This window comes from Tetrao urogallus (assembly GCF_951394365.1).
Source record: "Tetrao urogallus genome assembly, chromosome: Z".
Taxonomy (NCBI): domain Eukaryota; kingdom Metazoa; phylum Chordata; class Aves; order Galliformes; family Phasianidae; genus Tetrao; species Tetrao urogallus.
The window spans coordinates 31,494,470-31,638,648 of NC_136816.1; the positions used below are offsets into that span (position 1 = coordinate 31,494,470).

The window sequence follows — 144,179 nt, forward strand, 5'->3', positions numbered from 1 at the left end:
AAGGTTCAGTCAATGTTGTAAATTTACATCCAACTCTGAAAGGGCATTTTGGCATGTAGACTTTATTCTACAAGCCAGCCACTGTAAATCCCAGGAATTTCTGGGTTGAGCTCTTTCTGTGTAAGGAATCTCCAGGCTGGGGCCCACAGGTAGCCTTCAGCCTTTACCCAGCAGAGTGTGAAAAACCCTGTAGTACTTTCAGGTTTATGACTAAGATAACTTTTCAAAAGTAGTTTATATTGAAAATCCTAAAACTTGTATAATGTGTGTTAACTGCCTCCTCTTTAGTCTCCTTCACCCCTGTAATATCTATCCTGTTCTGTAACAGAACTCTCTGGTGCAGGAGAAATAAATAAAGTGTCTTAGTGGAAAAAAGTTACTCCCCTGGAGATCTGAAACTTGTTTCTAGAAGCTCTCCTGCAGTGGCCACATGCAGGAGTAGAAACCATCCTCCCAATATCATACACTCTCTGGACAGTACTAGAAGCAAAAGACCAGTGAAGCCCCGGCTCTCATGCCCTGACTCTTGATGTACTAAGGACTGCAGCTCCATCTCTCAAGAGTGCTGCAGTAAGGTGTGTCTCCTTGACCTCAGTAAGGTGGTATCTCCTTGACCAAGCCACCTGCTGCCACAGACTTTGTGGTGACTGGAGGCTGAGGCCATTGCTTTATTGTGGAATATTTTGGAGACTGGAGAAGCATTGAACAGATTTTAGGAAGGGAGAGAATGAACAAGGACTGTTCACATAAGCTGTGTTTCTCAGGAAACACAGATCAAAACAAGAAGACTACAGCTTAATGTGAGCCATTCAATTTATTTAGATCAGGTATTCCCATAAAGGATCATGGCTTTGTGGCACATGTAGCAGTCATCCACTGATTAGCAATCCCCTCCTGGGTGTTAATGAGTCAGCCAGATCACCCATGCTATGAAAAATACTGATAAAGTTTAGAAGGCGTGCCATTTTCCTTGACAAAAAGGCAGCGCTGATTAGTGAATCTTAGTCTGCTGAAATCCCTATTCGTGGGCAGGAACGTATTTATCCCTTCTGTGAACTCTGAAGATGATGTTATTCACCAGTGACTAATGGGTTAGAGTGTTCTGAAGAGGTGCAGTACAGGAAGTATTACATGCTCACTCTCTGAAAGTCAGGCAACAGATTGTGGTTTCTTAAGTCAACACCTTTAGCCACTTTTGAAATATTTTGATCTTTATATTTATTTATTTGTTGTTTATTTTTAATGAGAAGCAAAACTAAGATAACAACATACTTTCATCTTTAAACTCCCATTGTAGTTTCCCTGAAGCTTTTTTGGGCTTGTGTGAACGAGTGCCATGTTTCTCTAAGAATGTGGAATGCTTAGGTCATTTAAACAAAACTGAAGGTTATTCTGCAGTACCAATAATTATACTTACCTGCTTAGAAAAACTAGATTCTAAGCAGAACATTTTTCTGCCTTCTTCAAACTTCATATGCTGAACTCAGTAACACTGTTTTAATCTTTTTGGGGAGCTAGTCCTTACTGCCAAACTTGCAATGGGGAGAAGGGGGGAACACCCTGGTGGTAAAGGACATAAGGTCAGCACTTAACAACACTAACACGGATGATATTGTTTCTGTAGTTTGCACTCTGTGAAATCAGGTCATCAATGTCAACCGGGTTTGCAACTCCGAAGTTTTGCATCTAGATCCATGGAAAAGGCATTCACTTTATATTTCCACTACAAATGAAGAGGAAGTTAAACTTTTACCTGCAGACTAACAAAGTAAGCAGCCTACTCAGTGGGCTGTTGCATGGCTGTGTGGACAACATTGGGACCACACAAGAACAGAACTACAGGTAGCCAGCTGCTCTGGCCTCTTCACTTTGAGATGGGCCCCCAAGAGATTCTTAGAGGAGGATTGCTGCCCTTTGGCAGCACTTGGGAGAGGGCAGAACTGGTCCCAGTGGGGTCCCAGTATTCTGCAAATAGAATTTTTATGAGTAATGAAGGTTTGTATTGGATCCACCACTGAAGGTAAGCCTCTAATAGTTAATCTCTGTCCATTTATTTAAAGGTTCACGTGACACTGGGCAATTCAAAGATATGTTGCATGCTATAACATACAGTTCCCATCTGAGTGTTTTCAGCATTTGCAGACTAAGCAGCCATCTGAAAATTTGTAAAAATAGCCTTTTTGGCCAATAATACCAGCTCAATTACCAGGGTATCTGAAATACATACAGTGTTCAAAAAATAGTTATTTAGATAGTTAAAAAACATTGCAATAAGAAAAAAATCCGCAGGAGCTGGGAGACCTACAGCTCAGTAAGTGGCCTCAGAAGCAATTAGTCCTAAATCTAACACCAGGTAGACATTGAAAATCCTGTGGCTGTAATGAACAGAAAACAGTACATGATGCTACTTTTTGAGAAATAGTTCTGCTTCAAACAACACAAAATCTGAGGTATATCCTGATTTGGAAGTATGTATAGTCTTGGAATGGTGCAGTATGCAGGAGTCACCATGCCCTGAAGAGAAGATCCTTAGAAACAGCTCTTCTGGAAATAGTAGGGAAGTGCAGAAGTTACTTCCATCTGACCTGCTCTGGTTCATTTTGGGTCCCAGGGCTGTCACTGGCAGTTTTGTGAGCAGAAAACACATTTTGACTTCTTTTCCCAACTGTCCTTCACTCATTAAAATTCTTCCTTTCCAGTCTCCCTGGGGGTGCTAAGAAATATACTGGCACCACGGGTTTCCCAAGGTGCTCATCTATCCCTAGTCAGAAGACACCAGCCCGGGACAGGACCCAGCCCAGATCTGGCATGTCACAGCTCTTCCTGGTGTGCTCTTCCTCCCACACACCCCATGGATCTCCAGAGAGTGGGTTTAAACACTGACAGGGCTCTTGTTCATAGCCACTCCTCCAGTATGTAATGCCCCTGACAGCACGGCTCCATCTGTGCCACATTTCCTAAAGCATGGGGGTGGATCTGCAGCCTGCATAATTATTTTCTAAGACTTCCACAGACCCCTGCAGCCCCAACTGGGCAGAAGTCTGAGGGCAGGGAAGGTGCTGTTCCACCTTTCTTCCTGCCCACTGACTGAGTTAGCCTCAGTATCACGGACCAAACTACAAACATGGGATGAACCAAAATGCAGGCTCCTACAAAGCAATGACTGTGATTAATACACTGTGATCATGCCAAGACGTGTGGGTTAGCTTGCTGCAGTTCAGATTTAAAAAGAAAATTGAGAGATGCTTTCTTATTATGAGAAATGCATGAAAGACTCATAGTGACAGGATATTTCTATGGTGACCAGTACAGCACCATATTTAGACTATAACATTAAGAGAGGTTAATGTTGCAGTACTGGCTTTGAAGGAAACAGATCTTAGATAAGCTAAATGCACTTTAGAAGGAACAAGATTATTTCATTAAAATATATATATATATATATAGTCTGTATATAACAGACTGAAAAACTGTTTCAGTGTACAAACTCAGATGTAATAGCTTTTGGATTCTCAAGTATAACTCTGCAGTGACACTGATTTTTCAGTATTTCTAGTGTAAGAGTCAGAAAACAAGAGGGAACAATAGACACACTTGTGAATCTAGATACCAGAGGAATACAAAGGCTGCATTTTCATCTTCTCAATAGGAAGATATCACAGTTCTTTTTTTTTCTTTTTTTCCCCAGCATGCACACTAAGATTTTGTTACACTCAAGCCACCTATCTAGATTTAAACCATATACTATTTCCTAGAAAATGTCCCACCTTACTTGCTGGTCTTTAACACAGACTTACAGAATCACATAGGCTGGAAAAGACCTTCAAGATCATCAAGTCCAATCACCAGCCTGACCTACTGAGTCCCAGCTCTAAACTATGTCCTGAAGGGCCACCTCAACATATTCCTTAAATATCTCCAGGGATGAGAACTCTACCACTTCCCAGAGCAACCTGTTCCAATGCCTAACCATCCTCTCCATGAAGAAATTCTTCATAATACCCAGTCTAAACTTTCCCTATCACAACTTGATGTCATTTCCTCATATCCTATCACTTGTCACCTGGGAGAAGAGACGAACATCCCCCTTGTAGCAACATCCTTTTAGTTACTTTTAGGTTGAGGTCTCCCCTCAGCCTCCACTTCTCCAGACGAAGCAGCCTCGGTACCATCAGCCATATATCTTGATTTCCCTTCACCAGCTTTACTGCTCTTTTCTCCACATGCTTGAACAACTCATCACCCTTTCTGTAGTGAGAGATCCAAAATGAAATACAGTGTTTGAGGTGGGGTCTTGTCAGGGCTGAGTACAGGGAGACAATTACTTCCCTAGGTCTACTGGCCAAACTATTTCTGATAGAAACCAGGAAGCCATTGATCTTCTTGGCTACCTGGGCAAGTGGGGGTGTCATTGGATGCACGTGCATCCTTGATGATCTTTTTGAGCAGCTGACCAGGCTGCAAGACTGCAGAAGTTGCCCGGCTGAGATGTATTCAGCAGATGGAGAGAGGGATTGATGCCTGGTATTATGCACTGTCATTGGCAGACTGACAGCCCTGCCATTGGTTCCAGCAAGGGGAAGAAGATAAGCAGGCTTTCAACCTGACAGAGGGCAAACACTAGGATGAGAGAGACTAGAACCTTGTTTCTGCATGGAGCAGAAGGAGAAGCCACCCCCTTGCCCCTGAGGCTTTCCTAACCAGTAGATATGAAGCTCTGGGGATGGAAAGAGAAAATGATATGAGTAGTTGTTCAGAAATGAAAAGGGGCAACCACATTAAGAAGGTCCAACTGAGATCCTGAGTCACAAACAGTGCCACTAAAAAAGGCGAAGAGCCTTAGTAATTGGAGACTCTACTGAGGGGCACTGAGGCACTCATCTGGTGCCCACATAATCTCTCTAGAGAGGTCTGCTGTCTGCTGAGGGGCCACATTCAGATATCTGGAGGAGGATCCAAAGTATGATAAAGCCAGAGGACTACAACTCACTCATGGTTTTTCAAGCTGGGTCATGCTTATGACTTTTTGTGAATTTAAAGATTTCAAGAAAAACTTTGTATCCCTTGGGAATTTGCTGAAGGGATCAAGAGGGAAAGGATGCAGTGTTCTCTTCAATCCTTCCAGCTGGAGACTGGGATCTGGGCAGGAGGAGGAAAGCCAGCCAGTTGAATGAATGGCTGCATGGATGGTGTCACACCCAGGGCTTTGGCTTCTATGATCTAAGACATACCTTTGGTAAACGGGGCACGTTGACATTGGGTGGGTCACAACTGACCATAAGGGGAAAGAATATACCAAGACAGCAAGCTCTTTGGGCTCATCACCAGTGCTTTAAACTAGATTTGATGGGGGAAGGAGAATGTACTGCTGAGTAACAGAGAACAGTCAAGGAATGCTGTCATTTTAGGAATCAGTAGGGTAAAACATCAGAGGTTTTTGGTAGGATTCCTCTAAAAAGGTAATATGGCCAATAGTCCAGCTGAGGTGCCTCTACACAAATGCATGCAGCATGGGAAACAGGTAGGAAGAGTTGGAAACTGAGATGCAATTGAAAAACTGTAATCTTAATGCTCCCACAGAAACTTGGTGAGATGAACTAGAATACCATGTTTGAGGGCTGTAAGCTTTTTGGAAGGGACAGGCTAAGGTGCGAGAATGTCACTTCCTGCCCTTAAAAGGAAGGGAAGGGGTTTCCAGATTTGCAGATACCCCTGGTTAGATTAAGGTAAAATGAATCACAGATATTCGCACACATCATTACTTTTAATGAGAGTCTAAATTCTACAGTCATCCCCAATGTTGATAATACTTAGAATCTACCTTAAACTGTGTGGCTCAACTATACGCTTAAGGAACGAAAATAAGTCTTGCAACTACTTAACAACTTTATGACCGAACAGCTATATAAGACATACAGCTTTTAAGAAGCCAAAATAGGTTTTGCAATTACTTCACAGGAGACAAAGAGCAAAAAGAAAAAACTGAAGAATACCGAGAAACAGTGAGTCAGAAAAATGAACAAGAAGATTGATCAGCAGTCTATTTCAGAGGCCTATTTTGAAGAGTTCCAGTGTCAGCCCACATTGCTAGAGAAGGGATGGGGGGTTAAGTGAGTTCATCTAAAGGTCATAGTCTCAAATGGGCAAACAGTAATGATGACTAACAATAAAAAGATGAAGAAGATGATCCTGGATTCCCTCTCAGGCAATCTTTAATGCCTGCTAGGTTTGCAGTACACTGTGCTAAGGTCATAGACAAGTGAGTTTGCAGTAACAACTTTGTTGAAAATAAATTTGTAGCCGAAATTTTCTTGTGGGAAGGGTAGGCCAGTTTGACAGAAAAGCAGGACTAACCTGTTAAAGGATGGGATATCATACTTGCTGATATCAGCCTCCGACTGGTTGTCATGGTGACGGCTTTGCACTGCAAGTGTTTGAGGCATACCAAGCACGCCCCAGAAAGTGTTTTTTGTTGGTCCTTTATAGAGGGGTAGGGGAGTGAATAGACTGTGAAGAGCTGTTTCTGAGAAACAGTCACAAACAGGTTGAGAGCTTGTGAGTCAAAATTAGGGATCAGCAGATCAATAAAGGTCAGGTCTACTACAGGCCACCTGATCAAGAGGAGTCTGTTGATAAGGCCCTGTTACTTCAGCTTCAAGAGGCACTGAGCTCACAGGCTCTCATCCTGATGGCGGATTCCAACCAATGCATCTCCTGGGAAAACAACACTATGAGTTGCAAGCAATCCAAGAGATCCCTGGAGTCCACTGAGGATAACTTCCAGGTCCAGGAAATGGACAGACCCAACAGGGTTGAAGTTTTACTGGACCTGGTGCTCACCAGTGCAGAGGAGATTAAAGAGGTTAAGATTGGAGGCAGTCTGGGCTGTGGAGATCATTCCCTGGTTGAGTTCATGCCATCTCCAGACCACCAGGAGAAAAGGAGGTTTTCAGGAGTAGTCAGCATGGGTTCACCAAGGGGAGGTCGTGCTCAACTGACCTGGTGGCCTTCTATGATGTTGTCACATGCTGGGTGGATGGGGGGAGAGCAGTAGATGTAGTCTACCTTGATTTTAGAAAGGCATTTGATACTGTCTCCCATGACATCCTTATAACAAAGCTGAGGAAGTGTGGGATAGACGAGTGGACAGTGAGGTGGGTTGAGAACTGGCTGACTGGCAGAGTGCAGAGTGTCGTCATTGGCGGTGCAGAGTCTGGCTGGAGACCTGTAACCAGTGGTGTTCCTCAGGGGTCAGTGCTGGGTCCGGTCTTGTTCAACATCTTCATCAATGACCTTGATGAGGGGATAGTGGCAAGTTTGCTGATGATACGAAGTTGGGAGGATTGGCTGACATGCCTGAAGGCCGTGCTGCCATTCAGCGAGACCTGAACAGGCTGGAGAGCTGGTGAACCTCACGTCTATGCCGGGAAAGATCATGGAGCAGATACTCCTGGAAGCTATGTTAAGGCACAGGCGAGAAGAGGAGGTGATCCAAAAACTGACAGCACAGCTTCACCAAGAGACAGTCTTGCCTAAATAATCTAGGGGCCTTGTATGTTGAAGTGACAGCATCAGTGGACAAAGGAAGGGCAACTGATGTCATCTTATTGTCTTACGGGAACTTATCTCTACACTTCAGAGAGATCTATTTGAAGGCTTGACTATTAGATGGATAAAGAATTGGTTTGATAGCTGTAGCCCGAGGGTTTTTGTAAATGGCAATATGTCCAGGTTGAAGCCTACAATGTATGGTGTCCCCCCTGGGTCCACCTTCGGACTGGTGCTCTTCAATATCTTCATCAATGACATGACAGTGGGATTGATATACCCTTAGCAAGTTTGCAGATAACAGCAAGCTGAGTGCTGCAGTTGACACGAAAGAAAGAATGCCACCCAAAGGGACATATACAGGCTAAAAAAGTGGCACACAAGAACCTAATGAGGTTTGACAAGGCAAAGTGCAAGGTGCTGCACTTAGGTTGAGGTAATCCCAGCTACATGTACAGATCTGGAGAATTCGCTGAGAGCACCCACACGGAGAACAGCTGTGAAGTCCTGATGGACAAAAAGCTGAACTTGAGCAAGCAGTGTGTAGTTGTAGCCTGGAAGGCCAACAGTATCCTTGACTACATCAGAAGAGGGGTAGCCAGCAGAGAAAGGCAAGTGATTTTCCCCCTCTACTCTGCCCTCATGAGGCCCAATCTGGAGAATTGTGTCCAAGCCTGTGGCCCCCAGTACAGGAAAGATGCGAAGCAGTTCATGCTGGTCCAGAGAAGGGCCATGAAGATGACCAGAGTACTTTTCATGTGAAGAAAGGCTGAGGGAGCTGGGCTTGTTCATCCCGGAGAAGAAAAGGCTCCAGGGAGATATTACTGTGGCCTTCCAGAACCTGAAAGGAGCTTATAAGCACAAAGAGGAGTGACTTTTTATATGGTCTGATAATGATAGCACAATTGGGAATGGCTTTAAATTAAAAGAGAGGAAATTTAGTTAGATGTTAGTGAAAACTTCTTTACTTAGAGTTTGGTGATGTGCTGGAACAGGCTGCCTACAGAAGCTGCTGATGCCCCATCCCTGGAGGTGCCCAAGACCAGTTTGTATGGAACCCTGTGCAGGCTGACGTGGTGAATGGCAATCCTGCCCATGATAAGAGAGTTGGAACTAGATGATCCTTAAGGTCCCTTCCAACCTTATTCCAACCAGCTATTTTATGATTCTATGATTCTATCATCACTGGTGCCTGACCACCAACTGAATTAAACATAACACATTAAGTGTCTCTTCCTGACTTTCGAAAACAGGATAAATCTGGACAGACTAGTTTGAAAAAGAATGAAAATACAATTTTACTTGGTAGACCTGAGGCCAGTGTGATTTTCTCAAGTGCCTTGCAATAAGTAATCTTTTTCCCTTATCTCCTCCAAGGTGAGAATCCCTAAGGTTCCCTTTTCCTAGGTCAGATATCCTCCTATGAAGGAAGAGACTCCTCTGGCTTTTGGTCAGTGCCTTTGATGCTGTCCCTGTGCATCTCTGGCTCCATCCTTACTGTTTTCCTGCCTCAAGAATGCTGAGCTCTTTTTGTATGCAGTGTTACAGCACCCTACTCATCATTTCTGTCACATCTGTCACATTCTTCTATGGAGCCAACATCTTTCCTGCTCTGGGGAGCTCAAAGTGGATGTAGAACCCCAGATGTGGCTGGGCGCAATGGTGCTAATGCAAGGGAAAAAATCACTAGCATAAGAAAGAGGTGGCACAGAAACACATTCAGGCAACTAAGGCTACTGAACCTATTCAGAATAGTGGCATTGGTTCTTCTCTGCATTTAAAAAAGGAATTTTTGGGTCAGAAATTGGGATGCTATGGATTTTGCCATAAGGAGAGAGAAAATTAGGAATGACACAACAGTTCTTCAACACTGCACCAGCCCTGCAGGGGAAGGCAGTTTATAATTATCCTTAAGGGATGCTGGAGTAATGTGTTCCTTTCTGCTGCCTCTTACCTAAAGGTCAATTTGATTTTCCTTGGCCCCTTAACAGGGAAAAAAGTGACCACTGAGAATATGAGTAATGCAATTCATTGTCAGTGTTTCTGCAGGTTTAAGCTTGTGTCATCTATTTTGTACCACAAGATCCCTAAAATAATTGCACTAATTCATTTTGTTCTTCATTACTGGCAGATGCTGCTGAGTACAACAACAAGGATCCAGAGTCTTGCATAATAAAATGAATGCTGTTCTGCTGCCTGTCTGCCCAGGACAGAAGGTTTCGTTGTCCAACAGAAAAAACTGAAAGGCTGCCTAACACTGCCACCTTCGGATGCCTACACACACCATCCAAATTCTTAAACATTGCTAACCCAGTCTTTCAGTTCACATTTTCATAAATACGTTTTAGAAAGAACACAGAGAAACATGTATATGTACAATATTCTAAGAGCTATCAATTTCCTTTCAAACAAATTATTTTCAGGACTAAAAAGTCCCTAAAACTTTTAAAAACTTTAAAACTTTTCTCTCAAAAACACAGTTTATTTTAGGCTCTCCAAATAAGATACTGGATTTGGAGCTTGACTTCAAAGATATCGACTACAATTGTGTTTTATCAGTTCAAGTAAGATTTAAATTTGAAGAACTGAAACTACCCACTTTAGCCAACTAAATCCTGTATGTTAAATTCAACTCTACCACAATTATTTCAGATAGGAAATTTTTGCAAATAGCCCTGGAGGAGGAGGACACAGGACCAGTCATTTGATTGACAAGAGCTTATTGTTCATAAGCTACAGCGTCAGCTTCCTCATGTCAGTGAGTTAAGAGACCGACTACATTTGCTGTTTGCAATCATTTAACACTGACCTGGGAATCACTAAGGGCTTGTAAAATGTGGGCAGTTTGCAGACTGTGGCTAATATAAGCCCTCACAGCTGTTCCAGTCCACCTTCACATCTTGAGCTGCTGTCAACAATACTCTGAGGTGAGGCAATCTTCCTGCCAGCCAGCAGGACCCAGCTGGGCTGAGAGGACTCTCCTCCATCCTCCTACTGCTGCCCTACACCAGACCTAATAAGATCCCAGCAGAGGGCTTCTCCTGCCAGTCTGAAGCCACTCACTAGGAGCTTGCACAAAGAAAGTTGAAGAGAAAATGAAAATGGTGAGGCACAGAGTGCTGTACCAGGGGCATGGCAGAACTGCTCCACTGAAGCTAAGCCACTGTGAGTTTTCTGTCTTGCTTTTTGTGGTTCAAGACTGAATACTTAATAGACCAGGAAACATAGGCCTTGTGAGATGGGATAGAAATGGCTGTCAGGTGACACTGACTGCTTCTGAGGGAGCTTGTGCTGGAGATAAGGGTAGTTTTACACTGTCATGAAAGAAGACAAGAAATGCCTGGTGCTGAAAAGGCTGTTATTGAGGAACATGCTGCCTACTGACATTGTATATAGTAGTAAACGCTCTGTACAGATGAAGCCTTCAGCTGGCATCAATAAACCTGGCTTCAATAAAAAGTGTGCAGCCTCACTACGAGTGCAGTTTTGGGATTCACAGCACAAAAAGAATATCAAACTATTAGAGAGTGTCCAGAAGAGGGCTACAAAGATGGTGAAGGGTCTGAAGGGGATGATGTGTGAAGGGTTTTATCATCTGAATGAAAATCTGACTGGGAAGCCAGTCTATAAAGCGCTTTCTTCCAGTCACTCTGATGTCTGAGGAGAGCTTTGTGTCATTCACTGTGGTGACAGCTCTACAGCAGAGGAGAAAATGGACAGCCAGGAGAAAAAGCATGCATATGCTTTTCTTCATGAAGGTTTAACACAGCTCCAATGAACATAATGCAGCAGAACCAATGCTGAAGCTTGTAAAAAGCACCAAGGAATCAATGCTACGTGTATGTATTCTGGATTAAGCTTTCTTCAAAATTCAGTTGGATCCAAGAATCTAAACCAAGTTAGTGCTGCCTTTTCATGTGGTGCAGCTCAATAGAAGGCTGTTTTCCTCACTGCTAGGAACCAGAGGGCAAGATGTGTGAGGGGCAGCTGTGGTCCCTCGGTGTGCTCAGTGCAGAGCAGAAGAGCTGAGGGGACTCTCAGATAGAGGGTTTGGATTTTGAGATGCTGTGTGGGGCCAGGAGCTGGATTCAATGATACTCATGGGTCCCTTCCAACTCAGGATATTCTGTTATTCTCTAGTTCTATGAAAATAACTGTAGTCAGTTAGTACATGGGATGCGTTGGCCAAGCAGCAAAAATAAAAGCCTGCTATCAGTGAGATGCCAGGCCTTCAGCTTTGCTGTCCTGCCAGGGCTGTGGCAAAGTGTGGACAGGAAGCATCAGTGCAGCCAGCGTGATCAACATGAGAAACCCTCCTGAACAGCACAGCCTCTGGGCGCCCTAACTTGCCTTTTGTAACGATGTTTTCTCACTCAAAATATACTCCCATTCCCACCCACAGCAAACCACCAGTGGAACTACCAGGAGGAAAAACAGGCTGCACAACAGAGGTAGACCATTCAGCTTAGCTCACAAGAAGGTGAAGCAAGTCTCAGTTCATTTCTGGAATCTTTTAGGACACTGTTCATATGAAAAAAATACATTCCTGCTCTGAAGTTATTTCATGGAGCCATTTTACAAACCATATACAGAAATAATCTGAACATGTCTGATGTAATTTATTTTGTCTTTAACATTTTTGTAACAGAGACATCTTGTTGTTATTCTGTCCTCTATGCAGACATTGTTCAAAAGGATGCTTAAAAAAAGCCCCCAAAACTAATAAGTCCTAATAAGGCCTAATAAGTCATTCTTGCTGCACATAAATTGAACAAACGTAATTCAGCTGTGAATCAGACTAAATGGAAGGAAGATGTGAAATTTCTGAACTGTGTTTTAAAGATGTGCATAGGGCAACAATATTTCCAGCTCACCTCTAAGTCAAGCTTTATGTTAAGCACAAATCTGATTATAAAGACCCATGGGGGAAAACATTCAGGGCAGTGCAGAAATTGTGTCATGAGCAGGGACTGGGATTTCCAGTCCCTCCCTACTGCAGTCCAGGTCTCTCTGCGATGAGATCTGCTTCTCATGGCACTGAATGAGTGCATCTGTATGTGAATGTTAATCTTTCGCTAATAAGACCTCTCCAAAAAATGCAGTGGTGAATTTAACAGAATCACATAATCACAGAATGGCCAGGCCAGTCTTCTGGAAAAAAACTTTGATACTAACCGAGGGAATCCTAAAAGCTTGAAAAATCAGGAAGCAATGATAAACTTCACATCTAATTTCTTTTGAACAAGTTACTTAGTAATAGGGCAACCCTGAAAAAAAAAACAACAAAAACCAAGGCAGAGCAGGCATTTTGGTGAATACCTAGGTCAAACAAATGGGCCAAAAGCTGACTCCCATTGTATTACTGTTGCATCACTTGAAAGAGCATTTTATGTAACAAATTTTCATTCTAAATGTGCTTTTGTCTGAAAGTTGCTCTTTTCCCAGTTTGTCCAGAACACAGAACTTCCTAACAGCCATTTTTTCCATTTACACTTTCTGCTTGCTCTGCTGCCAGGCCTGTAAATTACTTTACTAGAAGCTATTTTTAAAATGACTGGGTGGAGATAGGTACTTTCCTGTACAAAAAGAGTTACTGTTTTGAACTGTGCCTTGGCCCTTGGTTTTTAATGCAAACATGTCCTGCAGAGTGATGGTAGCATCAGATTTGGGAAGCTATTTTCCCCACTTCTGAAGCAGCAACCCTGCAGCAGGCTGCTCTTAGACACCTTGACTTCCAGTGTCAGTACAGAGAGACAGAAGATGCTTCAAGCAAGAGGCGGGCAGCTTCCCATTAGAACTGTATAAGGTATTTTTATTCTGGGGGCTGGGCAGATTCAACCAAGTATGTTCTCCAGACTTTTTAAGGTCTGGGACATATCAGCAACATACAACAAATATATTAAAGTAGTGTTTCTTTACACACTGGAATTATCAAAAAAATCCACACAGTTACATTCAAATGTATTTTAACCCGTTAGTTCCCCTTCACTATGTGTGGCATATATTTCTGTGTCTTATTAGTGAAATTAGTTAAATTGTAGTATTTGTTGGTTTACCTTCAGCTACACAACATCACAATATGTACTTCCATTTGTTTGTTCATTACTAGCTCCAAAATAATTACTCTGGATTAGGCATTGAACGTTATCAAACACTTTTGCTGTTTAGTGATATTATTCCACCTAGTTTTGTGTTTTCCTAACTAGCTAACATCCTGTCATTCTAGTTTGTCAAATTAGACCTAGATAAAAGAAAAGAGCATGAACTTTGTCCTAAATATGTATTTGAAAAGCTCTATAAGAGCTTCAGTGGTTGTTTAGCTGTGAAGTCTTTTATCGGTGTGACCATATATGTTGAATTTAAAGGTAGAAAAGTAAAATGGACTTTGTACTACTGCTTTTCAGGCTGCCAACTCTGCTACATGATAGGCAAACCAAACAAGAAAATTAGCTAAGTCTGAACATATGAATGTCTTTGATTTTAAGAATGATATCAGCAAATCCTGTGTATGATAGCTCCCCTTTGGAAAACAAAATTGTGAGTGAAAGATTGTATAGCTAAGTTGGAAAGAGAGAAACAGTACTTTCTGCTTTTTCAAAGATGTTTGAAATGTAGAGGGGAACCTTATTATTTGACAGCCTTTGCTGTCACACTAGCACATGCAGACTGCAGCAGTTATAGCAGGGTTCAAGGCCTATTTGTGTTAGAAAACATGTAATGAAAGCTAAGGGGTCTTAATCTCAGCCCCAGGATTTACAAACTTCTCCAGTGTCAGAAGTGATTAGCATAAAGCAGGGGATTACAGGGAAAGCTTATGAACACACCATGGTGATGTGCAGGATCCAGGGAGACCATGGACCACTGGTAGAAATCAGTATTTTGTACATCGCTATAGATATGAACTCTGTCCTAACTGGTGACAAGTGAAAAAGGAGCTAATTGGAGGGAAAGTACGTTTTAAGATACAGCCTTCTCACACTTGATTTTTTTGACCCTCCTTCTAGATTTCAGTGCTGAACTGAAAGCTGATCTTGATAAACTAAATTCCTTATCTCATGCCAACTGTTCAGCAACTCAACAGAGCAAACAGTTATATTATGGAACTGATACTGGCTGGCTCTGGAGAAAAAGCTCTGGAGAGCAGCTTGATTTACTGTTAGCAGCCAGCCTCCTCTTCCACAGTAGCAGCCTGGTGGCTCAGGAGGCAGCAGGAGCTCCTATTGTGATTCATGGCACTTCAGATTCAATAAAGATAAGGGCACGCTCCTTTACTCATTCCTGAATGTACTGGTGAAAAATAAGCAACCTAGCTCTTAAGAAATGGGTGCATGCACTCATCCATTTACTTAAAAACATGGGTTTTTACTGGCAACCTTTCAGTCAGCAAGAGAGTCTACCTATAAATGCAGTTGATGGCTTGCTCCATGTACAAATACACGGCTGGATTTTAACGCATTCATACAATACAATTTTACTGTATGGTTTTTGTCTAGTTCTTTTTTTGTATGAGTAGAGTCAGCACCATATATTGCAACATCAGCCTGAATGATTGGATGCACTGGCTTTGCTATTGCAATTTACATTTGTTTTACAAGCAATCAATTCTGCATGAATAATCTTTACCAGCCTGCATCCTTTGAATTTTATCCCATGATCATTTTATGAAAAATCCCGTATGATGTTCCTACATAACAGTATAACATACCTCCTCAGCAACTGTAAAGGCCAGAATAACACTTAAATCTGAATGAGTTAGATTTCTGCTGGAATAAAAAATAGTTTCAGGTCTATCACTTAGAATGTTTGCAATGTGTATGCTCTATCAGGCAAAGTCAGATGATGATTCCCTTTTCCTGTTATTAAGCCACAGGATGTAAAAAAGAGTAATAATTTATACAGACCCTAATTACTCCGAAGGAGTATTCAGAATTATCTGTAGCCACTCTGATTTTAAAAACTTGTAGTATTAAAAATATCTATGCTAGCATCTTTGACAGCAAGGAATAGAAAACATGTCAACTGCTGCATGGTTCTGATGTGAGATTAGCTCTACAGGATCAAGAGTAACCGGTGACTCTGCAGGAGTGCAAAAGGAATTCCACATAACAATTGAAGATCTCTATAAAATCATCCTGCCTTTAGAATTATGCATTAAAAACAATTAAGCATTGAAATGAGAACTGACTTTTTGTCCAAGGTGGGAAGCAAGTGCATAGTACAGCATGAGAATAAAAAAAAAAAAAAAAAAAGGTACTTTGTGAAATACAATCCCAGTCTAAAAGATTTAAAGTAAGACCTAAACTATTTCCCACACATCTTGTAAGCAACTCTGTGATCCGGTACAAGACCCAAGACCCAAGAATTATTAAAACTGAAAAATGCAATAAAAAAATAGACATTAACCATCTGAATTTTACTTTCTGGTCTGCTGTAGTAGAAGTACTGAGAAATTGTTCTTTTTACAGAACCTGTAGCTCCCATAGGTTTCTGTCCAGCACCCACTCAGCCCCATTAATCTCTTCTCTTGGATTTGCTGTAATATCCAGGGTACCCTGCATGAGCCCACCTCGTTCTGACTGAGTGGATGGGGAGTCTGGAGGCCATGTGGGCTGTGCTGAGCTTGAAAAAGGAGCTAAGATGCCAACTGCCCAGTCCATCCCTATCCTGGAGCTTCTAAGGAGTTGCCAAAAGAGACAATACCTGAGCTCCCATTACCTGTCCTTTGCGCAGTCGTCTGTCTTCCCAGGTGCCAAGTTTTACAAAATTTATAGCAGAATGGAATAGAATAGTTCATTTGTAAAGGACCAACAGAGATATGAAGTCCAACTGCTTGACCACTTCAGGGCTAACCAAAAGCTGAAGTGATCATTATCCAAACAGTTCTTGAATACTGAAAGCCATGGAGTTTGAACCACTTCCCTTGGAAGCCTATTTCAGTGTTTAACCACCCTCACAGTAAACGTTTCTTAATGTCCCATCTGAGCCTGGCACTGCTCTGTGCCATTTCCATTCTGACATCAGCTCCCAGCAGCAGAGTCCAGCACCCCCCCCTTATTGCGCTGAAGTGAGCAGTGAGGTCAGCCCTCAGCCTCCTCTTCTCCAGACCGGGCAACCCAATGCCCCCAGCATTCCTTACAGAATTCCTTCAGCCCCTAGCTTTGCTGCCTGCCTCTGCATGTTTTCAAGGACCTAAATCCTTTTTATATTTTATATTGTTAAGCCCGTATCAGGAGAATCACCTCTTTTGACCAGCCAGCTGTGCTGTTTGATGTACCCCAACACACGGTTTGCCCCTTGGCTGCCCAGATACAGCTCTGTCTCGTGCTGAGCTGCTGTCACCAGCACTCCCACGTGCCGTCCTGCTGAGCTGCTCTCCAGTCACTTGTCCCCACCTGTGCCTGTGTTTGGCACTGTTCTGTCCCACATGCAGAATGCAACACTTTCCTTTGCTGAACTTCATGCCACTGCTGATTGTCCAGTGCCCCAAGCTATCTATACCTCCCTGCAAGACCTCACATTATTAAGGCATCATTAAAAGACATCAGTCATTGGGATTTACAGCCTTCCATTCACCATGATTGAAGATGGCCAGCAGATATAAAAGTTATCAGATAATAATGCTTGAATTTAGCATCCTAAGATCTACGTCCCAGATGTTGTGCTTGGCCCCTTCTCTGCACAGAACTGGATCTCCTGGAGCACTCTAGCATCTGTGAGCGGTCACTTGAGTTACTCAGACAAATCACAGATCTTTCCCTTGGCAAAGAGTGGGATCTTCTAATGCAGTATTAAGGAAACCGTTCTTCTTTCCCAAATGCTTGCTAGCTCTCATTTCCATTATTGTTGAGGAAGTATGCTGATCCATTTCTCTATCTTCTGGTCTGGGTAGGACCCATCTTTTTCTTTTCTGTTTAACAATAATTTATTTTCAACAGCTATTTCATAAACAGAAGAACTGAGACTACTCTCAAGAAGGGCAATTATTTCTCTGAAGCTTTCAGATGCCACTTCCTGCCTGCAGTACCTCACAAAGTCTTGAATTGCACAAAATAACATTGCAAGATGACAGTAAATTAACCACACATGCCTGTGTGTGCTGCAGGGTGTGTGTGAACATGCCACATGTCCTGTTCTCTGGCACAGGGGCTGAAAACCAATACGTTGGGGATTTCAGGCCTGCAAAAACAGAGACAAAGAAAAGGAGAAAGAAATAAGCTACAAATCCTTTGCATTGACTGCTCTGAGATCTGCTACCAGAGCCTCATTTGCCCTGTGTATTATGTTTGCTCTCTCTGTCCCAATTATGGGGTAAAGCAGAAAGAATACATCCATGAATTTGACTACTGAAAAAGGAAAAAGAGTTTTGAGAACTTGTCTGCAGTCACTGACAATCATGCACAGTGACATCTTCTTTGGTGTTTTAAGTAGTGTTTGGGTAGGGAATTCCATTTTTCAGGGAGAGCATCCAGCTGAGAGTATGGAACAAAGAATGCATCCAGTCAGACATGGCAAATATCCCGATTGTAATTATCACACACATACACAAGCCTTCAAAAACACTGCAAACTGCACTACAACAGCTGAACACATGCAAGAGAGGCACAGATCATCCAACAACTGCTAGTTTTCTCTTGTGGAAACAAGGGCAAGGGAAGAGGAAGAGCAGAAAGAACAGAACCAGGAACTACAGTAGTGCACAGTACTTTCTGGGCACAGAAACAACGATCTGTTGCTACATGAATGTGTCGGCCCTCTCTGCTGGGCACGGGCAGCAGCGTGGCCATCAGCGGGGATCGGGGCCGATCAGGGACCACCATCCGCGCTGGGGAGCACAGCGCCCGCAGCCCTTTGGGAATAAACACGGCTCCGAGATGCCTCCAGAAAGTGGTGTGCTCCCACAGGGAGATTTTAATGGCCTTGGCAGGAAGAGCTCAGTTCTATCCGTAGACTAATTTATTGAAAAGGTAATGAGTGAAATCCTTCTAAAAAAAAGAACAAAGAACAAAGACAAGGCTGTATCAGTAAGACTAATTGTTAAAATTGCCTTTTGCTTCAAGATGGAACACTGTAGGATTTTGCACTGACTTTACTTTAAATGACTAACAACAACAATAGTCAGAGCTAATGATTCTAAAGTAGTTTCATCTACTGATGTTTGCAACGACAATAAATTGGTTGTGTTTTCCATGGGAAAAACAAAATGATAAAATACAATTTATCTCCTTGAGACATTCATCCTGCAAGGCACCAATAGAGCTGACAGTGCACAAACAATTTTTATGTGGTTGCAACAATAATTTATTCACTTCTCTTATGTGAGTGGGTAGATTTGGTACAGATGTAGATTGAGAAAACCTGGCTCAAGGATGACTAAATTCCAAAAGAAGAAAACATTAAAATATCAAGTAACACTTTAAGCCTTTCTGAATTTATCTTGGACCTCAGAAGGAGTTAGCAACACAGATATGGCAAGCATGAGTGAGTTTGCTTGTCTTCTCATTCTTAGAGTCCCCCAGTAGAAGTAGCTAAGGTGTATGTGATTTATTTTGGCTAAAGAAGGTCCCACCCATCTGTGGAATGGACTCTCAGCAGCCACAGCAGAGTGGGAGGAGCAGGCCTGACTGGGAGGGTATCAACCCTGGGCAGCTGGCTCTCTGCCCAAAGAATTGGATGAGTATCTTGCTGTCTCCTAAAGTTCCTGGTCTGATTTGACTCTTCTGTTTTGCCAAGCCAAGTAAGCAACTAATCTCTCAGTCTGGAGGAAAGCATCTGTTTTAGCAGTCTGCGAACATACCTGTACAGTGACTCCTGCCTTCCAGCTTTCTCTCCATTCTTCTCAGTCATGTGGAACTTGCATATATAATAGTTTCTTGCAGTCTGAAAAATCAGTCTCTTTGGTTTGCTGTGTGTTTAGCAAATGCCCTGTTTGTTTGTTGTTGTTTTTTGTTTGTTTTAAATATATTTTTAATATGTGATCTATTCCATAATGGGCCTTAAGACTGGCACTGTGATTGTATTGAAATGGAGATTTCACTAGTTTCTTCAAAGGCACCTCCTGGTATGCACTGTGGAAACAAGCAGGATGCCTCCAGGTATGCACAATGAGTCTCTAGAGTTTTCTCTGTCATGAATTGTACAAATACAGACTGGTGACAAAAAGATTAGCATTAAAAGGTCTAGACTGGCCAAAATCTGAAAATCTATGCTTAATATCAGGCCTAGAGACAGAACAGAGTAGTGGCAAAAGCACTAGTCACTACATTTTTTGTGGAGACAACAAAATATAGTCTTGCTATTTTAAACAGTAAACAAAATGTCAGAATAAAAGCAGCTGGAGCAATCCTGATCACCTTCCCGACCAGCACACATTTTGCTCTTAATGAGTCTGCATGGTCTTTAATTACACTTGCAGGTACTACTTTCAACTCTGCTTCTCAGAGTAAGGAATGTGATTGAAGACAGAGAAGAATATATTAGCACTCTAGCATGTAAAACCTGTAGTGTCAGCAGAAATCAGATAATCTGTGCAGCAAGGTATTATAAATACTCCATATAAATGAGTAAGATTGCAAATTATTCATTACTACTCAAGCCAAAGACGCACCTATAAAATATCTGCCTTAGTTCTACAGCTGAGAACATTTTATTCTCATCTCCTTCAATGCATAGTATGAGAAGAAGCAGCTTTTCACTCTATGATTGTTTACAACAGGGAAAGGGTCTTTGAAGTCTAAACTAAGGGCAAGAACAGGTCATGTCAGTACTCAGGAAAAGAAAGAAGACCACTGTGGCAAAGTATGGAATCATGGCTGAACTCCAACAGAAAAACAAAACAAAACACAGGAGGTGGAAACAGGAATGGGGACTACAAAAGGGAAATGTAGAAACATTGCCTGGGTATGTAGGGATGGTGAAAACCAAAGCTCAGCTAAAGCACAGATTTGCACATCAGGAGTAATAAGAAAAGCTACTGTTAGCAAATTAGAGGTAAAAGGCTGAACATGAAAAATGCAGGGCTGTTACTGAACAGATGGATGATTTAGTGAAAGCAAGCACAGACAAACTTGAGGAATTCGGTGTCTCCTTCCCACTGATCTTCACAAGCAAGGTCTTTCAGGCCTCAAGACCTGGGATACATGGAAGTGAGAAAGACCATTGGTGAATGCGCAAGAGATTGATAGAGAAAAGCTAACTCTCATAATCACAGAATCACAAGGTTGGAAAGGACCTACAAGATCATCTAGACCAACCGTCCTTCCATTGCTACCACCTTCCATTGCATAACCACCATTGCTACCACAAGCCTCTAAACCATACCTTATATCCCCTCATCCAGATGCCTCTTGAACACTGACAGGGATGACGACTCCACCACCTCCCTGGGCAGGCATTCCAGTACCTGACCACTCTGAGAGAAAAAGCTTTCCTTATGTCTAATCTAAACCTCCTCTGGTACGATTTGTGGCCATTTCCTTGGTCCTGTTTGTTCCTTGGGAGAAGAGGCCAAATCCCTCTTCATCACAACCTCCCTTCAGGAAGTTGTAGAGTGCACTGAGGTCTCCTCTGAGCCTCCTCCAGACTGAACAATCCCAGCTCCCTCAGCCACTCCTCATAGGACTTGTGCTCCAGAGTGCTCACCAGTTTCATTGCTCTTCTCTGAACATATTCTGGCACACTGTGCTGTATGAACAAGAACACAGCCAACAGGTTGAAGGAAGGGGCTATTCTGTTTTACTCAGTACTTACCAGGTCATATCAAGAGTACTGTGTTCAGTTTCGGATCTCCCAACAAAAGAAACACATAAATAAACTCAAGTGAGCACAGCAGGGCCACAAAGATGGCTAGGCGCTGCATCAGTTGCTTGAAGAGGAGGGGCTGAGGGAATGCAGTTTATTCAGCTGGGGAAGGAAGGCTTTGGTGGATGCAGGAGAATCGTTGCAACATGCCTGGTCTACTTGCAGTGTTATGTGTAAGGAGGAAAGGGTAATGAACAAGCTGAAGACAGTGTAATACAGACTACACGTAAAGAGAAATTCTTCCTCATGAGGACAGCAGTGGAATGGGTTGCCCTAAGAAGTTGTGTTTGCTCCATCTGTGGAAGTTTTGAAGAACCTGGTCTGACTGTTTTAACAGGAGGTTGGACCAGGCACCTCCTGAGGTCTTTTCCAAAAAGAGAATTACCCTATAATTTGTGAGTGATCAGTACTGCAAAACTGCTTTGGATGCAGAATCCTCTCCCAGTCTCTGTCATAAATCATTCCACACCCATTTTATAACCAAGGTACAGAGCCTTTAACTACCCAGTTGTTGATAAACCTTTTTTCACACAGCAACTGTCAAGACAGTTTTTTCTAGCCCCACTCAGTACACATGCACAGAGCACACAGTTGGGTATATCCAGTGGATATCACATGTGATCCCACGTCTGAGACCAAAGAAGCCTGACTACAAGTGTCTTAAAACTGCTTAGCTGAGATGCACCTGTGACAAGTGGCTCAGACTGTCTCGTTCCTAAGAACAAAAGCCGGGATGGCAAGGGGGTACTGGATATGCTGGGCTGGGGAAAAAGAGGGTGGGAGGGGGAGACTGATGGAGATAACACCAGGCAGAAGCTGAGCACCAACAAAGAATAAGGAGGTGCAGGGCAGGAGAGGCGTACAAAAAAAAAGGGCCAAGCCATGATGCCGGTGGCTGAGAGACACCTCTGTGCTTCATGCTCTCCTTGCATTCCCTTCTGTCCATGTTCCTGCTCACCGCTCCTCTCCCATAAACTCCCCGCTGGCACCGCCGCGCCAGCTCACCCCAGCAGGGCGGGAGCTGCCAGCACACATCAACAGCGGGCATTCATCGCCGCACGTTCGGCACTGCGCGCCGCCGATGTTGTTTCCATCAGAGCGGGGGCGCAAAAGGAACCCCGCGCCACCCCCCCCCCCACCGCCTGAACACCGTCGGTCTCTCCCCAGCACCACGCCCGCTCCGCCGTGGCGAAGGCCCGGGACCGCCCAGAGAGGCACAGAGCGGGGGCGGGGCCGAGCCCGGCCGGGCCGGGCCGAGTCGAGTCTATCCAGCCGCGATGGAGGGGGGCGAGACGGCGGGCTTGCTGGCGGAGCGCGGCCCGGGCCGGCTCAAGACGTACCGGCGGCGGTGGTTCCTGCTGGCCGTGGTGTGCCTGCTGAACTGCTCCAACGCCATGGTGAGCGGAGCTGGGCGGCACCGAGCCCCTCGGGCGCGGGAGTGGCCTTTCTGACCGGCGGAATCCGCGGCGGAACGGCGTGCTGGGGAGGAGGGCTGCGCGTGTGAGCGCGTGGGGAACCGAGGAGCACCGCGGTGAGGCCAGACTGGGATGGAGCGCAGGTGGAAGTGCTGATGAGACTCCTTGTGGCCCACTGGGAGGCTCAGAAACACCGAGTCTGTGAAGGACGGCTTCAGGCTAAAGGAGTACACTGTACCCTGTGGGTACAGCAGCACGAGTTGGCTGGGCTTCAATGCTGACCTGGGCCAGTAGGCTTAGATGTGCAGAAAAAGGAGTGGGTGGGTCTCCTTCTGGTGTTTGCTGCAAATACAGAATGGTAAAGGAGAGATTTTGCAGCAGGCTAAGGATGACAGAGCTGTGAGGGGCCTAGAGCACAAGTCTTACAGAGAGCAGCTGTGGGAACTGGTACTGTTCAGTCTGGAGAAAAGGCAGCTGAGGGGAGACTATCACTCTCTACAACTGCCTGAAAGGAGCTTGTGATAAGGTGGGGTTCAGCCTCTTCTCCCAGGTGACAGTGATGGGACAAGAGGGAATGGCTTCAAGTTGTGCCAGTGGAGGTTCAGGTTGGATATGAGGAAGCATTTCTTCTCAGAAAGAGTGGTGATGCAGTGGCACAGGCTGCCCAGGGAGGGCAGTCCCTAGAGGTGTTCAGGAACCGTGTGGATATGGCACTGAGGGATGTCGTTTAGTGGGTATGGGCTGACAGCTGAACCTGCTGGTCCTAGAGATCCTTTCCAACTTGAAGCAGAATGGTGTGGGAACTTACAATTGCCCATAGATACTTAATTCTAAAGAAGGGACACTAGAACACACCTATTTGTTGAGCACATTAAATTGTTATCAAGGTAAATATTGCCTTGTTTCCCCATACCAAGTTGGATGCCCAAATCTTCACTCACCAATTCATTGAGGACGTTGTTGATAGTTAATCAGGCAGTGTAGATTTATGTACTTGAGGATTACTATGCCATGAGTGCATGCTGTCTGGCAGCCAAGGTTGGGCATGTTCATTTATGGGAAGGAAGAATGTGTCTTCCATGATGCAGAAGTGCTGTAGCGGAGAAATGAAAAAATACAGTGAGAATCTGGCTATATGCTGAAACATCAGAAAGCTCAGATACCCTCTTTAGGCAAAATCTCTGTATCCTCTAAGGGTGCGATAAGTTGTCCTGCAGAAAATCAATTTGAAGCTCTGTTGTTTGCTTGCAGTTAGGTCGGCACAGCACAAGTGCATCATGTAACAGGAAAGCACCACTGTTAGCCTGGATGCCTGTCCTGGCTAGGAGTGGGAGTGACAACATAGGGAAAGGATGTTGTACAAAGCTGTTACAGGCCCTCGTGGAAGACTTGAACTTTGCAAATAGTTAATAATGAAACTGAAGAGATACTTGAAATGGTCCTTCAGATACACCTGCAAGTGAACCTATGTATTGGGTCATGCTGCTTGAAGGAGGGTACTGTTGTCTGCCTGCTCAGTCTTGCGCCAACTTCCTGATTGTCGGTAGCCTTATTTTACCACAGTAGCAACTTGGGCCAGAACTTCCCCACAACAAAACTGTGTGCTTAATAGACACCCTCCGGTACCAATACTGTTTAGTTAGCCTCTGCACATCTGTGGAATTCACAAATATGCTGACACAGAAAGTTGTGACCAAATGTTTTCTGATGCAGATGTTCCTCCCAAATATTACAGGGGAAAATAACATCAAAACTGAGGGAGAGGTTGAAAGGCCATGAAATCAACTTGGTTGGTTTCTGTTTAAAAGTTCCAGATGGAAAGATTAGCTTACCAGTTCTGTGGCATGAAAATTGCCATGCAAATTGAGATGTGTCCTTAATTCCTGCTCAGGTGCTGCATGCAGTACTTTGTGGTGGGTATTCCTGTGTCGGTGTGTCTGCAAAATGCAAATGGTGAGCACACCCAACTTCTCAGCTCTCTTATTTGGAGAGAGCAGGTCACCTCATAGGGTGGACTGAGCTTCTGTGATGACACCTTGTATCCTCCTCTTAGTCATGCACACACGCAGCTTTCCTTTTTAGTGGCCTCTGGTGTCAGTGAAAGTGACAGACAGCAGGCAGCCCTGAGAGAGGAGGATTGTTGTCATTGTCACGAGGACAATGTAGGAGCAATTTGTCTGCAGGAAAGCACGCTCAGTCATGCAACAAGGACAGGCTGAGATATAAATGTTTCTTTGTTCATTCTGTTTTAAAATTCTGATTGAGTGAAGCTGGGCCTGACTGTGTGATGATGAAAAGGAAAGTACCTCTGCTCTACATCACCTTGTAAAATTCTTTCTCTATGAGAGAGAATATGAGGGTAGATAAGGAAAGCTTTTACACCAGAGAGAAGCTGTCTTTTCCTTGAACATCTGTTACTGACATGGATTTAAGAGACACTGTCTGTAACTGCTCCGTGAAGTGACTACTGTCTTGCTGGAGCTTGGTTCTCATATCTCTAAATACTGCTGTTCTGGACACTGCTAGCTGAAAACAGTGTAAGAAATCCTTGCATCATTTTTAAAAAGTCCTTAAGTAGGCATTATCTACTTCATGCAGTTTCTGCCTGAAGTCCTGGGCTATGTGGCACTTCTGACAACATCTGGGCTAAGCTTAGGTGATTGCTCCCCAGATGTCTCATGCCACCACTTTTGAGTAAGAGGTGACATTATTATGTGGATGCACTCCATGTTTGTTTTGTTAAATTGACACTCTGTTTTTGAGTGTGTGGGTGTTTAACCTAAAGCTTTGCTGTTCACTAGTACCCAGGAAGTGCTAACTGCTGAGGCAAAAGCCTCCTTTCTCTTTGCCTCCTTACTGCTGAGTTCAAAGGGTGGAAACTGCTTTGCAAGAGGAACTTCCTGCCTCAGTGGTGGGAACAGAGAAATGCACAGCAGAATGAGTCTGGGAGTGCTTCCTGCCCTGCTCTGTGCTTGAGTAAGGTGAAGAGGAAGGAGGAGGAAGCAGCAGGCAGAGCTGGCTCACACGTGGCTGGCTGGCTCCTGACTTGCTCTCCTGAAGGACTTGTACCACCACTTGGTGCACTTGGAGAGGAAGGAGAGCCACACAAGTGCGCTGCAGGGCTTTGTGCACACGCTCTTCACCCACACCTGTCTGTTCCAGCAGGGCCCTTATAGATATGTATTCACACGCAGCTGCTGCTGTCCAGCGCCTGCTCCTGCCTATCTTCCCATGGTCTTTAAGAGGCTGAAACTGACATCCAAGCTGTCTGTCCTTCCTTCCTGGGCTACTGCATTAGCATGGATGGCATCAGCTGAGGCCAGAGGCTATTCACTTCTGGTCTTGGTGTCAGTTAGCTCAAAGAAGAGAAATCTGGTGTGTGGCTTTGGAGGAGGAGTACTGTGTGTCACAGGAGGACATCCAACAACACTTTCATGGCAGCCACACTGCCTTGTCCTGGTGCATGGGAGAGCATGCTGAGACTGGGCAGCTGCTGCTGAAAGTGACTGCCTGATGATTGCTGAGCTGTGTCTGTTGTAAAGAACAAGGTCTCCTTTCTTATGAGCCATGCTTCTTTTCAGACTGCACAGGAAAGATGTTAAAGAGGCGTTGCCACACTGTGCACAGCTATACAGTCTGCCTGACAGTGAAAAACACTCCAAATGGCAACTTGTGCTAGCTGACACTGCCATTAACATGGCAAAATGCTTGCACCTTATTTGGTTACATGTGCTTTCCACTCTGCAAGTCTTTTTGCTTTTCACATCTAAAATCTTAATTTGTTGGTGTATGTGGAGGTAGACATTGGTTAACAGCTTACATTTCATGAAAACCAATATTTTTCTACTGTATCTGGTGAGGCTGTTTGTATATGTAATGTATTAATAGACTTAGGGTGCTCCTTTGACATCTGGCAGTCCCAGGGTTGCATTTATTTATGCTGCCCTCTCCAGCTGTTGCTTAGTGAAGTGTTGAGTCTGCGCTGCCTTTAGCTGTCCCTCGTGCTGCTACCATTGCAGGCAAGGACGTGTTGGCATGCAGCCCACCAGTAACCTCCTGCAGAAGTGGGAGGGAGGACAGATGCTGGAGTCCTTTGGAATGGGTGGAGGGAGACTAGATTGTAAGCCTCTTACTGATGTAATTAGGTTGCAGGGATGCTGAAAATCTATTCTGGTAATGATGGTCATCCTTACTCATTTTTACTCTCTGTTCTGCAGCTATGGCTGACATTTGCTCCAGTGGCTGACCAGACTGCTGCCTACTTCCACATTTCCCTGGAGATGGTCAACTGGCTCTCAATAGTGTACCTGCTCATCTCAATCCCCTTTGGTCTGGTGGCAACATGGGTTCTTGACAGTGTGGGGCTCAGATGTGCTGTGAGTTGAATCATTCTGTTACCATGAGGGCTTGTCACCCAAAGATGGTGGAGGTAACCTCTCTGTGGGTTTAGCAGGACAAAGCACTGGTATGTAGATGGTGAATCTTGTCTTGCTAAATGCAGAAGAGGATGGCTGTGTTGAAAGCTCAGTTCTAGTTCAGTAATAGCTGTCACCACCTTGGAAGGGGGGGGGGGGGGGGTAGTAGGAAAAGTCATAATGAATGTAGTATTTCTCCTGTTTTCCTGCTTGTTTTTTTTTTTTGTTTGTTTGTTTTTGTTTGTTTGTTTTTGCTTTAGCCATCTGACAGGGACGGACAGCATTGGATGGGGTTTTCTAGGGAGTAGTGTTAATACAGCTATTGTGCTTGTAGGGCCAGTTTAAGGCATGGCAGGACCAGGTGCAAGCAAGCTAGTGACTCCTGTCAGCTCACAGTGTGCTGTGTGCAAAGCAGCTTGGTATCTCAGCACAGTCTTCCGAAAAACTGTGATGCTTGAGGTTGTGGCACTTAAACAAGCACTAAGGGAACAGAACACTAGCAGGACCTGTATACTGGATAACTCATTTCCATGGTCTTTGAATCATCACAGCAAGATATATGGGTGATGGCAAAAACTTGAAAACAGAGTGAGAATAGTGAACTTTGGATTTCTACTAAATCCCACAACAGTATCTGTTGTCTTGCATAAGCTGCATGATGGTGTAGACCAGAAAACCTTGATCCTTAAAGAGCCTGGTAAATAGGTTATCTTTGGATCAGTAACATCCTGCAGTGATCCAAAGGGGTGGGGACAATCTGCAGGCAGCTTTCTGTGCAGCCATTATTAACCATTATTAGTGTGTCCCAGAATTCATCGGAGACCTTGCTTATGCTATGTTGTTGCATTAAGTTATGTCCTTCACGTTGCAACGCACAACCCATGGCTGTTTCTGCTTGCAGGTGATCCTGAGTGCATGGCTGAATATGATGGGTAGCATCATCCGAATGTTCAGCGTCCTGAAGTTCATGAGCTTGGGCTCCCAGAATTACTGGTACCTGTTTGTTGGGCAGTGCCTCTGTGCGTTGGCTCAGCCTCTTGTCATCTTTTCACCAACTAAGCTGGCAGCTTTATGGTTCCCAGATCACCAGAGAGCAACTGCAAATATGATCTCATCCATGTGTAAGTGGTACTACACGGTAACTTTGTTACCTTCCAGAACCTGCTAGCATTTGTACTGCTTTGAGAGACAGCCAGCAAACGAAGCCTTCTCTACACAGTTCTTAGGCCTTGCAAACGCAGCTCTAGCCAAAAGTGTCATAGCTTCCTGCAATAAATCAGTGCCTTCAGAGGCTTCACAGGACAGGCAGGCATTCTCATGCTACCAAGTGAGAAATGGGCCTCAGCCATGTCCAAGTGCAGAGTTATAAGTGAGGTTCCCAGCCTACTTCTCCTCTGCCATAACAAGATGACTATCTTTGCTGAGGATAGCCCTCAGCATTACTAAATCTCAAGTCTGCAGTGGCTTTACCTGTGCAACTTGTTGAGCGTATGTCCAGTTTGCAAGCTATGCTTGTGGTCATAGAAATCAAATTCTGTAACTAGATAGAGGTGAGGCTGCAGCAGCAGTTTTGTTCACCAGTTCATCCAGTAGCAAGGCTGATCATCTGTTCCCAGTGCATATATTTTACATGCTTACACATGTAAAATATACTTGATGAGCCATGCATACACACTGAATGTGCTAAGTGCAGCAGGACTATGCACACAGAAATAATTTCTCAATTGTAAAGTCCCTAGCAAAAGTTTCTGGAAGCTGGGAAACTGGAGGTACCAGATCTGCTTTCTCTGACCTCATCCTTTTCTTGGTTCCTCTATCTGCTACTAGGGTTAGGATACTGCACTTAAAAGACCTGTTTCCTCCTTCTGTGTGACATTTTCCTTGGCTTCTCTCTTCCTTGAGACATACCCAAAAACTGGGCTGACCTTCTGGTTCCAGCTGCCAAATCATTACCTGAAGGTATGAGGAAGATTCCACACTGCCATAGAGTTGTGTCAGAAGGGAAAGTCAGGGGAAAAGGCCAGTTTAGAAAGACACCTGTACAGCTTTCCCAGTGCTTCTGGTAAACTCAGACCATGAATGCTTATTTAGAAGGATGGATATATGTGATGTTAGAACAAGGCAATTCTTTTTGCACCACCTTCCCTAGAGTAGGGTACACAGTTACTTCTTTCCCAGGAGTGAGATAAATCTTTACCTTCCCTTCTGGAGAAGGAGCTCTGTTGTGTGTTGTGACACCAGTACTAACAGAGGAATTCAGAAGGTGCTGGTGGGCACCACTGGGCCCTGTGATCCTTTGCTGTGCTATGAAGGATCACAGCGTATAGAAATCTGATTGTTTTAAGTGAGAGAGCATCCAGAGCAGCTAAATAGTATACCATTGATGTAGTGATCTTAGACCTTACATGAATAACTGTGGGAATTAATAAAACTGAAGAGCTAGGAGTAGTAGATACTCAAGATTTGAATCTGTTCAAACTGTGGCTTGCTGAGATATCAGTGTAAGGACTGAATGTGCTGTGATAATAATCTGCTGCGACGCCTGCATGTTGCTGTCTAGCAGGCTTTCATTAGTAGTGTCTGGTTACACCCATTACTGTCTGCTGTATAAAATCAGAATTTCATTTTTAAAAAGAGTTTGAATATTGCCTAGAAGGAGCATCTGCCTCAGCCTGTTTGTTTACTTCAGTGGTTAATTACCTCACTAACAAATGTCTACATGCTACTTCTCATGCTTGTTGTGCCTTGGCCATTCGTTGTGTTGAACCTGTTTGGCAAGAAGTTATGGGCAGTCACCCCAACTTGGCTTTGTCTAGGAAGACTGAAATGCTCCAGTACAGTCACTTTACAGTCACTTTACAGGCACATTTCCCTTTTCCTTTTCACACATATCTCCATGTCTGCTCACAGAAGCTTTTTCTCTCAGCTTGTTCCAGTTTATCAATATCCATTTCCTGTGTTAATGCTAGAGCAGTGCTCAGTGTTGGAGTACTGTTTGCACCAATGCTGTATGCAAAATCTGGCCCTGCCAGTATCTCCACAGCTTCTGGTACTACCTCTAAGCAGGATTTGCTGTTTTTTTGTATGCAGATAGAAACAGGTCCTCCACACAGGATCCAGCTGAGTAGCTGAGATCACTATTACTCATCGGTGCTCTTCAGTATTTACCATACACAGTCCTCTTATCACTCCCAGAGACCTACTCATATAGAAGCAGTGCAGGGCCCAGAATGGATCCCTGTGAACACCATGAGAAATTCTCTTGTTTTATTTTACCCAGATACAGAAGTTTTAATGCATCTCCCTGGGAATTGTTGTTTAACTATTTCCATTACATCAGTGAGTACTTTCCAAATACAGAGCAAGAATGCTGTGATTGTTGTGTGCTGTAGCATTATTAATGAGCTTTGGCAGAACTGCTGTTGTTCTATACAAAATATTGGTGTAATTCAGTGGTTGAGCTCTGGAATATCCCACACATCAGTAATACTCTCTTACTGAGGAGTGGTGGAAGGTGTGCACTGTGTACATGCTGTGTGCTTATTGGACAGTCTTCACAAAATGTAATATGAGGCTGCTCTGGCTGGTTCCCTAGCTGTATGGATTCTCATTATTTTAAAAGAATATTTTTTGCTGATTTTTTATTCCAGACTAAATATTCATACATCTACAGCGCTACCAGCTCCTGGCATGTTTGCTGCTTCTGAGAATAAAATTGACAAACACATCCAGTGCACGTGCCAGAAGGTAGCCAGACAATTCTTGGCAACTACCACTTTTTGATATGCACACTGTTCTTGTGGGAGAGGGGTAAGACAAACCAGCTGTGGCTCGCTCCTTTTCCCTAACTGCAAGTGCCTGCAGGATGCTGGTTTTCTACTTACTGTGAAAAATTGGTCTTTTAAGGCTGGCTGGCTGTGACAGTGGCTGATCATGCTGCAGAAATGTACAGGTGAATAAGGAAACCATGGTGCCAGTGAAGCACTCAGGAGACATTGAACTTGGAGGAAGGCTGAGGAAGTGATACATGAAGGCATCACATTGCATTCAAAAGTGTCCCAGCTAGTGCTAGGATACATGTTTTCCTAGCTCCAGACTCTGGTGAGATTCTGAGGTAGTCTGGATTTCTCCTTTATTTGTTGCTGTTCCTGTATAATATCAGGACAGATTACATGTAGTGGTTTATCTTCATTAAGTCCCTATGTTACTGGAACAGCCTTGTGAGGGTGCAGACAACATAATTTGTATATGAAAATCAATTTCCAGCTTTAGGTCTTGTAGGAAGATGGATGTATAAATGAATTTCCTGATGATGACGCAACAAATGTGACAACAGTGTGACCACACAGTTTATTTCTCTCACATGTTTGGTTTCTTCATTGGTCTGACTCTACTTGATTTTTGGAAGCTGCTACTCTGGTGCTGAGTGGTGATATAGATTAATAAATGATTATGACTGCTTGCATGAAAAACATCTTTTTATTTTCTTCTAGCCAATCCCTTGGGTATTCTTATAGCAAACGTTCTGTCACCTGCACTAGTTCCTGAAGGAAGGCACATCCCATTGATGGTAAATGAAAACTGATTTTATCTCAGCCACTGGGATTGGTTGGGATTTGTGTTTGGAACAGTGGAGCTGGAAAGACCTGTAACATTGCTTTGCTTTCTGTTGTGTAGCTAGGTGTTTATGCCATTCCTGCCCTAACGGCCTGTGTTCTAGCCACTGTGGGGATTCGTGAGAAAGTTCCTCCAACACCTCCTTCAGCCAGTGCCACTAACTCCACCTCTCAGCCTTTCTTTATGGGGCTCAAAATGGTAAGTGCTGTAGCACAGAGAGGAACCAGTGTTTAAATGAGAGATGCAGCTTTGACAGGCAGGAATTTGTTAAGGAATCTGCTGAGAAAGTAGGCTCTGAATTTCACTCCATCAGTTCTGCCATGGAAGATTCTCTTCCTTGGGGAGTGAATTCTGCTCACAACAAAGCTGTGAGGGATACTATCTGACCATTTAGCCATGGCTGGTTGCTCTTTAGCCAGTACAGACAAGAACACTGGACTCCTCCAAGAGGAGGCACAGCCTGAGCTTTCTGAGATGGTAGCAGATGCAGTAACAGATGAAGAATTTGGGCATTGAAGAGATCCCTCCTTCTTACACGGCCTCTGTTTTTTCACTTATCTGCTGGCCGAACTGACAAGGGGTTCCATACTCCTCACAGGGTTGCCCTCAGCATTTCTAACTAAGAGGTCAGAGCATCTAACCCCCTAGTCTGTTGTCACAGCCTGGCCATTTTTCCTTCACCACTTGTTTAAGTATGTTAACTTCTTTCTCTAGCTCCTGAGAAACAAGCCGTACATCATCCTGGCAGTGTGCTTTGGAGGAGGAATTGGGATGTTCACCTGCTTTTCAGCTCTGCTAGAACAAATCCTTTGTGAAAAGGGTTATTCAAACGTGAGTTTTTTCCCTTCCTCCCCATTGACCACATCTTCCATGATCCAAATGATTTCCTTGATAAGTAAATCAGAACAAAATGAAGACAGTTGAATATGTTGCACTGTCTCATATATCTTATATCAAATATCTTATTTGCATGTTCTCTTTAATGTATGTTAAGCAGTACATTAATGCCCAGCACAGTTAGTCAGTCTTTCAGTGTAATGGATGATCTAGGTTTTTATTACTGCCTTTGTCCAGGCTCACTTTTGCAATTTAAAAACCTTTTCTCCCCAAACACTGTTTAGGGTATTGCATTTTCCTAAGCTGTTGTAGAAAATAGATGTTTAAGCAGCTTTCTGACTTCCCAGAGAGGCTTGGAGACTCATGTGAACCCTAGAGCAACCAGGCTGCTGAAGGCTGGCTGATGCAATTGCTTTTTTACTTTAGGCAGTCTTACATGAAGTCAAGGCAGTAGGAAATCACAGGTACTGTGACATATCTTTTTCTCCATTCTTCCCAGGGTACTGGCCAAGTGCAGCTTTCATGGCTGTAAACAGGGTTTGCACAGCTGATTCCTCTTGCTGTCTCCCTGCAATAACAAGGGGCTGCACCAGTTCCTGTGTTTTCCCCTTAGGCGGACAGCACTTTAGTCCCACTGCTCGTATCCTCCTGGAGTCCTCTTAAAGCACTCTTAACTCCAGCTGTTAGTTGTCTGCACATTGACCTGCCTTGCTGCACGTTCAGCTTCCCTTGCCAGGCATGCCAAAATTTGTCATCCAGTGAAACCTCAAGACTACCCTGTTGTCCTACACGTGTAGGAGCACTGATTCTGGGCCCAGTTGTTTGCAGCCCACAGCCCTGCAGTGAAAACTTGCTCTGCCTCAGAAAGTGACCCACTAGCAGCAGGCAGGTGGATCAGTCAGTGACATTAAAACCTCATTCCTAACCACTGTGTTTTCTCAGCTACTTAATTTTTATGTCCACTAGGTATTTGCTGGCCTGGATGGTGCTCTGTTCACAGTGTGCGGTTTGTTGGGTGCCTTCCTGCTAGGATTGTATGTTGACCGGACAAGGAATTTCATAGAGTCCACTAAAGTCTGTTTCTGTCTGAGTGCTCTTGCCAGCATCGTTTTTGCAGTGGTGAGTTCTCCCTTGCATTGTACCACACCTATGGGCTTATTTCTGTTGCCATCTAGTAAATCATCAGCTCAAAACAGGGTCATTTGATGTCACAGTATTTATTAAGCTTTTATGAAGATAGGATTTTTAACAGAAAAACCCTTTTCTGGAGATTTCACAGAGTAACTTTGGAGCTTCAGACAGAGCTTCAGGACGTAAATGAATTGATGCAATTTACTTCCTTATGTTGGATCACTTCTCTCTTACCCCTCCTTTTCTTCCTCACCCTTGTCCCATACAGATAAACTATCAGTTCAAAGCAGTAAAATAAAATCCACCCATCCAAATCTGCTTGATGCCCTGATGTTTTGAGCTCTGAATCCAGACACAGTTTGTACTTCACAAGCTCCATCCAGGCCTGTGGAGCTGTGCTGCAAGACACCTGCTGTTTCTTTGGGAATTTAAAGCATTATTAAGGAATGGGGTTACCAGCACTCTGGCTGCAGGGCTTATGCTCCTAACTTTCTTAGTGGTGAGACAAGGCCATTTTTTTCCACCAGACCTAGGAATTAGGCTGCTTTGGGCATTAAATTTAGCACCAAAGTTTGTGGATTATTCAGGTTTTTTCTTTGTGTTTGTTTGTTTGTTTAAATATCCCAGTGTTACAAACATGAATCTAACATGATAAGGAATAGTTTTAAGTGTAAACTGAGCTATAGTATCCCAGTGAATTCTCACATGTAATTCACTGCAAATTGCCAGTTCTGAAATGCTTATCAGGATGACAGAGAGTGTTTCACTGAGTTGTGAAGATAAAGCAAGTGCACTTGCAGTTAGTAAGTTCAGAAAATCAAGTCACAGTACTGTGACTGCATCCACATTCTTCACATAATTCTGCTGATCCTCTGTTGCCTGGCTTAAAAAGCTAAATGTTCACTGAGTAGCAATTTGTTGACTATAGAGATTTGAAGAATGAAGAAATACAGTGCTGGTGGATAGCAAATGCTTGGGACTACCTGCAGGTTATGAGTTCAAAGACCTTCTGTGCAGCAAAGTTGACAGTGAGATTTTTGTGCTGTTTTTCTGCCTGCAGGCTTCTCGGTTCAGAGATCAGGCCATTGCTCTGGCCATCTCCTGCTCAATCTTTGGTTTCTTTGGTTTTGCCATGTACCCTGTTGCCATGGAGCTGGCAGTGGAGTGTTCTTATCCTGTGGGAGAAGGCACATCTACAGGACTGATTTTTGTTGCAAGGTAAGCAGACAAGTTAAATCCAGGTGACAGATGAACGTGGGTTCCTGTGCACACACAGGTTCATTGATGCAGACAGAGCAGAATGAGCATCACTGTCAGCCATGCCGCTGCCTTTGTGCAAGGGATGAAGTGGCTGGCTGAGCTGTGGAGTCAGTGAACTTCCACTAAACGTTTTGGTACTTTTCTCTGCTGCAGGAATGACTGAGCCCTAAGCAGTGTTATGCCTGCTCAGTACCACTTTTGTGTAACAAGTGGAGCTGCAGCAGCAAGAAACCAGTCAAAGAGAGGCAACAGACACTTGATTTGAAAGCTCTTGTCTCCCACTGGTTCTGAACTTCATTGCTGCTATCGGCCAGCTGTGATGAGGAGGAGGCTGAAATCTTTTTCCCATCCTCACCCCTGCAGTGAGAGGTATTTCCAAACCTCTAGCCAGTGACTAAGCCTCAGCACCTTGACAGCTGTAGTTCAGTACCTTCCCAACTTTGCAGTGATTGCACTGTCATCCTGCTGTGTTGGCAGGGTGTTCTAAAAGGCTGATGTGGCCTGTGAACCAGAGCCTGTTAGCCAAGGGCGTTGGTCAGGAACAGCTGATTGCGGCTTTCTCTGCAAGAAGGACCCTGTTCTGGGCATTGCTTTCTTTTACTGAGGAAACTGGACTTGTTTTGGTCATTGGTGAAAGAGGTAGTCACTGCATGCTGGCTTCTCTCCACAGCCAGATTGAAGGTGTGGTTTTTATGATTCTGCTGCAAGCCCTCACTGTCCGTGTTTCTAAGGACCCATCTTCTACCTGCGCTCTTGACCAGGATGGAGCCCTAGACTGGACAAGTAAGCACATCTTTAAAAAACAATGCTGGATGCTCAGCTGCACACTACATGTCCCCCACTCCCACCTATGTCTCACTGTTAAGGACCCAGCAAGACCAGTTTCTACTGCACCTGTCTCTGAGCTTCACCACTCTTAGTGGAAAATCCTATCCATGTAGCACACACAGCCTGTGCTGCTATGCAATGTGGCAAGTCAAGACTACAGACACACTGACTAAAAATTAATTCCTTTGCTTCTGCATGCATAGATGTTACAGGGTTTGTAGTGTGCCTGTGCAGCTTTGTTCTGACTTATTCCACACTACTGTTCCTAGCCAGGAGAAGGCAAACTGAGATGAAATGGAGCACAAATATGCTTGCACTGTAAGCTAAATTCTCATTTTGATCTCTTATTTATGTAATACTAACATTAGTTCCTAAGGACACACCGTAACACAGAGGCTGGCAAGCATTTTTTCTTTTAAATTTTCAGCTGAGCAGGAATCCCCAGAACCAGCTCTACTTGCTGACAGGGAACAAGACTTCGCTGTCCCCAAAAAGCGATATGGCTTCCTCAGGGTGGTGAGGTTCAGAGAAGCCACTGATGTCCCATCCCTGGAGGTATTCAAGGCCAGGTTGGATGAGGCCCTGGGCAGCCTGAAGTAGTGGATGGCAACCCTACCTGTGAGAGAGAGTTGGAAATGGGGCTTGTAGTTTTCTTCACCAGTCCCCAACGCGCAGCTTTACACACACATGCACACAGAAATACATGCAGACGTATTCCCACAAACTCACTGCATGCGGTGATGTAAGACCTCCAACCTGTGGGGCCATGGAGGACTTGAGCCCTGGCAGATTTCAGTCAAATGATCTTTCAGAGTCCTTGTTATGTGAGGTGGGATTTGACTTTCACCCAACCAGTGTTGCCCAGTCTTAAGCTGTACACTGTCCTCAGGCTAGCCCTGGAGAGATTTTCACCTAGACCGTGCAGTTGCTCTGGACTTTTGCAACACTGGAGAATGAGGATTCAGTTCACCATCTAAAAGTGTATCTTGTTTGCAGCTCCAGTCCTGTTGATGGCAGGCCTCTGCAGTGCCATGGCATGTTTCTACGTCATCTTCTTTCACACTGACTACAAGCGGCTCCATGCTGAGACAAACAGTAGTGACACGGTCAAGGCAGAAGATACAGGATCAGATGATGTTCCTGAAGCCTAATCCAGCTGAGGAGGGCATACCAAGGGACCAGTTAGGGAAGGACTCAGGCCTGTGAGCAGGGTTCAGGACTGCATGTGCTCAGCTGGCAGGCGGGGATATGGGTCCTGCTGCAAAACAAGCACTTTGGATTTCAGAAGGGGGTTGGGGGGGGGCTACTGCAGGCATTGGGGCACATTTGCTCTGCTTCCCCCAGTCTGGTATTTATTTGTATTGTATCACTGGGCTGCCAGAGAGACCAAAGGAACTGGACAACTACACAGATAACAGGGATTTCTCCCTGACTTGGTTCAAGCTGAAGAAATGTTGCAGAGAACAAGAGCATCATATTTCACCATTTTTGCATGTGTACTTGGATCAGAAGAGAAACTTTAAAAGGGGTGGAAGCACTTCCTACCACAAACTTGCCAGAAAAATTGCTTTCTAGAACTGTGGTTCTCATACAGTGTAAGGATTCTTCCTGTTAAAGTGTGGAGCTCCTAGGAGGCACAATAGTGTGGCAGGAGCTACATCATTCTGTTGCAGTGAGGAGATGTAAGTGTATGATCTGCAATATAAATCTGTTGCAAGTAAGACACTTAGTCCTCTCTTAGAAACAGGAAAAGAAAACAGGACTGTTAGAGAAAAAATGAGTAAGCAGCAGACATTAAGTATGCCAGTTTTCCTTGCCCTGTCTGGTCACTTGCTGGATGCTGAGACATTTTAGATCAGTTTGTTTTAGCTGGGCTCTGTTTGTTTCATCATCTGTCCTGCAATTCCATTGATTCAAGCTTTGCACAAGAAGACAAACTTGCTGATGTGATTAGGGTTGTGTATCCCACCAAGCCAAGACATGCTTTCCCATAGGAGAAAGTCAGTCAGTCATGCAGAAGTCAGGTCACTTTTTTGTGAATGATGTGGCAGTGCTTGGTGGTGCAGAACTGGCAAGAGATCTGGCAAGATGACTATGTAGAGAATGGACGGCACCTGCACAAGTTCCTGCAGATTACAGGGACTTTTTTGAGGAAGATCAAGTAAGAAACAACATCCAAAACCTTCAATTTCTCTCTGCAACTGACAGCTATTCTTCAGTGTTTGAAGAGACTGTTAGTGACCCAAAAGATCCCTTTGGAGTTCTGTTACACTACCAATTACAGTGGGTATAATGGTCTTTTCATTTGACAACAATACTTGCACAGCAGCCCAGTGTCCTGCTTTGGTGTTCAGGTCTTAACATACAACTTCAGGACTTTCTACTTTCGAATATTTTGGTGCTAAAAAAAACAGATGGTGGAACTTGGGGATGTTTCATACCATGCGGCTTGCAGGGGGATCTCAGAATTGTTGACCTCTGAAAACAGTGACTGTTTTTCTCCACTCTGGTTAGATGTTCACAAGGCAAAGAATGCACTTTCCCTAAGAAATAAGGTAAAAAAGAACTTTCTCAATGACTGAATTCTCTTCTGTGTTAGCATGTAGTTAGCTATAGATGTCCCGTTCATTGCCAGGACGACCTTTAAAGGTTCCTTTCAACTCAGATGATTCCGTGATATGGAATTCTCTCCCTTTATAAAACAAATTCCTGCATCTTTCTAGGGAGTCAGCTAGTTCTTACAGCTCCAGCCTTGCTATCCTTTGCAAGCACTGATGTCTGTCAAGGTGAGCAGGAAGGATGTCTTAAACTGAAGTGAAGCAAGATGAATACAGATCTGTCAGAGGAATGAAATTAGCCATCTCTGACACTAACTTGTTGGTAATTTCTGCAGCCCTGGGACTAATACATGGAATTAACACCAAATACACCAGTTCACTTCTGAGTCCTGATGTACTGGGAAACAAAAATCACTTGGTACTTTATAAATTTATATATTAACAAATGCTTATGTTTTTTAATAAAGGGTCATTTAATAAAATATTAAGAAAAAAATCATCTTTTTTCACTTTTTATAGATGCAAGGGTGCATCACATCTGCTACAGCAGAAATCAAAGGTTTCTGTGCTTTGCATTGTGCATGAAGCTGTGTTTGAAATCGTGATGTTGAGTGGTATCTTAGATCTCTGGAAAGGCAGTATGAAATTAGCTGAAGGAGATACTACAGTTACCTTTATGCTCAAGGACAGGTTGAGAGAGGTAACTAATAGCAAGCATCTTCAAAATCTGTAGTCCTAGTCAGAATCTACCTTACGGGAGTTAAGTACTCTTATCTTTATCCAATCATATAAGGGAACACTGAAAGGCAACATTTTTTTTTTCCATCAGACATACAGGTGTGCAAAGCTTATTCTGCATTCCAGATATAATGTGAAGTGGGCTGTTCCTTCACAAGGGTTGTCATACACTCACAACGTACTGAAAAGGCATGATGGTGTGGCTAACAGTGGAGCTAGGTAGTTTGTGCGCAGCTTGCACTACCATTTATTTGTACTGGTTGTGCTAACTTAACGTTTAGTCTCCAGAACAAGAGAGTCAAATTTTTGCCCAGGTCAAACCATGGCTACAGATATCTTATTGCTCTGTGTCCTTCTCAGGGGTGCATAACTCAGCTGCTGCTCACAGGCCTTGGAAAGCCTATGAGTAGGAAGCTGAAATCTTCAGGATAGAGGGGTTTTGATGTTAAGGCATGGCCCTGGCATGCTGGATTGATGGATATGTGTCTTCTTCCTGCTAAAGGTCTGCTCTGACAGCGTTAGCAAGCTTTCTGTGACTCTCAGTCACAGTAACTCTCATTAAAGGCCTTGGTAGTAGGTATCACTTGTACTGCAGAATACTAGCGAAGATGGGTGGTCCTTGCAGTGGTGTGGTCTCCCTAGAGGCTTTCTGGTTTTCTAAAAGGCAAAGATGTAAAGGTCATTTGGTTGGTCAGCCAACTGCTCCCATCAGGTAATTCTGGATCTTAAAGGAGTCCTCTGTGATAGGGATACACATTCTTTCCACCCTTCTCACAGCTCTCTGCCCTCTTGATGCAATCTCCTCTTGGGACTGCATGGGCCTGGCAAATGAAGGCCAAGTTCTCAGGAGTCTAGGGGTGAACTATGCTACACCCTGGAGACCAAGCACTTCTCTCCAAACAGTTCTCACGAGACCAGATTTAACTGTAGGTGTGAGAAAGGCAGAAGGAGTTGTACAGATAAAAGCACTGTATAGGATGTTCCTTTGAGTACAGCTACATAAGAGCCCTGTGGAGTGGTCAGGTGAGCTGCCATGAGGTGAGCTGCCAGTCACCAGTACTGCCATGCAGCACTTCTGATGATGGGGCATGTCAGCAAAGAGCCTGCTGCCTCCACAGCTATTTGCCCACTAGTACAGGAAGACAGCACGTACAGGACTGGGTCACCTATGATATAGACTAGGCTATAGTAGGTGCACCTCTAGGTCTGTAGCATGTTTAAAACCAGTGGCCCTGTTCTCAGTTCCACTGTGTTCACACGGCTTTGCAAACAGCTCCCTCTGTAGCTTTGGCTCAACTCAAAATGGTAGTTTAGGATGGAAGAAAATATGTCCCAGCACCACATATGCTGCAAGAATGAACAAAACTAGACTATGTGGGAGGCTTAGTGGAAAAAGAACTTGGAAAGGTTTTAGGAACAATATTAACTTTCTGCCTGGGCAAGTTTCTCTCATGTACACCCTGTGAGATCCCATTTCAGGAAGTCTCAGACTCTCAGATCAGTCTCTGAGAGTGTGGTGACAGAACAAATCTGGCTTTCAGAGTACATAGTTGTGACCACTGAAGACAGCAAGGCGTTTCTGTGGGGCAGTCCTGAATTTGGAGCCTCTAGTTTCTAGACAGGAAAAACCAAGGCAGTAGCAGAAGGCAGAAGGCTGGAAGTAATGGGGATTCTGGAGCATTGGGCATCTCAAAACTCTAGAAATGCCCTGAGATCCAAACAAGGAACAGCAGTAGGCAGACAGCATTTTTCATGGTCAAATCCCACTGGTGGCAAAAGCCAAGTTTTTGCTTTTCCTGAAGCCCAGACATATGTGACAGCCAAACTCACTATGCTGTTAGTGGGAGCAGCTGGGGCTCAGGGCCTCTGGTAGCTGTACTACTTTGCTACCTCAAATCCATGGGCTGGTAGTACATCATCACTGCCAGCCCCTTTCTGAGACATGTCTGCGAGATGTGGGTGTAAGATGTCAGCATTATTAAGTCTTCGAGGGCCCTGAAACAGCTTTTCTGTTATTTTTTGGGTCTAGCACAGACTGAGGTCTTTGGATTAAGTCATGCAGCGATCAGGAGCCCGGGAGTAGTTTCGGTCATTTCGAGCTGTATCTCGAAGGCCATGAAGCAAAGCACTGGCTCTGGTCAGCTCTGGTCAGCGTCACCGCCACTCTTACTGCTACCACTACGCCAGCGAGCTGCCTCCAGCCCCACAGCCGACTGCCTCCACGCCTGCGCAGTGCCGCTTCCTCGGCGGGCCACTCGATAGCCCGTGGCCGCACGGGGGCGGTAGTGCCGCAGTGGAGGCCGGGGCGGAGGCGCGTGGATGCCATCGGTCGTACTGTGCGTACGCATGCGCTCAGCTGTGCCTGTAGGACGGAGAACGGACACTGCGCATGCGTTTGTTTGTATCTTGATTAGTGGTCAAGAGTCGTGCGCATGCGCGTGGTTCTGCGCGCAGTGTGGGCTGAGGGCGGGGGGAGGGTTGTCTCTCTCTCGCGGTTCCCGTCTGCCACCGGGGTGCGTAGGCACTGGGCTATGAAAGAAAGGCTCCCGGACACAGAAAGAGTCTATCCGTAGTTGTGTCAGCGGCTCCTCCAGCCTCCAGAGGTCCTGCTGGCAGCTCTGGTACCACAGCGCCCAGTTGTGGTTTAGGGTGGAGGAGCTGGGGCAGCCATAGCGCAGAGGCAGACGGGAGTGGGCACAGACGGCTCTCGGCCGGCAGTGGTCAGGTGTTCTTTTCCTTTGTGGGGGAAGGACAGAGCCAGGGCTTAGAGCTAGGATACTCAGCCCCTGGGGATGAGAAGTGCTGCACGCCTGCTGGGCACCACCGAGGCTTACTCCTCTTCCAATAGCCACAGACTCTTATTTTCAGGAGCAGGGCAGGTGTGCCTGGAATGCAGAGTGAAGATGTTCTCTAAACTTCCAAGGGTCATAATGCTGCACTGCTGTTTTGTGGTGGTGTAGGGGTACTTTGGGCTTACGGGATGCTGCCAAGGCTGTGTGCTGTGTTGTGTGCCTGCTTTGCACAACCCTGTGCAACCTCAGGTTCCCAAGTTAAGGCAGAGCCTGCCTGCCCTCCCCAGCCACAGCACAGGATCTCTTAGGGGACTAGAAGCAGAAGTCACCTAGCAGCTAATGGCACGTAATTAACAAACCTGTAATTAGCTTTGATTTTAAACGTAAGCCATGTGCACTGAGCAGTCTTACCTTGAGAGAGTAGAGGAATCCACCCTGGGGAGGGGTGGCAGCTCAGCTAACACCATTTCATGGAGTGGCAATTCAAGGCTATGGTTACCCTAGGAAGAACACGTGCAGTGGCTTGTAACCGTGTTTGTATTTTGGCTTGGGTTAGGTGATGTTACATACTGTCACTACTGTATTGCTTGGTAAAGGAGAGCCTTTAAAGACTGGAGTTTGTGACCAGATGTTTCCTACAGCTCCGAGGTAGACTCTCAGAGACAAATCTGATGTCTTTGTGCACAAGCACAACCCCTAATTTCACAGGGGTTGACCTCAAAATATGTGTTCACAGAATCACAGAATAGCCAGGGTTGGAAGAGGGACCTCAAGGATCATGAAAGCAAGTGAAATCACTCAACTGAGCAGCTGGAAGCATATCCTTTTGCCAATTTACTGCTCTGGCAAAATACCTGTAATAAGTATTGAAATAAGCCACAGATTCAAGCCACCATTGGGGGGCATCTCCCAGACTCCTTGGAAGGGGATTGCTTCGGATTTACACTGTCCACTGCATTAAGCAATTTAATGGACAGTTATGATTTGTGAGGAGGGAAATATGGTTTTATTCAAAGTGCAGTAGATGCCTGTTGTGCTTCTGGGCTCTGCTGGATGAATGGTGAGGATGTTTCTCTTGGAACAGCAAAAATCCATTTTCTTCCACTTTCATTAGCAGCACTGAGATTGCTCAGTGTGTCATATTACAAAGTGGTGCCTTTCCTCCAGATACTGGTGTCTGGAAACATGATATGATCCATTCAGCCACTGGGCAGAATATGTGGTTTTGCTGGGGTTATTTTTCATTTTTTTCTTTTTTCTTTTTTTTTTCCCCCCTATGTAATCGTTCAATAAAGTGTCTTCACACTCTGCAGCCCAGTGGAAATGCATTTAGTCTTCATCTGTCTCTGGATCTGACCCCTAAGTGTGATGTTTTTTCCCCTCCTGGGGGGTTGCTGTAAACAACAGCACACGAGTTTTGTCCAGAGTGCATGGTTACTCCTGCTGCAGCACTCTTGCATAACTGAAGAGCCTGCAACATGTTGAAACTTGGTTTTAAATAGTCCTACAAAAAAAAAAAGCTACCCATCTGGTACATTAGCCTACAGGCAGAGTGAGTGTCCTCCCCTGTCCTATCTTGCACTTTGTGGTTAGCTGGTGCTGCATGTATGTAAATGTGAGTAAAACTAAACACAGGCTGTCAAAGCAAGCGATTCTGCTTCAAGGGAGGCAAGTAATAAGTTTTACAGTTTTCTAGTTATGACTTCTGAAAATGATTGTGTGGAAGGAAGGCTGCCTTTTAGTAGCTTCATCAGCCCTTCGTCTGGCCTGTTCATTTGCCTTCCACCTTGCAGTTTACAGATTCTCCATACTGGCAGAACTTCTTAGAATTAAGAAATGGGACACTTGAAAATGTCTCACAGAGTAAAGGGGAATTGTCAGGAAGTCCCTGAATTAGGCTCAGCTCAGGAAAGGATGAAAGGTTTCTGAAGTTTTTGATCATTAAATGCAGTAAATCATTAAAAGCAGTAATCCTGCCTGTTGTTGGAGGAAGAGCAACATGAAACTATGATGGGTAAAATATTTGAGGCTGAGCTAGTAGGAAGCAATTAGTCACTCCTAGTTCTACTGACACAACTTTCTAGTTTTGCTTTACAGTGGAACTTAAGAGCATCAGCAGTGACTTTCATGTCTGTGAGTGTTGCCTACAGGCTTTTCTTTGTGTTTGTTTGACAAATTTCTGCTTAGTTTACCAAAATGGTAAAACTGTGATTGCCTACTGTATAAAACTAGATAAAACTGTTTATGAACACATTTAGTTTTAGATATATGCATCACTGGTGTCTGTGTGGCAAGATCTTCCTTTTCTAGGGATGTTTACTACTGTGGTTGCATGTGATTCACTGGAAACACATCTTGTCACTCCTTTGGATGGGTTTGGGAAGGTTCTGCTGGGGTTGGTATGGATAGCTGATCTCATGGTGTGGCTTGTGGACAGTCTAAGTACTCTGGAAGCAAGCACATAGCTGCTGAGCTTGTGTTGATACCACTCAGTGTTTATTGCTGAAGATACGGATTTCTGAAGCTAAAGACTCTGGCAGGCCTGGGTCTCATAGGGAGCAATGGCAACACATCTTGTGCTAAGCCCTGTGGCTGCCTTCAGGAAGGCAGGTGTGATGGGTGGGTTACCCTTTGCTCATCCATCAAGCCACTGCCATACCTCCTTCTCAGTAAAAGGGGGAGAGAAAATGCATAATTTGAGGTAAGGACAGGGATATCATTTGTGAATTATAGTCACAGGCAAAGCAGACTCAACTCAGGGAAAAATATCTTGATTTACTGCATATCAGTAACAGAGTGGAATAGTGATAAATAAAAACAAAACTAAAAAATAGCTTTTCTACCCCTATGTTTTCTTATCCTCTTCCCTACTCCCCACAACTCTGAGCAGCACAGTGGTTGTAGTTAGCACTTCATGCTGCTCCTTTCTCATGCTGCTCCGATATGTGGTCCCTCGTGAGGGCTTCATGAATTGCTTCAGTGCTGGTCCACTCCATAGTGTACAGTCCACCAGGAATAGACAGCTTCAGTCTAGGTGTCCTGCAGGCCACAGTTCCTGTCAGGAGTCTGCTCCTGCATGGGCTCTCCATGGGTTGCAGCTTCCATCAGGCCAGATCTGCAGCAAGTGGAGTCCATCCCAGGCTGTTCAAACACAGTCCTCCTCAGGCTGCACAGGGACAGCCTGTTGGTCTTCTCCACAGGCCACAGGGGCGCTTCTCTGGTGTGGAGCACCTCCTTCCCTGCTTTTTCTCTTTATGGCTGTTTCTCTCACAGCTTTCTCTGGCATCACAGCTACTGTGCAGTGGATTTTTTTTTGTTTTTTTTTTTTCCCTTAAATTTGTTATCACAGAAGCGTCATGAGGATTGCTGATTGCTCAGCTGCAGCCAGTGTGTGGTCTGTTTAGGTCAGGGTGGAACTGGCTGTGTCTAGAGACAGCCTCATGTCTCTTCTCACATGGAAGGCCACCCCTTCAGCTCCGTGCACTATCAAAATCTTGCCACGTAAACCAAATACACCGAGTCCTTTCTTGTACACTGAGTGCCACTTGTGCCAAATTTTCATGTTTCTAACCTGTCGTCTTGTTAGTAGTCCTGCTGCATCAGAACCTCCTGCAGCCACTCACAGACATCTGTGACAGAGATACTGACACATTCAGATGTAAGAATACCCAGCACCAGACCCTGGTGTCTCTGGAATAAGTGAAACTAGCATGTATGTGGATTAGAGAAACACAGGACCTATGAGGAAATCTTAAATTTCTTTAGAGAGGGCAGAAGTCTGTGTTTGAATAGAGGTGAGGACAAGAGCAGTGGAGCAACATCATGAACTGGAGCAGCTAGAATTGAAGTGTCCACCCAACTATTCTGTTTTCTATTCCTGCCTATCTGTTGCACAACAGGAATCCAAATTCATTTACAAGTGTATAAACAAATGCAGCCAGAGAGAAAATGGCACTGAGGTGTGTATCCAGATAGATAACTTGTGAATCGCAGAAAGGATCGAGATGCACTCTGACCAGGCACACGTGTGTTTAAAAATAAATAAAACACTTCTGCATATACTGATGTCTTGATTTCAGGACCTTCATTAATGTTTTACTCTCTTTTCCAAATACACTTGTCCTCTGCCATGCATTCAGAGATGCCTTCACTATTACCTTGCAGAGTGTGCTTTACTAAATCTCTGTCTCAGCAGCATTGCCACATAAGCAGCCCCTCGTCTTCTAACTGTGCTATAACATGCAGCTGCATATGCCTGGCACCACAGTGGCATGATTTCTGTCCTTCTCCAAGACTAAAGATGTTCAATTACAATGAGCCATTCCTCTCTGCACAGAGAGCAGATGTAGATGCTTCAGCTTCATGTGCACTCATGCTGCTCCCTGTAATATATGCCTGCCCAACTAGGTGAGAGAAACACCTGACTGGTTCTACATGTCAGATCCCATCTGGCAGCCCCCAAGCTTCATGGCATTGCTGGGGGAGGCTGCTTCATTGTGACATAGGGTGCAATGCTTGAGACTTCACTTCTGGCACTGTCAGATGATACGGCTGCTTCTCTCTTTACTGCTCTCTTATCACAAATTTTTATGCTGATTTTCTTCTTATTTTCAAGCCAACTCCTTGTGTCAAAAGTCTTGTCTGTGATTCCTTAGTTACTGTTTAATCCAGCTGGTGGTCATCTTACTCTTTAGTATTATCACTTTGGGGTTTCTCAGCACCTGGGACTTCTCAGTGCAGTTTAGTGAGTTTCATTCACATACGCATCTCAAATTACACCCCTTTCTAATCAGGTATTATTATCCATGCCATTTCACAAAGAGATAAGTGTTTGCATCCTCACATCTCTCTGTTACTCTTGCAAGGTATCTGATCCTTAATGGCATATTCTCTAGTATTGACATGTTAATCCTCCCCCACAGTCTTCGAAGTGCATAATATTATGCACTAACATGAGTGGCACTAACAAGCCTTCAAGACTCACTTAATGCTGCTTCTTTACCTGTTGTAAGAGCAATTTTCTTGCAGACTGCATCTCTTTACTTGTCATGATGTGGTTGAGCACATGCTTCTCCATTGGAAAAGTTTCTTTACCCTATTGTAATTCTCTGATTGGAGTTACCTGTTTAATCATTTCCTTCAGACAGTGTACTCCCTCATTCCCCCTTTACCACATTGAAGGCAGAGTTTGATTCTCTGTATTGTTATTATTATCTATTTATTCATTTATTTATTTTTTAATACAATTGTGAGCTGTCTGTCTTCTCTTTCTGGACAAAGTGTATCCTAGGAATGTGTGTTTGGTTCATTTCAGCAAAACTTCTGAGCAAACCCTGAAGATTATTGTTGGGAACATATCAGAGTATTTTGTTTAATCTCCTATGTCTGCTTCTCAGAGCATACTTCATTATCTTTGAACTGTCTGTTTTTTGTCCATCCTCTCAATTTTATGTCCCTAACAAACTGTGAAGGTTTCAATTTTTGTATGTCTCAGCATCAAATATCCTTGTGTGAGAGTACTGTCCTATAGCACCAGATAGCATGACAGAATTAACACCTCATTCATCCCCACATATAATTTTTGTCTTCAACTGCACGTCCAGCATGATAAAAGTGACTGTAGCAAACAAAAAGCAGCTGCTCTGATTTCTGAGGAGATATCCAGGCCTGGCAGGGGTTGTCCTGCAAAATTCCAACTTTAACCTGGCTCCCACCAGGTCGTACATGGTGCCATTTGCAGTTTGGTGCTCTGTGCTGGTCTCCATATTCCTGTCAGATCCTAGTCAAAGACAGAACCATATTGCTAGATACTTCCTGTCTGGAGTTTCTCTAGGAGGTCTTCTGAGTGGCAGAAAAGAGGTCAGAGTTCTAACAGGTGAATATGAGGGTGCTACAGCACTTTTCACCCAGGCAACACAAACTACAGAAGATGTAAACCCCCTTCCCCTCTGTCGTGTCTCAATGGTACACAACTCAAAGCTAGAAAGACACAAGCAGGGTCTGAGTGTCTGCCCAGGAAGGACTCATTGCCCTTGCTTGGGATTGAGACTGTGGGGAAGAGGGAAAGGTCTCAACAATTCTCAACCCAAGCAGAAAAGTCTGTTGGTAAAATTTGGCAGAAAAATGCAGGACACCCCTTCTGTCCCTGGCCTTTTGAAATCCAACACAGACTACAGGCTGGCAAAATTTCCCAAGACCTGCATGGTGTTCCCATGTCCAGACAGTGTTTTAAGTGAAAGAGAAGTAGGTAACTGTGCAGAAGATGTAAAAACAGGGAAAAAACTGTTAAATGTCATTAATTGTATTCACAGCTTGCTTTTATCTGGCTGATGAATAGAGTGGAGTAGGGAGGCAGAGCAAGTGAGCTGGGGAAACCAGGATGTTTACAAAATTCCCAGCTGCAAAGCCATCAGCAGTGGGCCAGTGGAGAAGGGGGAATGAGGACAACTACCTGCCTTTCATGGAAGTGCTTACAGGAAAGGTTACACTGAGGAGGGCATAAGACTGACCAGGGTTATGTTCCCCAGCTTCTGTGTCTGGGATAGGGCAGAGGAATTGCAGGGAGATCATGCTACAGGTGTGCACTGCAAGTTACAAAGGCAGTTGAGAGAAAGCAGCAGGGGACACAAACTCATTTTTCTAGGCAGCAGCTCTAGAGGCACTCGAGTGCAAGCGCTGGAAGCGCTGCAGACGTGCTATCTCGAGTTAGGTACAATCAGTGGAGATGTGGAAAGCATCTCCCTGGCAGCAGTGCCCCCCCCCTCCATGCAGCACACACACAGCTGTGTGCGAGGATCGCTGGCATTTGCTGCTGATCAAGGAAAGGCTTAGAGTGCCTGGGACCCGCAGTCCCAGGCTAAGTATCTAGCCCCTTTGTGTTTAGATTTACTGAGCCAGCATTGAGCTGATTTGGCTCCTGGGGACGGGAGAAGGACACAAGATAATGCACTTCTCTCTCCTGGTGGGAAGCTGGTTTGGTGCCTTATTACTATAATTGCCAAATCCATCAGTCACTGCAGACTCTCCCTTGGACTTCATCTTCTTTTACCCTCTGCTCTGGAAAGGATAGACAGCCAGTTTGGACAATGCTTACTGAAAAGTGCTTGGGATTTTTTTATTCTGGGCTGTGTCTCTGGGCACCTTTGTTCCTGTCTTTCTTTAAAGGTAAGGTAAGCCTGCATATGGTTGTCCATCTTTATTATTTTCCCCCTAAACACCAGTCACACCCACCCCAACAGGACTTATATCTGCATGTAGTTTAAACTTCATCAGAATCCAGTATTGAAGTTGAGGGGAGTTTTGTAATCAGTTTGTCTAAGTCTGTGGATCTTATGCTACTGAGCACCTTCTCGCAAAAAAGGAAGAAGTGTACTTTTTTAATGACAACTGAGCTGTTTTCACACTCAGAAATTGAGATGATTGCATTTGGAGACAGAAGTGTTCTTTCTTTTTAAGTTTTTATCAATGATTTTATTTTATTTATTTATTTTTTGGTGGAGAATGAGAAACTGAGGCTTTACAGGATGGATATGGGAATTGTATAGGTGAGTTGCTAAAAGTATGTTTTTCTACAAAGAAAATACCGTCAGAAGAAAAAAATTGTTTATGTGTGTGATTTGGTAATACTTGCAGCTGCATAAGCTCGTGAATTTACTATTCATAATTTAATGTGTTCCCATGCTTGGAAATGCAGAAGCACAGGAGAATTATCTATATGTGATGTTGCACTGGATTGTAAGTGCCACACAGATGATTCCTCATTGTTTCATCTGAATCTGCAAAACAACTGTGAATCTCCCTGTTACAGCTCTGCATTTCAGCTGCCTGATGCAGCAGTGGTATTTCAGAAAATGTCCCTCCACCCTGCTAAGTTAAGAGACTTGCTACCTTTGTAAGACGTTTCTGTGCTACTTCAGAGCTGAGCTGAAATCCAAATGATGACTGCTGGTTATTGATTTAGCTCTGTTTATATACAGGCACTCAAAATATGTCCTTTCAAATAGTGAGTGATCACTAATTCACCAAGGAGGATGTTCAGTTTCTGTGAGTAGCACTTGAAGACTCAAACTGCTTTTATAAATAATTGAGAGGATTTTTTATTAGGTGCTTTTACCACAAGTTTACAAGTATGTACTCTTACAGATAACTGCTAATACAGTATAAAATGAACCTCTAATGAAGATGGGCCATGTTTACTCTGCACTATGGACATATCTATTTTCTTCAAGAAAAAGAAAGCCCACGGCAGTTGGGCAGTTGAGGCAGAAGAAAAAAAAATTGAGATGATCTTAATGTGGTATCAGTAGCAGAGCCTCTTAAGTAGTGAACTTCAGATGAACTCCCACAGGACTGCTCAATGCATGGAAGTTGCAGCAAGCCTGTCATAATTAACATCACTCTCAGGTAGTGCTGTGTTGTTTCAACAGAATTCACAGTAGTAGTAATTTCTCAGAACTGAAAGCTCCTGGGGAGCCGCTGACAGGCAAGTTGTAAAAATGATTAGGAAAAAAATGGCAAGCCACAGCACAACAAAAACAACAAAACTACAAGAACTCGGTTTTTTTTGTTTTGTTTTGTTTTGTTTTTTCCCCCCCCCCTCGAGTCCTTTCCATGACTTTCTGCTTCAGCAGCTTCATCCTGCTGCTGGGAGCCCTTACAGATGTGCCCTTCTTGTTTGATCATTGCACCCCTTCTTGCCAAAGTGCCTGAAGGTAGCAGTGCTTTTCTGGGGGCTATAAGACGCAATGAAGGTGCGCAAACTGGTCATCAGCTTCCTTGGATCCCAAATTACTTTTCTCGTAGTCAGATGTCCCTTCCAGGCCCAATGCAGAGTCTGAAAGAACATCTATAGGATTGGAGTGCTCTGTGAATCCAGCAGATACACAGCAATTTCAAGAGGAGCATCTGGAAATCACTGCTTCAAGCAAGGATGGCAAGGAAGGGATGAGAACCACACCTGCTGCTTGCCTCATGCGTGGTGCACTCTGAGAGCCAGGGTACAGATGACTTGCAATGGATTTCTCCCAGGAAACATATTCCACTGGCCACAATGAGACTTAGCCTCCCCAGGGAGTGTTACCTTCAGCTCAGCATGCAGTCCTTTGGTGGGTTTGAACATCCAAGTTAAACACACACTTTGCTGAATATCGAGCTGAAAGTCTCCAGCTAACCCATGTATTCTAATTACTCTGATTACCATTTTATGTACATCCTTTTGTTGTCGTTTTAAAGCGAGGCTACTGAACAGCCACACACCCCGCACAGAGCAGAGTCAGACCCCTTAGTTTCTGTGCTCTGTGCAGGCTGACATTAGAGCCTTAGTCTGGCCACGTGATTTTGAGAAGTCCAACCAAGGCAAAGGCAAGGTAAGGATAGAGATCCTCCTGCAGTCTTGAGGGAATGGAAGGGCTAAGAAGTATGTGACACATCCTGTGGCAGGGAATGCTGCAAACAAGCTCAACAGCTAAAGGACAGAAATGATGAAATAATTCCTCATGACTTATTTTGCACCAGTTGAGTAAACCAGCTTCTCTTTGGCTCGCTTACCATGGAGTTGAATTCCTATGTTACAATCATTTTGTGCTTGCTCACAGTTCTACAGATTTGGATTAGCTCTGATGATCACATCAGAACACAGCTGGTGATCTTTATAAGCAAATCCTCAGTAGGACACTGAGGTTTTGGTTCACTTCTGTGCAAGCAGGTGCTGTTTCTGCAGTAGCAAAAATCATTGGCAAGACAGTCCCAAAAGGACAGGTTCTGCTGCCAGCCTAGAGTTTCTTTACTGTGAGCTAGTTAGTGACAGGAATTTAGAGATCTCTGTAGCAGGAAGAATCAAGGCTGGTATTTAAATGCTAATCTGTAAAGTCTAAACTTTGGGGGCCTTAGTTGCATAGGACTGATGGAACTGCAGTGAACTGTAAAGATCAGAATGGTTTAGTCCAAGGAGACTGTTAAGTAGATGCTAGAAGTTCTGTATCTTAACAGAATACCATGTATTTTCGTGGCAATTTGGGTGTTCAGTGGATGGCTTCACCTTCATAAAAATTAGCAGATCAGAAGCAGATATTATCATCAGATAATCTGTAGCCTTTTGTGATCTTCATTTGAAGTTTAAATGTAATGTTTAGCCCATGTCTTTCAAGCTGATCCTCTCTGAGTTGTGTCACTCCACTGGTAGATACTTTATGCAAAAGATAACAATGTGATTGGCATTTAAAATAGGAATTATATGAGGAAGACCTTTGCTTGCAGATGTTGGTGTATTTTTCCATGTTGGTTTAAAAAGATTCCATGCATGACCTTGCAGAGTTGGGAAATTACTGCTAAATTCCTGCCATTGCTGTATAATCTGGAAGCAAAGATACTGGAATCTGCTGACTATAAATGCTGAGTGTGCAAGGAGATGACACATACACAGATTCAGACAGGACTTGTGCTTGTGGCACAACTCCATCCGTAGGCATTGCTCTTCTCTGTGATCAGAAATGCCAGAGAAGAGGTACAGATCAACACACTTACAGTAGATAAGCAGAGCTTAAGGCGAATCTGTGAGTTATGGTCTGCAACAGTTGCAGATCAGATGGTGCCTCTGGAGCTTTCATCCATGCTGCAACATAGGGGTACATCCAGTGGTTTCAGAACAGAAATTTGTACCCAACGTTCAGGTTCTAAAGGTGGCTCCAGTTTTTTTTGTTTGTTCGTTTCTCTGTACCTCTCCAAATAGAGGTACAGAAGAGGATGAGTTAGCAATGGCAATAAAATATTGGATGATTTTGTCAGGAACTTTACCAAGCCCAAAAAGAGAGAGGTACTTAATGTTTATATGGTGCAGTGGGTACAGTGAATAGCAGCATCCCTTCTCATACTGCGTGAAGATGACTCTTCCCAGAGTCTAAGAAAGGAGTTACATTAGTCACAAGGCAGGAGATACAACACAATGGCTGTGATTTTCAAGGGAACAGAAGTACTGAAATGTCATTTGATTTCACTGTGTGATCTGAATGAAGTTTTAATGCAGTATTTCACCTATCTGTTGTAATTGATAGAGAAAATGTTCCTAGTTCTAGAGTGATTAAAGTAGATCAAAACCTTGGGATCACTCCTGGTATGGTTATTCAAAGACAACTGCATAATATAATTAAGGAAGGAGTAAAGCTACCTTAGATTGGTAGGGCTAGCAGTGGTGATCAGCAGAACCCAAGGCAGTGACTGAGGTAGACAGGAGTTTATTGCAGATGTGGGACACACTCCTGAGCAAATATAGCTCAAAGAAAGAGTGTTGTTTATCAGACACTTGTACTGTCATTCAGGACAAGAGCCACTCTGGTCCCTTCCTTTGACCAAAATCAAAACATCATGAAGTATAATGGCAGATGGGAGGTTTGTCAGCAAAAACAAGCTAGAGCTATAATTTGCAGTTTAGGTTGACAAAACTGTACACTGTGTTCCCTGAAGTTCAACTGTGGTTGCATAGAAAGGAATCTCTGGATCATTTTGACTTTCACCACGCCAAGAGAAAATATTAGTTTGTAAATTGGAAAATATATATTTGTAGCTGCTGGAGTAAGTCTCCTTACTAAAGATTTGGTCTCTGGAGACTACTCTGGAGTAGTAGAGTGATTGCATCAGTGGACAAAGGAAGAGAAACTGATGTTTACTTGGACTTCTGCAAGGCCTTTGACAAGGTTCCATACCACATCCTTATTTCATAATAAGAATATAGAATCATAGAATCACTCAGGTTGGAAAAGACCTTAAAGATCATTGAGTCCAACCACAACCTAACAATACTACCCTAACTAATAACCCTCTGCTAAATCATGTCCCTGAGCACTACATCCAAACAATTTTTAAACACATCCAGGGATGGTGACTCAACCACCTCCCTGGGGAGCCTATTGCAGTGCTTAACAACCCTTTCTGTAAAGAAGTTTTTCCTGATATCCAACCCAAACTTATCCTGGCACAACTTGATGCCATTTCGCCTCGTCCTGTCCCCTGTCACCAGTGGGAAGAGATGAACTCCGCTCTCACAATAAACACCTTTCAGATATTGGCAGAGAGCAATAGTGTCTTCCCTCAGCCTCCTCTTCCCCAAACTAAACAGCCTCAGTTCCTTCAGTCTCTCCTCATAGGGCATATTCTCCAAGCCCTCCACAAGCCTTGTTGCCCTTCTTTGGACTTGCTCCAGCACTTCCATGTCGTTTCTGTACTGAGGTGCCCAAAACTGAAGGTGCTCATGATACTCAAAGTACTGTGTGAGTACTCTAAGCTGGAGGAAGATGAATTTGAAGGGTAGACTATTCAGTGGATAAAAAGCTAGTTGGAAGATTGCAGCAAAAGGGTTGTGATTAATGGCTCCATATCCAGATGGAAGCAGGTGATATATGATGTCCCCAAGGATTCTGTCTTTGGACTGGTGTTCTTCCACATCTTTATCAACTACGTGGATGGTGGAATAGAGTGCACCCTCAGCAAGTTTGTTGGTGACATCAAGCTGAGTGGTGCATTTGACACAACAGAAGGAAGGGACACTATCCACAGGGACCTGGAGAATTGGGCCTGTATGAACCCAGTGAGGTTCAATAAGACCAAGCGCAAGGTGCTGCACTTATGTTGGTACAATCCCAGGTATGTGTACAGAATGGAAGAACTCACTGACAACAGCCCTGTGGAGAAGGACTTGAGCGTTCTGGTGGATGAAAAGCTGGACATGAGCCAGCAGTGTGTGCTTGCAGACCAGAAGGCCAACTATATCCTGAGCTGCATCAACAGAGGAGTCGTCAGTAGGGTGAGAGAGGAATTATCACCCTCTGCTCTGCTCTTGTGAGACTCCATCTGTAGTAGTACATTTACATCTGGGGCCCCAAACACAGAAGAGGTGTAGAACTCCTGGAACATGTACCAAAGAGGGCCACAAAGATGATCAAATGACTGGAGCACCTCTCCTCTGGGGGAGTTGGACTTGCTCAGCCTGGAAATAGTTAGAAGGAGATGGAATTGCAGCCTACCAGTACTTGAAGGGAACTTATAAGCAGGAGAGGGACGTTTTATGTAGTCAGATAGTAATAGGAAAAGTGGGAATGGCTTTAAACTAAAAGAAGAGAAATTTAGGTTAGATGTTAGGAAAAAAGTCTTTACTCAGAGGGTGATGAGGCACTGGCACAGACTGCCCACAGAAGCTGTGGGTATCCCATTCCTGGCGTCGTTCAAGGCCGAGTTGGATGGGGCCTTGGGCAGCCTCATCTGGTGGATGGCACCCTAGCCCATGGAGTTGGAACTAGGTAGTCTGTAAGATCCCTTCCAGTCTAAGCCATTCAATGACTCTCTGACTCTATAATTCTGTGATATCCACAAAATTTTAATTAGCCTACCCCAGCCCTAAAAGAAGTGTTACCTGTGCTTGAAAGCTAAACATCCTCACAAATGACTTGTGAATTGTATTACTTCCTTTCTTTGCAGTCCTGGTTACCTTCCTAGACTTCTCACAGATTTGATATTAATGTTTGTGTTCATCATTATGTACTCATCTCTTCTTTCATCTCTTGCCCATTTTAGTATGTAACACTTTCCTACCAAGTATCTTTTCAAAGTCTACTAAAAGACAGAGGTCTAACCTCCATTGAGACCTTCTAGCTGATGTTATGAACAAAATATATACATATTATACAAAGCTAATGTACCTCACATGCTAATTAGAGACAATTCCAGTTTAAAGAACTTTGTTACGCATGCAAAACTACTTGAAGTCTCTGTGCAAATGGGACGTGCATGTAGATTCTTCCAACAGACTTCCCAAATTCAGCATTTATTTTTCTGTATGGAATGAGGCTTTCTCCCCTCATACCCTTAAACCCTGCATACTGATTGACCATTTTAAGAGCCCTAAGCAAAAGATTTGCTGTTCTAATGTAGCCCAACAGCTATGCTGTAGCATATTCTGCAAGAACATTTTGTTCAAGGTCTAGGACTTCTTCTAATGTATTCTTCAAAGATTCTGGATCCCCAGATTCCACTAATGTAGTCATCTGAAACTGTTAAATTAACATCTGCCTGTGCATTGCCAAAAATGTCAGTGGGAGGTCAGAATGATTAAGAAAAGATAGATGAACTGAAAAAACGTGTGAGTGAGGAAAGGTGCCACTCAACTGCAGAGGACCTCCTCCAAGCTGGGCAAGTCATTTCCCCTTTGGATCAAAATGCTCTAGCAGACTCAGGAAGTCTGAACGCAAGGCAGCATTGGGTCACCTTCTTCTTTTCAGGCTAGTTGGGGTCTCTCAGAGACTGAGCAACACAAAATCTGCTGTCTTATCACAAAATGATGGCCATACCACATGGACGTGCTTTTTTTTTTTTTTTTTTTTTTTTTTTTTTTTAAATTTGCACTGACATAATTCATAGAATCATAGAAGTGTTTGGGTTGGAAGGGACCCCAAGGATCATCAAGTTCCAACCCCCTGCCACAGAAGGAGCTTTAGATTGAAGTTACCTAGGCTGCTGATTGAAAAGAGTAAAATCATGTCAAAACCAGGCTCCCCAGATCATCGTTGCCTAGGAGTTCCTCATTTTCGTGTAAAATTCTTTCTTCCTCTTAGTTGGGATCTGAGTCAACCAATGCAGTTTTGGCTGCCAGACAACAGCAATGAAAGCCATGTATTTCATATTCCTATTGATCCCGACAAAACCAGGACATGAGAAACAACAACAACAACAACAACAAAATCATTTACCATCCTGAAAATGGAATAATGCTAATAAACCCACATGTCACTGAGAGCTGGTGACATTCAGAGTATGGAAAACAGCTGTGTAGTTCATGACACAGACTGAGTTCTGCCACTTGATATGCCCAAAATCAAATCTGGCTGAATCAGCCAAATCAAACAACTTCTTATGATTTCTTATGTCTGAGTTCAGATCTCTACAGATCTTTGTTTTGTTAATCACAAGCCTAATTTGCCTCGTCAAGACAATCCATTTCCCTCATCAAGACAGCCTTAGAAGGAGCTTTTGTCTTCAAGAAGGAATAAATTCAGACTCCCTGTTGGGAATTTTTGTGCCTGTATTTACAATTCCCTTTGTGTTTGAAGACTGGATCACCAAAATTGAAAAGATGTATTTTCCTATTTCCCAATTCAGGTGTGGAGCACAGACAAGGATGAAAAATGATCAGCTGTTCAAGATACTGTCAAAATTCTCAACAGCAAAACCCACATCCCTTTCACAGGGCTCTGACACCACCTTTCTTGTCATCTATCACTTGAGTTTCTGACAGAGGAAAGACAAGCTTGCAACTTTCTTAACAGGTCTTACATTGTCCATCAGTGCCCTGCCTATTCCTCTCAAACATTGCAGCCCACTTACTTTGCTCACAGGCCATAGATAAGGTTTGAACAACATAGGAAGAGGATACAGGAGTTAACCCTGTCCTTGCCTTTTGCATCCTCAGTATCTTTGGTACTTTGTTTCGTTATGCAAGAGCAGTTTTCTGGCTGACAGGGCAGAAGTTCATCATTAATTTCCTAAATCTGGGAAAATCTACTTGGACAGAGAGGTGTAGTAATAATAGCAGGTATCAAAGCAGATAAGCAAGTTTGGTGAAGGCTCAAAAGATGATACTTAAGAAGACAGATTTTTTTTTTTCTAAACCCAGTGCAGATAACAGTAGTGCTGAAGGCTGAAATGACATGTTCAGTTTGCTGTGCAACACTATTGTCCAGTTTCCATTTCCTACTCTGAAAATATTATGAATAGAAAATATTAGAAGGAAGGGAAAGATGAGACAACCTCCCAGGAAGAGAAATGTCCCCGAGATGTGAAGAAAACAAAGATGAAAATCAAGCATAGTTCTCCCATTTGTTAGTCACAAACTTCTCTCTATGAGATGGAGGAAGTGGCTTCTTTTTCACAGGTCAAAGGTGAGGGAGTGGCCTTGCCTCAAAACCACTGCTATGTAGTGAAGGTTCTTTCTGGCACTGGTGATAGTATGAAATTGCTCTGGAAGAAGCAGGAGACAGGTCAGAGTGAAAATGTTGTGAATTGTCCTGTGGAAATGAACCACTTAGTGTGCCCAAACACACTGCAGTGGCTCTGGTCTGTTGCAGTGGTGTTCAGTGGGCTTGGAGTGAGTTCCTTTTGTCTTACTAGCAGCACTCAGTAAAGCTCATAAGCTTTCCTTAGGAGGGCTTTCCCTTGATTACTGGCTTGGGTGCTGATATGTGCAGAGGTGAAGGGTTGTGACAAGCTGCCCTGCAAACCAGTGTGTGTGGGGAATTCAGAAGTGCACTCCAGTCTGCTGGTGACCATGTCCCCTGTGTCTCACTATTACCATATGATTCTAAGTCTTTCCATGGGCCTCCGTCACTGCTTCTCCTGACAGATCCTGGGATGGCTGGCAGGAGTCATCTCCACACGACCACAACATCCTCTAACATGTTTCGGTGGGGAGCTGAAGATGGGATTGGATTCTCACTCCTGACCTTTGTCTGTCTTCCTCCTCCTGTGCTACCCACTTCTGTTTTGTAGTAACTACATTTATATTGCATGGAGCTGATGTAAACTAGCATCTCAGTAAAAATTCTGTTTTTTTATCCTGTATGCCTGCAGCTGGTTATGTTTCTTTCTAATCTGGAGCAATGAGGTAGTTCTGATAACTAGCAAATTTGAGAGGTATGCTGCTGTTAATATCTTAATGTGTGTCTCTTTATCTTACATGCGTATCTCAGCCTTTAAAACATCTGCACCAAGCCATCAGGACCACTGAAAAAATAATCCCATCCTTTCATTACATAATGGCCTATATACTCTTTTTAGCATGTTGTCATGTGCCTGAAGTCTTTGAGTTGAAACCCTTCCTCACGTACCCTTTAATACCCTTCTCTGCTGGGAGCTCTTTATCTGGTAGAAAGGAACAGAAATGACCAGTGTCAGGAAGAACAGGTCTTTTTGCCTGAGAAAACATGGCATTTCTCACATTCCTCTAATGAAATTTGAATATAAGATGCAAAAATAATCTGCACAGTGAAAGCTGAAGAGCCAAAGACCCAGGAGGGAAGCAGATTAAAAAGAAGTTTTAAATGAGGGTTGTATTCAAATAAACATTACTTGCACACACACGGGGCTGAGGCAGCTGATACGATTGCATTGTCTTGTGTGCCTGTACTCTTCCCTGAAGATGTGATGGTGTGCATTTTAAATCAAAGGGCATTGAAAGAAATCATGCTTTTACAGCCACAGATAAAAGCGAAAATGCTGCACGTAAGAACAAAAGCGGATGGGACACGTCTGTGTCTCTGGGGATTAAGTGACATATGGTAGCTACATGCTTTACATTCTCAGAAAGTGGGAAAATATACAAAATAAGGTGAGAGCTTTTTAGTTACCAAAGCAGTGTAACTATACTATATTTGTGTAAGTGTTGTTGCCATTCCAATTATTTATGTCAGTGAAGTCGCCTGTGAAACAACTTGGTTTTAATCCTATCCTGTTACTTCCCTCATAATTCATAGTTGTATGTGCTTCGTATCCTCCTGTGATCGTTTTATTTGCATTCTTACAAGCATACTTAAAATCCCTAAAAGCAAACAGTGATAAACTAAAAAGAAAACAAATAATGAAATGCTCTGGAAGAATCTGCAGTTTGTTAGGAAAATACTTGAGAATTCCAGGAGCTAGCTCTGCTGCTCAAGGGTTTTCCTAATGGCTTTTGCTGTGTAAATGTTCCAGTCACACTTATGTATTAGGTAATCCTGATACAATTAAATATAAAAATACTACCAGTATAACAGACGCTAGTTTTCATAGAGTCCAGAACTCCATCAGTTTTTTTTTTTTTTTTTGCAAAACAGTAAAAAGCAAAACTAACAGAAACCACCCCCAAAAAAAGGGAATGTGGCAAAAGAACAGTACACAAAGAGGAAAATGCTACAGAAATATTGTGAAAAACCTGCAGAAAATACAAAAAGAGTAAGTGAATAGGCACGATATTTCTGCAGTTTTGGACCTTTTCTGAAGCAGCAGGGGACAAAAATGTTTGAACACGTAATCAGCCAGGAATATATGTTGATTTTAACAACTGTGCTTATGCAAATTCTTCTTGGAATGGTTTTTGAAAAATATAAGAAAAAGGCATGCTTTGTAACTCAGAAACACAACGGCATGCAGATGTGTCAATAAAAATGGAATAGGAAGAATAGGATGTTTGAACTGAAAATGCTTTACGTATGAATAGCTCCCCCAGTTCTGCATGAATAAAGCAGTAGCTCAGGACTGTGCCAAGAGAAATGAGCAACAACTAGAAAGAGTTCAGCTAGAACAGAAGCTGGTTCAATGCAGATAAAATAAAACAAAATAAAACAAAATAAAACAAAATAAAACAAAATAAAACAAAATAAAATAAAATAAAATAAAATAAAATAAAATAAAATAAAATAAAATAAAATAAAGAGATTATCAAAATAAATCCAGGGAACAACATTAACAAGAGGTGGAATAATCAATAAATGTAAATAGAATGGCTCAGATCAGCTTGGAAGTCCCTGTACTTTTGTCTTCCTTCCTATTAATGTTTCACTGTTTAGTTGCTCTGCATAGGAAGACATTCTGTGGCCCACAACAGAAATACTAGATTAAGGAGTTGACCCCTTTTGGAGCAAACGTGGGGAACTGGCAAGGCTGCCTTGGAGCTCAGGGAGGTCATCATGCCAAGCAGAGCAGTAGGATCTAGCAGCCAAGATATGGCAGCCCTGCTCTGACCTTCTGACCTTCCTGGGGGTAGCACAGGTGCAATCTATACAGAGATAGTTGTGATTGTGACAGCCTTTCTTACCAGACAACACTGAGCAGCCTCCAGACCAAAAAGCCCCTTTGACAGCTCTGAAGTCAAACCCACAGAAGGTGCAATGAGTGTTGTGTTGGCACAGTAGGAAGTCAGGATGCCACTCCAGCACAGAAGAAGCAAGCCAAGTCCAGAGGAACAAGGCAGACAGAGAGGGTAGAAGAAGTCTGTGGTCAGCCCATAGCCACTTGTCGTGTGTTTCTTCAATAGGACAAGCAAACTGTTAGTGGAGGAAGCCAGTGCAAACCACATGCAGCACACAGGGTAGGGGTAGTGGCTTCACTGGTTTTGGTCAGATTACTTTCTTTTTCTTTTTTTCCTACCGGGAGGTTGGGTGTCATTTAAACACCTAACTTTAGTTTTGTGGAAAGCACAGATACCTGAGTCACACTCAGGTCAATGTATCTTATGTCACCACAAAGCACACATGCTAACTGAGGCAGCTCTCCTTGACATCACCAGCAGCAAGACATTTTGTGCTTGAGTGTAGGCATGCCCAGTTGCTGAGTTGGAGGTGACATCAGCCAACACCAGCTTGATCTGATCTCAGTATCTCAGAGAATTCAAAACCCTTTATAAACACCATGGTGGCTCATAGTCAGTATGAGACACCATCTGTGCAAATCTTATCAGAGATGCCTCTCTCCTTCTAGCCGTTAAGCCACACTTATCCAGATTCCTGGATGCAATTATTAACTTGCTTCTAGACTTGCTCTGAGGAGATCTCTGCAGCTTAGCTACTAAAGCTTTGCAGATGTTTATTTGATAACCAAATATTTTGTGTTTTATTCCTACTGACTCTGCCTAACCTGTCTGGAGAATTGCAACATGTCTATATCCAACTGCTGAAATCCTACGTGCAAACTGTGTGCGTGCAAAGAAAGATGGAGCCAAACTGTGAGCTGATAGCAAGGTGCCTTTTTTTATTTCTTGCAGAAATAACTTAAGGCAAGCATGCTGTAGGTGAATGGTGGAGAAGGACAGCTGTTCCCATGCATTTCAGAAATAAGCCCATAGAGAAGCCACATCCTGATCTTTCATTTACATCATAGGATTCCCTGATCCAGCACACCACACTGCTCCCCACGAGGGATTTCTCTAATCTCACAGTAATACATTTAAAGGGACACATATTTTATTGTATTTCTTGTTAGAGAAGATGGTAGCATACTGCAATAGAGAAATATTTCCTGGGCAGGTTACCTTGCAGAGTAGTTCTCAGCAACTCTGTCCTAAAAAGATACATTTTCATTATAATGTGTGTTTCCAGAAGAATTCTGTAGCTGCTTATGGGTCACAATTATCAACTGGCGAACATTGCAGTGTGGGTGTGTTGTAGACTTTGCACAGGCTGCTGTATGAGAGGAGATCCAAAGAGGTACAGACTACATTAACATAGTCCATGAATACATCTACTCTACATGAAGATCTTCACAATACCATAAGCGGACTTTATCCCTGCCGTGGGTTAATTGTCTTGTGCCTGCCAAATGTCTGCAAACTGCAGGAGCAGCTTAGGGAACCAATTTAGGTTACACAGAGTGTAAAGCTGAGTCACAGCATACTCCAAAATTCTGCCTACCTTTCGCAATTGCATTTCACTTAATAATTCCAGCCCAGCAGCTTTTTGTTTCAAGAGAGAAATCCAGCAGCCCTGATGGGGACACTGAGATGAAATACCTTCTATTATAGAAGCTTACAACATTCCTTGCTGGAAATCATGTTCTGTTCCCAGATTTTATTTTGCTTGTTTGTTTTCAATTTCTGGTCCCACACATAGCCAGCTTTGGTGCCCTTTCCACAAAATAGAACCCTTCAGTATCTGGTGCACATCCCCTCCAAGTCCTCAGTACTTTTTATCCCTTTCACCAGAAACAGAACTTGGAAATCAAATTTGATCATTAAAAATAACTAATTGAATAAATAAAAATCATTTCCCTTTTTAAAAAAAAATTGTATTTCTTCTATTTCAGTCTGTTACCATTTCTACTTGTGTGTTCGTTTGAGAATGATTTCCTACTGTTTCCTATATAATTCAGCAACACATGGGATACTGGCTGAGGCAGTGGGACTTTTTTTACTCAAAGTGAGCAGCTTTTATAATCAAAGACCCTACAGCCAGAAAACGTAATTCTTAATGTCTGTTCCAGTTACTTGTACTTCTCCTGTAACACACATAGCGAAGCAAGTCTGCTTGGTAGCAGACTTTGGGAGACTAACCTAGCATCATTAAGTTTTGACACCCAACTTTCAGCCTAATTGAAAAGGTGAAACAACGCATTAGTGACCAGTGAGCTCACAGTGCCTCTGCTTTTGATAACGTTTCTGTGTCTGAGGGGTAGGCAGTGGAAAAGCTTATTCTACCAGTATTCCTGAGAGATCCAGACTTCCTCATCTCCATCAAACACTCCACTTAGCACACAGAGATGTAGTGTCACAATGCATTAACACAAGCATTGCAAGAGAAAAAAGCAGCAATCTCTCTGGAATAGGAGACATTCAGTATTTGAAAATTACAATTTAAAGAAAAAGCCTATGAAAACAAAGGTCTGACTTGCCACCCAGCTCGTTTCCTCCTCCGAAGCAAACGTAACAGAGAAATGGTATTGTGATTGGACTTACCCGGTCTTTGTAATGCCAACAACTGCCACAGCTACGTTCTAGGACACTCCAAGACAACCACTGCTTCTGAATCTCTGTAATTTTATATACTTAACTGGGAGCGCACAGACATGTAGCTATTCATGCCAGTTCAGCCAGGCAGTGTATAGACCAGCTAAGGATACCTTAACAATTTTGGTTACAAGAGGTAGGAAAGCAACAGGACCCCACTGCAGAGGGGAGAGTTGAGGATGGGATGGCAAACCAGGTTTAAGAAGAGTAGTAATATCTAGTAAAATGCTGTAAGCTGAGCTCACAGTGTGAAACCATTTTCCTGGAATACTTAAGGTTATGCTCTCCCAACCTAACTTAAGGTTAGTCTCTCCCAGTCAGACCACTCTGAACGAGCTCTTTTAATGCACCACAACAGTGGTGATATCAGGGCACTGAGCAGCCAAGCTGACTACCAGAGCCTGGAGAAGGCACTTCACTGTTGCAAAAGCTGCGGTAAACAGTTTAAAAGGAATTTTGGAGGCAACCATTACATAAGCACTCAGGATGAGGGCAGAAGTGCAGACAGTCATTCCTTCCCTAAAGCACAGGAACATGGAGAAGGAAGTTAGGGGAGCATGCTGGGCAAATGAAAGGACAGCAAATTTGCTCATATCATAGAGTCTCTATCCATTAGACACTGTGTTGCTGTTTTCCCTGTTTTCCTTCTTACAGAGGGGTCTTACAAGGGAATTGGGGTGTGCTGAGCCACTGGAAAACAAATATTGAGAACCTAAATTAGTACCTTGCAGGAAAGCTTGTTTAAGCTGGTGAAGCAGAGAAACTATGGCCAGAACTGCTTATTGCAGATGGTTAAACATGGCATTCAGTGTGTCAGCAAGGGCTATTGGAGCAGCCCTAAGGCATCTCATCCCCCTCATGCCCCATGACCATGTAATGTATTATTCAAAAAAAGAGTGTCCATAAAACTGATATGTCAGTGCAGCTCACCAAATTAAACAGAAATACTTCTCATTCACCAGGCACTGCCATATTCAGAAGCCACAAAATTCTGTTTAGTACCAGAAAAGCCAAAGGGACCATGAATTCAACAGGATTATAAATAGAGCAATATTACCGGCTTTAAAAGGTCTGGCTGCTGTATTTGAGAGATGCCTGTTCCAGGCTTACAGGGCTTGCTGAGCACAGTAAAAAGCTGGGGAATAGGAAAGCTGGCTCTTAGTGTTTGCTTGGATTGTCACAAAGGCATTCAAATTAACTACTGTGGGAGGAGTCCTGGCCTCAGTGTGAAGAGCTCTGGTCAAGAGTTTAAGAGTCAGATGCACAGACACCAGGAGCTGCAATGGAGTAAAAATGCTTCAGTCCAAAGTAATAACAATTCAGAGAGTAGATTCCCTCTCAGGGGTTGGTTTTCCACAGATCCGGGAATGCATACTCACACTGACAAGACTGATTTGTCCTCAGGGAGCTGCAGCCCATGACACTCACCCTGTCTGATGCATCTCTCAGTAATGCTCAGGCTGTCACCAGCCAGAGCACCTCTTGGCGGACCTGAGCTCCTGAGCAGTGTATCCCAGCAAACTGCTGGCGTTGACAGGGATGAGCCCTGATCCATCACTGCTGCATCCATGATAGCTGTGGCCAGGAAGCACAGCAAAAACACTTACATGAACTCTCTCTGTACCCAGTGCAGAGCTGAGGAGCCAATACATAGCAGCATTATGCAATTTAATCACATACTGAGGTTCTGCTAGTCATTAACAAGTTTATGTGTCTGCATGGCATCTTCTCTTCTGCTGAATATTCCCACAGAAAGAGAAGTTAAACATCTAACATCTTCAGTTCAATATCACCATTGTACATACCTATCAAATATTCTAGCCTTTATACCATCACCTTATTTGGAAGAAAGGCAAGGGAAGTAACCCAAAGCCTGGAGAGACTGCCACATAAAACTGAAGGCAGTGTGAAGAAGGCTTTTTACTACTTCCTGAGTACACACCCAGAAAAGCCTGATAAATCTGCTGTGAGTAATAAGTATACCTGTTGCTCATGCTGGATAAACACAGAATGTGTCCAAGTAATACCAGTGCTGGCACACTGCAGTCCACTGCAGGAAATAAGAATGAGCAAATAAAAAAAGCTCTCTTACTACCTTCCAGCAAGTTGTCTGATAGTTTTGGAGCCTCTGACCGTTGTCAGGAGGGGAACCCAGATGTGGGGAACTTTTACTCTGAGCCCAAAAGACTGCTCAGTAGTTCCTGAGTGTTTGTAAATAGCTAGAGCATTAATAGTTATTCTCTTTAGAAGTTCGTCAGTCACCTATGCAGAAAAGACGTGTCTGTCACACCTATATTAGAGATTTGGAGAACTTTTGGGAAATGCTTTCAAATTACTGACACATTAAGAAGCATTTTTTGCTAAACAGACAAATTATCATTTGTCCCCCTTGGGACAGCACGACCAGCCTGAGTGACAGTGACCTTCTTTCTTTTCTCCTAGTGTCTCAGCAGGGTGAAAGCCAGAGACGCTTGTACAGAGATCTACTAAGAAACTACAATCGTCTGGAGCGCCCAGTCATGAATGACTCCCAGCCCATTGTAGTTGAGCTTCAGCTTTCTTTGCTGCAGATAATTGATGTGGTAAGTTGCTGGCTCTCTACGGTACCCATTCAGCATAATATATCTGATCTCTCATGTAGGTACCAAACACTTCATCTTAATCAGTCTGTCAGAGGTGAGAGCAGGCTGGCTTTGACTGAGCATTCTTCCTAAGTGCTGGAGTATGTGTTTTGACATTTTTTAAAGAGTGAATATCCTCCTAGAAGCACAAGTTCTGATACAACATGAGCTGCAAGAAAATTATGTAGTTTTTCACTTTAAAGAGAAAAAAAGAATGCGGTAGTTTAGAAGCCATGTGTCATTACAAATTATTAATATGTTCTTCTCAGAGCCATGCAAGATGCAATCACTAAAGACCATGTGCAATGTTAAAAGCCAACATCACATCAGTTACACCTTTTCTTTAGACATTATAGTGGCATTGACCTCTTTTCCCTTTTTTTTTTTGCACTACAATTGAAAGATTCTGCCTTGAGGTGAGGTTAGAAATGCATAAAAGCAAAAGCTGGAGGCATAGCCCTCTAATTGTCTTTGCTGATCTCTCTGCAACATACATTTCAAGTCTGGAGATTTGAGCAATGGAAAATTTCACCATAATATACTGAATTCAAATCCCTTTTTCATCCCAAAGAGGATTCTCTATCATGAAATACACTATATAGAATTTATTTTGCATGCATAGAAAACAAAACAGTCAAGAGGACAGTTTTAACTACTTTCAGCTTGTCAAAGCAACGAACAGCTGACAAATCAGTGCTCCTCCCTTCTTCTTTCTCCCCTCCCCTGCTCTCCCTTCCTCTCCCCTCCCCTCCCCTTCCTTCCATAGTCATATGGAATTGTTTCTAGTGCACTGTCACTGCTGGGAAGAGAACAAGGAGAAGAGAGAAAAACTTCTAAATATTGTGCATGTGCAGACCAATTTGTCACAGGTCTCAAACATACAGACTTTTTAAAATATCCACAACCTTTTTGAAGATGTGCAGCTCACTTTCTCTGGAAGGGCAAGCAGGCCCCTGGTGCTCTGGCCCTCCAGAATCATGCAGCACCAGTGCCAGGACCAGCCAGTTGTGGTCCTCCTGCAGCAGGCAGCAGCCACTCAGGCAGGATAAGCTGCTTTCTCTTTTGTCACATTAGCAAATGCACCGAGCTGGAAGAGAGAGATCAGTACCCTTAGCTGAAGTCACTCATTCATGGCAAGAGCTCACAAACCTCTTCATGAATGAAAGAGCAGATAAATCCTCCAGCTACTTTCAAGTAAATTTCAGTGAGCAATTCCAGGTTTAGCAGAGGCATCTTAGCTCCAAAGATCTTGCTTCAAACATTCTTTTTCCAACAGTGTTTTCATGCGGTAATTTGAAGGTTAGGGGTAGCAGAGGGGACTTTTCAGCCTTCAGGCTGTGACTGTACATTTTCAAAGTCAGTCAGTCAGTTAGAGGGAAGAGTTACATAAAACTTTTTTTCAGCTGGGTTTCACATGCCCACGTGAAATGCATCCTTTCAGCAGGCTACATTTCTTTAAGTGCTCTATCTGTGTTATGTCAATGCCTGTTGCAACCAATTTAATTCCTCTATTACATTTTGATTGTCTACAGTAGGAAAGGGGTCATCTAGATGGTCATGCATACATAGAAACCAGCTTTGCTTCCCTGCACACAGTACAGATGCTGTAAATTCTTCAGCTCAGAGCATTATGCAACCTGCAATTTCAGTAATGCAGAGTAACCTGAAATTTGTTTACTACACAATGTGAAAAAAAGTGTCTGTCTCCTCCAGTCCTTTGTGCATGGACTAAAGTATCCTCATTCACACAATACAGTAGCAGAAGAATCCACGTCAAGGACAATATGAGTTGAGCTTATCATGCTTATCATCATAAGAGTCGCATGGGGACATCTGCATGGGAACAGGTGGGCTCTGGACTACTCTCTGGTTGGGTGTAGAAAGTATTTTAATTTGTTGATAAAGGAGCAATATCCTCCTTTCTTTACACAAAGCATTTAGGTGATCATTTCTCTTCTTGCTATCTTGAGAGCTGCACCATGTACTACTTCCAGCAGTGGAAATATTGTCCAGGATGTCAGTGATAATGTGGCTGCCACTCAACTTTCTGCAATGGAAGGGTAAAAGGGCCAATGTGACGTCAACAAGTGGCTGAACCAATCAGCTTAAAAATCCACAGAACACCATTCCCATGGGGGCCAGGACCCAATATAGGAAGTGAAACGTGAACAATCTGTCAGGAAGCAAGTTCTCAGTGTGAACGCTGCTGCTCAGCCTCCGCTGCTGGCAGAACAGATTGCAGCATCTGGATGCTCCAGCTGCTGAAGGAAACACTTGTTTAAGAGGTGGGTTGTGATGTAAAGAGCAGCAGACGAGGTACAAAAGATCAGTAACCTCTTTTAGCTGCATGCAGCACAAGGCCAACCAAGGGGTGTCTCACTCAGACAGGAGGCCAAAGCCAGCTGCCAGACTCAAAACCTTGAAGAACATGTTCTCTGCTTTTCACAGAGGCAAATGCAAGTGAAGGACATCTGTCTCTTCACAAGGCCTGGGTTGCCATGTCCATTGGTCACTCTTACTTGGGGCTTCCACATTCCCTAAGTCATTTCCTGGCACCAGTAGTGGATTTGACTGGTGAAACCTCCCACAGAGCACTGCTAGGCAAGTGCTCTCTGACAGCCTGACAGCCCAAGCAAGGGTAGAGCACATCCAAGAGTACCTGGAACAAGATTCGTCTTCTTACTTTGTCTAAAACTCCAGCCCATCAGAAAGGCTGGACAAATCAAGAGATGAGATATTTTTCACAGAGAAGAAATTGAATGCTTTTTCACTGGGGCCTGTTAGGTAGAAAATATTTGTCATCATGAATAGCAGTTTTGATTGCTCCTGCTGGCACCTGCAGGGAACCTGAGGGGATCTACATCCTTTATGTCAGAGTATGGTGAGACATCTTAAAAAGTACCATCTTTTTTTTTCAGCTTTCTTTCTGCTTGTGATACTGCTTACTATTATCTTCAGCTCAGTGCATCAATGCTACTGCAACAGTTTCCTCACTGCCCTTTGTTATCCAGAGCAAAAGCTTGTTTGATTTGCTTTTCTAGGACACATTTCCTCAAAGTGCAATTTTAAAAATACCATGAAAAAAGAGGAACCCACCAGTCAACTAACAGAAATGTGTAATGAATAAAACTGGAGCACGTATCACAGACTTTAAAAAAAAATTCCAAATAAAAAGCCTAATTTTAAGAAGAGTGCTTCAAAGTGGCTGCACAATGCTGCAGAGGTAATAAATGCCTCAAAAGCCTTTTCTAAAATCAAACAAACCTCCAAATTTCCTACAACAGTGTTGATGCCCTTCAGAAGCAATACACAGTTAAGCACATTCCTTGGCCTCATGTGAGAAAGAGGGAGGGCACAGACACCACTCTCACATTGTTATCTTCTGCAGAGCCATCCAAAGGTCTGGTTGTGCATCTCCTCTCATGTCATGGGGTGCTCTACTGCCTTTCTGCATGTTCACTCTTTCGCTTGCCACTGATTCAGAAAACCTCCCAGCATTTGCCAGGTTGCCCAGGTTTTTAATGCCACATGGTTGTTAATGCTTTAATCACAACTTTCTCCTGTTTCTGAGAGACTGTCAGTAAGAAGAAGGGTGTGCAGTCACCAGTGGGAAGAAACAAAAATAATGAGAAAAAACCCCACCAGCCACTCAAAAGTCAGTTGGCACTCCAGAAGCCAAAGAATCCATTGCTTTATTTGCAGCTACTAATTCCAAACAAACACTACATGAGGAAAATTTAATGCATACTATTCTGATTTGACTGAACCGCATGTAGAAAGAGAGCACATTCTACAGACTGCAGGATCATCCCAAACCTAATCACGTGCGTGCAAACAATCCTACATAAGCTGCAGATTTTGATGCTGCTTGAAGCTCCTGATTGGACTAGAAAGCAGCAAGACAAGATCACAGAATAATTTAGTCAGGAAGTAAAAAGCAAATATTCGGATTGTCTCCTGAAAACCAAAACTATGCATATTGTACATTTCTTGGGGAGGGAAATTATGGGAAAAATCTGCACATACCTTCTCTGAGCACCCAGGTGCGATTATTACTACTACAAGCAGTAGTTTTAAACTAGCTTAGCAGCCCAATAGTTTTAATCTTCTCTACCAGAAAGACATCAAACTGCCAGATTCAAGCTTTAGTTCACTCTGTTTTGTTCATTTATTGTTGTTGTTGTTACTGTAATTTATTGTTGTGGTTGTTATTTTGTTGGTTTAGTTAGTTTGTTTTAAGATTGATATAACAATAGTTCTCCATTCCAAGCAGCTCTTCATGTCCTTTGAATTCAGCTCCCAAAGGGCAGGCTGGTGTAGAATGAGCTCTTTGCTGAAGCTTGCTCCCTTTGCGTGAAAATTGCCAAAGTGAAAGCAGGCAGCCTGTCTGTCTGTCACAGTTCTCCCAGTTCAGAATCTCAGTTCTGAATGTTTTAGAGGTTCATCTCCTTGTCTTTAAGTTCTTGTGTTCTGTAGGATGTAAGTAGAGAAGGGCCCTGTAAACGCAGGTGGCTTATGCAAGAAACTCTACTTTTAACATGAAAATGTGCTTATTCCTTCCAGAAAACATTAATGCAGTGCAGGCACAGTTTTTCCTTTTTGTGAGGTTAGCAGAGGACAAGAAGCACCAAGTAGCTGGGGGTGCTGGTGTTACTGGTGTTAGTACTCCTGCCAGCAGAGCTGAGGAAGATGGCAGCCAGCTATGCTGGTTTTGCAGGGGAATTTAACAACAAGAGACTTGAAGAGTTATGTTTCTATCTCTAATTCTCCTCTCCATTCCTAAATTGTCTTTACAGCAACTAGATCATCCCTTCTCACTGCGCATTCTGGTGCAGTCATATGACCAAATATCTGCACAGCAAACCCAGGTCAACTCACAAGTGATTCAATGAAATAAATATAAATACGCCAGTACGCATAAGCAGCCATTGACATATTATTCCCAATATAGCATCAGCATTCACTAGATTAAACCATAATCCTGATGGTACATCCTGTACAAATCTTTTCAGGATAGATAACTTCAACAGCATAAGCGTGACCTCTCAAGAATGAAACAAAGAACACATAGCAGACAGAGATGTAATCAGAGATGTAATAAGAAAAGGATTATTAAACAGATATTCTGCATTTTGTTTATTTACAAAGCATCAGTAAACAGTAAGGAGAAAAACTCGTTCAGCCCTTCTGGATCTTTCTTTTTTTTCTTTCTTTTTCTGTCCTATTAATGCCTTTCCATTTATTTGTGGGCTTCCCACACAGCCTTTCTGAGCTATATTTATTGTTTATCCTTGTACAGACCTACATTACAAAACAATGTCTTTTTCCAGAAAGATTTTTCTCCACCAGAAGTTGCATTATCATTTTGCAAGAGTAAATTCACTGATTTACTAAATTCTCCCTGCCACTGCAGGGAGACTGAAGCAATTGGTGTTACTGAGGAAGAAATTTGGACATCATTATAAAAGCTGAAAATCTGTAATTAGTGTCCGTGAAAAATAGTCATTAAAATTCCAAGCAGAAAAATTACAGAAATGTTGATAGAACAATAGATTCATTAAAGTTAAATCCCAAACTCTCTCTTCTGGTCATATAGTTCACTTACTGTGGCCAATTTTGAACTCTGAGAAGAAAAATTAAATAAATTGTCCTATTCATTAACGTGGATGGAGCTTCAACAGTGGGAATGCCAGGGCTAATTGAGTCATGAGTGAGTACTTTGGCTGCCGGCTAAGAGCCAGGCATTATCAAAATGCTACTCTTACTAAGCCAATTAAACATTTGAATTTGCTAGCATAGTGAAGTTAGGCACTATGGGAATTACAGCTTCCGTCTGAAAAGTCTTTGCCCACACACTTGCTTTAAGTATTATCATGAAGGCTTAATTACCTGCCTTTTAACTTAGTGCTTTTTCCATTGCCTTCTGCCTAGCTCAGTGCAAAGCCAGTGGATGGGGCTCATCTTGTAAGCAGCAGTTCCATAGCACATTTGCTCTCTGTTTTTCAGCATGGGTCTCCAAGTTTGTGCTTGGTGACTGCAGCTTTAACAAGATATTGACAAATATGCTTGTGAGTTTTTCTGTTCTCACAACAGAATCTCTTCTGATCCAGCTATTTCATAGTAACTACCTAGTTTTCTGCCTGTGTGGTGAAAAGACTTCTGCTATCCTCTTTAAAGAGGTAGGAATTTCAGTATTTAGCCAATGGGTACTCCCTAATCTTCTGTAAAAAATTTTGAGCCGTCAAGGATTTTAAAGCGTCCCTGGCCACTTGTGACTGTGATGCTACAAGGTACTAAGGAACAAAATTTATTTAACTTGAAATTTGCCTGATTATTACTAAGGAGATTGATAGCAGTCACAGGGAAATAAACTCATCCTTTGGAGAAGCAACCAGCTGCTTGAAATGTATGGCACTTTCCACATCTCCCTCCAGTAAGGGCAACAGGGTGTCTCACTCCAATAGGAGGGAGAGGAGGTTCTCTTATTATCTATATACCCTGCATGAGATTAAGAAACAACAGTTCAAATGTTGGTCCGACCAGTTTATTACAAATCTTAATCAGGGAGATGGGGAAGGGAGGATGGATGCTATTATGAATTAGGGTAATGGGGAAGGGAAGGAGGGTGATAGAAAAGATGGGAAAGAAGAAACAAGGAATCTTTATAGGAAGCAAGAGGGAGATAGTCACCATCATGATCCAGCGTGGCTCATAGTTCAGCCTTTGATGTTCGTTAGTGGTGGGTCATCGGGCATTGCTGTTCTGTTGGTGACTACTGCAACCGCAATGGTGACCATGGCGATGATGGCCCCTTTTCAATGCTTTCAAAGTGGACGAGTCAGCTGTCTTTGGAGTAACAGCTCAAATCCAAAGTGGTCGAGTCAGCTCTCCTTGGAGTGGCAGCTTCTGGCTCTGGGATCTCAACAGAAACTCCTTTGTTCCCACCTTCCAGGCCTTGCTAGCAGATAATAGCAGGGATGCTCACCTGCACCCTGTTTTTCACAGGACCCGATGGTATCATTCCCCAGTTTTGCCATACCAAGCTGGAGCTATTTAGTCACAGGCCAGATCTTCCACCAGTAAACACTCCTGAGCACTCTCTTCTGGAGGCAAGCAACTCTGGAGGAAGGGGCTCTCAAATGTTCCCAAAGTGATGTTGATTGTCACACAGTAGCACTCATCACTGGCCTCCTCAACAAATCAATCAGAGTCTTATCACAAGAAATACCTCAGGAAGTAAGCTTTGAGCCAAAGAACGAAGAAGGATTCTCACACAGGGTCCACAGAAATCAGACTTCTCTTGGCTATGCCTCACCTGGGGCTGTGGAAACTGGCACACGATGGGGGCTCTGCAAATGGTCACCATTCTAAACACACAGGTTACAATAAGGCATTCTGACCAAGGCTGTCATCATGTCCTTGCACCCAGTGTTTCTTAGTGTTTCAGTGTTTGATAGACTTGTAGCTTAACACTGCATTCTCTAACTCCAGAGAGTCTGTCACTGCTCCTAAGTAAAAATCTTTTCTCCTCATTCCCTTCCCTGACCAAAGGCTTTAAGTGCTTACTTATATTTCAGAACAGTCTTACGTCTGTCATAGCAGCATGTAAATATAGGAAGAAAATGAAAAGGCATCCTTACGTGTAGCCTGGGAGTGAGACCTTGATGAGTATTCAGGGCTGGACTACTGGGGACCTTTCTCTGCCCTTCTCTTGCTGCTTTCCCTGTGATTTCAAATGCTGAAAAAGGCAATGAATAATGAATAGCTTGGAATAACAATTCCTGTCTAGTCATGTTTATTGGAACATATGCCAACAGAGCACAAAATACATGGAAGGCTATTTCAGGATGAGAAACCCACCCTGGAGAATATGCAAAACACCTACTGCTGTATGTGGATGGCTTGGGATTTCAGTGAAGGAGTGTCTGCTTTTAGACTGTGACATAACATACTTTCCCCCAGTAACTGGGCATATACATCAGTTCATCCAACTTGTCAATTACAGAGCAATCCTGTGCTGGAAAGACACATGAAACCTGTTATCCTAGCTCTTGGGGCTTCTGACAGAGACAAAATCGTAGAATTTAGAGCTGGAAGGGACCCTTAAAAGTCATCTAGCCCAACTGTTCTGCAATGAACAGGGATATCTACAGCTCAATCAGGTACTCAGAGCTCCATCCAGCCTGGGCTTAAATGTCTCCAGAGATGGGGCATCTACCACCTTTTTGGGTAATCTATTCCAGTGCATCACTACCCTTACTGTAAAAAACTTTTTGCTTATGTCCAAACTAAATCTCACCTCTTTTAGTTTGAAACCATTTCCCTTATCCTGCTAAAGACTCTGTCCTATTCCTTCTTATAGCCCCCTTTAGATACTGAAAGTCTGCTATTGGGTCTTCTTGATGGCTTCTCTTCTCCAAGCTGAACAGCCCCAGTTCTCACAGTCTGTCCTTGTAAGAGAGGTGTTTCACCCCTGGGATCATTTTTGTGGCCCTCCTCTGGATAAGCTCCAACAGGTCCACATCTCTCCTGTACTAAGACTCCACATCTGGATGCAGTACTGCAGGTGAGCTCTCACCAGCACAGAGCAGTTAGGGGCAGAATCACGTCCCTTGACCTGCTCTCCACACCATTTTTGATGCAGCCCAGGATGTAGTTGGCACATTTTTGGCTTGTGTCCAGCTGCTGTCCATCAGTACAGGTCCTTTTCAAGGGGCTGTGCTCCATGCTTACATCACCCAGCTTGTACTGATAGTGTGAGTTGCCACAATTCAGGTGCAGACCTTGCACTTGGGTTTGCTGAATCTCATGAGGTTCTCTTGAGTCCATTGCTCAAGTCTGTCTGGATCTCTCTGGATGGCACCCCATCCCTAGGGTATTCTGACTGCACCACACAGTTTGGTATCCACAAACTTGCTGAGGGTGCATTTGATTCCACTGTCAATGTCAGTGATGAAGATGTTAAAGATCATTGATCCCAGTACAAATCTTTGTGGAAACATCTGTGAAACAGTGGAACAAAGCTCCTCCCAGCATGGGGATGTAGTCTTTGGAATGTGCAGGTTTCTGCTGAAGAGCTTGAGGCCAAACAGGGTCAAAAACAATGTTGGAAACTATTACATGGCACTCTTCCAGTTGTTCTGGTCTTCAGGCATTGCTGAGTGGCTGCATTGCAGAAAAAAAATGTTTCCCAAGGGATGCACCGACAGCCACAGTCTGTAGCTGAAGGCCATGCTGCATGTATGATGCAAACAAGCTTGCATTACGTGGCCTTTCTTCCCTGCAGCAGCAGTATGAATTGGTAACAATGGGAAAGAAAGCCAGTATTGCACGGATCTGTGGGACTCAGTCACCAACAATGTGAGCCACAGAGTTTCCTCCCCACTGAGAGGAGTATCATGCATCTCTTCTTGTGGGGAAAAAAAAACATGGCAGAAGTGTGGTTAGAGGCCATAAGACTGTTCAGTCGCAGACTGCTACCCAGTACAAAGGCCAAAGCAGGCTGGGCTAATTGCTCCAGAGGAAGGACATGTTCTTTGCCAAAGCAGGACAAGGGACCAGGAAAACTGTCACCTCAAAGAGTAATCAGTGGAGAGAGACAGAAATGTGGCTCAGCCTTAGGTGAAATATACTTACGAGAAATAACATCTATTCATAGAAGCAGAGGCCCACAGCAATGAAATGAGAAAAGAAGGAGTGATAGAGTGTTCAACTATGAGCTCTTAAATACAAGGGCTGCTTCAAAAGTAATGCTTCCTTTTTTATTATGTTGGCTCGTAGAGGTTGAACCTCTGATATGGGAGTGCAGATGAAGCAAAGGTGTGACATTGAATTCCTTATGTGGAAAAAAAGACAACCATTGACATTTGCTGACACTTGCTGAATGTTTTGGAGATCAGACAGTGGATGTGAGCACAGTGAGGCAGTGGGTGGTGCATTTCAGAAGTGGTGACAACAGTAGCGTCACCTCTGCTGGTGCAGATTGTTACGAGGGCAGCATGCAGGCTCTTGCTCATCACTGGTGGAAACACAGAGCTAATGGTGGTGGTAAAGGAGTTTTTTGAGGGAAATGTGCATTTTCCTCAAGCTGGCAGGTTTTGAGCATTTTCATTTATTCAATGCATTAAAGCTGTTTTAATTAATCATCTCAAGGTTTTGGGCAGATGGGTATTTTAGCAATTTAAAGGGCTGCCAGCTGCAGACACAGGCAGAGCCTACAAGTTTTTGAAAGCCATCCCATTTCCTTTTGATTCTCTTGATCAAAATCCAGTGCAGAGAATAATACCTCTGCTGAAAACACTTTCGAACTCTCCTAGTCAATGGAAATCTTTCTTGACCAGATCCCTCCTACAAAATCAGGAGCATAAGCAGAATTAAAAAAAAAGCTTCCTGTCTTAAGAATTACCTGTTCAATTTGGGATTTTTCTGCTCAATATCTTGCAATAAGTCAATGGCAGAGTCGATGCTCTCTGCGAGAGGGCAAGGATTAATGATCTCAGTTAGTCACCTTGTGACAAAGACCTTGTTACAGAGCTTACATATCACCGTATGATGTGTCTACTGAACCAGGAAGGCCTTTGGATTCTTTTGTCCATGTATTATGACCTAAATAATTGTATGGCTGAGGGCAATCATATTTTGTCTGGATGCTGCTCTGGCAAGGGAGAGTCTACTGACAGGCACTGGTGCAAAAGAAAAGCAAACCTACGCATACTGTAAGCTTTGAATTGACAGCAGTGAATGTAAAACCAAACTAAAACATTCACGTGTCCTAGCACATGTTCTAAAACAAACCTCTGAGGCTGAAGGAATAATCAAATTTCCAAAACAGAGGACTAACTGGGCTGCAGCTGAAGATAGAAAATATGACCCAGATAAAGAAAGGAGGGATTTAGAGGACAATGTTGTACTTGCCAGTGACCACAGAACTAGTTTTTCAAGTATTTTTAAATACCAGGAGCAAACTGATTTGCCTGAGCAGCCCAGGAGAATACCCAGAGGAGTGCTGGAAGGCATCTCTGGGGGCTTGTCATCTCCTGCCTCACCTGGGATCTTGGCAGGACTGCTTTCATTGCTTTGCTGTAGGGAGAGCTGAGCGCTGGGAGCCTATCAAAAACAGAGGAAGGTCATCTCCAGTTCTGATAGTGCCAAGTGAGGCATGGACCATGTACAAAAAAAAGCAAAGTGGTGGGTTAGTCAAGTTTTCTCCTGGGAGGAAAGGCACTTACATGACTTATCTTAAATTCCTTTGCACAAATCCCTGACACATCTGAGAGAGCTGTTTGCAGTGCTTCCCAAGTTGGAGAATTAGCTTTTATCTAGGCCAAACAGTACCTGACAGTGACCACCTGAGACAACATACGGCATATGCATTCTCATCATTATCTTTAAGTATCTTTGTAGTAGAAAAATATGGTCCCTCCCTTGCTTAAGTCTTTCAGAAATGTACACAGTCCACAGCTCCTGATGACTCCAGAGCTCTGAAAATGCCAGGCAACTAGCCCAGAAAGCTCAAAGAACACCTCCTCCCTTAAGAACCCTTCACATTAAAGTATGGATTCATAGTTCCACAGCCTCACCTCCGGGCAGCCTCAGGATGTATTCTTTGCAAGGCCTGGCTCCTCAGAGTCCTTCTCTAGAAGTGTCTTTGCAAGAGAGCTACGTACAAAAGGGAACCTGAATGTCAACATACTCCTGTCCAATATAAAATGATGCCTTTATGCTCCTCTGGAACAGGCTGCTCCTCCCTTCCTCCCTTCCTCCCTTTCTCCCTTCCTTCCTGTCAGGTTGCATCTTTTGCTGAATACACATGCAGCATTTTCTGGGATTTGCTTTCCATAAAGCTTTTGAAAACATAGAGGCCTGAAGGCAAGGATGAGAGTACATTCTGAATGGCTATGAAAATAGCCTGAAGTTACAATTTTCTCCCCCAAGGCTGAAAAAGACATAAGTATTCCAAAGCTCTGTTAGACTCTGTGCTCTTCCTGACTGTAATTATCAAAGAGCAAGAAAGGAAGACCATGTAGAACACAGTTACACTCCAGCTAAACATGTGCAAACTCTAATAGGCAAGTTCATCTTTAACTATAAAATAAACCTGACAAGTAGGACAAACATAATTGTCACAGTAGCCTTATGAAAAGTAGGCAAAACATACCCAAGATAATGTGTTTACGGCTAACTGAAATACCAATATGATGTGCAGTGGATAATGAGCTGCTTGCAGTCAGAGCTACTTACCAAAGTCATTAGCATCTGAATAAGGACCTCATAAAAGTGTGACAGGTGAGCAAGTAGGGCAACAAACAGTTCTGTAAAATAAAGTCAACCCTAGATGATTTTCTTTGCAGAGACAGAGTCTATTAAGTGAAAACTTGCAAATCAGGTAAAAGGGAGTTTCCTTGTGAATAAATCAAAGTGAAGAGTTAAAGACTTCTTAACGGAGATGTCTCCATGTGGAGGAAACTTGCAAGCCTTCCAGATCCACTACATATTACAGCATCCCCTGTGGCTTTCAAGCAGCCAACATAAAAGGGAAAGTCCACTCCTCCTCCTGTCCTTGGTGTGCTGTAATGTACATGGGGAAAATGTTTCATTTTACACAGATTAGGGAAAGGAGCCTTCTACTTGCAACAGCCTGTCATTTGGGTCACTCTGTTTAGCTTTCTCTTAAAAGTACACAGGAAGACTTTTTAAGGAGGATGTATGCAGTATAGAGCCTAAAATCAAAGAATCATAGAATGGCTTGGATTGGAAGGGATCTTAAAGCTCATCCAGTTCCAACCCTCCCCCCCCCACAGGCAGGGTTGCCACCCACTAGATCCACTCTCCAGTACCATCCCAGCACTTTGATGTGGTGGGGGACCCAGGTCTGTATTCATTACTCTAAATGGAGCCTCATGAAAGCAGAGCAGAGCAGAGGGAGACAACCCTCTCCCTCTCCTTGCTGGCTACCTCCCTTTTCATGCAGCCCAAGATGCAGTTGGCCTTCCAGGCTGCAAGCATACACTGCTGGTCGGCTTTTCATCTATGAGGACCCCCCAGTCCTTCTTCAGTGCTCACATGGAGTTCTTCTTCAAGTCTGTACACATCAAGGGTTGCTCCAACCCCAGTTTAGAGATAAGGATGTCAAAAGCCCTGCAGAAGACCAGCTAAATGATATCAGTTGCACTTCCTTTGTCCATCAGTGCATTCATTCCATTGTAGGAGGCAACCATTTTGGTCAGGAACAACACGTTGCCTTGCTTAAGTTGGTCAGGCTGTCATGAATCATCTCATTGTCTTGCATGTGCCTTAACATATCTTCCAGCAGGATCTGCTCCATGACCTTCCCAGCCACAGGCATGAGGATCACCAGCTTGTAGTTCCTTGGGTCTTCCTTTCTCCCTTTCTTTAAAAATGGGAGTGATGATTCCCTTTTTCCAGACCCCGATTTGCCTGACAGTCATGATTTTTTGAATACAATGGAGAATGGCTCGACAGCTACATCAGCCTGTTCCTTCAGGAACCTGGGATGCATGTCATTGGACCACACAGACTTGTGCACATTCATCTTTAACATGTGATCTTGAACCTGCTCTTCACTTTCAGTGGGAGAGCTCATCCAGCCCCTGCTTAGAGGTTCAGGGACATGAGAGGCATGCCAGTGAAAACTGAGGCAAAGAGTTTCTTGAATACCTCTGCCTTTTCCATATCTGTCCTTGCCAGTTCTCCCTTCTCAGTTTTCAGGGGGGGCACATACTCCTTAGCCTTTTTCTTCTGTCTCATGTATCTATAAAATCAATTTTCTTGGTTTTTCCACATCCTTTTCCAGGTTCAGTTGCATCTGGACAGCATCCTTGGACTCTTCCCAGGCCACATGTCCCTGCTTCTACTGCCTGTACATTTTTATCTCTTAGCTTGAATCCACTGGCAGGTTTCCACTCAGCCATTCTAGCTTCCTGCCTCTCCTTGTTGATTTCATGCGTTGGGGTTTGGAATTATAAAGCAATTATTGATTCATTAGCTGCACAAAATATAGCTAGGTTTTAATAAGTAACTCAGATAATCACTATGCTCACCATGCACAGAATGGTGAGGTGGGCATCAGTCAAGAAGAAAGAGCCTCTGAGGATCCCTGGACACATCCTTTGTGTTCTTGAGTTGCTGTCGTTTCCTACATTTGTCAAAACAAATAGCTCTGCTGAATCAATTTATTACCTCTATAACAGGATATAAAATCTAAGCTGATTTTTGTGTGATGTCTTTCAGCAGCAGAAGCAGTTTAGAGTGATCTCAAGAGGAGGCAAGGGGAGCAGCAGGGGAGGTGATGTGATGTACAGTTTTGCATAGATGACTATGGCAAAGGTCTGTGTCATGCCTGATGTTTCCTTTTCCTGGGACAGGCATTTAGCAGAAGACTCTGCCCACAGTGCCAAAGCCACTGGCAGTCCTGTAGATCAATGGTTTCATCCTTTCTAGGATGGGATGTTTCTGCAGTTCCAACAGGACAAGTAAGAGAGGAGAGGGAAACATGAAACAAACAAGTTTATGCGAGGGATTCAGTAGTGCCAGTAATCCAGTATCTTCTGTGCCAGAGAGAAACAGAAAAGGCTTCTCCAAGTGCCTTTAATTCATGCATTAGCTTGCAAGCCTGCAGCCACACAACAGCTTAAGTGTGGGACACACAAGAGGTAAACTCAGAGCTCTCACTGAAGAAAACATATCCACAGAGGCAGCTCAGTGTGTGACAGTCTGCTTCCAAGTAGCTCTCATCTTTCCTGATGCTTCTTCACTAGTTTCCTTTGCATCTCTGGAGCAGGAGTGGGAAAGAAAGACAGTACAAAAGTAGCTTGACGTTAGCAGACTGGTAATTTTTTCTAAAGTGATTAAGGTGGCTTTACTGCCTGTTTAACCAGTAAGTATTGCCAAAATAGTATAATTAAGGATCAGCATGATCCAGAAAGCCCAGGCTACTGAAGGACTGTGGTTTACCTTGTGATTTTGGAGACCAGACATTTTTGGACCTGATAAAATGAAAACCATAGCCAATAGATTTTCTTTAGAAAATTTACTAGGCCACCACATCATCTTGCATCTTGGTGAAGTTCTCTGTCTGTGTTTTCTTACTGAACAGTGGTCACGAGTGTTAACTACTTCATCCCACTGGTGACTTCTGCAGTGAACCTTGAGGTTTGATCACTACAGCTCAGTCAAAGGATTTTCTGCACAGTTTCACAGCATCTTTGCTAATGCTAGAACATCTCTCTTTCCATCAGAGATTTCCATATCTTCCTTGTAATGCAGCTAATTGCTCTGGTCTCTGCATGAGCTCTGTGTTTGATATTTCTTCTTGGCTTTGGAAGAGCAGGAGAAATAAAAACAAGCATAAAATGATCTCAAAATAAATCATAGAATCATAGAATCACCAAGGTTGGAAAAGACATCCAAGATCATCTAGATCAAATATTCACCTACCACTAGTATTGTTTCCCTACTTAAACCCTCGGTACCACATCTAAATGCTTCTTGAACACCTCCAGGGACGGTGACTTAACCACCCCTGTGGGCAGGCAGCCCATTCCAGTGCCTGACCACTCTTCCACAGAAGAAATTTTTCCTAATATCCAAACTGAACCTGCCTGGGCACAATTTGAAGAAGAGTTGTGTCTTAGGAGCCCCAAACATTCTTTACATTTAAAACATCCTTCTTAATGAGCTTATTCTCCTTTTATGACAAAGGTACTTGCTCAATTGACCAGGGAAAGCCAGATGATGTAAACTCTCTGGATTTTGGCAAAGCTTTTGTTACTGCTTATTACACTATCCCTCTAAGAAAATTGCTCAATGTAAAGGTAGACAAAAAGGAATGGGTGAATGATTGGTTGGCAGATTGGGCTCAAAGAATTGTAGTAAATGCAATTACATCAATCTGGCTACCAGTCAATAGTGGGGGTCTGCAGAGCTCAATTTTAGGGCAAGTTCTCTTTAGTCCAATGACTTGGATATGGGACTGTAAGGTATTGTAAGGAAGTTTAGAGATGACATTAACTCTCTTGAGGGTTGAGAGGCCTTGCAGAGAGATTTTGGCAAATTAGAGGGCTGGGCAATCACCAGCTATGTAAGTTTTAAGTAGAGCAAGTGTCAGATTCTGCACCTGGATTGCAGAAACCCTGGACTTATGTGCAGACTTGTAAATGAGAGTTTAGAGAGCAGTCCCCCAGAAAGGGATCACAGTGTTCTGTCTGACAGTGAGTTGAACATGAGGCAGCAGTGTTCCTTGGAGCCCAAAGGGCAACTGTACCCTGGGTTGCAGCAGGCCCAGCGTGGCCACTGGGAGAGGGGAGCACTGTGCGGCCTCACCTACAGCACTGCGTGCAGGATGGGTGCTGCAGTACAAGAACATAAAGCTATTAAAGAGCATCCAAAGAAGGGCTGTGAAGATGGTGAACAGTCTGGAGAATAAGATGCATGAGGAGCCGCTGATGTCCCTTGGTGTGCTCAACGCAGAGCAGAGGAGCTGAGGGGAGCCTCATGGCGGCTGCAGCTCCTCACAGGGAGCGGAGGGCTCTGTGTGACAGCGACAGGGCCCGAGGGAACGGCATGGAGCTGCATGAGGGGAGGGCAGCTGGGGGTCAGGGAAAGGGGCTGCAGCACAGGGAGGTGGGCATGGAACAGACTGCCCAAATAGGCACAGCCCCAATTTCAGGGAGTTGAAGGAGTGCTTGGATGCCACTCTCAGACACAGGGTTTAGATTTTGGGTGGTTCTGTGTGGAGTCAGGAGTTGGACTCTGTGATTCTTGCGGTTTCCTTCCAACTCAGCATACTCTGTGATCCCTAACTGTAGAAAGGGGAGGCAAGTTAACGCACTGTAGGTTGTGACAGCCTGGGAGAGCACACATTGAAAGTATTGGAATCACCTGGGTCAGGCCATAGCTGTTCCTTCCAGCGCATGCCCAAGAGAGCTGATTTGAAGCAGAGGGGGAAAATGCTACTTTCTGGTATACCTTTTGGCCAGGAATGTGGTTTCCTTGGAAAATGGCTGCATCGGTCAGACTTACTACAGCCTCACACCCTAGCTTCAGGATCCAGCTGAGCCCAAGCTGGAAATAACTGGGTATACGGTGGGCCAACAATACTGAGTACCTCATTCTCAGCTCTTGGCAAGTACATACCTGTGGTGGTATCTGGAGCTGTGCAAAGCACAGGTGTGGATCTGAGTAAGGAACTGCTTCTCCGTATCTGCTATGGTGATGACACCACAGGATCCTGTACCTGCAGGCTGGCTGCAGCAAAGTGGGCAAACTGTAGCCCCCTAACGAGGCTTCTTCATTTCTGTCATGAGTCAGAGCTGGTTCCCTATAGCATCTACACGCTGGTGCCTGAACATACAGATCCACTGCTCTGCACGGGTATCTCTTGAGCTCCCTTTCAGATGTCTGTGTCTTGCTGTCATGTGTTAGCATTTCCACAAGCCCAGTCCTTCCAATTCAGCCTGAGCTAAGCAATAGACTGCCAAGACTCCAAAGAAAGAGCACTTCTCCTGTTTTGCAGAGGCAGTAAATATGATATAAACTCACTCAAATTACCACATGTTGTATCGTACTAGAAATATCTTGTTTTGCCCAGTTAGACAAAAGAAAAATTTTATGTATTTGGTAAGCAATCCAATGGTCTCCAGCAAAATAACAGTCATTGCCTGTTTTCTTCTGATGTTGATCAGTTATGAAAATTTCAGGACGTTTGTAGTTTCAAAAGGTAGAAAAGAGCCATTATTGTCTCAGTTATGTAATGCAGTTAAATAATTTTGCACTGAGCTCACAATCTACTCCAAAAACTTTGTGTTTATTTAACCCAAGAAGTGGGTTTTCAAAGGAAGTCTTCCACCTGTAATCCATGAGTCTAATTTCTTGTTCTCTTTCTTTTCCTTGTCAAAGGATGAGAAGAATCAGGTGTTGATTACAAATGCTTGGCTGCAGATGGTGAGTAACCTGTATGAATAAAGAATAAAAAAACCTTCCTAATAGCAAACTACTGAATGTGATTTCTTAGCTGGAAAGCAAGGTTGCTGCCTTTTAACTTGTCTCTGACATTTTTCTAGTGCTCCTTTTAGCAGTGAAAACAACAGGAGACTTCATTCACTCTCTGAGCAGACCTTAGGAAGTAATACTAACCACACTGTTAGGCCGATGGGCATAAGGATCTTGTAACAGACAGCTCAAAGCAAGGCTCCCATTATAGCTGGAGACTCTTCAAGAGGTTCAGGGCCCCTCCAACAGTAGAGCTGGGCTCTTGTAGTGAAGGAGCCAGGCACCTCATTAGACCTGGCTGTCCTGCTCTCATAGCTTCTGAGATGTCTATAATTGGGAGCTGGGGTATCCCTTGAAAATGCAGGACACTCTATCATGCACCCCAAATGCAGAGAACTGCATTCAGCTGTGCAGTGGTTTGCCATCAACAGTGCCCAAGCTCCTTGGTGGGACAGCTTCCTTGGAACACTGCCTTCCCTTCTACTTTAAAAATCTCATGCATAAACACACCTCCTCCCTCTCCTGCAACTTGCTCCTACTGAAGAGTGACCAGAACTGGTCATGCAGGATAAGCAAAGCTGATCTTCACTTAGGGCTTTGGTGGAGGGAACTTCCTACCACATTTGCTGCTGGCTGTGTGGTGAGAGATATGATCTATTTTTATGGAGCATAAACTGATCTCCTTAATGGCTTGTGCTCAGCAAAGATGCAGCTCTGCAGGGAAAAACCTGTGGGAGACTTGAATGATTGAGCTAATTCTGCTTTGACTTGAGCAGTTAAATACTATGTCAAGTTAATGGGTGCAACTGAATAGGTTGTTTATTTCACAGGTGTCTGTTGGGATTTGAAGTAGGAATGAGTTTTTTCTATTGCAAAAGCTAAACCAAACCAACATAGGCTATTATGGTATCATCACAGCAGAGCCTGCATGTATCTTGTTCTTAGCAGAGAGTGTCTTCAGCTGTAGCACCAGTAACACTCTTGCAATCCTACCATAGCATTTTTCTGTAAGTCACTTTCAGCACAAAAGTTGTTCCTGAGCCTTTCTTAAATTATTTGAGATGTCTGGCTTCATGTCTCAGAGTGGAGTGGCAAGGCACTACATTAAATACAGCAGCTAACAACACTGAGTCATCAACCTGCAAATTCCTCTCTTTGTATGCCAACCGTTCTTAATAATTAAAGCCTAGCATTAAACAATTATCATACTACTGCTATCACTACTGATAATATCCATTCTGCTCCCATAATATTCCAAATTGCTTAAAAGATCTCTACCAGCTTGTATAATCTGATGTATGTATTTTCCAACAGTACTGGGTTGATATTTACTTGTCTTGGGATCAGTACGAATACCCGGGTGTGCAGAACTTGCGATTTCCAGCCGACCAGATTTGGGTACCTGACATTCTTCTCTATAACAGGTAAGCAATATGCACAATTGGCAGTTGGAGCCTAGAACTAGAGCACTAGATGCTGGTAAACAACCATGCTGCTCTGATATTCTAAGGTTTTGTCCGCTACTCTTGGAAAAAATATAAAAGCAAACAAATGCAAGTTAATAGATTTTCTAGTAGTCACTCTAAGTCATGCTTTCTGTAGTTTTATAGATGTCTTCTTTCTCTTTTCCCAGTGAATGTGAAAACAACCATATTCTCCTTATAATTACCATACCTCTGCTGGAAGATTGCTTGTGCCATAGTCTTCCTGCTTGATATAAATAATCTGTTTCTTTGCGTATTCTCCATTACCCCACCTTTTCATCATTCCTTAGCTCCCCAAAACCTCTAGAACCCATTTTTTTCTTCTCCATTATGGAGTCCAGCACTCTAGTTAGCACTTTTGCACTGTTGAATTGAGTGGAAGTTCTGTATACAGACTATTTTTTATTGCTTTCTGGGAGGAAGGGGTTCTACTTTTGCTCAAATATCTTATTTTTGGGCTTATTTTGTCCTTTGTCCTTGCAAGATTTTCACTGACCTGTCCTTCTCAGTCAGTTTTAAACATAATCTAGTTGTCTGGGTTGGGTTTCCTTCTGGTTTCTGCTGTTTTCCCTTCCAAGCACCCACTATAAGATACCTGAAGGAGGTTTGAAGTGCCCTGAAAATTGTTCAGGTGCTATTCTTTACTGCAACTTTACTGCTTACAGTTTCTTTATTAATTTTCAGTCTCTAAAAATGATGCATATTATCTGGTCTATATTATTTCAGTTTGTTTATAAGAATATGTCACAGGAAGGGCTTTCTGAGGTTCAGATATGTCTTCTACTTCCTCTTATTGAATTATTCAGTAAGAAAATTAGATTGATTTCATGCAGTTGGCCCTTGACAAATCCGTGTCAGCTGTTTTTACCTCATTATCTTTGAAGCTAGGATGACGTATCTATAATTTCACCTTTTTACAAAAAAAGAAAAAACAAATCAGAATTCTCTTTGAACTTGTCTAATTCACTGAGCCCTGTTCTGTAGTCCCCAAACTCCCACAAATAATTGTTAATGCTTCAGAGAGTATTTTGGTCACCTTCAGTACTCAGGAGTAAATTTCATCAGTGCTGCCAACTGGAGCCTGTCTTTTTCTACACTTCTTTAATGCTTTCCTTTCTTCTCCTGCCTTGGACTCTGACCACTGTGTGAGAGTTAGTTGTGGTGAGCCACAGTTCCTGAAGAGTGAAGCGCAGAAGGTACAGGATATTGCAGCTCCCTGTACCCTGTTGTTTCCTTTCCTTTCACAGCAAGCAGCGAGTCTACCTCACCCTTTGTCTTTCCCTTGTTTTCTTTTTTCTATTAAGACAGCCTTTCTTGTGGCCTTTTGTGTTATGGCCGTAGTCTTTTCACTTTTATCCCCATTGATTTCTGTTGATATTTATGTTCCTCCTGAGTCAGTCATTCCTGCTCCCATGTTTCCAGTGTTCAGTCCTTGATTTTCAAGCCCTGATGTAGAGAATCCTGATGCAGAGGACATTGTTCTTCACCCTTTGACATGAGAGCAGGTTGCGGGTGTGTGGTGGTCTTCTCCAGCATTTGTTTTCCCCCCCTTATGTCAGGAGCACCCATGACAGAAAATTACTTTCAGCTTTCTGGCACTGTGTCCACCTTCCTCAGACATGAACAAGGAAGAAGCCAAAGGATGAATGGAGATTGGAATTTTCCATGATTGGTGGCAAGAGAGGGTGTGTGAGATGGGAGAGCCATGCAACATGGACCTGCACATAGTCGTGATAGGCAAGAAACCAACATGGGAATCCTTCTGTATTTAAACTGGAACACTCCCCCATGCCTGCTTCATGCCCCCACATGATCTCAGTTTGGGGGATTTTATCTTCAAAAGGTACAACCTGAGCACTTACAGCAAACACAAACAGTATTCTCGCTCAGGTTATTATTTCCTTCTTTTTCTCAGAACCACTGGAACCCTAAATGAATTCTTGTTTCTCTGCAGCACCTCCCTCCATTGCCTGAAGCAAACTTTTGGCCCCTAAGCATCCTAAGAGACAGAATAATTATTACCTCAGGGCACCATTGCTCTTACAACAGATATTTAGATAAAAAATTGAGTTACACTGTGAGCTGCCTGATTTTGACAGCAGCCCTAGATAAGCCTCATCCTGCCAACTATTCAGACTTTGAAACTTCCTTAAAACTTCAAAAACTGTAATACTTCTGCTCCTTTTCTGCTCCTTTCCATTCAGCCTTTGCCCCAAGACATCTAACAGCCCCGCATCTTGCTTCTCTGAGGACATTACAGCAAGCCGTTGGCATTTCTGGGTTGCAGGCCAGTAGTGTCTATTAGAAAAAAAGGTACTGGGCTCTTCACCCGGGCATAAGCCAGACCTTGATTCAGACATCACAAAAGAGGTTTTTTTTGGTTTTTTTTTTTTCTGTTGAATGTTGCTACATCTTAAACATCAGCTTGCTTTTTCTTTCCTTTGTTTTGTTTGTGCTGTGCTCTAGTGCGGATGAAAGATTCGATGCAACATTTCACACAAATGTGCTGGTGAATTATTCTGGATCCTGCCAATATATTCCTCCAGGTAGGATGCAGACTGTGTTTGTTTGCTCAATGTATATCTTTGAATAACTGTAAGCAGTTTTCATTCATAGATGAAATCAAATATTTAGAAGCAGTCCACAGCAATTTTGCAGGATATATAACTTTATTGTGAGACAGATCCACTAAGTAATATAGCTCCATGACCGGTGGCATATTTCCACTTCATGAATCTGCTGAGTAGTTTGATCACTCAGATGTCCACCTGAGTTATCTAGGCAAGGAGTTGGGTACCTCACATCGTGTTTTCACAGAGAAAAGTTTCTTATGCAAATCAATTAGTTCTTTCTTGAGACTGAAGGGAAGTATGACAACAGGAGGTAACCAGGAGCAGCAGTCTCTCTGCAGCGCACTTTATGAGCCTGAACCTCCATCTCCATGAGTTCATCAAGAAAAGATGAACTGAGACCAGCCCTGTTGAGCCAGACCCAAATCACATTCTGCTTTCCATCTGTACTGCTGATTCAGTGTCCATAGGGCCACCTATATTGCTGATTCATTGTCCAAGCAGCCAGGACCTACAGCAAACACACAAGCTATCCCCTTCATCACAGCCTCTGATGGAAAAGAAATGTCCAGTCTTTGTGCCATACGCTGGAATATTAATGCCAAGCACAACCATAGGAGCCACCAAGATAAAAGTGGGTATTCCCTGATAGTTGATCTTCTGTTGATCCCTACCTTTGAGACCTTTTAAGGCATTTTTGTTTTTTTCATGGACAGACCCATGGGAATGTTTGCTCTCCAGAGAGCAACAGTTGATAGGAGTAAAATCAACCATGAACTAGAACAGAGCCTTCCCTGTCCCTACTGGTTCAGTACAGGTAGGCAATGGCGAATGTGCATTTATAGGCAGATCTGGTGCTCTGCTAGTTTGTTTTCATCTAAGAGGGCAGAAGACATACCACACATGCAGAGTACATCTGCAGTGAGCTACGAACTCTGTGGTGAAGAATTGGAAGTAGAAAAGAGAGAATAAGAAGTGAAGGAAATGTCTCATGCAAAGCATAAAAATCAAATTTCTTACAGAAGTTTAACTGCTGCTAAACTGCTTTGCCCAATCCATTTTAGAAGGCAAATGTTGATAATCAGCCTACTTAATGCAACAAGTATCACAGAAGCAGCCAGATTAATCAGGACATTGGAAAACACAGAAGAAGCAAAAAGATGGTGTTTCCAAGGCTTCATTAAAGTTTTATTTCCCATGACTCTGCGAGCAGGCTGTGCTCACTGATGCTCTCCATTAGAGAAACAAGCTCTGCTATACATGGCTCAATGGAGGAGCAGAGAGAGAGGACAAGGAGGGGACAGCTGTCTGTTGTGAAGGAAGGTAGCAGAGCCAAGACTGAGGAGAATCTGGGAGAAAACACCCAATGTAGCCAACCCGAAAATGGCCGTGACAGTGGGAGGCAGATCTACCAGAAGGTAACAGAGCGAATGGATGGAATCCACCTGGGTGTCAGTTTTTGTGCAGAGAAATGCACACACCACACCATTAAGCCACAATGTCCCCAGCTTTTACAGCAACAGAAAGAAACTAGCACATGATCTCAGTTTGGGGGATTTTATATTCAAAAGGCACAACCCGAGCACTTACAGCAAACACAAATTTGTTAGGTGTTTAAGAGCTAAGATTCACATTAGCTGGTATTTTAGGGAGCACACAGAAATAATTACTGCAAGCAGGTCATCTTAGCGTAGCATTGGAGGTAACTTTCCATCCAATCAGAAACTGCTTCTCCATCACAGCGTACCTTTATGCTGGTCTGCTCAGGGAAGCTGGAGAGCTAAAGTGAAAACTGCGTAGCCTCAGGCCTGCAGAGGTGAAGGTTTGTAGGGATGACCTCTGCTTTGCCAACAGCTTCTTGTGATATGGGCTGTGTAGATAGATCATCTTCCCCCTGCTCTAGGCTCTCTTTTCTCCTGGACAGCTGGGCAAATGTTGCAACTGCAGCTTGGGGCCCCCAAGGTCTGGAGCATTCCCTAGTTTAATCTCTTGTTTCAGCTGAATACAAATAAAGAAATAAACCAAAATTAAACAGTAGCTTTACAGTATGCAACAGCATGCAACAAATCCTAACACCTTCCATTACCTAATATTCAATGAAGAAAGTGGATTAGAAACATGCAGAGTAAAATCTGGATGTGATCCTTGGTCCAGCCAGACCAAGAGACAGGGAGAGCAGCTCTCACATAGCCACTGTGTTCTGGACAATCTACCTGAAGGATGCAGTGAAGAAGGGAGGATCTTCACCAATGTCCCAGGAAGGCACTTATGCTAGCATCTTTCATCACTGCTTGCTGTTTGGTTACACCATGACTATGTCATGCAAGCTTTTGGAGAAGAAAGTTGCTCACAGTCAGTCAAGTTAAGGGTGGAGGTGAATCCTGCACACATTTGATTCTGGTTGATTTTTATCCACAGGCATTTTGAAGAGCACATGTTACATTGATGTCCGCTGGTTCCCTTTTGATGTGCAGAAGTGTGATTTGAAGTTTGGCTCTTGGACTCACAGTGGTTGGCTGATTGACCTGCAGATGCTTGAGGCTGATATTTCCAACTACATCTCAAATGGAGAGTGGGATTTAGTGGGTAAATTGACTTGCCTAAATTTTTTTCAATATTCTAATTTTCAAAGGCAGAGCCCAAATATGTAGAAATTACTAAATATTCAAGTCTATATTTGAAATACAGATATGAAAAGTTTTCATGTAAAACCTTTTACATGAAAAAAAGAAAAAAATCACATATCAAAAACAACTTTGCAAGTGCATTCTTTGAAATGTGTCTGAAAACACTGTGTTCTGAAGCAACTGCCTAAATCTAAGTGCACAAATGAAATCTAGTGGTGCTGATGCATCTGAGCAGTTTGTCAGAACTGTACTTAGATGTGTCTTATGTAGACACACTGAACGCTACTGTCACATCTACTCAAACACATCACTCAAGAATTGATCGGTGTAAAAAATGGTATTTCAGCAAAACTGGAATTAGCTTTTACAGAGATTATCCTGTTCACTCTGAAAACCATCAAAACCTCTAACAGTTTGTAACATCTGGAAATAACTGCAGCTTAGTGTATCTCCTTTTCTGCGTTTCAGGATTGTATTTTTAAATGAGGAACTTCTGTCCAGAATTAGTTATTCATAGCTAGCTTCTAGTGAATTGTTTTGAACTCATTTAAGTAGGTGTAAATCAGAAGTCGAGTTACGGAAATGGGCAGAGTTTAGACCACATTAATGGTAACTTGCAGCCTTTTTTTTTTTTTTTTTTCTAGTCCGGGTATTTGATCAAGGAAATAACTAACCCAGAACAGCTGAATATGCCATTCAGGGCATCTGAGAATAAAATAAGAAACATAATCAGTATTCAGGAGTGCTGGAGGACTTCATAGGAAAGTCCATCTAAAGTCAGTTCATTCCAGAGCATTTCTAACTTTCCAGTGCTTTGATACAGTGGTCATTTCTGTTCAATAAATTTGCATGTCTGGTGAAGTGACTGGCCTCAGTTTTACTTGCCTTTGGACAGAACTGTTCCTTAATCAGCTCATTTGGTGAAAGTGTTCGGTAATACCCTGTTCAAACCTTTATGGAGACTTGTTTTTCTCCTGTCCACATTTACATATCACTGTACCTTCTGTACCTTGTGTACAGTAACACAGAAAAAGAGTGGTGGCATGAAACATGCGAGGTGCTAAGCTCTTCCATCTGGCCATGACGTGTCCTGCCACAGTCCCTGCCATACAGCCTCTTGGGCACTCTACTGCAACTACGTCACCATTGCCAACCCTACAGAACAGCCATGTTGTATAACAATCTATCCAAACCCTCAGACATGACAGAATATAAGCTTGATTTAGCAGCTTTCGAAAACTATCTGATGCATGGGCTAGTGTGCATGACATCAAAAGCTAGCAATCATTTCCTAGCTTGCAGGAAGCCAGAAGTCATGTTTAGCTGTGCTAGCTTCTGGCCTCTGTTTGCAGATCTTCCTGTTTTGAGGCTGGGTTGCTGAGACTGGTTTTGAACTGGATCAGATGAGCTTCTTTGATGATCCAGGTTCTAATGATCCAGAAAGTATGAATGCAAGTACTAGAAAACACAGAAGTTGGATTAGGAACAGCAGGCAACTTGCACCGTCAATTCAGATGTTCCTGAAGACACTGAGATCTTTAAAGTCAGCCTTGGCTGATTTAATCCTGTAATGATGTATTTCAGCTTTCAAATAACACTGAGCTGAGACATGTTGTCCCTGGTCTCATTAAATCTATCCAGCCATATGTGCATTAGTGGCTACAAGTGTTAGAAAATGACTTTTGCCTTGTAGCTGATTTAGGTATTTCTTTTCTCCCTTCTCACTTGCCACAGGACACTTCAATGCATCTTCTATTCCATGCCTGGATGCATGGAACAATAAGAGACCACATGGAGAGGTGGGGAAATACTTCCTCCTTGCTGACAGCTTTAAGAGCCAGACAAGTTCCCTGCTGCTGTCTGAGGCTTGGATGTCTGGAGGTAGATCCAGCTGGCCTTTACCACACACTAGCTCCTGTTTCTAGCCAGCACAGGAGATATCTTGTTTCCTTTTCCTCACCCCATCACTTGCCTAAAGCCTGACTGAGAAAATAGAAGCAACAGGTGGTAGCAGGGGTTGGATCTGCTTATGGTAGAGCGAGAGACTGGAGGATCTCTGGAGGTCCTTTCAATGCCAGTGAGGGGCTATCTGGGCAGTGGATGATGGGCAGTCCTGTGCTGCTGCCCACTACTCTGATCTCCCTTTCTGCAGGTGTTCCAGGAAAGAGAAATGAGTTGTACTATGAATGCTGTAAAGAACCATATCCAGATGTGACATACACCATCACCATGCGCCGACGCACTCTCTACTATGGCTTGAACCTACTGATTCCCTGTGTTCTCATATCCGGCTTGGCACTGCTTGTTTTCCTTTTGCCTGCTGATTCAGGAGAGAAGATTTCTTTAGGTAAGTGCTAAAGAATTCATTTATTTCTTGTGTACTTCCCATAAAATGGCAAATAATAGCTCATGGTTTTTGATGAATGAAGATTTCCCTGGAGGAGCAACAGAAGCACTAGTTTAGTTGCAGAAACAGGAGTAAAAGTTTATGTATCGGATTCACACATACAGTTCTAAATACTTTGGATTCTACTCTCAGATGAAGTAGAACTTGTCACTGGCAGAAGAAGCAATGGTAGTTCTCCATCCCCTCTGTCATTCTGTTCCTAAGCAGAATGAGGGATATGACTTCTGACTGTGAAAAACAGGATGCAGACAAGGAGGAGAATTATTTGAGTTAAAGCACAAAAAGAGAGTGCAATATTCATGCACTGAACACGTGAAATAGATGGCAAGTTCTCAGCACAGGGCAGCTAGATTTCGCAAACAGCCTTTCCAGAGAGAACAAAATAACACAGTTACTTTTGTAACAGGCTACAGCTCTATGGAGAATGTTATATAACATGTAATAGTTGAAACAAGTCTCTCCTCATCTTGAACAGTTGTCTGGGTTTTGTGTAAGCTCTGTTTGGCAAGAGCAGTATATTTTATCCATTCTGCAAGTTCCATTTCACTGAGCAGCAAAGAATCTCCTTTATTTTGAGAGAAGCAAAGGTTTGGGTGCAATTGAGAATTGGAAAGAAAGCAGATAAAGATATATCCAAAGATGCTCTCACTTGGTAGAAGTTCTCACCTGCCCTGACAAGCATGAATTCATGGATTTGTCTTCGCTTTAAAGTTACATTTAACAGCAAAGACATCAGAGGAGGAGATGCAGCAATCGTGTTCCTCATCTCTCCTCTCCATGTTCACTCCCTGCAGGTATCACTGTTCTGCTTTCCCTGACTGTATTCATGCTGCTTGTGGCTGAGATCATGCCTGCAACTTCTGATTCAGTCCCACTAATAGGTAGGTTGATTTTCTCTGCTCTGTGCAAAAAGTACAGTGTTTCTCAAGAGCTGTTCAAAGCCTGTTGGAGGTTTGACTCTTTCTTACTACACTTCTGCATTTCATCAGTGTTAGCAATAAACCTCTGTTTGGGCTTTACTGTTTGTGTGGATGCAACAAAACAAAACAAAACAAAAAATACCCAACCTGGCATAAGGTGGCTCTGGAAATATCAGGTAGACTGGTAATTGTAATAATTTAAGGGACTCCAGAACAATGTAGCTTGGACGTTTGGATAGGCAAATCACAAAGGACATCATAACCAGTGCATGAAAACAGATGAGATACTGGAATAATACTCAGCCTTGGCTGTGAGTTCTTTGTGTCTGGGTTCACTGAGTTAATTTGAAGCTCTCTGGATGACACTATGCCCACAGAAAGCTTTTGGAGGTGTCTTTGCTGCTGGCTGAAGAGAAGTTTTTCCTCTTCCACATAATCTGCTCCCCCACTCTGTTGTGCACTGCTGGGGATTTTATATTGTACTACTTGAGACAAATTAAAGACATGTTTTTGCTTAAATATAGAAAGTTTTAATGAACAACTCTCCAACAGCATTGGAGTCCTGTTGCCATCACTGAATCCACAGGGAGTCAGAAAAGATATGTCTTTAGCCTTTAAACAACACTAAAGCTTCAATTTCTGCTTGAGGTCATCCTGACCAAGCTATACAAAGAACTTGCATTGGTGCAATTGCACACCGTTCTTTTGAAATGACCAGTGTATTAAAACACTATGCTGTCACAGTGCTGTTTGTCCCAACTAAGTGATGAACATGAGTGGTGAGGCTTGCACAAATCCCTCAAGAAATTCCCATCACTGTCTGAACAGCAAGATTCAACCTACAATTATAGAAGTTACTACAGTGATGAAACTTATGGTGCTTATACTTTGGGGAAATTACTGTGAACAGAATAGTTGTTATGAGTGGCTTAAAATCTCTAAAGCCAGAAATAGCCTTGTAAAACTCAAACAAGGAATCTTCCACTCAATTCTCTTTTTGTTAAATAACTGTGAAGACTATATAAGAAAGAAGAGTTAAGAAGCTATGAAGGATTAAGTGATTTTCACAAGATCGTGCAAGAATGCCAGACAGATTGAATCATTTTTTTCATTAATTTCTTCTTTCTGAAGTGTCAAATAACAAGGAAAGTGAGGGATTCACTGTTGTTCTATAAGGTAAATTGATATGAAAGTAGAGATTGCTTGTTTGTTGTTGGACTGTCCTGTCAAAAAGCTGGCACAGAGAGACACTGACTGGATATTATGACATTTAACCTAAGAAGTGAGAATGTTGGTCTCAACAGTGTGTTATTTCTGAGGTTGAATGTGACAACAGCAACAGGAAGGGAAAGTCACTTCTGTGTCCTGTACATTTTTTCAGCAGCTGCTTGGTCACTAGCAGCGTCACAGGAGTAGTAAGAGCTCTGACTATGATCCAATGGGCTTTGTATCCAAGGGCTTCAGCCTCTGCTAGGTGAACTCCCTGAAACTGCCTTCTGAGAAGCAGAGGCAGAAGGGAAGACACTGAGGCTGTTCAGCCTGCCAGCAGATTCAGGTACTTACATTTCTGTTGGCTTGAGGATGAAGAAACCCAGCAGAGCTGTGAAAGCTCAGTTGGTTGGGAGAGGCAGAAGGCTGGGTAGCAGTTTGTGACCAGTAAAGGCAAAGGTCTGTATGTTGCCTTTCTGTTGCATGCACATGCATTCATGGGAAGGGCCTCAGTTAATGCTGGCATCTGCTAAGGAGAAGTTGTCTCTTCCTCTGGGACAAGGAAGACTTTAAAAGGGAGAAAAGGAGGCTGGGATTCAGCTTTTCTGCAAGACCCAGGTAACAAGACATGCCACGTGGCCATTTGAGTAATTTCTATCACGAGATCAGTTTAGTGGGCCATACAGTCATCTTTATTTTTGTTTTCATAGGATAATCCCTCTGTCTTGAGTGCATGAAGCCTTGATTTCCCCAGTGGAAACTGGGTAAAACATCATTTCCTGATCTCAGCAGGGTAGGGAAAACAAACCTTTTCTGGTTTGTAAAATAAAGAAGTGTGAACAGCACATAGAAACTCAGAAACTGTTAAAACATCATTTTTTAAGCTAATATTCATGCAAATCATGATTAAAGTACACATTCTAAGCAACTGAAATAAATAGAATATCCAACAATATACCAATATATGACAGAAGATGCACTTCTGAGGTTGGTGGCCCTGCCTGTGGCAGGGGGATTGAAACTTAATGATCCCTTGGGTCCCTTCCAACCCATTATATGATTGTAAAATTAAAGCCTTGCACAAATTGTATCATAAAAAGAGCAAAAGACCATTTACTCAGACATCTTAATATTTAATTTCATGGAGAAAAAAAATACAGACCTACATATGGGAAGGAAGGTGACAATGAAACAGTGAGGGTAATACTACCTACAGGCAAGAGTTTCTAAAAGCTTCCAAATAACTTGGGCATGTTATTGAGTGAGATTCTAGCCACTGAATCACACAGGAGCTTCCAAAAAATCTAACAAAACCCGTGCCTGTATATATACCTAGGACTCCACAAAGATGAGTAGAAGACATTGAAAGATAGTGAAGGGATGCACCTGTATATATTCCATGCAGTACCTTTAACTACATCAGTTTCTACTGTTACAATTCCCTACCAGAGAAAATAAGATATGTAAGAAGAAAAAAAAAAAAAGCTATAGATATATATATACACTATACTATAGATATACATATTAGTACTTAATCAAGCATCACATAATGATAGGGGGTGAGGGATCGTGGTAATGGTGGTAGGGATACTCATTTGGTCAAGTCACTTGCTCTGTGTGAATGTTATCTCAATTATTAGGATCACTCACACCTTCTTATTCCTTTTGGAGCACTAAGTCTAGGAGATAATAAAGAGGTCTATTTTCACAACTAGTATACTAAATAAGCATTGTTGCCAGCACGTATTACTATAAGTTTTTTAAAAATACCAAAATAATTAGAGCATATCAAATGTATTGGAAATGCACCTCCTAAAGTTGTCATATAGGTCAAACACAGTCTGTTTCTTTCATCTGTTCACTGGACAAATTTTGTATTGTGGAACATAGTAAAAGAATAATCCTAGTACATAAATGTTTTGTAAGATCCTGGAGAGTGACTTCAGATAGCCAGATAATGGACTCTGAAACAATCTCATATCTACAGTTATCTGACGCTTCCCTGTTACGGCCCAAAAGAAAACTAACCTTGACATGCTGGAGTACACTCAAGCATGATGCTCTCAAAGACTGCCACCCCTGTGCAATAGAAGCTTCTTACTTCACAGAACAATTCAGATTGGAAAGGACTTTGTGATGTTGCTAGTCCAGGCCTTGTTTGGAGCACGTTCAAGTCTAGGGTTAGATGAGGTTGCTCAGGCTTTTCTAGTTGTATCTGGGAGCCTTCAAGGACGGAGATGACACTGTAGCCTTCCTGGGCAACCTTTTCCACTGTGCAGCTGCACTCAGGAGAGAGAAGTCTGAGCACATTGTTTCTCACCACCTTGCTAGACACATGCTGCGAAGCACCTGTCCCTGCTACCCCTTTCCTGAAGGCAACGTGATGTTGTCAGGTACCTCAAAGCTCCAGCATGCAACCCCTCCTCAGAAGGCCTCACTGAGCCCAGTGGTTCGCTGACTTAATTCAGTTTTTTACTGTTTGTGTAATGGTAGGAAGTCTTCCTATGCTCTTGACTCCCTTGTCAGTCTCAGCTGCTTATCTGTAGCTTTCCTAACACCAGCTGTGAATGCCCAAATAATGATCACAGATCTTGCCTTTGCAGCCTGTCCCTGCTCCCTGCCCTGCAAGGTATGTTGACCTTTTGCACTGGTGCACTATCATGAGTTCCATGCTGGTCTTCTGATGCATTTCCTTATTTCTCTGAGTATTGGTAGGACCCTTTATTGCACTTGAAGTCTGCTCTCCTGTAAGCCCTTGCTGTTTTCTTGTACTGTTTTATCCTTCTGAGTTTTCTCTGACATGATCTGTTCCCCTTTGTGCACTTGTGCATCTACTATGGAGGTGACACTTTCCAGGTTGTTTCACCATTCTTGAGATCTTTCGTATTCTTGCCACTCTGCACCATTTTCCTTCTATGACTTCTCAAATGAAGTGTGGATTCCTGTTTCCATAGTATCCCAGATTTGAAGCCCTGCTTTTAACTCTTAGCTCTACTCGAAGCAAACAGGGAAAGAATGTTCACCCTTCTGGCTTCTGTACCCAAATACCCTTTATTCCGCAAGTACTGAACTGAGCTGAGTTACGTTGCATGGTCCTGAGATCTGAAAATCCTATCCCCACTCCCAACAACACATAACCTCTTCACAGTGGTTTTGCAGTAGATAATAATTGGGACATTTAGTTGCTAAGTTGTATTTACCACATAATGATCATGTTTTTTCACTGCTGTCTTTGGTTTGGCTAAAAGCCCTCTTGAGATGAACGCAAGGATAAGGCAGATGCTTGGATAGTTTGGTCAGTTCCTGGAGAATCAGCATAGTTAGTATCAAGTTGCAGAAACAGAACTCAGAGAATGCTTGAAAAGGATGCAAGTAATTTCATCTTGAAGAATAAAAATCCACTGCTAGTCTACAGAAAAGTTATTGTTGCTGGTCTGCATGCATGTAGGAGGAGACACTCTGAAAAGACAACCTCACACTTGGAAAAAAATCTGCATTGTATTCTTAAATTTTGTTTTTGTAAAAACCTTGCTTCTTCTGCTACATGGACATGGCTGAATGCTTCTGACTTTCACTAGTGTAAAAACACTTGACTAAAAAATGCTATGAAACTTATTTTTCTCCATTGTTTGACCTCAGTTTTAACTAGCTAACTAATAATAGGTGGTAATTTCAGAAATTCTTGCAGATGCCATTTGGAGTGCCTCTGTTGAGGAAAAGGATGTTGCTTCAATTTGACACTTAGAAAATAACTCACTTCTCAGCTCTTGTCTATTTGCAAGGAAATGTAAAAATTGTATAATTATTCTTCTTAGCTGAGGCCATATTACTTTGTCCTCAGCTTACACTTAGAATAAACAAAGCACCACTCAGCCTAAATAATCACAAAGGCAAGATATTTGCTTCTTTTCTGCCTCTCTGCAAAGCGTTTCTCTGCTTCTTTGGCGTGCCCTTTTGCATTCTCTGTCAGTTTGTAAAGCTGCCCAGGGGCTCTCTTAATCCATCATTTGCAACTTCCCCTCACATTTCTAATAGACTCCAATAGACTCACATTTCTAAACAGTTCACTAATGCTGTATTAATGCACATTAAAAACAAGCTGACTTCTTCTCTGCCAAGAGCAGGTGACAAAATTTGAGCTAGAAATTAGCAGCAGGCTGCTTATAAACTTCCAGAGCCTGGTGCTCCGCTGCACTGCAGAGTGAGGTGTGCTGGAGCTTTCTGTTCCACCAGACAGTCCCTTTCTCTGATACATGTGTCCTAGCTAAGTAGATGGGTGATGACATTTGGACTCTGCTCTTTCCCAGCTGTCTCTGGGGCCTGCATGCACAACTGTTTCCATCCTTTTCCACAATAGCCTACATAGGGCAAAAGCTATTTCCAAAACCTAGTTTTCAGCAGCATGTATATGCCTAGTAAGGCACCAAGATTGCTCAAAGCTTGCACACTGTCCTTCTCCAAATTCATCTGTTATTCCAACTCTAGGAACGAGTGCTAGGATGCCTCCGTTTCTTTAAAAAAAAATTTTTTCCTACCCATAGCAACAGAAACAAGCTTAGCCTTTTGGATTAAGAACAACCAAGTCTCATGGCATCTACAAACACAGTGGTTTGGCCAGAATCCAACACAAGTTGATTGTATGCACAAGGCTTGTTTCAGTTCTATGCCCTGGAGCTCCCTCCTGGCATTAAAAGCTCTGGAGTATAGCTCCTTAAAAGACTTCCAGACCACAACCATACAGCAGTAGCTGTGTCCTAAACTTACCCTCCCTGGTATAGCTTCATCATTCATCATGAGCAGTGTGTCTGGTTGCACATATGCTTTGACTCACTTTTAATTTCTCTATAAAAATATTTTATAAAGAATCTAGTTATGTATAGAACTAGATTTCATTACTCGGCAAAGGACTATATAAATAAATGCAGAGAACTCCAGATGTGATACACGTCTGAGATTACTGCCCCGAGTGCACTGGTTACTGGCTGAAATCCTGAAGCCTGTAGGGTACAGCTCAGGTATGACAATTGCTTTCTTCTGCTACTAAAAAACTATGTAGTTATGTGCAGATATATCTTACATGATACAAGCCCTTGACTAATCTCAAGGGAATTTCATGCATTTTCCAGCCCTTACCAATGAAGACCACGGTATCTAGCCTAGTGCATTATATAAGAAGGGATGGATGTGCATCGCACTGTGCTGATTTTTCAGTTCAGTGAGCAAGTCAAAATTAAGCAAATACTCTTATTTCAATTAAAACTTCCATGCAAAGTCAGGACCTGTCCACTGAAACTCAAGGATTAGTTAATTTCCTCAATAACTACATTTGAAGCTTTCAGATGTAAACTTTTCATGTTGTTTCTCTCTTTCTTATTTGTTTGTTTGTTTTAAAATTCTATAAAGACAATGATACGCTGATTAATAGAGCTGGATAATCAAGTCCATTTTTGATAATGTTTTATGACCACCTTTGAGGAAAGGATCAATTTCTTCCTCAGGCGGCACACGTATGCCTGAATTCTTTTTTTTAAAGAGCATTACAACTCCCTTCTTACAGTCTCCATATCTCTGGTTTGCTTCATTAAACTGTATTTCCTACTAGAAAGCAACCCTCTTCCCTCTTCCTCTGTGATGCTGGCTTCTTCCATCACTACATAAATCACATACTTCAGAAAGTATTCTCTTCACCTGCCTACATCCACTTGGCACCGACCTGTTTTACTGTGCTGGTGTACCTCTTCTTGCTCATCTGGCTGCTTAACCTCCTATCAGTACAAAGCTCATAGAAAACCACCAGATTTTGAGGTCAGACCCCAGGTGGCAGACTACAGCCATGCAGAGAAAACTAGGGGATGATTTCAGCTTGAGAACAAAGCTGCAGTAAACTGTGGTCTGGCTGCTCTCTTCCAACCCAACCAGCAGGCTTGGCAGTTGGGTCAGATCAGATTGCCCAAAAGCCAAATTCCCAAATGAAGTGTTCAGACTTCTGAAACCAGTCAGGTGGTTTATTTTTCCCATTAAGACTTTTCATCTCTGGGAATTCATGGCATCCTCTTAAAAAGAAGTCGTTGTTATTTCCAGATTTTTTTTCCTCAATATCTCCAAAACGCTGCAAAGCTCAGGGGAGTGTTCTTCTCAGAGAGAGTGGTGATGCAGTGGCACAAGCTGCCCAGGGAGGTGGTGGAGGCACTGTCCCTGAAAGTGTTCAAGAACTGTGTAGACGTGACACTGAAGGATGTGGTCAGTGGGCATCATGGGGGTGGTTGATGGTTAGATTAGATGATCTTAGTGCTTTTTTCTAGCCTAAATGATTCTATGATTTTATGATTACTTCTTACCAGCTCTTTCCAGAAAGCAGTCATGATGCAGAAAGTGTGTTTGTGCTGTTTGTGCAGAGAGAGTGGTTGAAAGTGGACAGTGTGTGGGGGGGGTGAGTATAAGGAATTGTCATTTCCTATGGTCAGTATCTACATGATGTATGACACCTTGCCTGGATTTACCAAATGCTACACAAAAAAGTCTAGTTAGCTTCAGTCTAGGTAACATCACTGCATTTTCTTCTGTTTCCTTCTTCTGCTTGCTTATTCTAAATCCACAAAGCTTAATTTGTTGCTCAGGGCTCTACTACACTGATTTGTTTTCAGTCTTCTCATTTCCTTGCTGTTCATTATCATGCCACTGTTATTTCAATACAAATGAAGGTCATACACTGTAAGTATGTTCACAGCAGATGCTTGGGGTGATTTCTTGCAGTTAGTCATACAGCAAACAAGACAGCAAATTACTAAGACAAGGAAGAAATGTGGTGCTTTTGCCACCTCCAGGAGTTACAGATTGTTTTAAGCTATGAGCATAAGACATTAGTGGTTCTGAACTAGAAAGAGAAAAAAAGATTAATCCACTGCATTTTCTGTCATCTGCCTGTATATCCTCAGTCACTGCCATTTCATTTTTCTGTTTTTTTTCAAACTGTTTTTAGTGTTTTTCTCCCCTCCCTTTCATGGTCCTGATGGGAGCTTTGCTGATGGCAGGGCTTCTCTCAGAATCTTCCATCCAATAGAAAGCAGCCAGTTCTTCACAGTGATCTATGGTGTTTTTCCCGAAGTTAATTGTCTTGGATGAACTTCATCTAAGACAGAAAAAAAAGAACAGTTTTATTTCTCAAACATCTGGTTCTATACTTCAATAGCTTTCGGGCTGAGACAAGATTGAAAATATGGCTCCATGCCTCTGCAGTTACCATAACCAAGAAGTAAACACAAGATCTAACCCTGAATTCTCTCTCTTCACAAACATTTCATGTCTGTGAAAAACTAGCTGGACTATGGCAATGTTCTTTGCTTTCTGCTGCTGAGACCTAATAGAATGTACAGTGTATCCCAGCTACAGGAAAACTTAACAATGGATAACTTTTTTCCTGTCCACGTTATCTACTTAGTCTCTTTGCTATCTGTATACTACAGTAGGACAGTAAGGGAGTCTGTCCTCAACCTCCTGTTCTTCTCCCTACTCTTTGAGGAACTCTGCCTATGAGCAACTATTGCCCGCTGCAGAGTGAGATGGCGTCTGCCCAGCATGAGTCCTGCTTCCTGCCATAGGAATAAAAGGATAGTTGGAATTCGTTATGCTTGGGCTGGACGTTTCCTGCATCCTCCACAGATTCAGCTTATGAATCTGGAGCATTTTTAGAGGGAACAACAGTGTATATCTCATACTGTGAATGCATTGGGTCATTTCTGTCATTTCATGAGCGTTCACCAAAAGCCTTCAGCACTAAATGATTGAAATGACTTGACTTAGAGCAGCTCTGAAACAGTCCAGAATGTCAGATGCAAAAACTGATGCTTCCAGCAAAGAAGGAATAGCAGTGGGAGGTATCCAGACTCACCATTGCAACTACCTGATCTTTACAATCACCTTCATCCCCCACTATTCCACAGTGTCAGCAACACTGCAGTTGGTCACAGTGGAAAAGCTCTGCTGGAAAAGCATTAGCTGTGTTAATAAATCTGGATAATATACTGCTTTCTCAGACAGTGTTCAGTGATAAAATCAACAAAGCAAAGCATCCATCTGGAATCATATCTCCCCTCAGGGTTTCTGTTTTATTTACCCTGTTTCTAATCAGCCCTTAAAGTTTATCCGGTTCCACTCAAGCAGCAGATCTTACAAATAATTCTAAAATAAACCATGTTGCTTCTCTGACATAGAATAATGTCACAAAAGATCCATAAATGGTGCTGGAAGCCCCTCTATTTCTGAACTGCAAGACTGTGCCATTATTTTGACCTAGGCAATACCAGAGTATGTCTGCAAGAACAAGTAGTTGTCACTGATTTTTTGAAGAGCTTCTGGGTCTATGTGCTGTATGTGATCTGTATTTGCTATGACAGCAGCACCTGATCTACTTCTGACAATGATAAGACAGAGCTTGACAACTCCAGATGTTAGAACAGCTGTCCAGGTAGCATGTTACATCATGTCTCCTTTGGCAAAAGGAAGAAAATCAGCTGAAGAAGAGCACATATTTCACGTTTGAGAGGGATCAACTGAGAATCTGGAGCAACTCTTCTTTTCACACATAGTGGCTGAAGATAACAGCTTTGAAATCATACGATGAGCATCTAGTGAAGTCCAGAGCAGATCTCAGTATTCCTGTGGAATGTCACAAGCTTTCCAGCTGTGCCTCAGAGCAGCTGGCATGCAGCACCAGATCCCATACTCTTTCAGATGCATTCTGGTCTGGGATCGCTTTTCTTAATCTGAGAGCTGACACTGCACATGGTAAAGTCATTTGTTAAAGCCTCCAGGGTGGCCTCTATATGTGAGGGAAGATCTCAGCAACGAGAAATTCTTAAGTAGGATTCAGAAAGGTGATTAGTAAGAGATGCTGAATATTCCCCTTCTGATGTATAAATGAAAGGGATGAGTTTTTGTGTGTGTGTGTGTGAGAGAGAGAGAAATCAGATTCACATTTATCTCCACCAACAGACATACACGGGAACAGGACTTTCTGAGACCAGTAGCTTCAAAGCTGTAAGTGCATATCTGCTGTATGCTTATGAGTGGACCCTAAAATACTGGGAGGAAAATGTTTAGTGGCTGGACTGTGGCTCAGTTGCTATGACACTGCTTTTTTCCTGAGCTACATGTCATGGGTGAGCATCTCTAATTTTCTGTGGCAGTACTCAACTAATTTAGTGAAGACCTAGAAATAGAGTTCACTGATTCTTGCTTGTGTTGGGCTGGAATAGGGTGAGAGGAGGCTGCAGTCTACAGGGAATGATACAGATTCCAGTCTGTTCCTGAAAGAACTGTTTTCCCCGCTTTCTAGCAGATATCTATAGAATTTTCTGACCTCACTTCCCAAGTTTACTGCGCTCAAAGTTTAACCTGTGAATTCCCATTGCCTGGGATCTTAGAAGTGTCAGGTATCACAAAGTTCTTTTCAGATTCAACAAAGTATGTAATTTTATAAGGGTCTATAAAACAAGCCAAAGACCTTCTAAATTGAACATTTCAGGCCAGAAAATCTTATTGAAGGCACTAAAGTGCATGGAATTTACTGCAGTATTTAGTGATTTATAACAGTAATTAGACCAGTAATATCAGCACTTCTAGATTTCTCTTGTATGGGGCATGCTGGAGTCAGATCAGCCAGCTCCTCTCAAGCCTGAGTTCATAGTTTGCAGTGCTTCCACCTGGCTATTGGTTCTCTCATAAGTAGGTGTCACAGTGACCTGTCAATTCGCATCACCCACAGGAGCATCCAGCTGTGAAATGTATTGTATCACGGAGAGCCACGTCTTTCTCTTGAAGCAATTGCAGTACTGGCTTTTGGGAAGAACCTCGTTATTATGAACAAGTGTTTTGCTGCTGAGGCAAAGAGAAACAATGTTAATAAATGAAGATGGATAAAAACAAAATTTGCCTTGAAGTCTTTATTAGATTACTGACATTTTCTGTAATCCAGGTTGAGGTGGTGGTGGAGGCTGCAGTTCACGGTTGTTTCCAAATCTCTCTCTAACAACTAGACATAATAGTCCTTGGTATTTTGCCTCAGCTGTCTTCAACAACTGCCTTTAAATGCCATTAGCCGTATGGAAAATTGTTCCTTGTTGTCCTGTGCACCAACCCCACCTCTGACATGAGAGGATGTATGCAGGGGATCACAGAATCATAGAATCATAAGGTTGGAAAGACAAGATCATCTAGTCCAACCGTCCTCCCATCACCACTGCTACCACAAGGTACTAATCCATATCTCTTAGTTCCTCATCCAGACACCTCTTGAACACTGCCAGGGATGGCGACTCCACCACCTCCCTGGGCAGCCATTCCAGTGCCTGACCACTCTCTGAGAGGAAAAGAGTTTCCCTTATGTCTAATCTAAACTTCCTATGGCACAACCTGTGACATTTCCTCGGTTCTGTTTGTTGCCTGGGAGAAGAGGCCAAACCCCTCCTCATCACAGCCTCCCTTCAGGAAGTTGTAGAGTGCAATGAGGTCTCCTCTGAGCCTGCTCGACTGAACAATCCCAGCTCCCTCAGCTGCTCCTCATAAGACTTGTGCTCCAGACCCGTCGCCAGTTTCATTGCTCTTCTCTGAAACATTGCAGGGCCTCAATGTCTTTCTTGTATTGAGGGGCCCAAAACTGAACACAATACTCGAGGTGCGTCCTCACCAATGCTGAGTACAGGGGATGATCACCTCCCTGCTGGCCACACTATTTCTAATGCAGGCCAGGATGCCCTTGGCCCTCTTGGCCACCTGGGCACACTGTCAGCTTATGTTCAGCTGAGCATCAACCAACACCCCCAGGTCAGCTTTCCTCCTCACACTCATCCAGCCACTCTGCCCCAAGCCTACAGTGCTGCATGGGGTTGTGCCAAAGTGCAGGACCTGGCACTTGGCCTTGTTAAACCTCATCCCATTCACCTCAGCCCAGTGATCCAGTTTTATCTAGATCCCTCTGAAAGGCCTCCCTACCCTCAGGCAGATCAACATCACCTCCCAACTTGGTGTCATCTGTAAACAATGATGAGATGCGTCGAGGAGATAACAGTTTCAAGTCTCAGTTCTGGGATTCAAGATTTTGATTTCTTTCCTGTGCAGTAGGTTTAAATTTAGCACTCCAGCAAGGGTATTCTCATAGAAACCAAGAGGGGTAGCCTTAAGGACTGAGGAGGGTGCTGAGTAATGCACCCTTTTGGGCAGTAACAAGGTGTGGGAGCAGAAGGTGGTGGTGCCACAACCATACTTTCTGGGGGTCCACTGATACAGGTATCAGAGAAGAGGATGTTTGGATGAGATTCAGCACTTTGTAAATGTAGCTCAAGATCAAGAAATGTTATTTGCCTTTCGTTTTTCTCCACTCCTGACCAAATTTTCCTTTTACTTGCAGCTCAGTATTTCGCTAGCATCATGGTCATTGTTGGTCTGTCTGTGGTCGTAACAGTGCTGGTTCTGCAGTTTCACCATCATGACCCACAAGCAGGAAAGATGCCCAGATGGGTGAGTAGATTTGGTAGTAAATATTCAACAGCATTTAAAGAAAATTTGAAAGTTGTGGCAAGCTGACAAGGGACAGATGTTATTCCCCATTAACCTCAAGTGTCAACTATAAACAGTATGTTTTACACTATTATGTTTGATACTAGAGAGAGAGAACAAACATACTAATTTGGGGTTCTCTTAGAAAAAACATCAGTTGTTTGGGTTTTCTATTTAAACCTTAAACAGGGGTAGCTTGATTCTTGGCAGAGTAATCTTTCTCCGCACCTGCTTTTCAAGGGCTGGCCCTGTGGGCAACACTTTTGATTTCTTATCCAGCAGACACCTCACATTTATTAGACTGAGCAGTTTGTCTGTTCTGTTCCCTTACAGAGAAGGGAACAGCATTACGTTTTCTATTTAACGGCAGAGCTGTGATCTCCCAGAACAAAGGAAAGAGGAGAAGCTGATTAGCTTATCCTCTCTTACAAGCGAACCTGTTACAAGCTGGCTCCCAGAAATGCTGGAAAACCAGGAACTTCAATGCCTCTGCACTGAATACTGAACCCAACTGTGCTTCTCACAGCTTGGAGCAGGTTCCTGTTGCACCATCAGCAGAAAGGCAACACTGTTGGGCTCAGTCTGACTGCACTGACATCACTGACTCAGAAACTGCCATTTGCTGAGGCTGAATCCAGTAGTCTGGGTGGAAAATGAATTTTGTCTACTTCCATCTGATCACTTCTCAGTGCAGTTAACATGTGGACTCACCTTCTCTACAGCGGAAGGCTCTGTTATCCCTGAGGTCTGGCACCTCTCCCAGATGCCTTTCAGGGGGGTGTATTTATTTTATATTTTGAAGTTAAAACAACGTTTTTTTTCTCTCTCCATTACTGAGAATAGGTTTAGAATACGCAGAATATGCTTTGCTGTTTAAAAAAAAAAAAGAAAAGAAAAGCAATGGAAGTATAAGCAGATACAAATAGTCATCTGCATATCCCAGTTTCACAGGCGTCTTTCTACAGCATCCTGTAGCATCTCATTTGCCACAGTTGTCATTCTAGACAATTACCCTGATATGTTAAACATCACACGATTACCAATGTCAGCCTGAAAACTGAAATGCTTTCTAATTTAGCTTCTCTAAAAATAAACTGCAGCATCAAAGCAAAATAAAAAAAAAAAATTAAAAAGGAAGTCTAATACATATTAAGCTTGCTAAAAATTACTTCTTGATTTCAAGACTGGAGCACATGAATACATGGACAAAGTACACAGCAGTGTAATAGCTCCCAGGAGCAATTCTGCCATTTCTTCTGCTTCTTGAGAAGCCTAGGCACAATGGCTCACATTAAATATGATCATAGATCCAGCAAGTCAGCTCTCGCTCTGTCTCAGTAGAGCAGGAGATCTTCTCAGGCCAAGTGGGTGTGTAGGAACACACAAGACAGGAAATTGATGGCATTATCTAGGAGGGAGTGGAGGGCAGAGGGGAATGGTGAGAGGAAAGGGAGTGGGTGGGTCTAGACTTGATGTTGTATAGATCTTGTTTACTCACCACTGACCTGCTGCTAAGTTTTGGGACTACCTATTGGTCTGTGCTTGTCAACATCAGGACCTAAGACTGCAAAGATAAAAACTACAGAGAAAGAAGACTTGTATGCGTACTCTGGGTTCTTGCCACAAAGCTGCCGAGATCCACTGTCAGTTAGCTGAAAAGACTGAGAGCAAGGAGTTCTCACTCCTGAAGAACCTGATTCAGTGCCCTGACTACTGAACTGGCACATATTAAAAAAGCACAAAAATACACAAACAGAACATACAAACAAACAAAAAACCACCACAACAATAGTGAAGTAAAAAGTACAGAAAGGCTATAGGGAAGGTCAGATGATAAACTGTGACAGCTGTAGACCAGGAAAGCTGATAGGGCTGTGGGATCTCAAGAAAAAAAGCGAATGCCAAATTTGCGGGGATGAGTTTGACACCACAGAAGTGGGTGTTATTGCTCCACCAGCAAAAGGCCATGGTTCAGTTGTTAAGATTCACAGCATATTTTCCATTTTTATTTTCTCCTGTGCACCTATTTCAGGCAAATTACGTTTTTATTTTAGATACATCCTTACAGACTTTTGCTCAATAATATACAGGAATTTAAGATAACTATCTGCAGAATCTAGGAAATAACTTGCTTGAATTTTTTCTCTGCAGTTCCAGTCTCAGCAGGTATCCTTACCATCCAATTACTCTCCACTGACTGGATGTTATTACAGGATTATTTTTACTTCCTATTCAAATGCAAGTAGCTGCTGGGGAAAGTTCCAGGGAAAGTCACTTTTTTATAAGTTTTATAAGGTTTATAAGGAAGCAACCCCGAAACTAGAGAGTTTAACTGACTGCATTACCTACACACCTGATTTATAAACTTTTCTCCATTGAATGGTTTTGTTTCCCTGCTCATCTCTCATCTCTCAAGAACTCTGTGTTTGGCCTTTGGACCAGAAAAGGTATCAGACAGGAGTGTTAGCATTTAGCCTCTCTGTAGCTTCACAGATGATAGTTTTACCCTCCTGTCTATTAATCTTTTGTTTCCTAGAGAGGAGCTTAAATTCACAGCATTCAGCCGCGGTATTTCTTAGTTATTCAGTTCAGAAGTGGGGGCTGCTGTCTACTTGATACTCCCTCCACTCACTGTGGAGCAGAGCACTAATGAGAGTCCAGCTAATTAGCACTTTGAGAGTAGATAATATCAGGCATGACTCTCTGCTCCATCAATACGCCTCTGCTGACAACCAAAGATACTGCATTGTACATGAGAAATACAGGAAGATCAAGCACAAAGCAGGAAGGGGGCTTTGGGGTTCATTGGTTTTTAGGTTTTTCTTTGGATATACTTATATTTGGACCAGTTGATGCCATTGAACCAGCAAGCATAAATTTGTGCAGGAGCTTACTTCACTCTTCTCAAGAAGTGTAGTAGCTGGAGACCAATTTTCTAGATTTTCTGTGATTGGAACCGAGAATATCTAAACCGAGAATATCTAAAGCAAAACAGTGCGATGCTTAGGGGAGGACCCTGGTGATCACAACAGCGATAGGCTGTTTACCCTTGAGGTGGCCTCACCTATGTCCTTCTTTCACAAGAAACCCAGAAATGACTGTGCAGATGAGAATGCCAATTCATCCTACCCAGGCTGTTTTCTGACAGCCCCAGCACTGCATCTGGGTTGAAAAGAACTATAATGATCATTTAGTTTCAACTCCCCTGCTATGTGCAGGGTCACCAACGACCAGACCAGGCTGCCCAGAGCCAAATCCAACCTGGCCTTGAATGCCTCCAGGGATTCAAACTCCTTGAGCAACCTGTTGCTCTGTGTGAAAAACTTCCTCCTAATATCTAACCTAAACCTCCCCTGCCTCAGTGTAAAACCATTCCCCTTGTCCTATCACTATCCACCCTGGTAAACAGCCATTCTCCCTCCTGTTTCTATGCTCCCTTCAAGTACTGGAAGGCCACAATGAACTCTTCCCAGAACTTTCTCTTTCCCAAGCTAAACAATCCCAGTTCCCTCAACCTTTCCTCATATCAGAGGTGCTCCAGCCCTCTGATCATCTTAGAGGCACTCCTCTGGATCCATTCTAAGAGCTCCACGTCCTTCCTGTACTGGGGGCCCCAGGCCTGGACGGAGTGCTGCAGATGGGCCTCACAAGAGCCGAGTAGAGGAGGACAATCACCTCCCTCTCCCTGCTGGCCACCCCTTTTTTAATGCAGCCCAGAACATAGTTGGCTTTCTGGGTTGCAAGAGCACACTGCTGGCCCATGTCCAGCTCCTCGTCTACCAGAACCCCCAAGTCTTTCTCTGCAGGGCTGCTCTCATGGGGTTCTTCACTCAGTCTCTATAAACACCTGGGATTGCCCCAACCCAAGTGCAGCACCCCGCACTTGGCCTTAATGAACCTCATTAGGTTCTCTTCAGCCCACTTCTCCTGCCTGTCCATCTTGAAAGGATGTCATGGTTTTATGATTTTTGGTTATCAGAATTGCACACCATAACATCATGTAATGCACTGGGGGGTATGTTCCTATGGTTTTTCACCTAACATCTCTTTCCAGAGCTAACAGATATATTAAAATTTTTGAGTAAGAAAGTTTGCCTAAGCCAGTATTTTAACACTGTTAACATATTGTTAGCAATTAACACCTTATTTTGCTCCATGATGTTTCACCTTGTGTCCATAATATGTCATATGACACTGTAATTAAGTAAGTTTAATTAAATCCGGTATGGATTTTTTTAAGTTGCTGCATTACATTTTTCTGTTTATTTTTAGTGACTGCGTAGGAAATAATGAAAGATTTAAAGCCCTCAAGATAAGCAGAATAATTGGAAACAGGAAATAGCCCTTCAGGATAAAGAAGAAATGATTCATTAGGAGGAGAGAAGCAGAAAGGCTTGCAGAAAATGGCATAAGTCTGCAAACCAGCAGAACTCTCACTGTAGAATTTCAAAGTTGTGTAAACATCTTTCACTGACCATTGCTTTGGCTCTTTATTATTGTTATTCCCACTTGTGGTAATTAATGCCTTCTCTTTTCTGAAATTGTGCTTGTCTTTACAGTTGCAGCTCAAAGTGTCAGCTGCAGTTTCCCCATCCCTGCATCTGCACTGTGCAGGGAACAACTCAACCTGTATCTGAAACCACCATAGAGGCAAAGTGTGGTGATGACTTCTGTGTGGCTGTAGTGTCTGGAGCAGGATCACAGAGGGAGTCTTGCTCTTTCTGAAACAAGCACATTTAGATTCCTCAAGTGAAAAAAACCAAGCTTGTTTATTTAAACAACAGGGATGGGGGAGTATGCTAAAAATAACTATTAATCTGATGTGGAATTTTTTCAGCAGAATCCAAACCTTTGTTCCTCAGTTCTGTAAGTATTGGTCCTTCCACGCTATCTGAGAAGTGGTTGAAAAAGAATGCAGCCAGTTTTATGCACATTTGCAGAGGTCTAGGATTATTTGCAAACTGTAGGACTTTAAAAATCGTAATGTAAAATTTTACATCCATTATGCTTTGCACTTGCAGAGGACATTGAACATCTGTTTGTTCTAGGCATATCCATAACGGATTTGTCTCAGGAAGAAGCCAGATGCAAAACTACTACATTTGAAAGCAGATACCTCATGAAGCAGGCAGTCATTCCAGCAGAACATACGTATTGACTGTGACAGTGACTAAATGTTTCAAAAACTGCTAAAATGGACAAAAATTCCCTTTGCTTATGTTATGTTCCCTTTCTTTCAGGTCCGTGTCATTCTGCTGAACTGGTGTGCTTGGTTTTTACGTATGAAAAAACCCGGGGAAAATATAAAGCCCCTCTCTTGTAAATATAGCTATTCCAAGCACCATCCAAGCCTGAAAAATACAGAGATGAATGTCCTACCTGGGCACCAGCCCAGCAATGGCAATATGATTCATAGCAACCACACAATGGAAAATCCATGCTGCCCCCAGAACAATGATCTGGGTAGCAAGAGTGGAAAGATTACTTGTCCCTTGCCAGAAGATAACGAGCATGTTCAAAAAAAGGCTTTAATGGATACCATCCCAGTGATTGTGAAGATACTGGAGGAAGTTCAGTTCATTGCAATGCGCTTCAGGAAGCAAGATGAGGGTGAAGAGATCTGCAGTGAGTGGAAGTTTGCAGCTGCAGTCATAGACAGATTATGTCTGGTTGCATTTACCCTTTTTGCCATCATTTGCACATTTACAATACTCGTGTCTGCTCCCAACTTTATAGAAGCTGTTTCAAAGGATTTTACATAAGCATTTCAAATATGAACACAAAGAGCTGAAAGGTAACTTTAAAGTAAATATCATCAGTACTATTGCTAGATAATTTAACTCAAAACAGAGAAGTGTACTTTTATGTGCTGACATACACAGAAGGGGATAAAATTAATTTCAGGAGATAATTATTTCTGATGTTAGTAATAGTAGTTACTGAATAGTATACATACTGACCTCTTACTTAATTCCCAGACAACTTCCACATATAACTATGTTATCATCTGCTACAAAAAATAGAAAAGAATCCAAATCCACAATGTATTTATTAGAAGTTAACACCAATGTAAATGTGTTATTTTATCTTTGTGAACTTTTAAATATTGTAATAATTTAAAAGATAGATTAATGACTAGAAGCAGCATTTTGTTCTTTTCAATATCTTTATGTTTTGTCATATTTGTGTAATGTGGCTGTGACATCTTCTTCTCAGATTTGACAGGCATCTCTCTGCAGTTTTATGAGGCTGCATACTGCATATAAGAAAATAAACTATTATCATGTTAGCTCCTAATAGTGCAGTGTCTCACATTACTTCTTTTGTTAGTTTGTTTCCAATATAGAAAATGTTGGCTGTTGAGGATGGAAAGAAAATTCATTTTCCATGATGACAATCATGTATATTTTTAATGGCACCTTCCACCCTACTCATCATTGCTCCTTAACGTCTTAATTTGAAATATTTCTGATCTGTGATGTGTCACAGTTGCCAACCTAGAGAGATTAAATCTATATAATTAGTGCAAAATTTTAGCTTCACATCATCTGTAGAAAATTTCCTATTGATTCCTTTGGGGCCAGATTCCACATTTATTCCCCATAATCTACACAACCCTTAAACAGCATTTTATACAAGTTCTTTTATTACAGTCCGTTTTCAAAGGATTGCATAAGAGATTATTTTATTATTATTATTATTATTATTATTATTATTATTGCTAAATTTCCTTACAGCAATATTTAGTATCAATTAAAAAAAAAAGAAATTGCTTATATGTCACTTGCCTGGAAGATAGCTGCAATAAAGCACTCCTCTCAATACTTTCATTCCATTCACTGCTCTGCATGGCAATAGTACTTCTCTTGGTGTGATTTTGATTTGTTACCTGATCACCACAGGCCTGCAGAAGGATATGGTCTGGTGTATACACCTTCTGTCTCTGGGATAACAGCACTTTTCTGAAAGTTCATTGAAGTAATAAACAACTTATTGTTGTTTTTGGCTGATTTCCATCTTCTTTTTCTTCCAAGTGTTAGTTCTTCATCTCCTCTACCCATGTGATGGGTCCTTACCACCATCCATGTTGAAGAAAAAGAAGCAAATCAGGGGTAAATATTTCCATTTAAAAGGGGATGGTGAAGCTGGCCTGGTTTCCATTTTACATAGCTTTTGTATTCTTGCAGTTTCTTTAGTACTGGGTGCAGCTCAGAGGGGTAACAAAGACTTATGGTAAAAACCTCTTTAAAAGGTTTTTCTGTATTTCTCAGATCTTGTTCTCCTTCATGGGAGAACTTTGTCTCTAAGCAGCTCTTCCTGGGCCAGCAGGACAAAACGCCCATGATCCTTCCTTTTTCCTCCTGTCCATCTTACTGCTTCCACTAATGAAATTGGCCTTGCAGAGTGGAATTGAAGAGCAGCCTGCCTAACAGAAATAACTGAACTACAGTATTGGTCTGGGGCTTTGAATTACTCTTATATCAGGCTCTGCTCCTGGATTGCAGCTGAAATGCTCACAGTAAATTACTGCTTTAATCACAGGGACAATACATAAATTAAAAAGCCTAAGTATTCATTTACTTCTGCAACTAATGATGCAGAATCCTAAATGACCTTTAGAACACTTGCTCAAGGACCACTAATATTTTTTCTTGAAAATCTCTATTTTTGAAAGTAATCTCCACTGACAGGAGAAAAAGATAAAAGCTAATGTTAAAGCACAGAGTCAGAATAGCTTAGTGTTCTAATGCAAACCATGTTCTTTACATGAAACACGGTTTTGTCAGATAAGTCTGCTTTCAACTGAATCTATGTATCTTAGGATTAGAAGGAGGTCAGAAATTGTCTGAAAACAGCAATGGAAAATTAATTTTAATCACCTTTATTTGATAAACTCCAGTGCAAATAAAAATCTCAGTTTACAGAGTACTATCTAATACTGCTCCATGGCCAGCCTATATAAAAATATCCTAAAATTCAATTTCTGTCAGCTGTATGAAGTTTATACATTTTTATACTGGACGGATACTGTTTTCTGCTTACTTGTTCGGATAATAAAGTAAGGCAGATCTTTTTGACATTCAGCAGCCACTTAGCCTTCTGGGAAGTAAGAGGACCATCAGCACAGTATTTGCAGTATGACCTAGTTTAAAATGGTGCAACAAATATTTGCCGTGCATACAGAAAAATGGAGTATCAATATGTTTAAGATTTTCCTGAGGACTGCAGCACACTTGGAAAAGTTGATGCATCACCTGTGTATATGTATTTACAGCCCTTCATGGCATCGCTAGATAGCGTCACAGTGTACCTGTCAAAGTATTACATAATTCTAACAGTAGGAAAAATTGGATAAATAGCGACAAGAAACTATAGCCCATAATACTTCTTACTAAGTCCAGGCACTTACCCAAATGTTACATAAAAAATGATCATCCACAGGAAACAGGGACAGGACGCTCAAGGTTCTTCTGCATTTTATCTCACAGAAGGTGTGGAAAGTTTCTGATGTGGAGGTATTCAGCACTGATTTATTCATGAAGCATAGAAAATAATAGATATCATCAATACATAATTTTCACTTTGACTCAATACCAGTTTTTCTGAAGTGTCTTAGCTGTCTTATCTCAGGTATACATGCATATATCTGAAAAAATGTGGTTTTCTATCTTAGAATATTGGTAATTATCCTTAAAAGTCTGCTACCTTATACCTGCTACCAGGAGAAATAAGGCTGTACAACTTCTGTTAGCGAATATCAAGAATCTGATATTCACTCTTTCTCTTATGCATAGGTCTCCCCTGTAGTGCAGGCCCTGGAACTGAACATAATACCCCAAATGTGCGTTCAGCAATAATGAGGAGTAGGAAGGATCACCTCACTTGGTATTTTGAGAAATGCAGCCATATCAAGCATAATAAGACAGAAAAGTACTCAAACCAGATCTCTCAGGCTATGTCTTCCAGCCACACAGAAAGTAATGGGATTATACCTAGTTATGTCAGCAGAGGATCTATCTACTCAGAGCGCACACTTCCCTCTTCACGGCTTATACAGTGGTTATAGGCCTCACACATTTTTTTGTGCCTCAAAATAAAAGATAACTGCAGAACAATTCTATTTCCTAAAGTTATTCTAAAATCAGTGTTCTTTTTTTATGTTCTAAACAGAAAAAATTGAATAATAGTTCAAGTAAAATTACAGTATTTCAGACCTATCACAAAACAGAAACAAATTAAACAGCTTCAAATTACTGAGGCCAGTAATAGCCCAAAGGCACACGGGCAGGCCTTTGAGCAAAACATGGTATAAGATTTACTGTGTCTGGCCTGTTTGCATATTGGCTGCTCAGAAGTGTTTGCCTGGGAAAAGAAGATAGCATTTCTAAATGGATTTGTAAGTCTTAGGTGATTAGAAAGATCATCTACTTAAATAGATTTTCACAATGATGCACTATAGCAAAAATACACATCCTTTCTTCCACTAGGGAAAATAACATCCTTTTCTAGCAAGCAGCTTTTATTACTTATTCCCTTAGCTCTTATTTTCATTTATTTGCTAGAAGGAAATTTTAGCACTTTCATCACCTGATATTCGTAAATCTCATAACCGTTTATATGCTTACCAAGCAGTTACAACCGTGCTGGTGAAACTGCACCGCACTGAAGCTGCTTTGATTCCCACTGATGTACTGAAGGGGTGTGGCACTCGTCACTGTGTTCATCTGACTGAATTCAGTGGGAACTGTTTCACTGGTTTGCCTGAATGCAGCACTGGGGCTTTTACTGCTGCAGCACAGAATGCCAAGTGCTCTCTCTGGCACTGTAAATATGCTGCCACTTCTCTCTTCCCATGGAATCACATAGAATCACCAAGGTTGGAAAAGACTGCCAAGATCATCTGGTCCAACTGTAGCCCCGTGAAAGAGAATCGTCTGAATGGTGAATGGAAGATGTGGGAAGAACTCAGCTGGAAAAGGAGCTGAAATGGAGTTAACTGCACTTTTCATGTATTTTTGTCAAGTTTTCATGTCTTCTGTCAAATGCAAGGAGGCTTTTCTCATTCAGATAAATGACGAAATCACCAAAGCAGTTGCTTAATAAACTGAATTAGCCATGCACTGAAATCTCTCCTGATACTTACCTGAGCTGTGATCTGTTGCTCATTGCAATTTTCTATGTGTCTTGAAAAACAACAGAGCAGGAGGAGCTGACACACTGATTTTTCCCCTCCCAACCATCATTTCCACGTAGCTAGGTACTATTTACATCACTAGCCATTTACATCACTAGGTGAATAATTTGAAAGTGACTATCAACACTACAGTTTGTAATGCACTTTTAATCATCTTCTGAATCACTGAATTACAGAAACACAGAATGATAGGGGTGGGAGGGATATCTGGAGGTCATCAGAGTTATGGTCAGGTATATTTCCTCTGTTTAAAAATCAAAATGCAGCAATTTTTTTGTGCATATGAGAAATTCTGGCTTTTTATATATCAATATTTACTCTTTCTTTACGTTAAACTGGCATCACCATGAGTACACTTCTGTTAGAGGTGAGTTGATTAAAGAATGAATCAATTTTCACTCTTTTTAACTATCAGTCTTCATGATACAGAATGGCAGAAAGATATGTGACACTGCCATACCATAGAGTTCTGACCAAGCACTTCCACAACTTCATCACTGCTTTTCCTCATCGTTGTGTTGTTGGAGATTATTACAACTAAAGTATTCAACTCTTTACAATGGATAAAGGGGAGAAAACAGAGAAATTGGAATCCTTCAAAGCATTTTCCTCCAAAGAATCATCTTATCATATTTTTTTTCTTTCTTTTTCTTCCCTTCCCCCTATAGGAAATATTTCCTTGCAGTATTTGGATTGATGGTCTCTTATTTAAATGGCTCTCTTCAAAATTTGCTTCTGCTGTTCTGCACCAAATTTCTGTTTTTCTCAGCTATTTGGTAAAAGAATGACTGCACAGTAAAAAAAAAAAAAAAAAATCCAAGGAATTAATATAAAATAAATTTTGTATTTCTACACATAATTTATTCCTTTGCACTGAATTGAAAGCCAGGAATGCTACTTAAATGCAAATTAAATACAGAAAGTTGGATTAAAGTATTTATTAACATTTTATGCTGACCACTCTAAGTACAATTTTAATCGTATTTTCCATAAAGAAGTTTATTCTCCTCAGCACCTAATTTTGCCATTAAAATTCATAGGTGAGACTTTAAATATAAGGAAACTAATTAAAATTTTAATACTTTGACTTTATTATCTTAGCACTGTCTGTTACTAATTTTTAGTTTTAAGGCTGGAGTAACCATGTTTCTTAAATGTCACATCCTTCCTTGTTTTCTAGTAGGTGCACCCTCCTATATTGTGGTAGAACTTCAGATTATTGCTATTAAAGTCTACTTTTATAATTAACAGCAAAAATAATAATTACAATTGACACAATTGATTATACAATAGACACAATAACACTAATTATGATAACAATAGACACAAAATGAAGCTTCTCTCCCTAACAGAGTGCTGTAATGTAAGTAAATACAATTAGTTCAAAAAATGGAGATGATACCAACTTCACAAAAGTACTGGAACATGCTCTGATGGATTCAGAATAGAGAAGTAAGGCATTAGAATTGTAAAATTGGCACCTAAGTGGTAACAGTGGGATCTGCAGATCAGGCTATTCAGAAAAATACAAGAAGCATTCACGTGTCTTTCTAAATTCATGAGTTGTCAGTATTTGTGTATTCAGAAGCGTTTACATAAAACAACCAAAATTAGTTTCCCACATGCTTTGCTTTGTACCAAGCTGAAGTGCTTTCAAATTAGACAAACAAGACATAGAAAGATAAACAGGAAGCATTTCATTTCTGTTCTGCTGACAAGAAACAAAGATTTAAAGACATCAAATGACAGCCAGCCTATCCTGGAATCTGTGGCATGATCAGAAACTGTGCAAAACCCAAACCCTTAAGCATAAACTACAATATTTTTTCCTTCTTGTTTATTCATCCTTTAGCTTGTACTGGAAGTGTTAGACTCCCTTTTCCAGAGTGTTTGTAAACATATCACATTATCAGCTGTTCTAGATGTCCCACCTAAGCAGATTTTAGAGGACTAATAGAACTGCTTTAGGAAAAAAATGAAAAAGGCCTAACTAATTTGATATTGAGAACTCAGTATGAGCAACTTCTTAGTATGGCTTTGGAATGTTTCTTTGTGAAATCAGAAAATATAAAACCATTAGCCCACAGAAATGGCTTTCTTTTTGCAAAGCCATGGATAATATATATGTTGGTATATAATATGTAATTTATGAATAATAAGAGCACACCCATTACATGATTTGATAGGAAATAGGTTGAAGAAACCATCCACGAATGGTCTGTTTCATACCTGTGTAGAAGAAGCCAAATCTAATGAGTGTAGAAGCCACTCCTTGTTATTTCTGCTTAACAAACTGTGATTGTTAAATCCAATTTGCCCTTTAAGCTACAAAGTATAATTAATTTAACTTGATTAGCATATAAATGTTTTTAAGAAAAACCTACAAACCTGAAAAAACTAAATAGGCATTTTCATGCATTCTGAAGATTTCTGAATCATCAGACAGTGGAATGTTTTCAGTGTATTCTTAAAACATTAGAAAATGTCATCCAAATGGAAAAACATACACTTGCTACAAATATATATATACATACATATGAAATACATATTGAAATGTTTTCTTGTGAATTACCAGTAAATATCAAGTTTTAAACATTACATATTACCAATATAAAACAAGGGTCATCTGTAAAGGATCTGAAGACGTACGTAATTCAACAGAAGAAAATGTCTGCAGGAAGATGTTTGCAACTGCACATAGCTCAGTAAGTTTTTCACAGGCAGTAGTACATTCATATCAGTTTTTGATATTTTCACATTCCTAAAAGCAGCATTTAAAAATATTTTACAGTTTTGACTTTCACATACATTATATTTATATGCATTGTCACTTGAGGAAAAAAAAAAAAAAAAAAAAAACGCAGCAAAAAAACCCAGAATATTTCCTCTGTCTTTTTACACTTCGATACATAAATACTAACCTTATTGCTTTAGGAAACAATGCAAAAATAGTAGTTGGCTGTAAGATGCGGCGTGTGATACTGTGTAGATGAAACAAATCACATGTAAAGAATACAGCTTTCCAAAGCTTCACTGCTAAGCCTGGCAAAAATCAGCTCGTATCTTGGTCATTCATCCCCATATAATGGGAAGCTGCTAGTGAGCTACTACATCATTTGAGTATTCATAAGGCTGTGGGGCCAGGTGAGATTAACCTGTGGTGCTGCTGGAAGTGCTCACCATGCCACTATCAGTACTTCACCAGCAGTTCTGGCTAACTGGAGAAGTTTCAGTCGGCTGCAGGTAGGCGAATGTGATCCCAGTCAAGTAGGACAGGAAGGAGGATCGCAGGAATCACAGGCTGGAATCACGGATGGCACTCAGCGCCCTTTGCACGTTCCCACGTGCTGCTTCGGGGAAGGAGGTACAAAAGGGTGAAAAGGAGAAAGCTGGTTTTAGTTTGCTTTTAGTTTTTGTGGCTCTTGTCTGTTATTAATTGGCAATAAAGTACATTAATTTCTCTACACTGAGTCTTTTTTTTGCCTCTGGCGATTACCTGGTAAGTGATTTCTCTGTCCTTATCTCAACCTGTGAGCCCTTTTCCATTGCATTTGCTCTCCCTGTTCTGCTGAGGAGGGGAAGTGATAGAGTGATGTCACGAAGCTAAGCTACCTACTGATACGAAATCACCACAGATACCAAGTTGGGTGCAACTTGATTCGCTTAGGGTAGGAAGGCTTTGCAGAGGGATCTGGATGGGCTAGATCTCATGTCATGCCATGTCCAATCTCATGACATCAAAGAAAACCAAGCGCTTGGTGCTGCAGTTGGGTCACAACAACTCTATGCAGCAGTATAGGCATGAGAAAGTGGCTGGAAAGTTGCCTGGCAACAAAAAACCTTGTTGTGCTACTTGACAGCTGGCTGAACATGAACTAGCAGTGTGTTCAGGTAGCCAAGAAGCTTTATTCTGTAAAACTATCAATGAAGTCTTACACCTGCTCCATACCGTTCAGAGCTAGCTGGAACAGTATTCCTCATACCATCATTCTGGAATACTTGGCCTTGAGTATGGAGCTGGACACGTCTGAATATTCTGTAGACAAAGCACCCAGCACTAAGGAATTAGAAATCTTAGGATCTGCTTCAAGTTGTACCACTAAAAATGAAATTCCACAATGCAAATGAGCCAAATTAATCATCTGCTGCCACTGAAAGGAAGGAAGCTTATTTATTCCTCTTCTACTCTCTGACATGAAGACAGGATTAAGTAAAATAATTAGATCTGTTTAGCTGTTTGCAGACAATGCTTTATGAAGTAATCCTCAAATAATCTATAAGCAAGATGTACAATAAGAGATTACTAAATAAAACAGAGTTTCAGTCAAGTGCCTCTTTGCAACTTTGCCAACTGATCAGAAAGCTTTGAATGCAGTGATGAAAAGACACTACCAATTTTGCTCAGCATAGAAAACAACATTTTTCTGCACAACAATGTACAAAGACTTAATTTTAGTGTGTTGCTGAAATTCATAGAATGAGCTCAACCCTAATGAAGGATTATAGTGTTTCTGCAGATCATGCAAAGTTAATATGAAAATACGTGAATTCATGAAAGAGAAATATAATACCAGATTTTGAATGCATACTTCAGTTTTCACGCAACTGAAATACCTACATCCTCCTCTTGGCATATACTTAGATAACTCTAGTTTCTAGTTTGTAGTTATCTTTCAATATGTCAGGAAAAAAAAATAATAATCACTGCAAGATTGTACAAAGACTATCAGTAGCTTGCCCCCACAGGTAATTTCAGCTACAGCATTGACAGATTTTTACTGAACGTTAAAGAAATAACACTTCACAATTCCAAATCTCCTGTTTTCAAGAATGTAGAAGGCACTGATTTCCTGTTTCTTTCTACAGAAGTGGTAGTGCTGGTATATCATAATTAGTTGCTGAAATGAAAAAATAAGATAAAATAGTAAGACTAGAAAACACCTCAAGCTGTAAAAACGATGACAATATTGAGGTTTCGAGATCATACATAAGCGGTTGTTGACAGATTTCACAATAGTCATTGCTGCAGCTGCAGATGTTTGCTCTATATTCTTTCTCTGCATAATTATCCATCTGAATGGACCACTAATTTCACCCATCTATACACACAAGCGTTCAGTTTGCTATGTAAATAGATCACTGCATAAGCAAGACAAGCAATTATCCTCATATTTTTCTCCTCAAACTTTGGTCTTCAGTGTGATCACTAAAACTATGGAACTAATTTTGTCATAGTTTCTGATACTAATAAAAAAGAATTTCAGATTATATGCATTAAAAACAGTTTCTTATTAAGAGAAAAATTGAAAGTAGACATAAAAATATTTTAATATTTTAATATTTTATTATATCTGTCATTGTAAATGCAAAACAATCCATCAGAGAAATCAGAAAGCATTGACAAATTAGAAGAATTAAGGGAAAAAGAAAGAAAAAGACAAATATTATTCTGTGCTCTGACTTTGCTTCAAAGTGCAAAAATATTTGTGATATTGTGATAAATATAAAGAAACAGTTAATAAAGAAGCAATTATAAAAAGGTTAAAAATTAAAATAATTTAATAGATTAAATTATAAAAATGTTAGATCTCCTAAATTTGATTAAATTAATGAGTTTTCATTCTGTTAGAAGTTGAATGAAAAACAAGGTTTTATGTAGCTTGAAGTGAATAAATATGCAGATGCTTTGCAACGTTTGTCTCCAGGGTCTTCTTAAGAGATAATTCTGTAGGTTTGCTTGCAGGTTTTCTTTACCAGAGAAGCATTGCTTTTTCTGATATTAACAGTTTCTGAAGGTCTGGCATTTGCCATAAAAGCAAATTGACAGAATTTGTATATTCAAGGAAGGAGAACCTCTTTGAAATTCTTGTGTAATGCTTAAGAACAAGTGTTCTCCTTTTTCTGCAGGAAATTTTAGGAGGTGAGACTGCAAAACCCCAAAACAACATGACTGGTAGTCATATTTCAAAGGAGAGAGACAGAATAAAAAAAAAGAGGAAACAAACAAGATAGGTTTTAATACTTGAAATAAGACAGCAACTCATTCTGCACAGAAAATACAATTAGAAGACCCAAATATTTGTGCATATGTACTCTCTAGGTTAGCAGTAAAGACTGTCAAAGGAACTGTAATGTTACTATCAAAATAAAATCACCTGTAAGCAAGATTTTTACTGCATGATAGCAAATGAATAAATCTTTACAACTCTTTTTGGGCTACATTTTGCAAAACGTGGAGTATTTCACTCAGAAGGAATGCATGTGTTTTCATTTTAGCAAGTATATCGGAGTTCTAATCTTCAGCTTGATAAAATAGCCCTGAACAATGTTATTTTCTTAATTTGTATTGCACAATAATTTCTCAGTATAGAGGGAACAGAAGTAATAAGATAAATACGAGGTTGAGCAGAAATAGAACCTTAAGTACTATATTTGATCGTGGATCTTTTAAAATATTTGCTGTATGGCAAAAAGCAATTTCAATAAAATGGAGTATTACAGACAAGTTACAGGACTTCCAATAAAATAGAAGATTATTTAAAATGGGAAAAAGCACAACAAAGTGGATTTGGTGACCACAATTTTTTTATTTCAACATAAATCCAGGAGATATGTTTGAATTAGAATATCCACCTCATCAAGTAAATGTGCATTGCCCTACATGACTGCAGCTGGTTTTGTCTGCTGCAGTAAATTCCTTTATACAGCATGCCACTCTCCTTTTACTATCACAAGCTTCCATATTTGTTTCCTGTGTCTATGACAATACAAAGCAAAATCCACTAGTTACAGTTAATAAAGATAGTAAAAAAGATTTCACAATTAAAAATTAATAAGTTAAAATTGTAATTAAGTTAAAATGTAATACATTTAAACTCTAGACACATTCAGGGGACTAAGATTAACTCTGGTACTTCAGTTCCATTCTGCAATGACTGGCATAGATAGAGTAAATTCAGAACTGTATGAATTACTATAAACTTCCTGTAACTGGAAATAATATCATTGCAGAGCTCATTTAGTGCTACATTTGGTATTTTTAATGTTAACAAATAGTAGTGATTTGAAAGCCTTTATTTCAGTATATAAACCTTTATCTCAGTATACAGGAATATATGCAATTATGTCAAAAGAAATAGGATGGTTTCTAACAACGTTGTCTGCAATTAATTTTGTATATGACAAAGGAGGGAAAAATGCTCTTACATATACCGAGGGTACATAATGAATAAAATAAAAGTCATTATTTCTGCTAGGAAAAAAAATTGCAATACATTGCAGTTTAATCATTAATTGATCAATTATACCCATAGGGATCCTTTTGAAAGAATACTAAATAATGAAAATCATAGAATCATAGAATAGACTGGATTGAAAAGGACCACAGTGATCATCGAGTTTCAACCCCCTGCTATGTGCAGGGTCACCAACGACCAGACCAGGCTGCCCAGAGCCACATCCAGCCTTGAATGCCTCCAGGGATGGGGCATCCACAACCTCTCTGAGCAACCTGTTCCAGTGTGTCACCACCCTCTGTGTGAAAAACTTCCTCCTAATATCTAACCTAAACCTCCCCCACCTCAGTGTAAAACCATTCCCCTTGTCCTATCACTATCCACCCTGGTAAACAGCCATTCTCCCTCCTGTTTCTATGCTCCCTTCAAGTATTGGAAGGCCACAATGAACTCTTCCCAGAACTTTCTCTTTCCCAAGCTAAATCCCAGTTCCCTCTGCCTTTCCTCAGAGGAGAGGTGCTCCAGCCCACTGATCATCTCAGTGCCCTCCTCTGGACCCGCTCCAGGAGCTCCACGTCCTTCCTGTACTGGGGGCCTCAGGCCTGGACGCAGTGCTGCATATGGGGCCTCACAAGAGCCGAGTAGAGGGGGACAATCACCTCCCTCTCCCTGCTGGCCACCCCTTTTTTAATGCAGCCCAGTTTAGACAGAAGGATATGGTTAGAGACCATAAAGCCTTTTCAAAGGCCTTTCACAAATCCAGGGAGATGACATTCAGTTTCATGAGGAGGTCTTGGACTTGTTCCGCTGTTACAGTATGATGGAATGAGCTCTGATCTCTGATGGAGATCAGAGGAATATTGTTGGTTTGGATTTATTTTCATCTGTTTTGTTCTGTGCCAGTGCAGATCAAAGTGCTGCAGTATTTACAGCCCTTTACTCCGTCCAGGTGCTGTTGTGGTGCTGTGAAATACCATTTTGAAGGTTGTTTCATGCAGCCTGTATATACATGGTCCCCTCTTGGTGTGAAGGTATCATAGCACATGTTTTGCTTTTCTTTGGACGCTGTCTCTACCTAATCTCACCCTTCTCACAGAGGACAGTCCGGCTGCAAAACCTTGGCATGTAAGCTCAATCCATTGTGTCAGGCAACAGTTGAGAAAGAGGACGGAGAGAAGCCTATGGGCCCTGATGATGTGGTTTGCACCCCAGTGTGCAAACCTGAGAGCCACACTGGAGAATGTTGCTCATTCAGGATAGAGCAGTGCATAGCTGTGTCTACTTGCTCCTGAGGAACCCTTGCAACACCGTTACCCATTGGCTTCTCCTAGAGAAGCTGTTGGAGTTTGGACCCGAGGAGGAGGCAGTGGGATGCTCTGAGAACTGCCTGAACGGTCACACCTAGCAGGTGGTGATATCGGGAGACCACGCCACCCGTTGCCATGGATTCTTGGAGCACAACAGATGCTATAAAGCTTCAGGCCAAGGCTGCTGACTGTTGGGTGCTGTGCTGGTAATGGCAAAGGATGCATGACATGATGCTCCACGCTAAGAGAAAAGCAGGAAGGTCCTGCCTCAACTGGGAGCCTCCAGCCAAACATCTGAGGCTGGATGAAGTTGTGAGGCTGAGGCACAAGAGGAAAGTTAGCCCGGAAGATGACAGCCTTCTTTTGGAAACTCCTGCAAAATGTCCAAGGCTGAATGGAAGAGCAAGGCAGGTGAGAAAATGAAGCCTGCAAAGGGACGACCTCCTTTTCCAATCTTCTGCTAAATGCCAAAAGATTGAGATGGACCTCATTCCAGCATTCTCCATAGGCAAACTTTCAGCTGAGGTGTGGTGGCAGTTACTGGGGAGTTACTGATTAGGGGAAAATTACAAAGCCACCTTAGCTATCTATAAGTAAAGAAATAATAAGCAATGGCTGTATCAAAAATAAATTAGATTGGAGTTAAAAAACATAGAGTAAATGATGACATATAATTGAAGTCAAAACTGATCTCTTAAGTGTACTATAACTGAAGTAAGACACAAACAGTTACTTTGGACTGTGTGGTTCGTTTATCACTGCTACTGTAGGTGGAAGCCATAACTACAGTGGAATTTTGGAAGGTAATAATGCAGGGATGACCAGCTTGAATTTGGCATGAATGTTGGCAGGTATGAAAACTCTGAAATCTGAGGTGAGTACCACCCACCAATTCTAAAGCAGAACATAGGCAAGAACGTTAGAGGCATGAAGAACTACAATAATCTTGCAGAAATTACTGCTGTACTGGAATGCCTTCTGCAATAACTTATGATAGTCACTGTGTGGGTACAGAAGTGTAACATAGATTTTGTCTCCAGAGTGGAAAACTGATCAAATAAATTGTGCACCTCTGTGCATTGACTAAATATGTGAAACAGATGCTTGGTCAGCTGTGAAAGAAAAATCTTCAGGTACACAAGTAAGTGGAAAGCATTTAATTACCAGCAAGTGTAATGAAGGTAGAAAGTCAATTCAATGTGGGTTGTTGTTGCAGAGGGTGAGAGCATACAATAGCTGATCTGCAAAAATATTAAGGCTCTACTGTATAGTAGGTCTTTCTGTGACAGCAGAAAGGAGATAATTAGCTGGAGATGGCTAATACAGTCTACGGACAAGATAATAGTGAAGTTCAAAGAAGATACAGCTTGGACTGCGACTGAAAGTTGTGGCTGATGAAAGTTAATGGGTTGTGAAAGCTACTTACTGTAAGAAAATAAACATTTGGCATTTTGTGCATGACTGCAGAAATTTACTTTTGGTCTTGGAAAAAATATGGATACTGTGCAATCTAAGAAATACCATCTACTAGAGTGTGAAATTAATAACTTTTTGTATATTTATATATATTTATTTTTATATATTTATTTTTATTTTTTATGGGAGACTTCAAAGACAGTACCTGTGAGTTGGCAGGCAGCCAACAAAATAAAAACAACAAAAAACAAAACAAAACCCTTGAATGATACTACGAATATATATAAAGCACACAATCTTTGCTAATCAATTTATGATTCCAAAGTCAATTCTGATCACAGCTATTAGTGTTCATTATTTCACTAGGTGTGTCATCTTTAGAGAATAGGTGGAATTCACACCACCTAATTTTGTCATGCAAAGTGCCTCCTATAAATCTCTTACTTTGATTCCTCCCCAGTCAATGGAGTGGGAAGAGCACCTCACTAAGATCATTATCTGGTAATAACTATAGGAACTGTAGGAATAACTGTAGAATCAGAATAGTTTAGATTGCAGAGGGCCTTGAAGACATCTAGTTCCAATCCTCCTGCTGTGGTGAATACTACAACTACAGTATGACACTCATACTATCCTGCTCTGTAAATGAGGGTATCCCATGGCATCTTGCCTTCCCAGAGTAAAAGTTTCCATTAAGTGATACTTCCTCTCTATAGCTATCACTGAATTCAGACCTCATATTTGGAACAACTTGTTTGGAATGTCCTCCCCTCCTTCACCATTTGTTATAAAAATAGTAAGTTGTCCTGTGGATTTGTTTTCATACATTTCCAAAAAAAATACAGTGATGGGAGGCCAGATCATGCCTTCCCCCTTGAATGGTATATCTGATGATGTCTTTATGTGCATAGGCTGGAAGCACTATTACTCAAAATAATTACTTGCAGAGAAAGCCAAAGGTAAGAAGTCAGCATTAGCAAAATTGCTTTATGAAAGAGGCAGTGACCTCTGGAATGCCCAAATCTCTGCCTGCATGTGGGTCACTTGGATTGAATTCTGAGATAATTATTCAGCCTTTTTAATAATGTTTTTTCCTCACAATTTCTAATCATCCTTACTGGAAATTTTCTGTAAGTCTATACAACACTTATTTTTCCCTTCCAAACTGGACTTGTGTAGACATCTTTCCTAGGTGGAGTAAATAAAAGTGATTGTGCAAACATGAATGATCTGACACCAGTAGCTTTCTGAGTAAAACACCAGAAAAAAAAAAAATTGGAAAGAAAACAATTGTTTTGTTTCCAATTTTTTTTTTTTTGCTTCTGGCTTCAAAAACCTCTGGTGCACATTTAGATAGACAACAGGAGATTGTGAATGAAGGATTGAAGCTGAAACAAAGATTCTTCTTAGTATTTATTTTCTGTCTTGAAACATATGTTCTAGTTCAGCGCACTTTCATTATTTTCACAAGTAATATTAATTTTGTGACCATGAGAATTAATGAGAGAATTTCCTGCCAATATGGAATGAATCTTAATAAAATCATACTTGTAAGAAAAACTTTTAAAGGTAAGCTCTTGCTGGCTTCAGTGGAAATTGCTCTAAGCAGAACAATGTGTGCATTGACAATCTGTTAGTTTAAACTTGTATTATGCAACTATTCAGTGAACTGCTTGGAAACAGGAATGACTTATTTTGCTTACATGGTTAATTGGTTTGTACTGTGAATTCGAAAGTTAGCTTTAAGTTGAAAAATATTTTGGGTGGGTGCCTCTGCTGAATCATATTTAATCCAGTTGATGAGAAGCTTGAAGTAGCTTTGCAAAAATGAATTGTCATTGTGATTGTGAAATATCTATTAAACATATATCCTAAATATGCAAGGCTGGTAGAACAACTACTTGTTAAAATTTGATTGTGAAATATCTATTAAACATATATCCTAAATATGCAAGGCTGGTAGAACAACTACTTGTTAAAATTTCATCTTCCTATCTGCTTCAGAGACCTAAGACATACCTGGATAACAGCATTAAAAAAAAAAAAAAAAAAAAAAGACAATTATTTTTTTACATTTTGTCAAGGATGTTTTCTTTAAAAATGTAGATATCATTTCTGTGAATGCTCATTTGATATTTTGAGTCCTTTTAAATGCTCATTGGTATGTGAATTCAAAAAAAAAATATTGCTGATTATATATTTAAATTTCTGTGTTGTTTTGTGTTTTTGCTTTTACTTCTTTTTACTGCAGTGATGTAGATGATTAAAGATAACAGATGGGCTCTAAAAGCATGGAAACTGTAAACATGAAGATTCATCTACAATAGGTATTAGTGTTTAGTCAGATGAACAGGCTGATTATGTACCGTAGGGAAATGAAAACTTTGAGAGATATAAATATGAAAAGGAAGATTTTTGGAGCAGGAAAAAAAGGTAAAAAAAAGAGAACTCGAGACATGGTCTAACTGTGGAACAACTTAACTGAAACCTAATTGAGTACTGAAATTTAACTGGATTTCAGCTTTAATAATAGCACATTTTTCAGTGTTCATTTAGCAGATGTTTCTGCTGCTTGTCAGAAGAAATGACCAGCCAGAAGAATCTCGTATCTGGTTTAAAAAGATAGGATTTACAGAAAAGATCAAATGCAAAAATTGGCTGGGGAGGTGGGGAGGGGGGGGAGGAAAGGTATATATTTTTGTGGTTGGCTGGACACAGCCTGCGAAGCCAGGCTGCCAGCTTTGTGAGACAGCTCATTGTCCATTGTGCAGCTGTGCAATGGGGGGTGCAACGTCTGGGCCTCCCATGCTGCCACAGGGCACGAGGGCAGCCCAGCAGCACGGGGAAGACAGTGAGGAAGAGGAGCTTCCTGTCCCCTCAACCACTGCCCTTGGTGAAGCTCTCAGCCAGCTTCCATCCATCCCGGCTCCATTGCGGACCGGCCAAGCAGCAGCCCAGGAGGAGCCAGGGGAGGCAGTGCCAGGTCCCTCCGGCACCAGCAGGGCCAGGCAGCACTCACGCAGGGCACCTCGGCAAGCTCCAAAGAGGAGGGCCCGCAACTCTGAGGCCTCTGCACCTCCTGCCAAGAGGCCACCCCGCCGGCAGCACTAGGACACTGCCCCAGCAGTACAAAGTCTGCCCTCCAAAAGCCAGAGAGTCCTGCAGAACACTACAGAAAAGTGGATGGGTGGCTTGATAAAGGATGAGGAACATAAGCACAAGGGCTGACATAGTGAGCTCACTGCTGAAAGCAAATAATGAGGAGATGACAGGAAATGATAAACATACATCAACACAGTCGTTTTAATAATGGGTGTATAGCTCATGAAGAAGCAGGGTACTGAGAAGCCTCACTCAAAGCCTTGAACACTGCTGCAAAATTCTGACAGTGACCATACTTGATGTAGGGAAAGGAACAGAGAGAGGCACCATGGAAAACCCGGATGCCATTGCTGGGGTTGGAGCGCTGCAGATGACGCTCACCCGTTGTGACATCACTGGCACTGACGCCCTCTGTGAGGGATAGTGACACACGCAGCAGGGATTGTGACCTCTTGGCCCTCACTGCCTGTAGCCGGGCACAGAGTCTCTCACTCTGGCTTGTGCCTGCACTCCAGCCGAGCGTGTCCGTGAGGCTTGGAGCGAGCAGCAAGGATAGCCTTGGTGCTGGTCTCGTGCTCTGGGAGCTGCCGACAGCCGCTCTCAGTGCTCGTCCCCAGAGCCACTACAGCTTTTTCCCCGCCCTGCCTGGCTCAGGCAGCCGGGGCACCCAGGAGGCCGCAGCGGCAAAGGGAACCGGTAAGGGGACGCCTCAGCCCGGGCAGCCCACTGGGAGGGTTTCCTTCCTGAGGGACCCGGGCACTCGTTCCTCCGCTGACGGGGTCAGCGAGTGACCGTGGCCTCTCTTCCTTTCCTAGCGTGACCCCTGCAGCTGCAGCAGCGCGGTGAGGAGCAGCCCCTCATCCCCTTTGCTCTCCTGCCCACCACAGCAGCTGGACAGCATGGCCACCGAGCTGGATCGTCGCTGCCCCATCTGCCTGGACACCATGGATGACGCCAGCTACGTGATGCCGTGCCTGCACCGGTTTTGCTTTGGCTGCATCCAGCGGTGGGCTGAGAGCAGGCCCACGTGCCCCCTCTGCAAACGCAGGATGCAGTCCATCTTGCACTCAGTGCATGCGGACGACAACTTTGAAGAGTTTGTCATCGGACAGCAGGAGAGGGCCGGAACAGCAGCCCACCACACAGCGCCGGCACAAGAGCAAACAGGGGCGGTGCCCACCTGGCCGTCCGTTTCCCGCCAGACTCCAGCTGTACTCCGGCCCCTGCTGCCCTGGCTGCACCAGGAGCTGAGTCGGCTCTTTGGGTCTGACCACAGGGCAGCCTCTGCAGCACAGCGCCAAGTCATCTCTGGCCTGTGCTTCTTTGGCCTGAACCAGAGAGCTCTGACTTTCTGGCTATTCAGCTTCCTGCAAAGCCGGGCTGCCAGCTTTGTGCAACGGCTTGTTGCGCAAGCTGCACAGGTGTGCAACAGGCCGGTGCCACGTCTGCCTGGCCCCGAGGCCTCCTATGCTGCCACAAGACAGCAGGGCAGCCCCGCAGCTGCCCGTGGTGCACAGAATCCCCATCCCGGCCCACAGCCTTCCAGCAGCACCATGGAAGACAACGAGGAGGGTCCCAGCCAGCCTCCATCCATCCCGGCTCCATTGCGGACCGGCCAAGCAGCAGCCCAGGAGGAGCCGGGGGAGGCAGTGCCAGGTCCCTCCGGCACCAGCAGGGCCAGGCAGCACTCACGCAGGGCGCCTCGGCGAGCTCCGAAGAGGAGGGCCCGCAACTCTGAGGCCTCTGCACCTCCTGCCAAGAGGCCACCCCGCCGGCAGCACTAGGACACCGCCCCAGCAGCTGGCGAGAACAGGGCCGGGCCTGCAGCTGGGGCACAGCCAACAACGGGTTGGAAGGGACCTCAAAGATCACGAATCTCCAACCCCCCCGCCACAGGCAGGGCCACCAACCTCCACACGTAACACCGGACCAGGCTGCCTGAGGCCCCATCCAACCTGGCCTTGAACACCTCCCGGGACAGGGCATCCACGTGGCAGATAACAGCATGTAGGATGCAAAGGATTAAATCCTGTTCTATTGGAAGAGTCACGAGCCGATACAAATTGCTGCTGAGCTCAAAATAAATTATCATACATCTTCTTGAATTTCATAATGAATCCTTTTAAAAATGATTATGTTAATTCTACTTCCTTTAATAAGACTAGATTTCAGGCATTTCTGGTGTTGTTGTACTGCTATTCTTTAAAAGCTGCCGTTCAAACATCCAGCAACTGGTTTAGAATCAAACTTATAAATGCCTACTCTCTAATAGAAAACAAAGCTAGAAGTTACTATGCTAAAAGAGACATAAAGAAGAAAATACTTTAAAGTCCAGTTTTCTATTGCAACTCTTACTGTTAATGTACTACAATTTTTAAAGTAATCAGGTATTTTAAATTGGAACATACTAAGCATGACAACATAAGTGAGATTCTGGGGATGGATTTAAATATGTAAAGTTTCCATAGTACACAAGCTTTGCATTCAAATAATTGAGGATTTTTATTTATTTCAGGAAGATCATATTAATTATGATATCTGTGGGTTTTGGTGTTTGAAGCAGTTTTCCAAAATACCTCAAGTCATTGTAAAGTTTAGTTTACAGTGAAAGGATGGATGCTGTGGTGACTACACTTGTTGTGTACATTTAAAAGAATGGCAAAACTGAGATTATGAGGAAATGTATGTTGTACATTTCCTCGATTAGTTGTACAGATTGTGACATAAATATAGCTTTTATAGGTGAGATGCACCCATGCACTTGAGGCAGTACACTTTTCATGATCCTATGTTGGCACAACCGAAGTCAGTACAGCTAGAGAACAGCGTGGCACTGACTGTAAACACAAACTGCTTGTTGTATGCTGCAGCAGTGTAGAATAAAACAGAAACAAAAACAAACGTGTTCTCAGTTTGGACTGTGCATGCAGTAGGAAGGAGAGGAGAAATAAAATGTGAGGAATTTCATTTCCAGAAATAAAGGGAACTGTCAAGTGAGTAAATATGTGTGGCAACATTTACATTTTTAAAGCCAATGCTTTTGTGGGGAATCAAACATCTGCACAAAAGGAATATTTAGAGAACTGTATCTCTAATCATGCAAAGCAATACTGACAGAAAATGCTTACACACTTTATGAAAACCTGCGGGAGAGGCCTTGTTTTCAGGACAATGCAATCAACATTTGCTGTATGTCATTTGCATATTTCCCAACAGTAGCATGAGAACAACCACAGCTTTTCACACTGAGGTCTAAAGTCCAAATGACTCACCAGAGAACAAGAGTGTTTTTGGTGACTATTACTAACATCTCCAAAATACAACAGTGAATACACTGGGGTAAGGGCATATGATGAAGTTGCATAGCAGGCTAGAGTATGAATTCATTAGATACCAATTGCTCCAGATTAATTATCTACGCACATACTGCATTTGATTATAAATGCATACTGCTCACCACTCTGCCTTCAAAACACCCAGGCCAGCTGCCTCGCATTTGCAAGAAGCACAAATGGTTCTGCAACGTGAAATCGTGAACTTGTGAAAACTTAGTTTTACTTCCACACTTTGGGCTCCGTGTAAAACATCATCATAATCACCATTATTACTATTACTGTTATCTATAACTGCAGGAAAAGAGCCACTTCCACTCTGCCTTTTTCCGGACTAAAGACATTTTTTTTTTCCCAGCAAAGATTATTACTTCTCCCTGTGTGTTTCTGCTGGCATGTGTTTCACTTCTAGTCATTTATCTGTCATTATCAGATTCTCATCTGACTGCTGTTAAGAATCTCAAAGTTTTAATTCTGAAGAATAGACACGCCTTCATGTGAAGATAATTGTACCAAAGAAAAGGATTACATAGATTTTTTTTTAACGAGTGAGTAGTTGTACAGAGCTCTGAAATTAACATTTCAAGACTAAACACAATGTAAATAAACATAGTAAAAGCATCCTCTATTTATCATAAACTGATTGCAACTGAGCACAGTAAATTCTGCATCTCAAGTTCTTTTAGTTTTAATACATATATTCTCTCACTTATAAAATGTCATATTACTAATAATAAGGTAATTTACATCAGAAAGAAAAGGTTCATGTGTCTGAGGGAAAGAATTACAAGGATGCTTGAAAACTTATTCAACTAGAACAGTCTGTGTGCTTTGTTAAACTGTGCACACTGTCATCCTGTGTGCGTCACTGCACATTCAGAAGAAAATCTGCTTTCTGATGTTATATCAATAGTGTCACTGGTGTTGCTCTCATTGCATCCACAGACATATTTTCAGCAGTAGCAGATAAAGCATAAAGATGGAAAGAGTGGGACCTGAGCTGCAGTCACCTGTTTCGCTTCTGGGAATAGACATCCATGCTTGTGTTTCACAGCCACCAAGCTCTTGTCACTTTGTGCCACATATCTGTATCTATCTGTCGCTGTGTTTAAAGAATGATAAGCATCTGCATGTACCGTGGCTTCAGCACTGCCACTGTAGTTGCCTTGCTGTTATGAACAGAATCCCACGGCTGTACAGAGAAAAATCCCAACAGACTTTGAGGAAAACATGCTTTCCCTTCTGAGGATCATGTGCCAAATGGAAGTTAAATTTGTCCAAGTCCCTACCTGTGCGTGTCACAACTACAAAGCATTCTATATGCATCGCTTTAGGCTACTTGACACTTCTTTGAAGCACTGAATTCTATTGTTCTAAACCCTCAGTGGTAACTGGTTCCACTGCACTCTCCAAAAGAGGACCTGCAGTGAGGGCACTCTTACTGTGCACCAGGCCCTCCCACCGGCTAAGATTAGGTTCTAATTTATTTGCATGGAAGGATTTAGGATTGTTAAGACTGTTTTGTGGTTAAGAAGAAGTAATTTTCATGCTACACATCCAGATCACTACTGGTACTTACAGGGATGCACAGCTGTGGGAAGACAACTAATAGAACATCACTGAGGATGGAGGGAGTCCAGAAAGGCATCAGAATTTTTGTACTTTTGCACAGAGAAGTTGTGGATGCCCCATCCCTGGAGGCATCCAAGACCAGGCTGGATGTGGCTCTGGGCAGCCCGGTCTGGTGGCTGGTGACCCTGCACACAACAGGGGGTTGGAACTACGTGACCATTGTGTTCCTTTTCAACAGCGTTGGTATTTAGCATTCAGATAATAACTTGAAATTTCTCCTGGAAATCCTACAATCATCATAGTGTTTCACAATTTTCAGTTTATCAATACTATTTAATTTTAAGTCTTGAATAATACAGTATCTTCTTCACCCTTTATGCTATCTACATTGCTTCTGAAGCAGACTGACCACATGAGTGAATAAATGTATACTAGCATCTGAGGAGCTTGGATAAAAAAAAAGTAATCTAATAATCAGGATGGGGTTCAATCAGACTTCTACAGAACAGGTGAGTCTTATCCATTGGTGCCTGTAAGGACTGGAGATTTTAAAAAGATAACAGTGAAGCTCAACAGATGAAAAGTACACACAGCTAAAAAGTTCTGGCTCAATAAACTACAGTCTCAGAGTCAAGACTTGCACTGTCCCAGCAGGTTATTATAGAATGTTCATTCCAACAGGAATTAAAAGATGCGTCTGCACTGATAGTAACAACGAATGATTAAGAAAGCTTGAACTGCAATCTGCTTGGGGATCCCAGTCTGAAGTGTGTTCCACCTGATTACAACTGGGAATTTCTGAATTTCCCATTTAGAATCATTGCACCTCTTACTAAATACACAACCAATCACCACTGAAAACCTAGATGCAATTTCTTCAGTGTACAGACTGACTAAATGCTGATAGACATTCAGAGAGATTGTTCACGTTTCCTTTTAGAAACTAGACTGCACTGCACGAACAGGAGTATATTTGGGGGTATGAGGATAACGTGCTATGAGCCTTTTGTACAGCCCAAGCAGACCAGATGAGTAGGCTGCACAGCTGAACAGGTCACCAGGGTGCAGAGACTTCACTTTGTCGTCTGAAAGCTTATGGACTTAACCCCAATCTGCCCTTCTTCATGAAGGCAAGGAGGCCAAGAGAAGGTGGACTGGCCCACTTCTGATGCAGACAGGGGCTGCAGTGTGACCATGGCTATGTATGCAAGGCTGTGCCCACACAGAGTGGCAGCAGGGTTTGCTTGTCAGCAAATTGCCAAGGGACCTGAGCAACGGGAGTTATTTATCACTGTCTGCTCCAATAAGCCTTGGAAGAACAGGATGTCTGTCGCATTCTGGAACCCACGCTGATGATGCATTCGCTGTGTCAGAGCAGCTGGCAGAGTCACAGGGGAACTGTGTTGGGCCAGGGAGCGAAAACAAGGCCGGCACTGCTCAGCCAGCCCAGGGCAAAGGAGAGCAAAGGGTGAGCAGAGGAGAGGGGAGGAAAGAGCAAAGAAGGAAAGGCCTGAGCGCTGGGCAGGGAAGCAGGGGTGGCTGTGAGGCCACAGACTGTGCGACCTCCTCTTTTGTCTTTGAGGGCCAGAGAGCCAGAGGAGAACATGCCCAGACCATGAAACCCTGCTGTGCCTGCTGCTCAGCTGGAGACATGCTCCATCATCCTCAAGGGCACAGATACAGAGATATGTAATGAAAATAAGTCCAGCCAGGCAGTACTTGAGGGAAGCAGATGCTGGCAACTGTTTCTCTGCTGCCATGGCAATGGCAGAGCAGTTAGAATGTTTGCATTTACCTGTGTCACACAGGCACTGCTGACTTGAAGGCCATGGAGAGGATAGAAAGAGCTGCAGCCCTGTGCCAGATGAGGCCAAGGTGAGTGGGAAGTTGTTTCAATTCCTGCTACTGGTAGGAAGGATGGTGAGGAAGGGAAAGGCTGGGTTTTGCCATGGGCAGGGAAACACACCTGGTTTTCATTCTCTCTTTGCCTTTGAGTGCCAGAGGCATACAGGAGAACCTGTCCAGTTGGTGGACCTTTCCTGCCCTCTGCTGTTCAGCTGAGAGATGTTCCACCTGCTCCAAGCACATCAGGACAAAGATATGTAACCAAAATTAGTCCAGGCTGGCTGTACTTGTGGGCATCAGCTGCTGGCATGTGCCTTGGTGATGCCATGGCTGATGCCATGGTGATGCCATGGCACAGCAGGTACAAGGATGACAGTTGCCATTGTCACACAGGCACTGGTGACTTGAGGGTCGTAGAGAGAGGATAGAATCAGCTCCAAGTACATGCAGCCCTGTGCCAGATGAGGCCAAGGGGAGTGGGATGTTTCATTTGATGCTGCTTTGAGGTTAGACTTTGACTATGGGAAGTGCTGGGGTTTGCCATGGGCAGGGAAACACACCTGGTTTTCCTTCTCTCTTTGCCTTTGAGTGCCAGAGCCATGCACGAGAAGTTATCCAGTTGGTGGACCTTTCCTGTCCTCTGCTGTTCAGCTGGAGAAATGTCCCACCTTCTCCAAGGACTTCAGGATAAAAATAAAATATGTAACCAAAATCAGTCCAGGCTGGCTGTAATTGAGGACATCAGCTGCTGGCATGTGCCTTGGTGATGCCATGGCTGATGCCATGGTGATGCCATGGCACAGCAGGTACAAGGTTGACAGTTGCCATTGTCCCACAGGCACTGGTGACTTGAAAGTCAAAGGAAGGATAGAAAGGTCATTTCTGCAGAGACCAGCTTCAGGGCAGGTAAGACTGCACTAGGCAAGGGAGCTAAAGCAATAAATGCCATCCAAAAAGCTCTTTTCTGGGCTTTTTTAACCAGCAAAAGCACTTTGCCGATGCTGGGGGTGGCAGCAGCTTGTTGCTTGTGGGTGGGCTGCTGAGACAGCAGGGGTGGAGCTGGCACTGCTCACTCTTATCTCTGTGATTAACCTTGACCCCTCTTCTGTGAGGCTATAAGCAGACCCCGGGAAACCGGGAGCTAGCTCCTAATACGCCTGGTGAAAAAAGTGTGTTGCTGCCCACTGCTAAAAGGGAGGGCAGGCAGTGTGTGAGTGCAGCCCACGCTGCCCATTACTGTACCAGTAGGTGTGGGAGGTGGGTCTTGTGGTAGGATACGGTCAGTGTTCTTGTCCTTGCTCAGGTGACTGCTCTCCCACTCACTGACCCAGAGACTGTATGTTCAAACATGGTCTCTAGCAGACAGCGGGCTTGCTCCAAGAAGACTGTGGTGACCCAGACAGAGAGACTGCCCAGAACTGCAGTGGTTCAAGTCTCTGGCTGCAGGGAGTGCCTGAGTCTGCTGCTGCTGGGGAATGATGGGAGGGATGTTACCTCGTGAGGTGCAAGCAGCTGGATGAGCTGCTCAGCCTTGTGGTGGAGCTTAGGGAGGAGGTAGAGAGGTCAAGATCTATTAGAGACTGCGAGAGGGAGATAGACTAGTGGTGTAACTCTCTGCAAGAAACAAGCAGAGATTGCAACCCCCAGCCTGTAGTGGACTCTCTCCCTTGCCGTGGTCAAGCCGAGAGAGTTGACTTGAGAGGAGAGGAGGAATGGCAGCAGGTCCCACCTCAGCGACGCAGGCGGCGCCCTTCCGGACCTACCCCGGTTCCTCAGGTGCCTCTAAGTAATAGGTTTGAAACCCTGGAACCGGAGGGTGAGGAGGCTGAGAATGAGATGGTGGTACAGCCTCCGAGCTTTGCTAAGGGGAGGCGGTCGGCTCCATGCTTGAAGACCGCCTCTTCCGGTAAAGAAAGGAGGGTGATAGTTGTAGGTGATTCCCTTCTAAAAGGAACTGAGGGCCCGATATGTCGACCTGACACCACGCAGAGGGAAGTGTGCTGCCTCCCTAGGGCACAGGTCAGGGACATCTCTAGAAAGCTGCCTGGGCTTATTCGCCCATCTGACTACTACCCCTTATTGGTAGTTCAGGTTGGCAGTGATGATGCTGCCAAGAGAAGCCTAAGGGCTATCAAGAATGACTTCAAGGGTATGGGGAGGGTACTGGATGGTGCGGGAGTGCAGGTGGTCTTCTCTTCCATCCCTTCACTGGTGGGGAAGGACACTGAGAAGATCAAAAAAACCCTCCTCATCAATAAATGGCTTAGAGGCTGGTGCAGGCACAAGAACTTTGGTTTTTTTGACCATGGGGCAATTTACTCGGCTCCTGGCATGACGGCTGCAGATGGAGCTCACCTGTCTGCAAGGGGTAAAAGGATCCTAGCCCAGGAGCTGGCGGGCCTCACTGAAAGGTCTTTAAACTAGGTAAGAGGGGAGAAGGGGACAAAATGAGGGCTACTGAGGCCTACGAGGGCTTCGTCAGCACACAGGAATTTTTTTATTATTATTTTTTTGCGGGTTTATTTTATTTATTTTGTGCGGGTAGTTCGAGGTTCAAAAGAGAACTTCATGGGTGATGAGGGTGGAGTTCGAAAGGATGGAGTGTGGCAGGGGAATGCTGCTTCCCTGAAGTGTCTATACACTAATGCGTGCAGTATGGGAAATAAACAGGAAGAGTTGGAGATCTGTGTGCGGTCGCATGGCTACGATCTCATTGTGATCACGGAGACGTGGTGGGACAGCTCGCATGACTGGAATGTTGTCATGGAGGGCTATGTGCTTTTTAGGAAAGATCAACTGGTGAGGCAGGGTGGTGGAGTTGCTCTTTATGTAAGATAGCAGCTAGAATGCATTGAACTCCACCTGGGGGAGAACAGTGTAGCAGTGGAGAGCTTGTGGGTGAGAATCAAGGGGCGGGCTGGTATGGCTGACACTGTTGTGGGAGTGTGCTACTGGCCCCCTGATCAGGAGGAGGAGGTTGATGAGTCCTTCCACAAGCAACTGGAAGCAGCGTCACGATCCCAGGCGCTGATGCTTATGGGGGACTTCAATTATCCAGATATTTGCTGGAAAAGCAATGTGGCCAGGCACACACGGTCCAGACGGTTCCTGCAATGTGTTGAAGATAACTTCCTGATGCAGGTGGTAGAGGAATCGACGAGGGGAGGGGTATTGCTGGACCTTATTCTCACAAATAGAGAAGGGCTTGTCAGGGAAGTAAAGGTCGGGGGCAGTTTGGGTTGTAGTGACCACAAGATGGTGGAGTTCAAGACCCTGACTGGAAGAAGTAAAGCAAAAAGTAGGATTGCTACCCTGGACTTCAGGAGAGCCAACTTTGATCTCTTCCGGGACCTACTTGGAGCTGTCCCGTGGGCTAGGGTGTTGGAAGGTATGGGGGCCTGTGAGAGCTGGTCGGCATTTAAGCAGCTCTTCTTCCAAGCTCAGGATCGGTGCGTCCCCGTGAGGAAGAAATCGGGAAAGGGTGGCAGGAGACCTGTGTGGATGAGCAAGGAGCTCGTGCACAAACTCAAAGGAAAGAAGAAGGCCCATGAAATGTTGAAAAAGGGTCTGACCACTTGTGAAGAATACAGGAATGTTGTCAGGGTCTGCAGGGATGCGACAAGGAAGGCTAAAGCCCGCCTGGAATTAAATCTGGAGAAGGTGATAAAGGATAATAAAAAAGGTTTTTTCAAGTACATTAACAGTAAAAGGAAGACTAGGGAGAGTGTGGCTCCCCTGCTAAGTAACGGGGGATGCTGAGAAGATGGAGATACTGAATGCCTTCTTTGCTTCTGTCTTCAGTGAAAAACCTCCCCCTCAGGAATCCGAGACCCTGGAGGTTAGTGAGAGGGTCTGGGGAATGGAAGACCTCCCCACAAATCCATGGGACCCGATGGGATGCATCCACAGGAACTGAGGGAGCTGGCAGAGGTGATTGCTGAACCGCTTTCTGTCATCTTTGAGAGGTCTTAGAGGACGGGGGAGGTGCCTGAAGACTGGAAGATAGCCAATGTCACTGCGGTCTTCAAACAGGGCAAGAAGGAAGATTGAGGCAATTATAGGCCAGTCAGCCTCACCTCTGTCCCTGGAAAGGTGATGGAACAGCTTGTGCTGGATGCCATCTCCAGACAACTGGAAAAAAAGGAGGTTATCAAGAGAAGTCAGCATGGGTTCACCAGGGGGAGGTCGTGCTTGACCAACCTTGTTGCCTTCTATGATGTTGTCTCTGGCTGGGTAGATGGGGGGAGAGCAGTGGATGTAGTCTACCTTGATTTCAGCAAGGCATTTGATACTGTCCCCCACGACATCCTTATAACAAAGCTGAGGAAGTGTGGGATAGATGAGTGGACAGTGAGGAGGGTTGAGAACTGGCTGACTGGCAGAGTGCAGAAGGTCGTCGTTGGCAGTGCAGAGTCTGTCTGGAGACCTGTAACCAGTGGTGTTCCTCAGAGGCCTGTGCTGGGTCCAGTCTTGTTCAGCATCTTCATCAATGACCTTGATGAGGGGATAGTGGCCACCCTCAGCAAGTTTGCTGATGACACGAAGTTGGGAGGATTGGCTGACACGCCTGAAGGCTGTGCTGCCATTCAGCGAGACCTGGACAGGTGGAGAGCTGGGCAGTGAGAAACCGGATGAGGTTCAACAAAAGCAAGTGTAGAGTCTTGCATCTGAGGAGGAATAATTGCATGCACCAGTACAGGTTGGTGGATGAGCTGCTGGAGGGGAGCTCTGCAGAGAGGGACCTGGTGTCCTGGTGGATGACCACCAGGTTGGCCATGAGCCAGCAGTGTGCCCTTGTGGCCAAAAAGGCCAATGGCTTACTGGAGTGCATTAAAAAGAGTGTGTCCAGCAGGTCGAGGGAGGTGATCCTCCCTCTCTACTCTGCCCTGGTAAGGCCTCATCTGGAGTACTGTGTCCAGTTCTGGGCTCCACTGTACAAAAAGACAGGGATCTCTTGGAAAGAGTCCAGCGGAGGGCCACAAAGATGGTGAAGGGCCTGGAGCATCTCTCCTATGAAGAAAGGCTGAGTGAACTGGGTCTATTTAGCCTTGAGAAAAGATGACTGAGAGGGGATCTAATCCAGGTTTATAAATATGTGAGGTGTGGGGGCCATAGTGGTGAGGCCAGTCTCTTTTCAGTGATGAATGGAGACAGGACAAGGGGAAATGGCCGGAAACTGCAGCATAGGAAGTTCCGCACAAATGTGCGCAAGAACTTCTTTACAGTGAGGTGACGGAGCACTGGAACAGGCTGCCCAGGGAGGTGGTGGAGTCTCCTTCTCTGGAGATGTTCAAGACCTGCCTGGATGCCTACCTGTGCGACCTGCTGTAGGGAACCTGCTTTGGCAGGGGGGTTGGTCTCAATGATCTCTGGAGGTCCCTTCCAACCCCTACAATTCTGTGATTCTGTGATTTGTAGGAAGGTTCAGCCTCTCCTGCCATATCACCAACATTCACCTGTGGTAGCATGGCCCTACATCATCAAATAGAAGGCGTTACTTTTGGAGCAGCCCTCATATATTATATATATATATGTGTAGCTGAGTAGCAGCAGCTCTCAAAGCCAATATTCTGATGGTCATTTTGTTGTGCAAACACACAAAGACAGTCAACTTTCACTAACACTGTGCTTAAGCAGTATGTGTTCAGTACAAAGAGTTCGTTTAAGAGATGCTTTCATCATATACTGTGTGACACAGTCTGCAGATCTCTGTTTAGGACTGGATTTGTAGAACTATTCATAGAGCTACTTTCATAGAAGGGTCTGGAGGTGGAGCAACAGGACTTGATAACTTCACATAAGAAAAGATTAGCAAGGTAGAAAGAATGATACTACTGTAGAAACTAATACATGATGTCAGAACATAGAAAAAAATGTTATGCAAGGGAAAAAAAATGAAAGTGAATAATTGCAGATGTTTTATATTTGCATGCATGCCACAATCTTTTTAAAATCTTTGAGAGAAAAGGAAATCCAATCAGCAAATTCTTGTTTTCTGCTTGGCAAATAAATTACTTAGAGGCTGAAATGTTGGGAGGATTACTCTACCACACAGAAATCAGTATTCTGAAGCTTCTGGGAAAGAAATCAGAAGGATTACAAACAAGTGTTGTGGTGCATTTGTTGAAATTCTGCATTTTTTATGCTCTAAAGATTTTACTGTCATGGATGTCTTCAGAGTGCTGTAAAACAGGTAAAAAAACAACCGCTAACATGAGCTTATATAGTTAAAATGTTGATGGAGGAGTAAAACACCTGGTAAAAACATTGTTCTTGCATTTGGCAGAGTTCCTGTAATCACAAAACACAGACACTTTATCTGGCTTGTGATTGAAAATGTGTGTCTTCTGAAATCCACTGCTTCAATTTATACCTACAACAATACTCTGAAGCTCACGGAATTTGCTTTGGACAATATATATGCCCTTTGGACAAAGGCAGCCAATAAAGGGCCTACAAAAACAGAATGCCACAAAACCTATCAATAATTCTTTCTCTTTTGAAGGAATTGGCATAGTAATCCATCTGACCTGAAACAAAAGCTGAATGTAAATAGATCAAATATTCCATATCTGAAGATAAATATTTCCATATCGTTCAGGTGTAACTGAGAAGCTGAAGCAGATGCTGCTACTATTTACCAGTATCTAGAAAATATGTGCAACTGAGGAAGGTGTGTTGCTCTGTGATTGCTTTTTCTCATACTTGTCAAAACCTGAGTGAAGCTAGTAGATTGGCTGGTGCTCTGAGCACCAGCACACTTACTCAAGGTAACAGCATATGTTCAATTCATGCTGTTAGTGCAAAATCAGCTCAGATATGGGAGATTTTAATTCAGAATGTGCACGAGTCAAGCAAGAGCACTGAAAACAGTAATTCATGAGACTTATGTAGCTTCAGTGATAACAGAAGTAAAAGTGAAAATAGGACAGACTCAAATCCTGGCCTCCCTGTTAGTCTATACAGATTTCCAGTTTGTTTGCTCTTGTGAAACGGTGAGAATTACGTGGAAAAGTTGGAATGGGTCCTCTGTCTTATTTTGACAGATAGGAGAGGAGAGGTGTGGGGGCAGGGGAAAAGGGGGTAGAGTGAAGAAATACTGATGAAACCTTAATAGCTCTGCAGTGCAGAAATTCCTAATGCACATCTGTATCTACTTGAACATCTTCAGGGATGGATGGGGCATCCACAGCCCCTCTGGGCAGCTGTTCCAGCACCTCACCACTCTCTCAGTTAAAGAAGGCAGTAAATAGTAAACAGTAAAACTCTCTTTTTAGAGAGAGAGGTTGATAAAGGAAAGGAACTGCTATTATTTTCAGGAGCAGTTA

General features: G+C 42.8%; 2 protein-coding genes across 2 annotated transcripts; both read left to right on the forward strand.

Annotated features, from left to right (window-relative positions):
• Positions 1 to 22,622: 22,622 nt before the first annotated feature.
• Positions 22,623 to 36,999, forward strand: SLC49A3 (solute carrier family 49 member 3; the record flags this gene model as incomplete). The annotated part of the gene is made up of 10 exons (XM_079548441.1): positions 22,623 to 22,742; positions 26,978 to 27,136; positions 28,077 to 28,296; positions 31,669 to 31,745; positions 31,853 to 31,990; positions 32,507 to 32,623; positions 33,596 to 33,748; positions 34,821 to 34,978; positions 35,691 to 35,803; positions 36,845 to 36,999. The coding sequence occupies 10 exons, from the start codon at positions 22,623 to 22,625 to the stop codon at positions 36,997 to 36,999; spliced, it is 1,410 nt and encodes a 469-aa protein (XP_079404567.1).
• A 12,022-nt stretch (positions 37,000 to 49,021) lies between these two features.
• LOC306957325 (neuronal acetylcholine receptor subunit alpha-7-like) lies at positions 49,022 to 112,609 on the forward strand (the record flags this gene model as incomplete). Its single annotated transcript, XM_079548729.1, has 10 exons — positions 49,022 to 49,100; positions 65,890 to 66,029; positions 83,985 to 84,029; positions 85,392 to 85,501; positions 88,028 to 88,107; positions 90,550 to 90,717; positions 92,911 to 93,105; positions 93,960 to 94,046; positions 106,699 to 106,808; positions 112,088 to 112,609. 10 exons carry the CDS (start codon positions 49,022 to 49,024, stop codon positions 112,607 to 112,609), a joined length of 1,536 nt encoding a protein of 511 aa, XP_079404855.1.
• Positions 112,610 to 144,179: the final 31,570 nt, after the last annotated feature.